The 136,156-nt window shown below is 52.4% G+C and overlaps 10 protein-coding genes and 2 long non-coding RNA genes across 15 annotated transcripts in view; 6 read left to right on the top strand and 6 right to left on the bottom strand.

The window, feature by feature from the left end:
- Nucleotides 1-1,988, top strand: part of PRSS22 (serine protease 22) — a 4,644-nt gene extending 2,656 nt beyond the window's left edge. Inside the window, exons 5-6 of the mRNA XM_014479769.2 lie at nucleotides 739-896; nucleotides 1,486-1,988. Of these exons, the coding sequence (XP_014335255.2) occupies nucleotides 739-896; nucleotides 1,486-1,746 (419 nt within the window). The 3' untranslated portion in view covers nucleotides 1,747-1,988. The remainder of the gene's footprint in view (nucleotides 1-738; nucleotides 897-1,485) is intronic.
- A 27,754-nt stretch (nucleotides 1,989-29,742) lies between these two features.
- LOC106701262 (pancreatic adenocarcinoma up-regulated factor) lies at nucleotides 29,743-35,298 on the bottom strand. Its single transcript, XM_014481000.2, has 4 exons — nucleotides 35,159-35,298; nucleotides 34,988-35,069; nucleotides 34,656-34,761; nucleotides 29,743-33,556 (listed from the first exon to the last, which is right to left on the bottom strand). The coding sequence occupies exons 2-4, from the start codon at nucleotides 35,040-35,042 to the stop codon at nucleotides 33,250-33,252; spliced, it is 468 nt and encodes a 155-aa protein (XP_014336486.1). The 5' UTR covers nucleotides 35,043-35,069; nucleotides 35,159-35,298; the 3' UTR covers nucleotides 29,743-33,249.
- Nucleotides 35,299-48,628: 13,330 nt separating this feature from the next.
- Nucleotides 48,629-50,674, bottom strand: LOC102271657 (pancreatic adenocarcinoma up-regulated factor). The gene is made up of 4 exons (XM_070362814.1): nucleotides 50,649-50,674; nucleotides 50,481-50,562; nucleotides 50,152-50,257; nucleotides 48,629-49,116 (listed from the first exon to the last, which is right to left on the bottom strand). The coding sequence occupies exons 2-4, from the start codon at nucleotides 50,533-50,535 to the stop codon at nucleotides 48,804-48,806; spliced, it is 474 nt and encodes a 157-aa protein (XP_070218915.1). The 5' UTR covers nucleotides 50,536-50,562; nucleotides 50,649-50,674; the 3' UTR covers nucleotides 48,629-48,803.
- Nucleotides 50,675-56,059: 5,385 nt separating this feature from the next.
- On the bottom strand, nucleotides 56,060-56,853 carry LOC138985594 (transmembrane protein 225B-like; the record flags this gene model as incomplete). Its single annotated transcript, XM_070362587.1, has 1 exon — nucleotides 56,060-56,853. A coding segment is annotated over one exon (582 nt), but the record flags the coding sequence as incomplete, so codon positions are not given.
- A 2,837-nt stretch (nucleotides 56,854-59,690) lies between these two features.
- On the bottom strand, nucleotides 59,691-65,449 carry LOC102271376 (testisin). Its single transcript, XM_070362586.1, has 8 exons — nucleotides 65,324-65,449; nucleotides 65,211-65,237; nucleotides 64,810-64,975; nucleotides 63,857-64,140; nucleotides 61,434-61,588; nucleotides 60,966-61,135; nucleotides 60,157-60,278; nucleotides 59,691-59,944 (listed from the first exon to the last, which is right to left on the bottom strand). Exons 2-8 carry the CDS (start codon nucleotides 65,218-65,220, stop codon nucleotides 59,691-59,693), a joined length of 1,161 nt encoding a protein of 386 aa, XP_070218687.1. The 5' UTR covers nucleotides 65,221-65,237; nucleotides 65,324-65,449.
- A 9,652-nt stretch (nucleotides 65,450-75,101) lies between these two features.
- On the top strand, nucleotides 75,102-86,737 carry LOC102271092 (testisin). Its single transcript, XM_070362585.1, has 5 exons — nucleotides 75,102-75,132; nucleotides 75,219-75,623; nucleotides 76,295-76,578; nucleotides 86,079-86,233; nucleotides 86,492-86,737. Exons 2-5 carry the CDS (start codon nucleotides 75,409-75,411, stop codon nucleotides 86,735-86,737), a joined length of 900 nt encoding a protein of 299 aa, XP_070218686.1. The 5' UTR covers nucleotides 75,102-75,132; nucleotides 75,219-75,408.
- Nucleotides 86,738-90,159: 3,422 nt separating this feature from the next.
- On the top strand, nucleotides 90,160-94,420 carry PRSS33 (serine protease 33). Its single transcript, XM_070362583.1, has 7 exons — nucleotides 90,160-90,216; nucleotides 90,912-91,017; nucleotides 91,794-91,820; nucleotides 92,009-92,237; nucleotides 92,558-92,829; nucleotides 93,220-93,389; nucleotides 93,587-94,420. Exons 1-7 carry the CDS (start codon nucleotides 90,160-90,162, stop codon nucleotides 93,755-93,757), a joined length of 1,032 nt encoding a protein of 343 aa, XP_070218684.1. The 3' UTR covers nucleotides 93,758-94,420.
- A 5,747-nt stretch (nucleotides 94,421-100,167) lies between these two features.
- On the top strand, nucleotides 100,168-104,263 carry ELOB (elongin B). The gene is made up of 4 exons (XM_070362284.1): nucleotides 100,168-100,290; nucleotides 100,422-100,556; nucleotides 101,774-101,879; nucleotides 104,102-104,263. Exons 1-4 carry the CDS (start codon nucleotides 100,288-100,290, stop codon nucleotides 104,212-104,214), a joined length of 357 nt encoding a protein of 118 aa, XP_070218385.1. The 5' UTR covers nucleotides 100,168-100,287; the 3' UTR covers nucleotides 104,215-104,263.
- Nucleotides 104,264-104,485: 222 nt separating this feature from the next.
- Nucleotides 104,486-107,738, bottom strand: LOC138985550 (serine/arginine repetitive matrix protein 2-like). Of its 3 annotated transcripts, XM_070362281.1 has the most exons (6): nucleotides 107,599-107,738; nucleotides 107,263-107,357; nucleotides 106,566-106,850; nucleotides 105,388-105,501; nucleotides 105,142-105,252; nucleotides 104,486-105,050 (listed from the first exon to the last, which is right to left on the bottom strand). In XM_070362281.1, the coding sequence occupies exons 2-6, from the start codon at nucleotides 107,337-107,339 to the stop codon at nucleotides 105,041-105,043; spliced, it is 597 nt and encodes a 198-aa protein (XP_070218382.1). In that variant the 5' UTR covers nucleotides 107,340-107,357; nucleotides 107,599-107,738; the 3' UTR covers nucleotides 104,486-105,040. The 3 variants fall into 3 exon arrangements, with proteins under 3 accessions (XP_070218382.1, XP_070218383.1, XP_070218384.1); XM_070362282.1 differs by lacking the exons at nucleotides 107,263-107,357; nucleotides 107,599-107,738 and adding an exon at nucleotides 105,652-106,030 and having other exon boundaries at nucleotides 106,566-106,705; XM_070362283.1 differs by lacking the exons at nucleotides 107,263-107,357; nucleotides 107,599-107,738 and adding an exon at nucleotides 105,652-106,030 and having other exon boundaries at nucleotides 105,142-105,249; nucleotides 106,566-106,705.
- Nucleotides 107,739-110,820: 3,082 nt separating this feature from the next.
- On the bottom strand, nucleotides 110,821-122,731 carry SRRM2 (serine/arginine repetitive matrix 2). Its single transcript, XM_070362278.1, has 12 exons — nucleotides 122,566-122,731; nucleotides 119,167-119,438; nucleotides 118,153-118,260; nucleotides 117,801-117,965; nucleotides 117,558-117,635; nucleotides 117,084-117,146; nucleotides 116,960-116,992; nucleotides 116,688-116,738; nucleotides 116,449-116,541; nucleotides 116,085-116,363; nucleotides 115,592-115,784; nucleotides 110,821-114,278 (listed from the first exon to the last, which is right to left on the bottom strand). Exons 2-10 carry the CDS (start codon nucleotides 119,406-119,408, stop codon nucleotides 116,321-116,323), a joined length of 876 nt encoding a protein of 291 aa, XP_070218379.1. The 5' UTR covers nucleotides 119,409-119,438; nucleotides 122,566-122,731; the 3' UTR covers nucleotides 110,821-114,278; nucleotides 115,592-115,784; nucleotides 116,085-116,320.
- Nucleotides 122,732-122,880: 149 nt separating this feature from the next.
- Nucleotides 122,881-127,598, top strand: LOC138985551 (uncharacterized). Of its 2 annotated transcripts, none has more exons than XR_011462592.1 (4): nucleotides 122,881-123,509; nucleotides 123,773-123,998; nucleotides 124,532-124,704; nucleotides 127,362-127,598. It is a non-coding gene; the product is annotated as an uncharacterized lncRNA (long non-coding RNA). The 2 variants fall into 2 exon arrangements; XR_011462591.1 differs by lacking the exon at nucleotides 127,362-127,598 and adding an exon at nucleotides 126,084-126,369.
- Nucleotides 127,599-131,421: 3,823 nt separating this feature from the next.
- Nucleotides 131,422-132,903, top strand: LOC106701192 (uncharacterized). The gene is made up of 4 exons (XR_011462590.1): nucleotides 131,422-131,500; nucleotides 131,641-131,701; nucleotides 132,386-132,531; nucleotides 132,726-132,903. It is a non-coding gene; the product is annotated as an uncharacterized lncRNA (long non-coding RNA).
- The last annotated feature ends 3,253 nt before the right edge of the window (nucleotides 132,904-136,156 follow it).

Raw genomic sequence — 136,156 nt, 5'->3', positions numbered from 1 at the left:
CAGGAAAAAAAATGCAATCTCCAGAAGGGTAAAATATAATTGACAACCCAAGTCTGGAAGTTTGGAAAACCTCATCTAGAACACAGAGCAGATTAGAAAGTAAGAAGCAGAAAGGCTGTATTGTGTGTGTGTGTGTGTGTGTGTATAGAGAGAGAGGGAGAGAGGAGAGACTAAGAAAGGACAAAATGTAAGAAAATGGGACTTAACCAGATTTCAGAAGAATTAAGAGAAATGACACCATTTTGGGTATCTGGGGAATCCCACTGACACTGAAGTTTCAGCCAGCCTCCCCATGGTCATTCTTAGGGGCTCCTGTGAAAGCTGGATTTATGGATTGGGGAACCTGACCAACCAACCCTAGGGTCTGCAATCCCTCTAGGGGATGGGGAGGTCCTTCAAGTCTGGATAACATTCAACACCAAGCGGCCATTAGTCTGTAGCAGTCCTCAACCTGGATAAAGTAGTGCCTGAGACAGGACAAGCAGGGTCATTGGTTTGAACCTTCTTGTGGGCATCAGAGATCTCATTAAAGGTTCAGAATTTCAAGCTGCACACTCCTTTAGGATTCAGTAGGTCCAGAGTGGAGTCCTGGAATTTGGGTTTTCTGCGGGCATCGTGGCCGAGCCTGACAGAGTTGATCCATTTACCCTTTGAGAAATGCTCCTAAGGGGGATGGCGGGGACTGAGGAGGCCAGCAGGAGAGCCTCCCAAGCCTGACTCTCTCCTCTCTGCTCCCAGTGCCCCTGTCCCACCCTCAGACCCTCCAGAAGCTGAAGGTCCCCATCATCGACTCAGCCACCTGCAGCCGCCTGTACTGGCGGGGAGCCGGGCAGGGCGCCATCACGGAGGACATGCTGTGTGCTGGCTACCTGGAGGGGGAGCGCGACGCCTGTCTGGTGAGCACTTTCCTCCTTCCCGGCCCTGCCCCACTCAGCTCCATCACCCCTCACCTTGCTGGGCCTCCGTCTAGAATCTGCCCTGACCTGGCAGTCCCCCTAGAGAGATGCCTACAGAACCCGGCCCCAGCCTGGCTGAGCCGTTCTTGCCTTTGTTCATACATCAGACATGGTGAGAATGGGGTGTGCCTGACCCCGTTCTCAGGGAGCCGCATCCAAGGAGGGGGTGCTGTGGTCCTGGCACCCCCCAGCGGGCTACAGGGAGGAGGATGGCGGACTGTGGGACCTTGCACACCCGGTCTGAGACACTCTTCTTTCTGAGCCGTGGTTTCCTCATCAGTGAGGCAGATCACAACCCTCGCTCCATGCCTCCAGGGCTGTGAGGGAGAAGGTCTAGCACTAGGTGTTTCTCACCAGGAGTGAGCCTGGGAAGGGGGCCCTCCCTGCCCCGGGGCGCTAGTTAGGGCTTTGCGGGTCCAGGCCCCAGGGTCTGGAGAAATGGCCCGTCTGCCACCTGCTGCGGCGCGGGTGCTGGGCTCTGCCCACCCCTTGGCCCATGCGGACCCCTCACCTTCCTTCCTTTCCGCAGGGCGATTCCGGAGGCCCCCTGATGTGCCAGGTCGAGGGCACCTGGCTGCTGGCGGGCGTCATCAGCTGGGGCGAGGGCTGTGCGCAGCGCAACCGGCCTGGGGTCTACATCAGTCTGGCCGCCCACCGCTCCTGGGTGCAGAGGATCGTGCAGGGAGTGCAGCTCCGCGGGCGCTCGCAGCGGGGCGGGCCCACAGGCCGCCGGGGTCGGGCCCTGGGGGCGCGGCGCCCTCGCGGGGCCGAGAGGCGCCGCGCGGACTAGGGACCCGGGGAGACCTCTTGCCATCTCCTCCGTTGTAAATAAGCCGTCTACCTCTGGGGGGCGCCCGCGACCCGGCGCCGGATCGCCTCCGCGGGAGGTCCCGCCCCTCCCCGGGCTCAGGCCCCACCCCTTAGGCCCGGACCGCCTTTGTGTATATACACGTCAACGCTTTTTACAGTTATTTGTAACCGCACCCACGTATCTTATTTATTCCTCCAACTTCAATAAATTATTTATTCCCCGTTCTGAGTCGTTCAGTCATGTCCAACTCTGCAACCCCAAGGCCTGTAGCCTGCCAGGCTCCTCTGTCCATGAGATTCTCCAGGCAAGAATACTGGAGTGGGTTGCCGTTTCCTTCTCCAGGGCATCTTCCCAACCCAGGGATCCAACCCGGGCCTCTAGCATTGCAGGCAGATTCTTTACCGTCTGAGCCACCAGGGAAACCCATTTATTTATTATTTATTCCCCAGTTCCTGTTTTTGTCCCCTGGGTATGTGGACATTGGTCAGCAGGGATCCGGTTGGGGTTAAAATGGGGGCAGGCAGGTAGCAGTTTAAATGGTGGCCTGGCCAGGGAGCCAGGCGTCCTACCCACCTAGGAGTCAACATCCTGACCTCTGACCTTTGCACTGTCCTTTCATAACCCCCTCCCACCAGGGAGGCCAGCAGGGAGAGGAGACAGGAGGCCCAGCTCTGTCACCTGAAAGCTAGGTGGGGCTGCAGGGCCAGGCAGGCCCACAACCTGCCTGTTGAATTTTGGAAATGGGGCTGGCTGGGAGAACCCCCCAAACACACAAGAGAGTGGGGTGTTCCCCTCCGCCCGGCCCGCAGAACCAGGTGTCTCAGATTTGGGCCGAGGCAGCCGGGCTCCCAGAAGGTGACTCACCGAGTGACTCACTGCAGACTCTCTGAATCCTCCCTCAGAAGGACGGAGGAGAAAAACAATGAGACAGCAGGTCTCTGCTTGGGGGCTGGGGGAGCCTTGAGTCACCTCAGCTGCCCCCACGGGTGGGGCTGGGAGCCCAGCCCTAGGCCACCAGGGGGTCTGCCTGGGACCAGCTAGTGCTCACGCAGGCTCCCCTTTCCCAAGGTCTGCCCTTCCTCCCAGGGCCTGGGAGGCCGAGCCCTTTCTGGGACCCTGTGCCAGCCCCACCCAGGCTTCCCAGCATACAGAGAGAGGGCTGGGTGGTTGGTTTGCTGAGTGTGTGCGAGAGATTTTTTCCAACAGGAAGACACATAGGCCCAGCCGTGAAGGAGACAGAGATGCATGGCTGCCTCAGGGCCCCCAGTGAAAGATTCAGTGCAGTGGACTCGAGAAGGCAGTACGGATGTGGTTGGTAGGTAGGTATCCTTTACTGGCAGCACTGTTTTTAAGACTTTCGTTCGTATTTTTTTTTTTTAATCACCCCTGTGTTAATACTGGGCTTCCCTGGTGACTCAGTGATATAGAATCTGGGTGCAATGTAGAAGACACAGGAGGCTCAGGTTCGATCCCTGGGTTATCAGAAAAATCCCCTAGAGGAAGGCATGGCAACCCACCCCAGTATTCTCGCCTGGAGAATCCCATCAACAGAGGAGCCTGGCAGGCTGCAGTCAGTCCATGGGGTGGAAAAGAGTCAAACACGCCTGAGTCAACTTGGCACCCACTCACGCATCTGGTTAATATCAGATCGAGGTAAATGCTGTGGGGTTGCTCTTATTAACACACACTGGGACTTCCCCGTTGGCCTGGTAGTTAAGAATCCGCCTTCCCATGCAGGAGACTTGAGTTTGATCCTTGGCTGAGGAACTAGGATTCCTCATGCCTCGGGCAACCTAAGCCCGCATGTTGCAACTAGCGAGCCCAAACGCTCTAGAGCTGCGTGCCGCAGCTAGAGAGGCCCTGGTGTTACAGTGGGGCTCCTGCATGCCGCCACTGGGACCTGGGACAGCCCGATAAAGAAAGAAATGTTAAGCGAGTAAACAAACGCTGATCTGGCCTGGGAACCAGCCTGGGAAGCGAGCAGGTGGCTCCGGTGTGGCCCCTTCCCTCTGTGTGTCCCTCTTTGTCGCCACGCTTCCCTCATCCCCTTCCCCCCCCTCTGGGCTCAGTCCTCTGCCACCTCGTCCGTCGCCCTCCCTGCCTCGTTTTCCCCCCTGTCCGCCAGGGTCTCCCTCTGCTCCTCGCTCCCGCACGCCCTGCCCCTGTCTGCTTACCCTTTCTCTGTCTCCATCTCTGTTGTCTGGCCCCCGGCTTCTTGTGCCTCAGCTTCCCCCGTGCCCCATCCCTCACCACCCTCCACCCCTGCCTCCAATGCCGTCGCAACCGAAGCCTCTGAGAAGGCCACACATTTGAGCCCCCTTGGTGGCAGACTCCTTTGGTTGGCTAAGGCAAAACTCATTCCAATGCCCCTCCCTTGCTTCCTCTACCAAAGAGACTGGGAAAGCTAGATACTCCCTTCCAAAGTCTCCTGCAAGGTCGCCATGGAAGCAGACATCTGATGGGTGGTTTCTTGGGAAGACTTTGTTGTTGTTGTTGTTTTTCTGATAGAAGGGACCTATTCAGCTGGCATGATCCTTTCCCACCATCCTCCTTCTAAGATGCAGATGTAATACCTAGCTTTTAGCAGCCATCTTATCACCATGAGGCTACGAATTGATGTGCTAAATTAACAGTGAATAAAGATTCAGAAGCTGTGGGTGTAAGGATGTGGTTGAGAATCTGCCTGTATCCTTCTTGTGTGCTATTAAGCCACTGCTGGTCAGATATTCTTTTACTGCAGCTAAATGCTTTTGAATAGTTTTAGATTTACAGAAAAATTTTGGCTTTTTACAGAAAACTCTTTTCGTTGTTATGGAAACAGATTATAAAGGTTTTGAGCTCACAGCTGCCCACAAGAGCTTTGGACCTTCAGGGGGTGCCCCCATTAGTTTCAGGTTTTCATGTCATGCTTACTCAAGAGCAAATTATCAAGTCTTTTTGAGAATCCATTGCTTTTTGAGCAATGCAGGGGATGTAGGTTCAGGGCAACTAAGCCCCCACACAGCCAAATAAAAAGTAAGTAAATAAATAAATATTAAAAGAGTAAGTCTTTTTTTTTCTTTTTTTCTCTCCCTTTCCTGCTCAAAGCCTCCCAGTCAATGCTGCAGCCCGAGGTGGCAACTGAAGGAATTTCATCATTGCCCCTGTAGATGGTGCCCTTATAAGCTCATCAATCTCCAGGCCAAGAGCAACATCTCCCCAAGCTCCCCAGACTGCCTGGGGAGTGTGGGATTCTACATAAAGGTGGAGAGAATGGTTTTTCCCAGCTTCGAGCCAAACTTTGCTACCAGTGCCCAGGTGGTTGTGCTCATAGCATCACAAAGTTGCTCACGGGAACTAGGACTGGGCTGTGAGTAGGACCTTCAAAGCCTGCAACCTTAGACCTCACGTGACGACACCAGGCAGACTGGCAGTGAGCTAGTGAGTAAGAGCACAATCAGGGCACGGGGGAGGGCAGCGTGTGTCAGACTGTGGGGGCCAAGTTCATCTGCATCACCTCTCAACCTTGACGCAATGGGCGCGTAGGTCTGATTTCCTGTCGGCAGCCACGAAACAATTACGCACAGACAAACCAGGGCAAATACCAGTTTTCAGGGACACAGTTGTCTCAATTCATGCTGAGTAGGGAATAATCACTTTCACAGAACATAGTCTATTTTGCTGGTTCTTCCTCATTTTCTCACCCTCTCCGTGGTGGATACCCCAACTTCAGTGCTGGGGCTTCTCTGCTCCTTCAACTCCTTGTATCCCTGGGTGATAGCATCTGCTTTCTCAGTTCTGCCCACCATCCATAAAGGTGACTCCAGAGTTCTCTCCCCCATGTCCACTCAAATACTCAACATCCCCTGGTACATATCATATCATATAGCCATCTCAGCCTTATTATGACTCCAAACAAATCTCAGTATTCCCTCTCAAACTTGCTCCTCTGATGGAATTTCCCATCTCAACACAAGGCAACCGTCCTTCCTTCCAACCGCTCAGTTTAGGGACCTCAGAATACAGACAACGCCTAGGGTCGGCAATAACACCTAGCAACTGGAGTGAAAAGTGATCTCACCCCCTGGGGAAAAGATGCTCACTGTTTCATATAAGGTTGACTATCCACGCAGCAATCCTACTCCTAAGGCTGATCCAAGATAGAAGAGAACATACTCACACAAAATCTGTCTGCAGATATTTGTAACAGCTTTATTCAGAATCGACAAAAAGTGAAAGCAACCCAAGTGTTTCTTCAGCTGTGATAAGCAAACTGTGGTCCGTCCATTCAGTAGATTCTACTCCTCAGCAAAAAGGAACAAACTATACTCCACACGGGGCTTCTCAGGTGGTGTTAGTGGTAAAGAGCCTACCTGCTAATGCAGGAGCCGTAAGAGACTTGGGTTCCATCCCTGGATCGGGAAAGTCCACTGGAGGAGGGCATGGCAACCCACTCCAGTGTTCTTGCCTGGAGAATCCCATAGACAGAGGAGCCTGGTGGGCTACAGTCCACAGGATCACAGAGTCAGACACGACTGATGCGACTCTGTACGCACGCATGCACACACAACATGGTGAATTTTAAGCACATGCTGCTGAGGAGAGACAGCGGAACTCCAGAGGCTCCGCACCACGATTGCATCTATACGACGCTGTGCTGAAAAAGACAGCGCTGCAGGGCCAGAGAGCAGATGGGTGGCTGCCAGGGGCTGGGGTGGGGGAAGGACTGCCCCCAAAGGCGCATGGGGGGATTTTTAAATAATGACGGAACTGCCTTATATCTTGATGGCAGTGATGGTTACCTGACTGAATGCATTTACCGAATCTCGTAGGACTATAGTTTATACAAAAATGGTGATTTCGAGGGGATTTTTCTGGAGCGCTAAGACTGCGCTCCCAATGTATGGGAACTGGGCGCCATCCCTGGTCAGAGAAATAGATCCCGCGTGCCACAACTAAAGCCTGGGCAGCCAAAATAAATAAATTGTTTTTTTTAAAGAATTGCATTTCTTAAAAAATGATGACGTTTATTCTATGTAAACTGTATCTCCATGAAGTGGAAGTGTTAGTCTCTTAGTCGTGTCTGACTCTTTGTGACCCCATGGACTGTAGCCCACCAGGCTCCTCTGTGCGTGGAGTTCTCCGGGCAAGCATACTGGAGTGTGGGTAACCATTCACTTCACCAGGTTATCTTCCCTATCCAGGGATCGAACCCAGGTCTCCTGCATTGCAGGCAGATTCTTTACTATCTGAGCCACCAGGGCAGCCCATACCTCCATAAAACTGATTTTTCAAAAATCCCAACACAAAAACATGTAGTCTTCCTTTCTCTTCTCTTCTTCTCATTCTCTAAGTTCAAGCCATCAGCAAATCCTGTGGGTTCTGTCCCATCTCCAAAATATGTCCAGACCTGGTCACTCCTTCCCGCGCCGTCCCAAGCCCCTCTCCTCTTTATCCCAGTTTCTGTCATGGCCTCCTGTCTGGTCCCTCCTACTTCTGCTGTTATTCCCTCCAGGCTGTTCTCAACACAGCAACCAGGGTGGTTCTCCTGAAACCAAAGTCGGGGACTTCTCTGATGGTCCAGTGCTTAAGAATCCGCCTGCCAGTACAGGGGAAACCGGTTCAATCCCTGGTCGTGGAAGATTCCGGACATCCTGCGGGGCAACTAAGCCCATGCGCCACAAGTACCGAGCCCGAGTGTTGCAACTACTGAAGCCCACGTGCCCAGAGCCTGTGCTCCACAACTAGAGAAGCCTCCGCATGAGAAGCCTGTGCGCCGCAAGGGAGAGTAGCCCCCGCTCACTGCACTAGAAAAAGCCCGTGAGCAGCAGGGGAAAAAAAAGTCCTTGCTTGACTCCAGCTTTAAAGAAAAACAAGAGACTGAAGTCGGATCCCATCATTCCTCTCTTGCAAACCCTAATCGGAGTGAATGACGTCATCCTTTCGGCCTCCCTTCTCACCTCTGTCCTCCTTGGTCACTGCGGCAGCGTCGCTGGCCTCCCAGCCGGGCGCAGGAACACAACAGGCGCGTTCCTGCCTCAGGGCCTTTGCACCCACAGTTTCCTCTTCCCCCGTAGGACTGCACGGCCACTCCCTCACTTCCTACCAGTACCTGCTCACGTGTCACCCTGTCATCATCCTGTTTACAACAGCAACGTCCCTTCCCTCCCTTCTTGTTCCTTTTCTTGCTTTCTCTTTTCCCGGGACATTTATGACTATTTAGCATAGTATTTGGTCCATTTGTTCTTTATCATCCCCTCCCAAACACACACAACCAGAAGGTAAGCCTCTGTCCCTGCCTTTGGCAAGTTTTCGCATTGCTCTCTGCTTACTTGATTATCTTTCCCAGGAAATACTCTGGGCTTACGAAGGGAGAGACCTTTATCTTATACACCTTGATGTGGTCAGTGTCCAGAAAAGGCTCCTGGCAAAACAGCAGATGTTTGTAAATGTTCTTTCTTTATTTCTATTTTTTTAACTGATTAATACACCATGTTTATTTTTTTAATTTTTACCTAAAAATATTTTTACTTATTTATTTATTTGGCTGCCCCGGGTCCTGGTTGCAAAATGCTGAATGTTTAGCTTCAATGTGCAAATTCTTAGGTGCAGCATACAGGATGTAGTTCCCTGGCCAGGGATCGAACCTGGGTCCCCTGTATTGGGAGCTTAAGATCTTACCCACTGGACCACCAGGGAAGACCCTGTAAAGGTTTCTTGAGTGAATGGTAATGAGTATGATCGGTGTCGTCAGTTTGGTAGACAATGTGGACACATCCCTTTCATTTTTCTAATTCTTCACTCAAGCCCCGTGTTCTCTCTTTAGCAGACGTTTAGTCTCTCCAGGTGGCCCCACTCTGCCCAGAAATTATCTGAGAATCCTATGGGTTGACTTGATCTGTAGGGACCTGCTCTATGAGAACTGGAAAGTCATACTATTCCTTCAGTTCTGTTCCCTTGCTTGGGTCAAGGTCAACTGGGGACCCCATGAACATGACAGTCTGACACACACCGACCCCCTCTCCCTGGTTACACTATAAGCAAGCTCACGCCAGCCCGCCCTGCAGTCAAGCACAGGAAGTCTGCGCTTGCGAGTCTAACAGGTGGTCGTACTCAGAGGCCAGCACCTGGGGGGCCATGTTCAAGGAGCTTCTAGCTCCAACCATGAGCTGACCTCCAGCCCTCAGCTCATGCTGCTGACCCCATCACCGAGGAGGATTGCCTTTGGGGTCCTTGGGGTTAGTTTCTGCTAATGAACCATGTTGGAACTGTCTGAGTTCATCAGAGAAATTTCAATAACACCAAACTCACTATTCAACTTTCCTTGACCTACTCAACACATAACAAATTAAGGCTTTTTTTGTGGTATCACCATGATCCCGGGAATTTCTACTGTCCGTGAGCCACAGTTACCTCTGGGAAGAGGGAGTGAGCTGGCCCTGGGTCTCCCAGACACAGGGATGACGAGCTGCCTGCAGGATGACGTGGCTCCATGTCCACTCCGGGGAGGCTGGACCGGCTCCGCTGACCCTGGCTCCTAGGAGGGGGTGGCCTCAGACAAGCCTGCTGTCCCCGGCCTCCTCTCCGCCATCTCCCTGGAAGGGCAGGACAGGAGCCCGAGAACGTCCAGGGCTGGGCACACGTGTAGGAGACACAGGAGGAGAAACAGAGGAGGAGACACGTCTGATGTGCGAGGCTGGGCCCTGTCCCTACCGGCCCGGCCCTCCAGGGTGCAACCCCTCCAAGGAAGCCAGGAAGACTGCGGGAGACCAAGGGGCCCCCGAGGACCATGGCCGCCACAGGTCAGCTGGGGATGGGCTCGAGGGGCAGGAGGGTGGAGCTCCGTCTCCCACCTGACCTCACCAGCCCTTGCCCCAGGCCCAGGACTTGTGCCAACACCTCCCCAGCAGGGGCCCCCAGGACAGTTCTCTCTGTGGGTCCTGGGTCCCTCTCCCCTGCCCACCCCGACCCTAAGGCCAGGAGTACACTGGGTCAGGGTCCCTGCTCTATACTGTGGATCCCCCGGGGCAACATTTGCTGGTAGGACTGGGAGCCTTGGTCCAGCGTCCAGGATTCTGCCCGTGCTTGGGCCGATGAAGCTGAGGTCAGAGGTTGTGAGGTTAGCAGGGCCCCTTGGTCCCAGGTGGACGCCTGGGGCCTGTACTTGCTCCTTGAGCCCCTGCTTCCAACTCTGGGAGGAGGGAGGAACCGGAGATCCAGTCCCAGCGGGCGTCCTCGGGAAGCGACCATGCCCCTTAGGGCCCGGGAGGCCAGCCTGCGGTGCGCACAGGACGGCCCAGCCCCCAGGCCCAGCCTCCCTCAGGAGGCCATGTTCTGGCCCCTGGGTGATTGGAAGGGCTCCAACAGGTAACAGCGGCTTCCGGCCGCCCTCTTTCGGCATGTTCCCGCCCTGTCCCCACACCCTAGGGTCCAGGAAGCACATATTTGCCCAGAACCCCGGCCTCAGAAGAAGGTCCACAGGCTCAGGGCCTGGGCCCTGGGGCTCAGGCCCCGCATCCCTGTCACCAGGGTGACACGGGGGCCTCTGCTCTGTCCCCTCGGTGGGACTTGGATCTGGGCCGGACTGTGAGCTGGCAGTCAAACTGCGCGGGGCCACCTGGGCTGGTGTCTGCAGCCATGTGCCACCTACGCAGACTGGAAGGGGGAACCCTGGCAGGGTCTCCCTCAGGCACCACTGGGACCCCTGCTTCCATTTCCTCCTTCTGCAAGCGGGGAAGCAGAAGTCCTGTCCCTCTAGGGTTGCCAGGCAGGGAGTTGAGGGGGGACAGGATAGCCTCTGTACCATGGCTGAGGGGCAGGCTGCTGCAGTCTGAGGGAGGCATTGAGAGAATGTCCCAGGCCTAGGGGCTACTTTCCTTTCCCTTCGGGCTGTAACAGATGCCCGCCTTTCAAGAAGTGGGGTCCTGGGGAAGCCTGGCTCTGGACATTCCTGTATTGATCTCTTGGCCTGGAAGGCCTCCCTCCCTTAACCCCACCTGGCCAGCTCTCACTCAGCCCTTAAACTTGGCTCAGATGTTGCCTCCTCCAGGAAGGCTTCCCTGAAGCACACCCACAACTGTGCATGTGCCTGAGTCCTTCCAGGGCGCTAGACTGTCACTATCAATGCAGATGAAACCACCAGTTGCCTCCATCTGCTTCTGCATCCATTCCCCATGGGGAACCCTAGCTGGGTGCATGGCCCATTCTCTATTCCTCCAGAGTCCAGAGAGCCAGTAGCCAGCCAGGGTGCATACCTGTTCTGAATGGGTGAATGAATGATTGAGTGGCTTCCCCAAGCCCCTTACACTCAGAGAATCCTGAAATTGAGCCTGGACAGCTCAGGCCAGCTGTATGGGCTTGCAGCAGAGAGCAAGGGATGGGGCCTCTGGGAGCCCCAAATCCTCAGAGATTATGGGATCGGCTGGGGTCTGCATGGGCAGGCCCTGCGTCCTGTCAGAATCACCCAGCCCTGGGGTGTCGGACCCCCTCCTGCCTCCTCCTGCAGCTCTGGTCAGTAAGCTCCGCCCCGGAGGCCTCGTCCCCACAAGCTCAAAAGGCTTTGTTTGCATCCCAGACCAAGGAGCACCCTGGACCCACTGTAGCTGCAGAAGCTGGATTAATTGGTGGATTCTGATTCAGGGCTGCACTCAGGTCCCTGGTGACTTGTGCCCACCACCTGCCAGATGGCCTTAGCAGGGTAACCCACGGCCCAGCCCTGCGAACCCAGAGGGGTCATTTCTCTTCGGTTGAAGTGCTATTTCCTTCAACTTGAAGGATAACCCCATTCAAAGCCAATGCTGGTAATGCTCTGAACCGTATACTGTGCATAGACTCCAGTGAGCTCCTTCTGGCTGTCATCAGGGGAGGCGATAAGAAGGGGCCACGTGGACATCCAAAACGGATGAAGGGCCGTAGGTTGGTGTGAACGACCAAGGAGGAGAGGAAACGCCTGAAGGAGCCGAGACTCCTGTAATGTGTTCGCCTTTCTGCAGGTGGAATTCCTGAGGGTTCAGACCTTCAGCTCCATATAAGTGACTCCAGGAGGAGCCGTGTCTCACCTGGAAAGTGAGAAGAAGGGGGAGCCTTGAAGGATCTGGAGACCCCCCCAATCCCGGGTCCTCTATCCCCGCCGTCACCAGCAAGGACAGCCTGTCACGGCAGCATAATCCCTGACGGGACTTTGGTGCCTGAGTCAGGCTTCCGGGTCTCAAGCCCTGCCGTGCCACTTTCAGGCTCCGTGATTTGGGGCTTGTTGACCAGCCTCTCCAGGCCTCAGTTTGCTCATCTGCAAAGTGGGACTGATTTGAGGGAGCAGTCATTGAGATCTTCCATCAGGAGAGCTCCCCAAGGTGCCCAGTCACCGTGATCCTCAGGAGGTACAGCTGGTCTCCTGTCTCAGAGCGGGGAACTGACCCCGGGCCCAGCATTTGCAGGCCCCCACTAGACCAGGTGGGGGCCCCAGGAGCAGGTGACCCGTCTCTGTGACCTTCCCCCACCTCAGTGTCCATCCCAGAATGTCCCCTCCTCACTGGCCCTGCCCACACTCTGGCCCTGCCCACACTCTGGCCCCCATGGTGCCTGCTGCTCTGGCCATTCCTTATCCCCGGGTCCCTGGGGCCCCATAAATGCAGAGCAAATATCTACCCTAGTCCTGGAGCAAAGCCCCCATTTAACCATTAGGGGAAGACCCTGGGCTTGCTGCTTCTACACTTCTAGTGTTCAATCAATGGTCCACTCTGACCCTCCTTCCTTTTCTCTTTGACCCTAACCTGGGCAGAACTTCTGCTTTCCCATACTGCTAAGTCACTTCAGTCGTGTCCAACTCTGTGCGACCCCATTGAGGGCAGCCCACCAGGCTCCCCCATCCCTGGGATTCTCCAGGCAAGAACACTGGAGTGGATTGCCATTGCCTTCTCCCTGCTTTCCCATAAGCATTCTCAAACTGAGAGACCATTTCTGGCTGAGCTGAGTTGGGGTTGAAAGGCGACAGTGGGGAGAAGCACCCCTCCCTTTCGGTCATCCCAGGAAGCAGAGGCCGGACTTGCAGGAGGAGAGCGGAGGGGACAGGGCTGGGGTGCAGGGGAGGAAACAGCAGAGGAAGAGGGACAGACCTCAGCTTACTCAGGAGACATCAGCACCCCAGTGAGGGTGCTGGGAGGAGGGGCCAGCCCCCTCCCCAGGTTCCCAAGACTGGGGCAGGGGCTGGGATGCAGTGAGGGGCTCCAAGCCCTGCTCCTCAGTCAGTTCAGTCACTCAGTCGTGTCCGACTCTTTGCGACCCCATGAACCACAGCATGCAAGGCCTCCCTGTCCATCACCAACTCCTAGAGTTTACCCAAACTCATGCCCATTGAGTCAGTGATGCCATCTAACCATCTCATCGTCTGTTGTCCCCTTCTCCTCCTGCCTTCAATCTTTCCCAGCATCAGGGTCTTTCCAATGAGTCTGCTCTTCGCATCAGGTGGCTAAAGGATTGGAGTTTCAGCTTTAACATCAGTCCTTCCAATGAACACCGTGGACTGATCTCCTTTCGGATGGACTGGTTGGATCTCCTTGCAGTCCAAGGGACTCTCAAGAGTCTTCTCCAACACCACAGTTCAAAAGCATCAATTCTTCAGCACTCAGCGTTCTTCATAGTCCAACTCTCACATCCATACATGACCACTGGAAAAACCATAGCCTTGACTAGACAGACCTTTGTTGACAAAGTAACATCTCTGCTTTTTAATATGCTGTCTAGGTTGGTCACAACTTTCCTTCCAAGGAGTAAGCGTCTTTTAATTTCATGGCTGCAGTCACCATTGACAGTGATTTTGGAGCCCAGACAAACAAAGTCAGCCACTGTTTCCCCATCTATTTGCCATGAGGTGATGGGACCAGATACCATGATCTTAGTTTTCTGAATGAGCTTTAAGCCAAGTTTTTCACTCTTCCCTTTCACTTTCATCAAGAGGCTCTTTAGTTCCTCTTCATTTTCTGCCATAAGGGTGGTGTCATCTGCATATCTGAGGTTATTGATATTTCTCCCAGCAATCTTGATTCCAGCTTGTGCTTCCTCCAGCCCAGCGTTTCTCATGATGTACTCTACATAGAAGTTAAATAAGCAGGCTGACAATATACAGCCTTGATGTACTCCTTTTCCTATTTGGAACCAGTCTGTTGTTCCATGTCCAGTTCTAACTGTTGCTTCCTGACCCGCTTGTAGGTTTCTCAAGAGGCTGGTCAAGTGGTCTGGTATTCCTATCTCTTTTAGAATTTTCCACAGTTTATTGTGATCCACACAGTCAAAGGCTTTGGCATAGTCAAGAAAGCAGATACAGATGTTTTTCTGAAACTCTCTTGCTTTTTCGATGATCCAGCGAATGTTGGCAATTTGATCTCTGGTTCCTCTGCTTTTTCTAAAACCAGCTTGAATATCTGGAAGTTCATGGTTCACTGCTCCTACTCACCTTCTAACACAGCCAAAACGACCCGTAAATACTCGAATCCCGGTGACATTATTTTGGAAGTCTCTAGAGGTATGGAAATAGGTACCTCCTCCAGGCCCAAATGTCTCTGTTATATGAAAGAACCAGGTGGGGAAGAGAAAAAAATTAACACCCAGTGACATGTTTCTGCCCAGAGGAGGACTAAGCCCCTCAGATGAGGGAACAGTCCTGAGAGCAAGTCCGTCTGTGACAAGGCCCAGACCCCAGCCCTGGACGGAGGGAGGGGATGGAGGGGGGCCTCCAGGGGGATGGGCAGGGGGGACCCCAAGCCAGACTTACCCCCTGCCCAGTAGGTGGGGCTCCACAGAAGGGCGAGGGTCAGCCATAGCAGCATGGCTTCTGGCTGGAGAGTCAAGGGCTCCTGGGGAGAAGAGGACAGGCCATCCGATCTCAGAGAGGGGCCTCCCCTGACCTCGTGGGCCCAAGCATGGCGGGGGGCGGGCCTTACCGGGCCTGCAGAGTCCTGTTGTCCTGTCCTGGTGCTGGGAGTCTGGTGCCTGGGCACCCTCCTCTGGGTCCTTGGACCGTGTGGCCCCCCAGCAGGAGGAACGGTCAAGGGGCCAGTGGGACAGGAAGGAATGGGGGAGGGTTCTTCCTGGGGGAATCTGCAGAGCCATCCGGGGGAGGGGACGTGCTGTTTACTGCCTTGGCCTCGTGGTCACCACAAACAACACGTGACTCTAGGGGCATTTTACTGTCACCTCTGGGTTTCCCATCTGGACTCTGCACCAGACCCTGACTTCAGCCATGGCAAGGTGTCTTGAGAGCCCTACCCAGTTTGAGCAAACAGGGTTCAACCCCTCGGCTGCTTCAGCATAGCTGCCCCCAGCAGCTTCATGGGGCTCAGGGCTCCTTCCTCGTGCAGAACCCGCTTCAGGGCCTCACTTGGGCCTGGGCAGAGCCTTATGTGCCCTGGGCTTTCCCCTCCAACCCTCAGAGCTGCAGCGGACAGCTCAGTTCTGAGGGCCTGTGGCAGGTGGTAGAGACAGCCTGGGCCTGGCCCTCCATGGCCTGTCACTGGAAGACGCCTGTCACCTTTCCTTTGAGCTGGGTCTGGTGTAGCTGGGGATGAACTGGGCCCCATGGGCTCTGGGATGACTGACAGCAAGGACCCCAGGATAGGAGGGTCACAGTGGTGCTCCAGGTCAGCTCTCCCCAGAGTCCCTGGGGCCAGGCTGAGGGGTCACCTTGTCCTGGAGGGAGTGGGGGGCTTCTCGAGGGCTGGGGATCTGGGGGCCTCATGGTCCAGCAGGTCCAGGCTCCCTGTGACTGGATGGTGCTCAGGCTGTCTGCACAGCCTCCCCGACCATTGGGAAGAGTCACGGGGTCACAGAACTCAACACAGGGGTGACTGTGGGCATGGAGTTGGAGCCTGTCAAGTCTGAACCCCCACTTCCCTCCTCCCTGGCCCCCCTTTGGGAGCTCAGGTCACCCACGTGTCTCAATTGCCCCCCTGTTATATGCGGGAAGCAATAGCCCCTCCTCGCAGGGGTTGTGAGATTTCAGTGACACCTTCTCCACCCAGGGTGAACGCCGGGGTCTTACCCCTGTGGGCAGGGGCGCCGGTTTTCCTTTGAGCAGACTTGGCAATCACTCAAGATAGTGCCCTTTTTTCTCTTTTTTGTCTTTTTAGTTGCTAAGTCGTATCCAGCTCTTTTTGAAACCATGGTCTGTAGCCTGCTAGCCTCCTCTGTGTATGGGGTTTTTCAAGCAAAAATACTGGAGTGTGTTGCTATTTCCTTCTCCTGGGGATCTTCCCAATTTAGAGATCAAACCTGTGTCTCTCTGCATTGCTGGTGGATTCTTTACCAGCTGAGCCACAAGGGAAACCCCAGAATACTGGAGTGGGTAGCCTATCCCTTCCCAGGGGTCTTCCCGACCCAGGTGTCAAACCGGGGTCTCCTGCATTGCAGGCAGATTCTTCACCAACTGAGCTATCAGGGAAGGGGTGGCTTCATATAAAAACCCACCTTTGTGGGGAGAAGGGAGCAGAGGGCATCTTTGTCTAGAAGCTGGCCCCTCCTTCTGGGCCTGCACTGGCCCCCCTGGACAGGCTCCTTAGAGCTCAGGCCCCCCTGACTCCCGTGGCAAAAGTGAGGCCCTCACCTGTGCTCCAGAGCTCCGCACACACCCCCAGAGGCCTCCATCCCTGTGATGCCTCTGGGCTGCGGAAGGGCTGTGTCCTCCTCTGGGCAGAAATAGCCAACATGTCACTGTTTATTTTTCTTCTCTTCCCCACCTGGTTTTTTCATATGAGACATTTGGGCTTGGAGAAGGTACCTATTTTAACACTTCGGCAATGGCAAACCAGTCCAGTACCCTCGCCTGGAAAATCCCATGGACAGAGGAGCCTGGTGGGCTGCAGTCCATGGGGTTGCTGGGAGTCAGACACGGCTGAGAGACTTCACTTTCACTTTTCACTTTTGTGCATTGGAGAAGGAAATGGCAACCCACTCCAGTGTTCTTGCCTGGAGAATCCCAGGGACGGGGGAGCGTGGTGGGTTGCCGTCTCTGGGGTCGTGTAGAGTCGGACACAACTGAAGCGACGTAGCAGCAGCAGCAGCAGAGACTTCCAAAACAAGAGAGGGGAGGCCCCTCTCTGCAGGGGTAGAGAAGCCCTCCCGGAGCCCAGATCCTCCTGGGGAGATGGAGACACAGGAGGCCTAGGAGCCCTACAGGCAAAGCTGCTGGAGGAGGGGCCCAGAGGCGGCACCAGGGGCTTGTGTTCGTGCCCAGCCCAGCGGCAGGCGCTTCTGCTAAAGCTGCCAGTCAGGAGGCTTCCTTCTCTCTGCAGACTGCCAGGGTGTGAGCTCAGAAGGAAGGTCTGTCTGGCTGGGATTCCAGGATGCAGTACCCAGGGTGGGAGTTGGAGGAAATGTTAGCTGCCAGCCTGGACAAGAAGGGGCAGACAGGACTTAACCGAAGGCACGGGGGGTGCGTTTTCCTGGAGCACAGGCACATAGCTATAAGGGATGCACACGGGAGCTCAAAAGATACTGCAGGCTCATCAGCGGATCCACTTCAAACACACACAGCTGCCAGCTCTCTGACAACAGGAGCTTGCACACGCTCCTCCACATGTATACACCATGCACACATAAACAGCAAGCCCCCATCCCCGGGGAGCTCTCTTCCTGCCCTGCAGATGGTGGCTTTCTCTCTGCGTCCTCACTGGGCAGACATAGGCAGCTCTCTGCTGTCTCCTTCACAAGGACTCTGATCCCCTCATGAGTGCTGCTGGTGGAAGCTACTTCTGTTGAAGAGTTTCGTGTGTGTGTGAGCAGTTCTCCTGTGATTTGATTTATTCCTGCAGTAGTGGATGGATGGATGGATGGATGGATGGAAGGAAGACTACCATTGATCCTGAACCCCCGTGGGGTCAGGCCTAATGCCCAGGGGTTTCACAAGTGTGATCTCATTTAATCCTCACAGCACCTCTCAGAGGGGTATTCCTCTCCTATCTTCAGGAGAGTTGGCGTGCTTGACCCAGTGAGCTGTGGGATTTAACCCCCCCACCTCTCTGCCCCACATTCAGATGTCCGTCCAGGGTCCATCTGGTGCCCTCTGGGGAGAGATGCCCCTTCCTGTGTCCCCGCAGCCCACGTGCCCACGAGCTGCAGACTCCCATGGCCCAGGGCTCCCTGCAGGGTTCCTGCTGCTGCTCTGGGAACTCGGGGCCAAGACGCCCGAGGCCTTTGGCAGAGCCAGCCTGGTGCCCGTGAGCTCCTTCTCAGCGGTCCTAGAAAGTTCAGAGACCAGGCATGTGCCACACCTGAGCCCTGGGGTCCAGGCTGAGGGACGGGCGGCTTATCCTGGGCTTGGCTCCTGCCCCTCATCTGGTCCGTGGTCAGACGTCAGCCTCGCGGCCTTTGGAACATTCCAGGGCCTCTAACCCCTTCCTTACCCACATCCCAGCTGAGCCATGCAGGGTCCTCGAGTGTGTGCTGTGAGCTGTTTCTCCTCCACAGCACTGACCAGTGCAGCGCCCGGCTCCTGCCCTGTCCTGTCCCTGGACTGTGGCCCTCGTCCTGGGCCACCAGACACCCGTCAGAGCGCAGGGGCCGGCCAGCCCCGGGGCCTTGAGAGACATTCAGCCCTGCAGCCGGGGCCAAGGGGAGCTGCTGGAGGTGGGGCTCCCTCCACCCCCAGGAGACCCCCCACGGGCCCCAAGAGAACCCTCTTTGTCTGTTTTCCAGGCCGGGGCTGGGGTGGATTCTATAAGCACAAGTGTCAGTCTTCCGAATCCTCTGCAAACACCCCCGGAAGCTGTGGAGAAAGAAGACAAAAGGGCTGGAGTCTGGTTCCTGGCCAAGGTCGGGCTGCGGGGTCTGAGGTTCTGGCTCCTTCCTCCTCACTCACTGTTGACACAGCGGGAGGCGGGGTGGGGGCGGAGGGAGCCTGGGAGCTGAGCGATTTCTGCTCCTTGCTGCCGACAAGAGTGCGGGGTCTGAGGGACACACACATAGACACACACAGACTCACACACACACAGAGACACACACCCACACACAGACACACACAGAGACACGCATAAACACACACAGAGACACACACTTACACAGACACACACAGAGACACATGCACAGACACACACACACACACACACAGACATACAGACACATACACACACACACACAGACGTGCACTACACATGGGGTGTTGGCTTCAGTGGTGACCGGCTGGTCCAGGACTCACCACAGCCAGAGTCCCTGTGACGGTCTCCCGCGCCGGCTGCCTCCTTCAGAGCCCCGTTGAGACGCAGGTTTTCTATCACTGTCGAGTCTCCTGGACTGCAGTCCCCACCAGAGTGTGAGTCTGGACTCCGTCACTCAGGGCTCCCAGGGTGCCAGGAAGAGTAAGGCCAGCAGGGCTGCAGGAGGGTCACAGCGGGGACCCCGGGGGTGCCTGAAGCGACCCTGCCCGGTCCCCCTTCCTGTCTGTGCAGGTGGGCACGTGGGTGTGGACACCAGGCCAGTGTGGCCCAGGCAGCCTGATTCCTAGCTCACAGTCCTGCCAGGATCCAAGTCCCACAGGGGGATGGAGCAGTGGCCCCCACGTCATGCCGGGGACAGGGAGGCGGGGCCGGGCTCCTGGCCCACCAGCCTCACAGCAGGGCTGAGGGGCTGTCCTCACCGGAGCCGCAAGGGCACAGCCACCACCACAACAACCCAGCAGCAGTGCTGACAGCACAACCCCAGCAACACAACGGCAGCCACGCAGTAACAACCATGCCAGCAGCAGAGCGACAACCCCACAGTGACCACAGGAAGAGCAGCATCAACAGAAAACAAGGCGAGTCAGGTCTGCTTCCTGACCTGCGTCCTGGGCTGAGCTCGGGGTCCGGGGCCACAGGTGGAGACTCGCCCTTGACTCTTGCTGACGACACCTCCTGGTTAAAGAAGCCCAGCTGTTTCCTGCCATGCAAATCAACCAATCAATAAAGACCCAGGAGGGAACAGACACAGGTCAGCGGGCGAGGTAAGGAGCCTGTGGCCACCCTCCACCCATCCCACCCCCTGGAAGAAGCAGTCCAGCTCAGGGTGCCCAGCAGGCCACGGTTCTTCCGGGGCCCCTTGGTGCCCCACAATCTTCCCGGCCTCCCTGGAGGGGCCCCTGGAGGGATGGGAAGCTGGAAACCAGGCTGAGACTGCAGCCAGTCCCTCTGAGGGACCAGGGTCAGTGGAGCTGGTGGGGCCTCCCCAGAATGGATGTGGAAGCACCATCATCCTGCAGGCAGCTTGTCACCAGGAGTCCAGGGGGCAGGGAGGTCCCCACTCCTTGCTCAGGGGCGGCCACCCCAGCCCCCAGCCCCATCCAGGGCCTGCAAGGTGTCCCTGTGGACTGGCCACCTCCTGGCTTCCTTCACCCCAGAAAACTGCGGCTCACAGCATGTAGAAACCCCTGAGTTCACAGTGACTCCACAACAATCCTTCATTTGTTATCTGTGGAGTAAGCCAAGGGAATAAAATCACTATTTGGAAAATTGGTAAATAGAAATAAATCAATGATCAAGCACTTTCTGCCTTTCCTATAGTACATAATCCGTAGCTCAAGAATAGTAAATACAAAAGAAAAACTGGCTTTTCTTAAATTAATTAATTTTCATATATTCCTGCTAGGCTGCATCTTCGTCGCTGCACGTGATCTTTCTCCTGCGGGGCGAGCGGGGCTGCTCTCTAGTTGCTGTTCCTGGGTTTCTCCCTGCAGTGGTGTCTCTTGTTGCTGAGCACAGGCTCCAGCACGTGGGCTTCAGTAGTTGTGGCTCCCAGGCTTAGCCGTCCCAAGTCATGTGGGATCTTCCCGGACCAGGGCTGACCGCTGCATTGCTCGACACATTATTAACCACTGGAGCACCAGGGAAGCCCCCAAAATTGACTCTCGATGGATGAATTCCAGCTACTCACCAGAGAATAAATGAGAGAATATCAGTCTGTTGCAATCAAAGGAGTTCATTGATCTTGGCAATGGTCTCCAAAAACTCTGCATCAGCAAGACAGGCAAGCTTCATATGCCCTCTGATAGAAGTCACACCTGCGAGCTCCGGTAGTTGGGAGAGGTGGCAGGGGTATGTGTTTGAGGAGATATCCACCCGTGAGCCTGTGGTGCCTCTTGAGCTCACACGTGTGCACGGGCATCCCTTATAACCATGCTCATGCACTCTGTGAAAATGTGCCTCCCTGTGCCCTTTACCCATCCCCGCCTTGACTAGACTAGCAACCGTCTCTTCCTCTGTCTCCCATTTCGGGTACTGCTTCCTTGTCCCAGTCCAGATAGACCATCCATCTGGGCTCAAACCCTGGCAGCCTGCAGAGAGAAGGAAGGCCCCCAACTGGCAGCTTAACAGAAAAAGTGCCTTCTGCCCTCTCACAAAGGCTGGTTGATATGCCCGCCACCTCCCTGCAGTCAGCACCATGAACAGAGCTGCCTCTGGCCCTGGGTGGGGAAGAGGGGTCCCCCAGAAATCCTGATTCTGTGAGTGATGGGCCACAGGGGTTAGTGTTCTGGGCCACAGAGTCTCTGTCAGAACTCTCCCCGTGCCTCTGCACTGGGAACACAGCCCCAGGTGACATCTCCATGAATGGACAAGAATGCACGTAAATGGGCAACGAATGATGTTGGAAATTTAGAGATTTTTACTTGTCACAATTTTTCTTGGAATTTTTTTCTAACAGTATAAATAGATGAAAAGTATTCCGAGCTCAGGCTTCCCAGGTGGCACTAGTGGTAAAAAATCTGCCTCCAATGCAGGAGATGCCGGTTTGATCCCTCGGTGGGGAAGGGCCCCTGGAGGAGGGCATGGCAACCCACTCTCATATTCTTGCCTGGAGAATCCCATGGATAAGAGGGGCCTGGCAGGCTACAGCCCATGGGGTTGCAAAAGTCGGACATGACTGAAGCCACTTAGCACATGTGCAGTCTGAGCTTACTGGTTGTGCAAAAATAGGTAGACAATGGGAGTTTACCTTCAAGCCATAGTGTGCTGGTCCCTGGCCTAGGGACCTGATGTAAGTAGGCAGGTGGCAGCTGGACAGGGACTTCACCCCGACACAGCCCCCACACTACCACCTAGTGAAGCCGGGGTCCCCTGTTCCTGGTGGCCTGCATTTCCAGAGAGAGAGGCTGTGCACACACCAGGCCGTGCTCTGCGCCCCTTCTCCTTGCCACCACGTGGGAGCTTGGATGCTCTAGCCTCTGCCCAGCCTGTCCTAAGGCAATGTATCAGCACAGCCTGGGGTCCACTCCCTCTCCGGGCCGTGTAGATTCCCCTGTGGCGAGGACTCCTCCGTTCATGGAACTGGTAACTTATGGACAGGTCTGCCATTCCTAACCTTCAGTTCAGTTCAGTCGCTCAGTCGTGTCCGACTCTTTGTGACCCCGTGAATTGCAGCACGCCAGGCCTCCCTGTCCATCACCAACTCCTGGAGTTCACTCAGACTCACATCCATCGAGTCAGTGATGCCATCCAGCCATCTCATCCTCTGTCGTCCCCTTCTCCTCCTGTCCCCAATCCCTCCCAGCATCAGAGTCTTTTCCAATGAGTCAACTCTTCCCATGAGGTGGCCAAAGTACTGGAGTTTCAGCTTTAGCATCATTTCTTTTTTTTTTTTTTTTAATTGTGAACGAATATTTAATATATCAAAACAGAAATGGACTCACAGATACAGAGAACAAAGCAGTGGTTACCAGTGGGGAGAAGGATGGGGAAAGGCAACATGGGGAAAGGAGATTAAGAGGTACAAATTATTAGCTATAAAATAAATAAGTGGTGCTCATTTGTGTGTGTGTATTTAGTTCAGTACAATTGTATAACCTGTATATAGGCATGTATATCACACATATCTATAAAGACATAAAAGAGTCTCATTACCTCAACATTTTTCATGGTCACACCTGCCTGCCTCTCACTTACTTGGGAGTTCAGTTCAGTCCCTCAGTCGTGTTCGACTCTTTGTGACCCCATGAATCACAGCACGCCAGGCCTCCCTGTCCATCACCAACTCCCAGAGTTCACTCAGACTCACGTCCATCGAGTCAGTGATGCCATCCAGCCATCTCATCCTCTGTCGTCCCCTTCTCCTCCTGCCCCCAATCCCTCCCAGCATCAGAGTCTTTTCCAATGAGTCAGCTCTTCGTATGAGGTGGCCAAAGTACTGGAGTTTCAGCTGCATCATTCCTTCCAAAGAAATCCCAGGGCTGATCTCCTTTAGAATGGACTGGTTGGATCTCCTTGCAGTCCAAGCGACTCTCAAGAGTCTTCTCCAACACCACAGTTCAAAAGCATCAATTCTTCGGCGTTCAGCTTTCTTCACAGTCCAACTCTCACATCCATACGTGACCACTGGAAAAACCATAGCCTTGACTAGACGGACCTTTGTTGGCAAAGTAATGTCTCTGTTTTTCAATATGCTATCTAGGTTGGTCATAACTTTTCTTCCAAGGAGTAAGCGTCTTTTAATTTCATGGCTGCAGTCACCATCTGCAGTGATTTTGGAGCCCCAAAAAATAAAGTCTGACACTGTTTCCCTATCTATTTCCCATGAAGTGATGGGACCAAATGCCATGATCTTCGTTTTCTGAATGTTGAGTTTTAAGCCAACTTTTTCACTCTCCTCTTTCACCTTCATCAAGAGGCTTTTTAGTTCTTCTTCACTTTCTAAAGCCTTCCTCGGTGATCAATGCAAAGAAATAGAGGAAAACAACAGAATGGGAAAGATTAGAGATCTCTTCAAGAAAATTAGAGATACCAAGGGAACATTTCATGCAAAGATGGGCTCGATAAAGGACAGAAATGGTATGGACCTAACAGAAGCAGAAGATATTAAGAAGAGGTGGCAAGAATACACAGAAGAACTGTACAAAAAAGATCTTCATGACCCAGATAATCACAATGGTGTGATCACTCACCTAGAGCCAGATATCCTTGAATGTGAAGTCAAGTGGGCCTTAGAAAGCATCACTACGAACAAAGCTAGTGGAGGTGATGGAATTCCAGTTGAGCTATTTCAAATCCTGAAAGATGATGCTGTGAAAGTGCTGCACTCAATATGCCAGCAAATTTGGAAAACTCAGCAGTGGCCACAGGACTGGAAAAGGTCAGTTTTCATTCCAATCCCAAAGAAAGGCAATGCCAAAGAATGCTCAAACTACCGCACAATTGCACTCATCTCACACGCTAGTAAAGTAATGCTCAAAATTCTCCAAGCCAGGCTTCAGCAATACGTGAACCATGAACTTCCTGATGTTCAAGCTGGTTTTAGAAAAGGCAGAGGAACCAGAGACCAAATTGCCAACATCTGCTGGATCGTCGAAAAAGCAAGAGAGTTCCAGAAAAACATCTATTTCTGCATTATTGACTATGCCAAAGCCTTTGACTGTGTGGATCACAATAAACTGTGGAAAATTCTGAAAGAGATGGGAATACCAGACCACCTGATCTGCCTCTTGAGACATTTGTATGCAAGTCAGGAAGCAACAGTTAGAACTGGACATGGAACAACAGACTGGTTCCAAATAGGAAAAGGAGTACGTCAGGACTGTATATTGTCACCCTACTTATTTAACTTATATGCAGAGTACATCATGAGAAACACTGGGCTGGAAGAAGCACAAGCTGGAATCAAGATTGCCGGGAGAAATATCAATAACCTCAGATATGCAGGTGAAGTCTGCTCAAATGAAAACCTGCGCCCCTGCCCACAGGGGTAAGACCCCGGCATTCACCCTGGGTGGAGAAGGGTGTCACTGAAATCTCACAACCCCTGTGAGGAGGGGCTATTGCTTCCCGCATATAACAGGGGGGCAATTGAGACACGTGGGTGACCTGAGCTGCCCAAAGAGGGGCCAGGGAGGAGGAAAGTGTGGGTTCAGACTTGACAGGCTCCAACTCCACGCCCACAGTGACCCATGTGTTGAGTTCTGTGACCCCGTGGCTCTTCCCAATGGTCAGGGAGCCTGTGCAGACAGCCTGAGCACCATCCAGTCACAGGGAGCCTGGACCTGCTGGACCATGAGGCCCCCAGATCCCCAGCCCTCGAGAAGCCCCCCACTCCCTCCAGGACAAGGTGACCCCTCAGCCTGGCCCCAGGGACTCTGGGGAGAGCTGACCTGGAGCACCACTGTGACCCTCCTATCCTGGGGTCCTTGCTGTCAGTCATCCCAGAGCCCACAGGACCCAGTTCATCCCCAGCTACACCAGACCCAGCTCAAAGGAAAGGTGACAGGCGTCTTCCAGTGACAGGCCATGGAGGGCCAGGCCCAGGCTGTCTCTACCACCTGCCACAGGCCCTCAGAACTGAGCTGTCCGCTGCAGCTCTGAGGGTTGGAGGGGAAAGCCCAGGGCACATAAGGCTCTGCCCAGGCCCAAGTGAGGCCCTGAAGCGGGTTCTGCACGAGGAAGGAGTCCTGAGCCCCGTGAAGCTGCTGGGGGCAGCTATGCTGAAGCAGCCGAGGGGTTGAACCCTGTTTGCTCAAACTGGGTAGGGCTCTCAAGACACCTCGCCATGGCTGAAGTCAGGGTCTGGTGCAGAGTCCAGATGGGAAACCCAGAGGTGACAGTAAAATGCCCCTAGAGTCACATGTTGTTTGTGGTGACCACGAGGCCAAGGCAGTAAACAGCACGTCCCCTCCCCCGGATGGCTCTGCGGATTCCCCCAGGAAGAGCCCTCCCCAGCTCCTTCCTGTCCCACTGGCCCCTTGACCGTTCCTCCTGCCAGGCGGGCACACGGCTCAGGAGGGTATAAAGGGCCCAGAGGAGGGTGCCCAGGCACCAGACTCCCAGCACCAGGACAGGACCACAGGACTCTGCAGGCCCGGTAAGGCCCGCCCCCCGCCATGCTTGGGCCCACGAGGTCAGGGGAGGCCCCTCTCTGAGATCGGATGGCCTGTCCTCTTCTCCCCAGGAGCCCTTGACTCTCCAGCCAGAAGCCATGCTGCTATGGCTGACCCTCGCCCTTCTGTGGAGCCCCACCTACTGGGCAGGGGGTAAGTCTGGCTTGGGGTCCCCCCTGCCCATCCCTCTGGAGGCCCCCCCCCTCCCCTCCCTCCGTCCAGGGCTGGGGTCTGGGCCTTGTCACAGATGGACTCTGCTCTCAGGCCTGTCCCCTCGTCTGAGGGGCTGTGTCCTCCTCTGGGCAGAAACAGCCAACACATCACTGTGTGCTTATTTTTTTCTCTTCCCCACCTGGTTCTTTCATCTAATAGAGACATTTGGGCCTGGAGGAGGTACCTATTTCAGTACCTCTAGAGACTTCCAAAATGATATCATTGGGATTCAAGTGTTCATAGGTCCTCTGGGCCTAATCAAGAGGTGAGATGAGCAGGGCTTGGAGCCCCTCACTGCATCCCAGCCCCTGCCCCAGTCTTGGGAACCTGGGGAGGGGGCTGGTCCCTCCTCCCAGCACCCTCACTGGGGTGCTGATGTCTCCTGAGTCAGCTGAGGTCTCTCCCTCTTCCTCTGCTGTTTCCTCCCCTGCACCCCAGCCCTGTCCCCTCCGCTCTCCTCCTGCAAGTCCGGCCTCTGCTTCCTGGGATGACCGAAAGGGAGGGGTGCTTCTCCCCACTGTCTACTTTTAACCCCAACTCAGCTCAACTGGAAATTATCTCTCAGTTTGAGGATGCCTATGGGAAAGCAGGGCAAGTTCTGCCCAGGTTAGTTTCAAACAGAAAAGGAAGGAGGGTCAGAGTGGACCACTGATTGAACACTAGAAGCGTAGAGTCAGCAACTCCAGGGTCTTCCCCTAATGGTTGAGTGCCAGCTTTGCTCAAAGTCTGGGGTAGATATTTGCTCTGCATTTACAGGGTCCCAGGGACCTGGGAAGAGGGAATGGGCCAGTGCAGTGGGCACCATGGGGGCCAGAGTGTCGGCGAGGCCAGGTGAGGAGGTAGGCTGCAGGACAGGCACTGAGCTGGGGGAAAATCACAGATAGGGGTCACCTGCTTCAGGTCCCCCCACCTGGCCTAGTGCAGTGACTGGGGCTGCAAATGCTGGGCCTGGGGTCAGCTCCCCATTCTGAGCTGTGAGACCAGCTGCACCTCCTGAGGGTCATAGTGACTGGGCATCTTGAGGAGCTCTCCTGATTGAAGATCTCAGTGACTGCTCCTCAAAATCACTCCCATTTTGCAGGTGAGCAAACTGAGACTAAAGAGGCTGGCTAACAAGCCCCAAATCACAGAGCCTGAAATCGGCAGAGCAGGGAGACCAAAGACCAGGAAGCCTGTCTCAGGTCTCAGTGTCATGTATCATGGGCTTATGCTGCAGTGACAGGCTGCCCCCTTGCTGGTGATGGGAAGTTGAGGACCTGGGATTTGGGGTGTCACCCAGATACTGGACCTTCAAAGCTCCCCCTTCTTCTCAGTATCCAGGTGAGATACAGCTCCTCCTGGAGTGAGAAATAGAGAGACCCAGGTGGGATAACTCAGGAATTGCTCCTACAGCACGGTGAACACATTATAAGAATCCACTGCTCCTACACGAAATACCTTCAATCTTTGCTCATATGCACTGACCTAGGACGTTCATCCATTTTGAAAGGAAATTAGACAACACTTTTGCTGCCTCCCGTGATGACATAGAGAAGGTGCTCACTGGCGTCTATGGACAGTATACGGTTCAGAGTATTACCCGCATCAGCTTTGACTGGAATTATCCTTCAAAGTGAAGTCGCTCAGTCGTGTCCGACTCTTTGCGACCCCATGGACTCCAGCCTACCAGGTTCCTCCATCCATGGGATTTTCCAGGCAAGAGTACTGGAGTGGGTTGCCATTGCCTTCCTTCAAACTGAAGCAAATAGCACCTCAACCAAAGAGAAATGACTACTCCTGGGTCTCCAGGTCTGGGCCATGGGTTATCCAGCCAAGGCCATCTGACTGATGGTGGGCACAACGCACCAGAGGCCTGAATCAGAATCCACCAATAAATCCAACTTCTGCAGCTACAGTGGGTCCAGGGTGTTCCTTGATCTAGGATGTGAACAAAGCCTTCTGAGCTTGTGGGGACCCGGCCTCCAGGGTGGAGCTGCAGGAGAAGGCAGGAGGGGGTCTGACACCCCAGGGCTAGGTGATTCTGACAGGATGCAGGGCCTGCCTGTGCAGACCTCGGGCTGATCCCATAATCTCTGAGGATTCAGGGCTCCCAGAGGCCCCATCCCTGACTCACTGGTGCAAGGCCATCCAGGTAGCCTGAGCTGTCCAGGCTCAATTTCAAGATTCTCTGAGTGTGCAAACAGATCCAGAGAAGCCATTCAATCATTCATTCACTCATTCAGAACACGTATGGCAAACCCTGGCTGGCTATGGGCTTCCTGGACTCTGGAGGAATAGAGGATGGGCCATGTGTCTAACCAGGGGCTTCCCATGGGGAATGGATGCAGAAGCAGATGGAGCAACTGGTTGTTCCATCAGCATTGATAAGGACAGGTCTAGACCCTGTACTCAGACTTTATTTTCTTGGGCTCCAGAACCACTTCAGATGGTAACTGCAGCCATAAAATTAAAAGACACTTGCTCCTTGGAAGAAAAGCTATGACCAACCTAGACAGCATATTAAAAGCAGAGACATTACTTTGCCAATAAAGGTCCATCTAGTCAAAGCCATGGTTTTTCCAGTAGTCATGTATGGATGTGAGAGTTGGACCATAGAGAAAACTAAGCACCAAAGAATTGATGCTTTTTGAACTGTGGTGTTGGAGAAGACTCTTGAGAGTCCCTTGGACTGCAAGGAGATCAAACCAGTCAATCCTAAAGGAGATCAGTCCTGAATATTCATTGGAAGGACTGATGCTGAAACTGAAGCTCCAATACTTTGGCCACATGATGGGAAGAGCTGACTCATTGGAAAAGACTCTGAAGCTGGGAAAGATTGAAGGCAGGAGGAGAAGGGGATGACAGAGAATGAGATGGATGGATGGCATCACCAACTCGATGGACATGAGTTTGAACAAGTTCTGGGAGTTGGTGATGGACAGGGACAGACTCAGACACGACTGAGCCACTGAACTGAACTCAGGCACAAGGCCAATGGAGGGTGTGCTTCAGGGAAGACTTCCTGGAGGAGGCAACATCTGAGCTAAATATAAAGGCTATGTGAGAGCTGGCCAGGTGGGGTTAAGGGAGGGAGGCCTTCCAGGCCAAGAGATCAACACAGGAATGGCCAGAGCCAGGCATCCCCAGGACCCCACTTCTTGAAAGGTGGGCATCTGTTACAGCCTGAAGGGAAAGGAAAGCAGCCCCCAGGCCTGGCACATTCTCTCAATGCCTCCATCAGACTGCAGCAGCCTGTCCCTCAGCCACAGTGCAGAGGCCGCCCTGTCCCCTCTCAGCTCCCTGCCCGGCAGCCCTAGAGGGACAGGACTTCTGCTTCCCCGCTGGCAGAAGGAGACAGCGCAGGCCCAGAGGACACAGAGGCTCGGCCTGTCACACGGCACGAGTGGCGGAGTCGGGATGCAGGGGGAGGAGGTCTGGCTGCAAAGTCTGTGCTCAGATCCCCAGACCCAGTGAAGCTTGCCCTACTGATCATTATCTCTCTGCAGTTCCCTTGCTGACGTGTTCCTCTTTTCTACTTTTACATTAATTATAGATGCTGGTTGCATGTGGGAGAGGGAGTGTCAGGTCCTGGGCCCCACAGGGACCCCCGGAGAGAATCCTTGCCTTTGCCCAGGAAAGAAATCAAGAGCACGTCAGAGTAACGGGAGAGCAGGTTTATTTGGGGAGATGCACACGTCATAGGCAGAAGGCGGTCCATCTCCGAAGCCGGGAGCGGGGTTGGAGGTTTTTACAGACTCAGTCATTTCACACAGGAACAAGTGGTGGAACATTTTTGCTATTCTGGATAGGGTGGGAATTTCCAGGAATTGGGCCACTGCCTGTATTTTGGTTTTAATGGTCACACTCGGAACTGTTGTGGTGAAGGGGGGTTGACGTTCAATAATAAAACGAAGGCAGAGTGAGCTAAAGTTAAGGACCCAGCTATTGTCAGAGTCCCCTTGGCTTCAGCTGGTCCAGCCTGTCTTCACTGCCTGCTGGCCGCCTCCCTGCTGTCTCAGTTGAGGGCTATATGGTGGTTCTTAGCCTGGAGTCTGTGGGAAGAACTCAGGGATCTGTGACCCAGGATGGGGAGAAAAGCTCCCATGTTTTCACTGTCCTCTCTGGGAAGTTTCCAGTTTCCTCTGGTTTGTCAAGACCTGGGCCCCCCTTTCATAGCGCCTGTGCCCTCGTCCCATCAGTTACAGTCACCCCATGCCCTTGACCGTGGGGTCTCTCCTCTGATTCCCATCTTCTCCAATCCTGGGCCCCATCTTTCTGGGGTTTCCAGCTAAGCATGGATTGTGTGATCTCTTCCACATCTATTCCTATGTTGGATGAGGTTGGCAAATATTCTTATTGTGGGTAAATGCACAAATTATGAAATTTACCATTTAGATCTTTTTAAGGAGAACAACTCCGTGATTAAGTACATTTGCTGGTTTTGCAATATTACTGCTATTCAGCTCCAGAGCTTTTCCATTACCCCTCAGAAATCCCATACCCAGTACCCATTAAGCAGGAAGTGCCACTATTTTATCTCATTTATACAATTGACCTTAAAAATGCTTTTGTGAATATAAGTTTTCCATCTCACGCTCTCACGTCTGTCCAGATTTTGCTCGGTGATCTTGTCTACCGCTTCTAACATGGTCACGTGACCCTCCACAGGGTTTTTATAGTCAGCTATATTCTCTCCCCAATTTTCCTGTTTTGTTTTTTATTCAGCTTTATTGAAGTACCATTTACATGTAATAACATGTCAGTATGTTAACAGTTTGATGAGTTTTAACAAATGTATACACTGATGTTCATGCATCTCCCACCACACTCAAATTGAGGAAACTTTCTGCCCCCCTAAAAGGCACCTCGTACGCCCCTTGGCATTTGGTCCCATCTCAAACTCAGCTTTGGAGAAGGCAATGGCATCCCACTCCAATACTCTTGCCTGGAAAATCCCATGGGTGGAGGAGCCTGGTAGGCTGCAGTCCATGGGGTCGCTAAGAGTCAGATACGACTGAGCGACTTCCCTTTCACTTTTCACTTTCATGCATTGGAGAAGGAAATGGCAGCCCACTCCAGTGTTCTTGCCTGGAGAATCCCAAGGACGGGGGAGCCTGGTGGGCTGCCATCTATGGGGTCGCACAGAGTCCGACACGACTGAAGCGACTTAGTAGCAGCAGCAGCAGCAAACTCAGCTTCCCTAATTACAAGTCTGCTTTTGTCACGATGAATTACTTTTGTGTTTTCTAAAATTCCACATCCACGAAATCACATGGGCTGCTAAAAGGAAAACCTGCGCCCCTGCCCACAGGGGTAAGACCCCGGCGCTCACCCTGGGTGGAGAAGGGTGTCACTGAAATCTCACAACCCCTGCGAGGAGGGGCTATTGCTTCCCACATATAACAGGTGGGCAATTGAGACACGTGGGTGACCTGAGCTCCCCAAGGTGGGGCCAGGGAAGAGGGAAGTGGAGCCTATTGGGTCTGAATCCCCCCTTCCCTGGTGCAATCTGGGCTAGATCGTCTCTTGTCTGTAGAAGATGGATTTTCTCCGAGATCTTCATTTTCTCATTGGATGTACAAAATGTCCCTGCCACCTTGAAGGGGTGGTCCTTTAGTGAACAAACTAATACCTTTCAGGTGTACCTAAGTTGGCAGAGCGCAGGCTTAATAGCTGTGGCACACGGGATTAGTTGCTCTGTGGCATGTGGGATTCTCCCAGACCAGGGTTTGAATCCATGTTTCCTCCACTGGCAGGTGGATTCTTTGCCACTGAGCCATCCGGGAAGTCTGCAAGGACTCCTTTTAAAGTTGAGGATTGAGAGCGCTAGGCAGCAGGGTGGGGTGGGGAGAGAGAGAGCAGAGAGGCTCATATCATGAGAAATGCTGTTCCCACGTGCTACTTGTAGAAAAGGGTTTCTCCTAAAGAGCTTTGTGAGTCTGCTAGCAAGTTTCCTGTCATCTGATTTATTCCTTGAATGAGGGGATGAAGGGTGGGTGGATGGATGAATGGATGGAAAGATGGCATTAATCACGCACCCAAGAGGGGCCAGGCAGAATGCCAGGTGGTTTAACAATTATCTGATTTAATCCTCACAACAGCTTTCCGGTGAATGTTAATCTCCCATCATCACAGATGTGGAAATTCAGGCTGAGAAAGTTGAACGTCATTTGTAACAGACTCTGCTGTTTTTAGTAAGAACCACTAAGCGGCGCTCAACCAGCATGTAAAATGAAAATAAAGGTAGACAAGAGTCATCAAGTGTCTTCCCAGAGATGAGGATTCTCTGGAAACCTTCACTGGGTCTGGGGATCTGAGCCCAGACTTTGCAGCCAGACCTCCTCCCCCTGCATCCCGACTCTGCCACTCGTGCCGTGTGACAGGCCGAGCCTCTGTGTCCTCTGGGCCTGCGCTGTCTCCTTCTGCAAGTGGGGAAGCAGAAGTCCTGTCCCTCTAGGGCTGCTGGACAGGGAGCTGAGGGGGAACAGGGTGGCCTCTGCGCCAAGGCTCAGGGGCAGGCTGCTGCAGTCTGATGGAGGCATTGAGAGAATGTGCCAGGCCTGGGGGCTGCTTTCCTTTCCCTTCGGGCTGTAACAGATGCCCACCTTTCAAGAAGTGGGGTCCTGGGGATGCCTGGCTCTGGCCATTCCTGTGTTGATCTCTTGGCCTGGAAGGCCTCCCTCCCTTAACCCCACCTGGCCAGTTCTCACACAGTCTTTACACTTAGCTCAGATGTTGCCTCCTCCAGGAAGTCCTCCCTGAAGCACACCCACCACTGGACTTGTGCCTGAGCATAGGGCACTAGACCTGTCACTGTCGATGCAGATGAAACCACCAGTTGTCTCCATAAGCTTCTGCATCCATTACCCATGGGGAACCCCTAGCTGGGTGCATGGCCCATTCTCTATTCCTCCAGAGTCCACTGAGATTTTTGCTGGCCAGGGTTTGCCATTTGTGTTCTGAATGAGTGAATGAATGACTGAGGGCTTCCCTAAGCCCTTTACATACTCAGAGAATCCTGGAATTGAGCCTGGGCTGCATAGGCCACCTGCCTGGGCTTGCAGAAGAGAGCAGGGGATGGGGCCTCTGGGACCCCCACAATCCTCCCAGATTATGGGATAGGCCCAAGGTCTGCATGGGCAGGCCCAGCATCCTGTCAGAATCACCCAGCCCTGGGGTGTCAGACCCCCTCCTGCCTCCTCCTGCAGTTCTGCTCACTGAGCTCCGCCCCGGAGGCCTTGTCCCCACAAGCTCAGAAGGCTTTGTTTGCATCCCAGACCAAGGAGCACCCTGGACCCACTGTAGCTGCAGAAGCTGGATTTATTGGTGGATTCTGATTCAGACCTGCACTCAGGTCTCTGGTGACTTGTGCCCACCACCAGCCAGACAGCCTTGGCAGGGTAACCCACAGCCCAGCCCTGGAGACCCAGGACTGCTCATTCAAGCTAAGGCTCAGTTCCAAGCTATTCTGGGGTAGTACTTCCTTGATCTTAGATCTACTGTATTATTGGATAATCCCAGTCAAAGCCGATGCTGGAGATGCCCAGAAGCTTATGCTGTCCGAAGACTCCAGTGAGCACTTTGTCACTCCCATCAGGGAAGGCAGAAAAGCTCTTGCCACTGTTCTCTCCAAATAGGGCCTTACGCTCATAGCTGGTGTAGATGACCAAGTGCCGGAGGAAAAGCTTGTAGGAGCCATCAACTCTTATAATGTATTCACCTGGCTGCAGGAGAAATTCCTGAGGGCTCCCACCTGGGGCTCCATATTTCTCACTCCAGGAGGAGCCAAACCTCACCTGGATACTGGGAGAAAGGGCGAGCTTTGAAGGTCCAGGGTCTGGATAACCCGCAAATCCCCAGTCCTGTAAACACCACCCCTCTATGCCCAGCAAGGACAGCCTATCACTGCACCATAAATCCCTGAGCTCCTGACTTTGGGGCCTGAGTCAGGCTTCCTGGTCTCAACCCCTGCTGTGCCACTTTCAGGCTCTGTGATTTGGGGCTTGTTGACCAGCCTCTCCGGGCCTCAGTTTGCTCATCTGCAAAGTGGGACTGATTTGGGGGAGCAGTCACTGAGATCTTCCATCAGGAGAGCTCCCCAAGGTGCCCAGTCACCGTGACCCTCAGGAGGTACAGCTGGTCTCCTGGCTCAGAGCAGGGAGCTGACCCCGGGCCCAGCATTTGGAGCCCCAGTCACTGCACTAGACCAGGTGGGGGCCCCAGGAGCAGGTGACCCATCTCTGTGACCTTCCCCCACTTCAGTGTCCATCCCAGAGTGTCCCCTTCTCACTGGCCCCGCCCACAATCTGGCCCCGCCCACACTCCGGCCCCACCCACTCTGGCCCCGCCCACCATCTAGCCCCCATGGTGCCTGCTGCTCTGGCCCATTCCTTCTCCCCGGGTCCCTGGGGCCCCCTAAATGCAGAGCAAATATCTACCCCAGGCCTGCAGCAAAGCCCCCATTTAACCATTAGGGGAAGACCCTGGAGTTGCTGCCTCTACGCTTCTAGTGTTCAATCAGTGGTCTACTCTGACCCTCCTTCCTTTTCTCTTTGACCCTAACCTGGGCAGAACTTCTGCTTTCCCATAGGCATTCTCAAACTGAGAGACCATTTCTGGCTGAGCTGAGTTGGGGTTGAAAGGCGACAGTGGGGAGAAGCACCCCTCCCTTTCGGTCATCCCAGGAAGCAGAGGCCGGACTTGCAGGAGGATAGGGGAGGGGACAGGGCTGGGGTGCAGGGGAGGAAACAGCAGAGGAAGAGGGACAGACCTCAGCTGACTCAGGAGACATCAGGACCCCAGTGAGGGTGCTGGGAGGAGGGACCAGCCCCCTCCCCAGGTTCCTGAGACTGGGGCAGGAGCTGGGACGCAGTGAGGGGCTCCCGGGCCCTGCTCAACTCACCTCTTGATTATGCCACCAATACCTATAAACACTCTGATCCCGGTGATCTCATTTTCATTGTCTTTAGTTGTACTGAAATATGAGCCTCCTCCACGCCCATACAAAGCTGTTAATGAGAGGACCAGGTGGGGAAGAGAAAAGAAAATAAACACACAGTGACATGTGGTTTTTTCTGTCCAGCAGAAGACACAGCCCCTCCAGACAAGGGGACAGGTCTGAGAGCTATGTTAGTCTGAGACAAGAGCTGGCCCAGACCCCAGGCCCTGGATGGTGGGAGGGGAGGGTGGTCTCCAGGGGGATGCTCTGGACACGGGAGCCCCAGCCAGACTTACCCCCTGCCCAGCAGGTGGGGCTCCACAGGAGGGTGAGGGTCAGCCACAGCAGCATGGCTTCTGGCTGGAGAGTCAAGGGCTGCTGAAGAGAAGACAGCCCATCCCATCTCAGAGAGGGGCCTCCCCTGACGTCATGGGCCCAACCATGGTGGGGAGGGGGGGTTGTCTTACCTGGCCTGCAGAGTCTTGAGGTCCAGTCCTGGTGCTGGGAGTCTGGTGGTGCCTGGGCACCCTCCACTGGGCCCTTTATACCCTCCTCCTGGGCCCTGTGGGCCCCCCTCCTGGAGGAAGGAGCAAAGGGGCCACGAGGGTGGCCGGAAGGAGCTGAGAGTGGTGGTTCTTCCTGGGGCAAACCCCAGAGCCATCCAGTGGGGAGGCTCCCGGATGTGCTGTGTTTACCGTCTTGGCCCCGCAGCCTATACAAATACAAGGAGACAATGACCAGTATTTTACTCTCACCTCTGGGTCTCTCTTCTGGGCACTGGCACTTGACCTTGACTTCAGAGGTGGGGGAGGTGTCCTGAGAGCCCTTCCCAGTTGACCAAACAGGGTCAGCCTCACAGGGGTGCTTCAGGGTAGCTGCCTACAGCAGCTTCATGGGGCTCAGGGCTTCTACCTCGAGCAGAGCACGGTTCAGGGTCCAGAACCCCCCGTGGTGACAAGGAGAAGGGGTGCAGAGCATGCCCTGGTGTGTGCACGGCCTCACAGGAGAAGAGCTGGCCACCAGGAACCTGGGTCCCTGGCTCCATCAGGATTGCCATGCTGGGGGCCTGTGTCCAGTGGAGGCTCTGTCTAGCTGCCACCTCCCTACTCACACCATGTGGCTAACCCAGGGGTCAGCACACTATGGCCTGAAGGGCAAGTCCCACCCTCCATGGGTTTCTCCCCCACTACTTGTGTGCTTAGAATACTGTTTACATTTTGATATGTTTAGAATAAATTTCAAGAAAATTTGCAACAAGTGGAAAACCCTGAAGTTTCAATGTCATTGTCCATAAACACATGTTATCGTTCATCATCTGGATACAGTCTGGGGCTGTGTCCAGGCTGGAAGTGGCACTGGGGAGCATGTTCCATGTACTTTATGACCTGGAAACATAAAATGTGTGGCCTTCACCCACCACGTCAGGATTCCTGGTGGATCCCTCTTCCCTGCTTGGGAAGAGACCACACTCTGTCCATGGTCCTGGCTGCAGGCGCTGGGGGGCTTCATACAACAACCAGTCTTTGTGCAGAGAAGGGAGCAGAGGGCAACTTTGTCCAGAAGCTGGCCCCTCCTTCTGGGCCTGCACTGGTCCCCCTGGACTGGCTCCTTAGGGCTCAGGTCCCCCTGACTGCTGTGGCAAAGGTGAGGCCCTCACCTGACCTCCAGAGCTCCACATACGCCCCCAGAGTCCTCCAGCCCCATGATGCCTCTGGGTAAGGGCAGGGCCAGCCAGCTGCAGTGGGCAGAGAAGCCCTCCCGGGGCCCTGGATCCTCCTGGGGAGGCGGAGACGCAGGAGGCCTAGGACCCCAGCAGGTACAGCTGCTGGAGGAAGGGGCCCAGAGGAGGCACAAAGGGGCTTGTGTTCCTGCCCCAGCCCAGCGCCAGGCACTTTTTCTGAAAAAGCTGCCAGTTTGGGAGCCTTCCTTCTCTCTGCAGACTGCCAGGGTTTGAGCTCAGAAGGAAGGTCTATCTGGCCGGGACTCCAGGAAGAGTACCTGGGGTGGGTATTCCCAGGAGGGAGGAAGTGTTGGCTGCCGGCCTGGACAAGGAGGGGCTGACAGGACTTGCCCCAGGGCACAGGGGGTGCATTTTCCCAGAGCACACGATTATTCGAGATGCATACACACGTGCATGCATGCTCAGTGGCTTCAGTCATGTCCGACTCTTTGCAATCCTAAGGACGACAGCTCACCAGGCTCCTCTGTCCATGGAATTCTCCAGGCAAGCATGCTGGGGTGGGTTGCCATGCCCTCCTCCAGGGGGTCTCCCCAACCTAAGGATTGAACCCACGTCTCCTGCATTGGCAGGCAGATTCTTTACCACTGGTGCCACCTGGGAAGCCCACATATACACACACATAAGCTCAACCAGTCAATCCTAAAGGAAATCAGTCCTGAATATTCACTGGGAGGATTGATGCTGAAGCTGAAACTCCAATACTCTGGCCACCTGATACAAAAAACTGACTCATTGGAAAAGACCCTGACGTTGGGACGACACAGGATGAGATGGTTGGATGGCATCACCCACTCAGTGAACATGAGTTTGAGTAAACTCCAGGAGATGGTGAAGGACAGGGAGGCCTGGCGTGCTGCCATTCATGGGGTCACAAAGAGTTGGACATGACTGAGCGACTGAACTGAACTGAAGCTCAAAAGGCACCTCAGGCTTGTAGGCAGATACACCTGCCAGCTCTCCTGACAACAGGAGCTTGCACAAGCTCCTCCATGCATGTACAGCATGCACATGTAAGCAGCTAGCCCTCGTCCCAGGGGAGTTCTCCTGCCTTGCAGTCGCCTTCTTGCTGTGCCCTCCCAGGGCTGATGTAGCCAGCTCTCTGCTGTCTCTTTTACAAGGATTCTGATTCCATTGCGAGGGCCCCACACTAAGGCCCTCATCTCACATAAGGACTTCCCAAGGCCCCATCGCCCAACTCCCATCCTGCTGGGGCAGGGCTGTAACATACAGATTTGGAGGGAGCCCAACTTTCAGTTCGTAACCCATCCTGTGGGACTCTAACTTATTTTCCTGCCTCTGTGTTTCCTGCTAATTGATATCTGTATCCAGAGGCTTGAGCAAATACAAATCAATTTTTCTGGACAAGATACTTCAGAGTCCCAGGTGTGTCTTCTATCAGGAGGTATGTGACGCTTGCTCATCTCTTGGTGATGGAGGCAGTTGCTGGACATCATTGCAAAGATCAACTTATTTATTCAATTGCACCATGGTGATATTCTACGATTCCTTCTCCACTGCTGCTGCTGCTAAGTCGCGTCAGTCGTGTCCAACTCTGTGCAACCCCATAGATGGCAGCAGTCGTGTCCAACTCTGTGCAACCCCATAGATGGCAGCCCACCAGGCTCCCCCATCCCTGGGATTCTCCAGGCAAGAACACTGGAGTGGGTTGCCATTTCCTTCTCCAATGCATGAAAGTGAAAAGGGAAAGTGAAGTTGCTCAGTCGACTGTAGCCCACCAGGCTCCTCCATCCATGGGATTTTCCAGGCAAGAGTACTGGAGTAGGGTGCCATTGCCTTTTCCACTAATTAGCTGCAAATTGTCTGTAAAGAGTAAGTTTCCTCTGCTATTTAATTATTCTGAGGTACAGCTCATGTGTGACTGGAGCCCGGGTCTCCCAGACACAGGGGTGACGAGCTGCCTGCAGGATGGTGTGGCTCCACGTCCGCTCCAGGGAGGCTGGACCGGCTCCGCCAACCTTGGCTCCTAGGAGGGGGTGGCCTCAGATGAGCCTGCTCTCCCCAGCCTCCTCTCGGCCATCTCCCTGGAAAGGCAGGACAGGAGCCCGAGAGGACTGGGGTGAGGGGCGGGCCGGGTGTCATCAGTGAGGGGCCCACCAGCTGTCCCCAGGCACCGCCGGACCCCTGAGCAGGGTCTGCAGGAGGGCCCGTGGGGCTGGGCGGCCTCCTGCTGCTTCTGCTGCCGGATCTGCTGACCCCGAGGGGACCCTCCACCCCTGCCCCACCCCTACTCTGCTCTCCTGTGGGGCCTGGGTCTCCCGCTTCTCTCATCCTCCGGGGAACTTCCTGGATGTCCAGGATAGGGCTGCCAGCCAAGGCCCAGCCTGGGGTGCAGCACGCCTGCTGGGGAGGGGGCAGGAGAAAGAATCAAGGAGGAGACCCGGAAGCCCCTCAGTGCGGGTGGGGCCCCTCTGCCCGGAAGGAGAACTGCGACTCGCCCTGTCCTTGCACTCCTGGCCTTTAAGACCAGGAGGGTGACACCCCCCCCCTCCCCGCCCCTCCCCGCCCCGCCATCTGTCTGGTTTCCTAGGGGCCCTCGGGGACTTGCAGCCTCTGGGAAGGCCCAGCCCTGGAGTTCCAGCCAAGGGTCCAGGCCAGGGGCCCGCATGTAGGAGACATGGGAGGAGCAACAGAGGAGGAGACAGATCTGATGTGCGAGGCTGGGCCCCGTCTCCACTGGCCCAGCCCTCCAGGGTGCAGCCCCTCCAGGGAGGCCAGGAAGACTGTGGGAGACCAAGGGGCCCCCGAGGACTGTGGCCACCGCACATCAGCTGGGGACAGCCCTGAGGGGCAGGAGGGCGGGGCCCCCTCACCCCCCAGTTGGGTGCCTTGGGGTTACAGCTTCCTTGGGTGGACGGGGTAGGTGGAGGGTGGCCACAGGCTCCTCACCTCGCCCCCAGCACCTGCGTCTGCCCCACCTCTGTCCTGATTGATTGATTGATTTGCGTGGTTGCGAGCAGCTGTGCTTTATTGACCAGGAGGTTGTCATCAGTGAGTGTGATGGGGGGTCTCCACCCTGGGCCCTGGATGCACAGCCGAGCACAGGCCAGGATACGGGGCCAGGGGCCTGTGTGCGCAGGAAGCTGAGCCGATGCTCCGATTCTCATTGCTACCTATCTTCACCAGCCCCTGACCCCAGCCCAGGACACCTGTTCACGGCTCCCGAGCAGGGCCCCCTGCCCACCCCACCCCTGAGGCCGGGAGGGCTGTGAGTCAGGGTCCCTTGTTTCCATACTGTGGACCTCCCTGGGCCAAGGTGACCAGGTCAGGATTGTGAGCGGGGAATCACACCGCACAGGGCCACACCCGCCTGGTGTCTGCACCCACGACCTATACAGACAGGGTGGGCGAACCCTGGCAGGTCTCCCTCAAGCAGCATCATTGCCTCTTGTGCCTCTGCTGCAGCTGCTGGCCTTTCTCTTACCTGGGGCCCTGTGAACCCCGAGTGATGGCGCCCAGATTCACCCTCCTGGTGAGATTTGCAATTCGGGAGCCTTGGTGGTGAATCAGAAGACGGTGAATCTCAAATGGATTTGGGAGTTCCCTGGTGGTCCAGTGGTTAGGACTCAGCACTTTTACGGCCAAGAGCAGGCTCAAGCTTTGGTTGAGGGACTAAGATCTCACAAGCTGTGCAACACAGCCAAAAACAGAAGCTCAAACAAAAAAAAAAAAAAATGGGGGCTTTGAAGGAGACATCCAGGCACTTGAGGCCCAAGGCTCACAGTGACTCTGGTGCGTCATGAGTCCTGGTGTTGTGGAACCCAGAGTCGCAAAACACACCTCAAAGGACACTCAGACAGTGAAATACAGTTTATTACACCAGCAGGTCCAAGGGGAGTCAGTTCCCAACAAGCACCCTGATGTTTCTGAGAGGCCCAGTTTTATACCCCCCACTGCGTGATGGTTACATGTTAGCAACCTCTTTGTTGTATATGATGGAGTTCTACAACAAGTGGATACTAGGAGAACAAACAGTTAAGTTTAAAGGAGAGGAACAATGATTATGCATCAAGGGGGGATGTCTCCATGGTTAATCTAACAGGGGCAGCCTGACCTCAACAGCAATCTCTGCTGTGTGTAGCAAGAGAAGTCTCCAGGAGACCTGGTTTTCACCAGCAACGGTTTTCTCACTCTTGGGCAGGGCTCAGGCCCAGTCCACATCCTGTCTTTAAGACCAATGACAGGCTTCAAGATGGAGTCCCTCTTGCTTTCCTCACACTGGCCCCAACACTGGGACAGCTGGTCATCACCGTAGCCAAACACCCCATGTGGAGTGCATGTCTGTGTGTGTGTCTGTGTGTGTATTTCTGTGTGTCTCTGTGTGTCTGTGTGTGTATTTGTCTCTGTGTGTGTCTGTGTGTGTGTGTCTCTGTGTGTGTTTCTGTGTGTCTCTGTGTGTCTGTGTGTGTATTTGTCTGTGTGTGTCTGTGTGTGTGTGTCTCTGTGTGTGTGTGTCTTTGTGTGTGTGTCTATATGTGTGTGTGTATGTGTGTGTCTCTGTGTGTGTCTTTGTGTGTGTGTCTATGTATGTGTGTGTGTCTGTGTATGTGTGTGTGTCTGTGTGTGTGTGTAGTGCACATCTGTGTGTGTGTCTGTGTGTGTAGTTTACATCTGTGTGTCTGTCTGTGCGTGTGAGTCTGTGTGTGTCTGCATATCTCTGTGTGTGTCTGTGAGTGTGTCTCTGTGAGTCTGTGTCCGTGTGAGTGTCTCTGTGAGTCTGTGTGTGTCTGTGTGTGTCTGTGTATGTGTGTGTGTTTCTGTGTGTGTGTGCCTCTGTGTGTGTGTCTGTGTCTGTATCTGTGTGTGTGTCTGTGTCTGTGTATCTGTGTGTGTGTCTGTGTGTGTGTGTATCTGTGTGTGTGTATGTCTCTCTGTGTGTATCTGTGAGTCTGTGTCTGTGTGTGTATGTGTGTGTGTGTCTCTGTGTGTGTGTCTGTGTGTGTCTGTATGTGTCTCTGTGTGTGTGTCTCTGTGTGTGTGTGTGTATCTGTGAGTCTGTGCCTGTGTGTGTATGTGTGTGTGTGTCTCTGTGTGTGTGTCCCTCAGACCCCACACTCTTGCCGGCAGCAGACAGCAGAAGTCGCTCAGCTCCCGGGCTCCCTTCACTCCCACCCCGCCTCCTGCTGTGTCAACAGTGAGTGAGGAGGAAGGAGCCAGAAACTCAGACCCCGCAGCCCGACCTTGGCCAGGACCCAGACTCCAGCCCTTTTGTCCTCTTTCTCCACAGCTTCCGGGGGTGTTTGCAGAGGATTCGGAAGACTGACACTTGTGCTTATAGAATCCACCCCAGCCCCGGCCTGGAAAACAGACCAAGAGGGTTCTCTTGGGGCCCATGGGGGGTCTTCTGGGGGGCGGAGGGAGTCCCGCCTCCAGCAGCTCCTCTTGGCCCCTGGCTGCCCACGCCGGCTGCAGGGCTGAATGTCTCTCAAGGCCCCGGGGCTGGCCGGCCCCTGCGCCCTGACGGGCGTCTGGTGGCCCAGGACGAGGGCCACCGTCCAGGGAAAGGACAGGGGAGGGGCTGGGCACTGCACTGGTCAGTGCTGCGGAGGAGAAACAGCTCACAGCGCACACGCGAGGACCCTGCACGGCTCAGCTGGGACGCGGGTAAGGAAGGGGTTAGAGGCCCTGGAATGTTCCGAAGGCCGCGAGGCTGACGTCTGACCACGGACCAGATGAGGGGCAGGAGCCAAGCCCAGGATAAGCCGCCCGTCCCTCAGCCTGGACCCCAGGGCTCAGGTGTGGCACATGCCTGGTCTCTGAACTTTCTAGGACCGCTGAGAAGGAGCTCACGGGCACCAGGCTGGCTCTGCCAAAGGCCTCGGGCGTCTTGGCCCCGAGTTCCCAGAGCAGCAGCAGGAACCCTGCAGGGAGCCCTGGGCCATGGGAATTTGCAGCACGTGGGCATGAGGGCTGCGGGGACACAGGAAGGGGCATCTTTCCCCAGAGGGCACCAGATGGACCCTGGACGGACATCTGAATGCGGGGCAGAGAGGTGGGGAGTTTAAATCCCACAGCTCACTGGGTCAAGCACACCAACTCTCCTGAAGATAGGAGAGGAATACCCCTCTGAGAGGTGCTGTGAGGATTAAATGAGATCACACTTGTGAAACCCCTGGGCATTAGGCCTGACCGCATGTGGGTTCAGGATCAATGCTAGTCTTCCTTCCATCCATCCCTCCCTCCCTCCCTTACTGCAGGAATAAATGCTCACACACACACAAAGCTCTTCCACAGGAGTAGCTTCCACCAGCAGCACTTGGGAACTGGCTCCTTTCTGTTGCAGAATTAATTCCTTGCCCCTGACTTGCTAAAAGGGACATCTGTTTCAGTCCTGAGGAGACTGGACCCCTTTTCTGGTGCCCACCTGTCAGGACCCACGTTAGGCATTATTGACAAAATGGAGGCACGGCCCCAGACCCCTCTCCTCATTCTGCAGGCATGGTCCCGGGATGAAGGAGTTAGGCCTTGTAATTCTGACTTGTCTTTTCCTCTCCTCGGCTGAGTTGACTGAAAAGGAATATTAAGGTGCTTATTGTTTTTGAGAGAAGCATGAGAAGGCATAAAGCCTTCTGCAGCTGTGCTCAAAGAATAATTCATAAAGTTAATCACTGACATTTGTTCAAGGACTTTTACAAAAAAGTGTTCCAGAGTGAGCACACAGGCCGCAGCTTGAGACCATGGGAGGGATTGCTATCTGAAGCCTATTTGTGAGGAAAGTGTTTATGGCAAAGGAGTTTGCTGAATTTAGGGCTTAGGAAATAATTAAAATAGTTAGAAGCTAAAGATTTAAGGGATGCTGTAATGTTAACATATTCTACTATAGCTTATAGAAATTAGGGACTTTAGAGATATTATTAGGTAGAAGCCCTTTCTAAGAAATAGTGAGCTTAGGATACTAGGGGCAAACAGGATTTAGAAAGATAAGAAATAAACTGAGGAATGTGGTATGCAGCCCAGACATTAGCATGAGTTACGGTGTATTCACCAAGGACACATGAGAAAAAGTAGATAAGAGAATCACTGAGGAAGGAACTCCTTTTGAAGGGCAACAATGATTTATGGAGACAACAAATCTGGGTCAGTGGGAACTGAAAATATCAAACCTCTGACCTAATGCTTTTGTAAAAGTATAAAAGCTTGAAATAAACAGGCAGTCCAAGAAAACTGAGAGGCTGCCTCATTTTCTCGCCGACACCGCTCACCCCTTCAGGTTGAATCCCTGGCTGCTGGAGCTGGACTCCAGCACCCACCTTCCCTGGAGCTGACAGCTGGGAGGGGGTCGCCTGCCAGTGTCTCCTGGTTGGGGAAACGAGGGTCAGGATGGAAGGTTGCTGGAAGGAGGTTGCTGGAAGAGAGGACTGATGTTTACAGCAGGCCCTGCCTTAGTCTGGGGAAGGCAGGAGAAGAGGAGGATGTGGAGGAGAGTCAGAAGCCAGGCGGAGGCATGGGGGGGCAGGGTGCCAACTAGGTGGGGGGCCGTTGTGGGGGTTCATTGTGAAGCGCACGAACAGGCACAGTCCAGCCACGTTTGGGAGCCGGTTCTCAGGGATTCCTTCGTGGTTCCCACAGCAAACACCGAGGCATCCTCCAGGCTGAGCCCTGTCCCACAGAGTCACGCGTGGTGGAGATGCCGCCCGGGTCCTCAGCATCTCTGGTGATCCACATGCGAGGCTCAGACGGTGCGCCAGCTGGCGGCCAGCACCCAGGCCCAGGGAGCCTGGAGGCCCCTGGAGCCACTGCCCTCGGGAACAAGAACCAGGCATGCACACCTGAGTGCAGGACCTTTATTCAGTGTGGGCACTCAGCGTCGCTCTGGCCTTGCCTACTGGGGTCCAGCCCCAGTGGAAGCAGGGGTTTCGGCGATCAGGATACGATAGAATTAAAGATATAGAGAGTGGTTAAATAAGGATAGCTCAGTGAGAAAATTCAGTGGAGAAAAGAGGCTGAATAACTTGGTTTACGTGGAAAGCTAATAAAATTCCAAAATAAGGAATTTACGTCACCTACTAGGCCACAGGCGTCTTCCCGTTCTCCCAAAGGAGAGGAGACACTAAGGCCTCCCCGGTCAGATCTTAGAAGCCCAGGCAAAATTAGTAGGCTTGACAAGCCTCCACGCCCCAGATGGAAATTCAGCCAGAAGGTGAGAGAAAGAACGACATGGGGAGACCAAGTTTCGGTGAACAAGGCCCACACTTTATTTTCCAAAGTAGTTTTTATACCTTAAGTTATGCATAGAGGATAATGGGGGAAGGGGTAGAGTCAGCAGTAAGCCAGGCTTTCTTCCTGCAAACTTATCATATGCAAAAGTTTAGGTGATTTACATCATCTTCTGGCCCAGAGGCCTGTTAACATTTTAAGATCCTTTCTTCAGAAAACTTATTTTTCTCTAAAGGTGATTTTTCTAAAGTCAGGCGCCACCCTCTGAAAGCATTAGATAAAGTTGCATTCCTATAGGGCAAAGGTGTGGTGGGCTATAACAAGAAAAATTATTAAGTCAAGGGTCCAAGGTTTCAAACATTAAAGCTACTACTTACATTCCTATGCATCAATTATATTAATCAATACTCTGCCAGGGACACAGTAGGTAAGGGATATGGAAACTTAGCAGCAAACATTGGCCCAACAAGTGAAAAATCCTTCACCAATACGATTTTTAATCAATCTTTTAACTGCTCAAAGGAATCTGTATTTAGACAGTTTAGAACATTTCATGCCTCTCACAGTTGGGAGGCTCTGAACAATCATATGTGGCCGGAAGAACCTATTCAGGCAGGCTGCTGCTGCTGCTGCTAAGTCGCTTCAGTCCTAGGTTGAAACACCCTTGGCACACCCAGGAACTTTATTAACTGGAGTTGTAAGTTAACTGTTTTTCAGAGAGAGGCGGTGGGGGACAGCCCCCTGTAAAGTCAGAGGTGTAGGTGAGAGCACAAAGCAGTAAAGTAGGCAGACTCTGGTTTTGGGGGTAGATGCTCGAGAATTTCCAGGAGGACTCCTAAGGCTCGATCCCGCCTTTGCGTATGCCGAGCCTACTTCCTCATGACCTTTGCCACGGGCGGAGTTCCTCATGCTGGCTCCCGGCACTTGCCAACTGGTACCAGCCCGGGGTCACTTGGTCTCCGGTCCCGACGGGTGGTCAGAGCCCACCTGACTGCGAGGAAGCCCCGCGCGGGGGGCGGATCTGGGACTAGGCCTCGCTAGGTCCTGCTTCCCTGGGCGTGTCGTCGGCTCCCCGGTCACCACGGCAGGCCGACTGCGCGGACGGCTTCTTGGGGCCCAATCCCCACCTGAAGCTGATTCCCGAAAGGCAGAGGAGCGGGTACAGGCAGCCGGCCAACCAACCCGAGTGGCGGCTGGGAGGCGGGCGCGCGCGGTACCCGGCGGCGGCTGGCGCCCCTGCTGGTATCACAGCGCGGGTTCGGGACGCGGCTGCCGGGCAACGCCTCTAAGCGTGTCCACTGCGGGGACTCCAGTCCAGGCTGCTGGGGGCTCCTGTCCGCGGGCTCCAGTGTGCCCCAAACCCCAGCCGGACGCTGGGAGGGATGCAGACTCACCGGCCGCCCCTCCCTACCCTAGCACCCTCCTCCCTACTCCAGGACTGATGTTTGTTCTGAAACACCCAAGATGCACAAAGCCGAGGGGTTCGTGGGGAGGAAGTATTCAGGCAGGCTCTGCCCAAGGTGAGCCGCAAGGGGAGACAGAAACAACGGCCCAGCAGAGGCTGGCTGCAGAGAAAGTGGAGACAGGGCCCCACCCTTCCCTCACTTGGGTGGAGTTGCCTGAGCTCTTGGTAGATTTCCTGTGTAAATTACAAATCTAAACCCCTGTCCTTCCATAGACTTGGAATAAGGTGTCACTCGGATCAGGCCTCCAGACCAGATGTCTGAACCCTGGTGACATCACGTCACTGCTTTTTTCCCACAGTATCTGAAAGAACAGCCTGGGAGAGGTTGATCACCTTGCCCAAGGAGCTTTGGGGAGATAGTGGCCAAGGCCAGAAGGATCTTGGGGACAAGACCTGAGCCCGACCACAATTGCCACATGCCATCACCCTGGATCCACAGAGACCCCGCTGAGCTCCAGGCGCCCTGCTCCTAGGCCTCTTCCCAGCACCCTTTCCCTGTCCCTGGTTTTTGCAAACGTCCCCCAGCTAAGGGATACATGCAGATCTCAGCACAATCCAATCCACCTTCCCAGGGCACCACACCGGAGGACAGCTGTCATCCACTCCACCCTCCCCCCGCCGGGACAAGGGGGAAGCCCGCCTGCGGGGGAGGGGACGCAGAAGAGCTGCCAGCCGGCTAAGCCCTCAGCAAACAGGACCCCAGGAAGCCGTGAAGACAAAGCTGGAGAGTCCCCTCCGCCACACCTAAGGCTGGAGAAGCTCCACTGTGAGTCTTGCTGCCTTTTCTGGATCCTTCCTTCTACCTTCCCTGACCAGAAAGAAGGGAGTGTCCTGAAAAGCAGCTGCAGATACACTTGTCTACGCGTGCCTCACAAGCGTCCTGTGAACCCCTATGACTTTATTACTGCTTCAGGAAGAGACAGATCTGGGAGTTCCCTGGTGGCCTAGTGACTGGGATTTCACTATGAAGGTCTGGGTTCGATCCCTGGTCGGGGGACCAACCTTCAAGCCTTGAGGCCTGGCCAAAATACAAAAAGAAAAAAAAAACCCAGAAAGGCAAATCTGCAAACAGCCAGAATTTAGAAGTCATGCTGAATGTGAAATTCAAGCTATCTGGGAGGACTGTAATTTACATGACAAGGTCACAGGTGATGTGAAAGAGTGGTCTGAAGTACCCTTTATACCAAAGGAAAGATGAAATTTCCATAGAAGACGACGAAAACATTGGAGCTTTCCTCCACATCTGAGTTCACGGATTCCTGCATTTTCCCCACAGACTCCAGGTTAAGACCACAAAGTGACCCTCCGGTGTGGACTGTAGCCTGCCAGGCTCCTCTGTCCATGGGATTCTCCAGGCAAGAATACTGGAGTGGGATACCATGCCCTTCACCAGGGGATCTTCCTGACCCAGGATTCAAACCCGGGTCTCCCACATTGTAGGCAAGATTCTTTACCATCTGAGCTACCAGAGAAGCCCAAGTGATCCTCAACAGGCATTTAAATTTAAAATTAGAGAAGAGGAACATGTCGGCGAGGATCTCCCCCAAGAGAGGAGGATCCCTCTGGAAACCTTCGCTGGTCTGGGGATCTGAGCCCAGACTTTGCAGCCAGACCTCCTCCCCCCGAATCCCGACTCCGCCACTTGTGCCGTGTGACAGGCTGAGCCTCTGTGTCCTCTGGGCCTGTGCTGTCTCCTTCTGCAAGCGGGGAAGCAGAGGTCCTGTCCTTCTAGGGCTGTCGGGCAGAGAGCTGAGGTGGGTACAGGGCGGCCTCTGCACCGTGGCTGAGGGGCAGGCTGCTGCAGTCTGATGGAGGTGTTGAGAGAATGTGCCAGGCCTGGGGGCTGCTTTCCTTTCCCTTCAGGCTGTAACAGATGCCCCCTTTCAAGAAGTGGGGTCCTGGGGATGCCTGGCTCTGGCCATTTCCGTGTTGATCTCTTGGCCTGGAGGCCTCCCTCCCTTAACCCCACCTGGCCAGCTCTCACTCAGCCTTTATACTTAGCTCAGATAGTGCCCCCTCTGAGAAGGCTTCCCTGAAGCACACCCACCACTGGGCTTATGCCTGAGCACAGGGCGCTAGACCTGTTACTATCAATGCAGTTGCAACAGCCAGCTGCCTCCATCAGCTTCTGTATCCACTTCTCATGGGGAACCCCTGGCTGATCCTGGGCTCTTCATTTCTCTGGTGTCCAAGGATCCATCTGTGGCCTAGGCCTTAGCAACTGTATGCTGAGTGAGTGAATGGGTGAATGAATGATTGAGTGGCTTCCCCAAGTCCCTGTACACTCAGAGAATCCTGGAATTGAGCCTGGACAGCTCAGGCTCCCTGGATGGCCTTGCAGCAGAGAGCCAGGGTGGGGCCTCTGGGAGCCCCGAATCCTCAGAGATTATGGGATCCGTGGGGTCTGCATGGGCAGGCCCTGCATCCTGTCAGAATCACCCAGCCCTGGGGTGTTGGACCCCCTCCTGCCTCCTACTGCAGCTCTGCTCAGTGAGCTCCGCCCCAGAGGCCTCGTCCCCACAAACTCAGAAGGCTTTGTTCGCATCCCCGGCCAAGGAGCACCCTGGACCCACTGTAGCTGCAGAAGCTGGATTTATTGGTGGATTCTGATTCAGGGCTGCAGTCAGGTCCCTGCTGCCTTGTGCCCACCACCAACCAGATGGCCTTGGCAGGGTAACCCACAGCTCAGACCTGGAAATTCAGGAATGGTCATTTCTCTTTGGTTGCGGTGCTATTTGTTTAAGAATGAAGGATAACCCCATTCAAAGCCAATGCTGGTAATGCCCAGAAGCTTGTAGTGGCCACAGACTCTGATGAGCACCTTGTCACTTTCATCAGGGACAGCAATAAAGGTGTTGCCATCTTCCTTCCCAAATGGGAACAACCTCCCTCGGTCCGTGTATATGACCAAGTGGCGGAGGAAATTCTTATAGGAGCCGTAGATTCCTGTAATGTGTTCTTCGGGCAGCAGAATGACTTCCTGAGGTGTCCCACCTGGGGCTCCATATTTCTCACTCCAGGAGGAGCCAAACCTCACCTGGATACTGGAAGAAAGGGCGAGCTTTGAAGGTCCAGGGTCTGGGTAACCCACAAATCCCCAGTCCTGTAAACACCACCCCTCTATGTCCAGCGAGGACAGCCTATCACTGCACCATAAATCCCTGAGCTCCTGACTTTGGGGCCTGAGTCAGGCTTCCTGGTCTCAGCACCTGCTCTGCCACTTTCAGGCTCTGTGATTTGGGGCTTGTTGACCAGCCTCTCCAGGGCTCAGTTTGCTCATCTGCAAAGTGGGACTGATTTGGGGGAGCAGTCACTGAGATCTTCCATCAGGAGAGCTCCCCAAGGTGCCCAGTCACCGTGACCCTCAGGAGGTACAGCTGGTCTCCTGGCTCAGAGTAGGGACCTGACCCCGGCCCAGCATTTGGAGCCCCAGTCACTGCACTAGGCCAGGTGGGGGCCCCAGGAGCAGGTGACCTGTCTCTGTGACCTTCCCCCACCTCAGTGTCCATCCCAGAGTGTCCCCTCCTCACTGGCCCCGCCCACACTCTGGCCCCCATGGTGTCTGCTGCTCAGGCCCATTCCTTCTCCCCAGGTCCCTGGGACCCTGAAAATGCAGAGCAAATATCTACCCCAGGCCTGGAGCAAAGCCCCATTTAACCATTAGGGGAAGACCCTGGGCTTGCTGCCTCTACACTTCTAGTGTTCAATCAGTGGTCCTCTTTCCTTTTCTCTTTGACCCTAACCTGGGCAGAACTGCTTTCCCATAGGCATTCTCAAACTGAGACACCATTTCTGGTTGAGCTGAGTTGGGGTTGAAAGGCGACAGTGGGGAGAAGCACCCCTCCCTTTCGGTCATCCCAGGAAGCAGAGGCCGGACTTGCAGGAGGATAGGGGAGGGGACAGGGCTGGGGTGCAGGGGAGGAAACAGCAGAGGAAGAGGGACAGACCTCAGCTGACTCAGGAGACATCAGGACCCCAGTGAGGGTGCTGGGAGGAGGGACCAGCCCCCTCCCCAGGTTCCTGAGACTGGGGCAGGGGCTGGGACGCAGTGAGGGGCTCCCGGGCCCTGCTCAACTCACCTCTTGATTAGGCCCAGAGGACCTATGAACACTCGAATCCCGGTGATATCGTTTTGGAAGTCTCTAGAGGTACTGAAATAGGTACCTCCTCCAGGCCCATACTTCTCTATTAGATGAAAGAACCAGGTGGGGAAGAGAAAAAAATAAGCACACGGTGACGTGTTGGCTGTTTCTACCCAGAGGAGGACACAGCCCCTCAGACGAGGGGACAGGCCTGAGAGCAGAGTCCGTCTGTGACAAGGGCTGGCCCAGACCCCAGCCCTGGACAGAGGGAGGGGTGAAGGGGGCCTCCAGGGGGGTGGGCTGGGGGGACCCCCAGCCAGACTTACGCTGTGCCCAGCAGGTGGGGCTCCACAGGAAGGCGAGGGTCAGCCACAGCAGCATGGCTTCTGGCTGGAGATTCAAGGGCTCCTGGGGAGAATAGCACAGGCCTACGATCTCAGAGAGGGGCCTCCCCTGACCTCATGGGCCCAAGCATGGTGGGGGCGGGGCCTTACCTAGCCTGCGGAGTCTGTCTTTTGGTACCTGGATGTCCGCCACTGGGCCTTTTATACCCTCCTGGGCCATGTGGGCCCCCTCCAGGAGGAAGGAGTCAAGGGGTCAGCAGGGAGCAGGAAGGAGCTGGTGGGGGGGTCTTCTGGGGGAATCCCCAGAGCCATCCAGTGGGGAGGCTCCCGGATATGCTGTGTTTATTGTTTTGGCCCCGCAGCCTACACAAATACACGGAGACAATGACAGGTATTTTACTCTGACCTCTGGGTCTCTCTTCTGGGCCCTTGCACTTGACCTTGACTTCAGAGGTGGGGGAGGTGTCCTAGAGCCCTTCCCAGTTGACCAAACAGGGTCAGCCTCACAGGGGTGCTTCAGGGTAGCTGCCTGCAGAGCTTCATGGGGCCCAGGGCTCCTGCCTCGTGTAGAACCCAGTTCAAGGTCCAGAACCCCCACGTGATGACAAGGAGAAGGGGCACAGATAGTGGCCTGGCATGTGCCAGTTTCACTGGGGAAGAGCTGGCTTCCAGGAACCGGGGACTCCGGCTTTATCGGGATGGTAGTGCGGGGGCCTTGGTGTCAGAGTGGAGGCCCTGTCTAGCTGCCACCTCCCTTACTTACATCATGACCGGGGTCAGGGGTCAGCACACTGTGATCCGCAGGCCAAGTTCCGCCTGCCATCGCATCTTACACAATCCGTGAGCTAAGAATACATTTTACATTTTAAATGATTAGTAAAAATTCAGAAGAATAATGTGAGATTTGAAAAGTTCATGAAATGTCAATGCCATTGCCAATAAACAAGTGTTATCACCCTTTTGGGTTTCCCTACAGGCTCAGCGGTAAAGAACCCGCCTGCAATGCAGAAGATACAGACATGGCTTCGATCCCTGAGTCAAGAAGGTCCGCTGGAGGAGGGCATGGCAACCCACTCCAGAATTCTTGCCTGGAGAATCCCATGGAGAGAGGAGCCTTGTGGGCTACAGTCCACGGGGTCATGAAAAGTCGGACACGACCGGGCAACTCAGCACACATGGAGCAGAGAGCAGCCTTGTCCAGAAGCTGGCCCCTCCTTCTGGGCCTGCACTGGTCCCCCTGGACAGGCTCCTTAGGGCTCAGGCCCCCCTGATTCCTGTGGCAAAGGTGAGGCCTTCACCTGACCTCCAGAGCTCCACATACGCCCCCAGAGTCCTCCAGCCCCATGATGCCTCTGGGGAAGGGCAGGGCCAGCCAGCTGCAGGGGGCAGAGAAGCCCTCCCGGGGCCCCGGATCCTTCTGGGGAGGTGGAGACGCAGGATGCCTAGGACCCCGGCAGGTACAGCTCCTGGAGGAAGGGGCCCAGAGGCGGCACAAAGCAGCTTGTGTTCCTGCCCCAGCCCAGTGCCAGGCACTTCTTCTGCTAATGCTGCCAATTAGGAGGCTTCATTCTCACTGCAGACTGCCAGGGTGTGAGCCCAAAAGCAGGGTTTGTCTGGCCAAGACTCCAGGATGCAGTACCTAGGGTGGGAGTTGGAGGAAGTATTGGCTGCCAGATTGGACAAGGAGGGGATGAGGGCACTTGCCCGAGGGCACACGGGCGGCACATTGTCATGGAGGGCAGGGGCATGGTTATAAGAGACACACATGCACACACGTGCTTTCAAAATGCACGTGTGCAACACAGGATGCACCTTCTAACATTTGCCCAGCTATCCCTACACCCAGCAGTTTGCACTGCCCTGAGCAGCTGTGTGCACCATGCACACCTATGCTGGAAGCCCGGTCCCCAGAGGAGCCCTGCCCCCTCGGTCACCCGGGGCCCAGTGCTGGCTCTGAGCCCACTGCGGAGATTTAACACAGGCCCTTTGTCCCTGGGGATCAGAGTTGTGCACAAGGGGGTTTAGGAGCATTGAGACCATAATCCCCTCTGTGGGCGTACCCCGGATCTCAGTCTTCCAGGAGCCCGGAACAACTGGGTCTCCTTCTCCCAGCAGGGGCAGATGCTGAGCCAACTGGCATGTGGGTCGGGGGCAGGTCAGGACTAACATGCCTTGCCTCCCTCTCCACTATGCTCTGCAGTCCTAGGACAGCCGATTGAGGCCTTGGTCCCCAGCACACTCAGAGCTGGTGGGCACCTCCCTGTGGCCCCTCGGCAGGGAGCCCCTGCCTTGCTTGCTTGGAAGCTGGATCCTGCGTCCCAGGCTCAGGCTCCCGGGGCACGGCAAGGGGTGCTGGCTCCTGCAGGCGGCCTCATCTGATGTCCGAGGCCCCAGGAATCAGATGGAAGATCCTGCTGAGCAGGGTAGTGGGGAGATCAAGAAGGGAAGGGGCATTCTGTCCCAGTCCCAAGAGGAGTCCAAAGCTGGCCTTTGTGCCTGGTGGGGCTTCCCTGGTGGCTCAGATGGTAAAGAATCTGCCTGCAATGCAGGAGACCTGGGTTCCATCCCTGACTTGGGAAGATCCTTGGAGAAGGAAATGGCTATCCACTCCAGGATTCTTGCCTGAAGAATCCCATGGACAGAGGAGCCCAGCAGGCTGCAGCCCATGGGGCTGCAGAGTTGGAAACGACTGAGCGACTTTCCCTCGCTTGCCTTTGGGGGGCTGTTGCCACACCAGGTGGCCCCCTCTGAAAGGACAACTTGGCTGTGTATTTCTGAAGCTCTCGACTCTCCGCCTTTGCTCATTCCCTTAAAAATCTCACTGAATGCTCTAAGCAAAACATTTTTCTCCAGCTTTCTGCAGAGAAACTCAGTACTTTTAATGGAATGCCAGGTAGCCCGGCCACACGTTTTTGTCTAATCTTATATGTAATTAAAGTCCCATTAGTGCAAGTGCTGAAAATAAAATGACCTCCACCCAAGGGTCAGGTTGATGGAGGCAAGATCTCCAAGTTCCATTCCCCAAGGCTGCTCTGACACAGTGCTTTTCACCTCGTGTATCGGTCAGCCTGGGCTGCTGTAACCAATACTGCAGACTGGGGGCAGGGGGAGGGGCTCAAACAACAGAGGTTTATCCCTTACAGTTCTGGAGGCTGGAAGTCCAAGATCAAGGCTCCAACGGACTCGGTTCTTGGTGAGGGCTTGCTTTCTGGTCCAACCCACTGCAGGGAGTTAACCAAACAGACTGAGGTTTTCTGAGAGCCTCTCATGAACCCCAGATTCACTGTATCCTGCCTACAAACCCGTAGACCCATATCAATGCAAGCCCATCTGCCTACCTCTTTTTTTAACTTAATTAACTTTTTAACTTTTGTCTGTTCTAGGTCTTCGTTGTTATGCGTTGGCTTTCTCCAGTTGCGACAAGTGGGGGCTACTCTGTAGTCGTGAGCACGGGCTTCTCGTGGCGGTGGCTTCTCTCGTTGTGGAGCACGGGCTCTAGGCGTGCAGGCTTCAGTAGTTGTAGCAGCGTGGGCTCAGTAGTTGTGACACACAGGCTTAGTTGCTCCCTGGCATGAGGTCTTCCCGGACCAGGCATCGAACCAGTGTCCCCTGTAGTCAAACTGGTGTCTCCTGTAATTCCCATTACAAGGTGGATTCTTAACCACTGGGCCATCAGGGAAGCCCCTGCTTATATCTTTGAGAAGCTTCAGTTCAGTTCAGTTCGGTCGCTCAGTCACGTCTGACTCTTTGCAACCCCATAAATCGCAGCATGCCAGGCCTCCCTGTCCATCACCAACTCCAGGAATCCACCCAAACCCATGTCCATCGAGTTGATGATGCCATCTAACCGTCTCATCCTCTGTCATCCCCTTCTCCTCCTGCCCTCAATCTTTCCCAGCATTAGGGTCTTTTCAAATGAGTCAGCTCTGTGTATCAGGTGGCCAAAGTATTGGAGTTTCAGCTTCAGCATCAGTCCTTCCAAAGAACACCCAGGGCTGATCTCCTTTAGGATGGACTGGTTGGATCTCCTTGCAGTCCAAGGGACTCTCAAGAGTCTTCTCCAACACCACAGTTCAAAAGCATCAATTCTTCGGCACTCAGCTTTCTTTATAGTCCAACTCTCACATCCATACATGACCACTGGAAAAACCATAGCCTTGACTAGACGGACCTTTGTTGGCAAAGTAATGTCTCTGTTTTTTAATATGCTGTCTAGGTTGGTCATAACTCCTTCTGAGGAGTAAGTGTCTTTTAATTTCATGGCTGCAATCACCATCTGCAGTGATTTTGGAGCCCAGAAAAATAAAGTCAGCCACTGTTTCCACTGTTTCCCCTTCTATTTGCCATGAAGTGATGGGACCGGATGCCATGATCTTAGTTTTCTGAATATTGAGCTTTAAGCCAACTTTTTCACTCTCCTCTTTCACTTTCATCAGGAGGCTTTTGAGTTCCTCTTCACTTTCTGCCATAAGGGTGGTGTCATCTGCATATCTGAGGTTATTGATATTTCTCCCGGCAATCTTGATTCCAGCTTGTGCTTCTTCCAGCCCAGTGTTTCTCATGATGTACTCTGCATAGAAGTTAAATAAGCAGGGTGACAATATACAGCCTTGACGTACTCCTTTTCCTATTTGGAACCAGTCTGTTGTTCCATGTCCAGTTCTAACTATTGCTTCCTGACCTGCATACAGGTTTCTCAAGAGGCAGGTCAGGTGGTCTGGTATTTCCATCTCTTTCAGCATTTTCCACAGTTTATTGTGATCCACACAGTCAAAGGCTTTGGCATAGTCAAGAAAGCAGAAGTAGATGTTTTCTGGAACTCTCTTAGAATTGCTGGGGTCCAGCATTCTTAGAGAATTACTCTGTTTGTACATGTCTTGTTGTTTTCTAGAGTTTGGAAGTGTCTAAGAGAAGCAGGTGTCCATGCTGCCCCACCTGCTTATCTTTCCTTCCATCTTTCTGTCCTTGAACTTGTCTTTCCAAACAGATTTCTGGAACAATGTTCAAACAAAACTAGGGTTACTTCCAGATGATGGAATTTAAGGCATTTTTCTATCTCTCTTCTGTTCTTTTTCGTACCACTTCCATTTTTAAAATAGGGTTGTACTAATTTTACAAAGTAAAAATGATTGTTCTTTTTTAAATGGGATACATTTTTAACCTATAAGTTCTCAAAAGATATGAAATTGGAGATTCCCAGGGTCAGGAACAATATGGGGAATGGGTTCTCTTACTTACCTGGGGGAGTGTACTGAGGACCTTCTCATGACTTAAAAACCTTACAAACATGAAGCCCATTTGGCTAAAACATTGCGCCCACAGAAAAGGTATCCTAAGAAATGATGAGAGGGACTTCCCTGGCGGTCCAATGGCTAAGACTCCATGCTCCCAACACAGGAGACCCGGGTTCAATCCCTGGTCGGGTAACTAGATCCCACCTACCACGAATAAATGATCCTGCATGTCGTCACTAAGACCGGTGCAGCCAAATAAATAAATGAATAGGAGTGATTGGGAAGATGTGCCAAATTTATAAATTAAGGTTTTCCTAAAGATATCATTTTACTTTTCTTTTTTTTTTTTAAGAATTAAAAAAAACGTTTAACAAATATCAAACACACGCAGGATAGAATCACTGTGAGGAGGGGGAAGGGAGGGGTTGACTTGACACTCAAAAGCCTCATCAGAAACGGCAGAGACTGGGGGAGACTGAAGAGCCACACACACTGACACATGTGCACTGGACGAAGGGCAGGGCACAGACTGTCTGGGTCTAGATAATGGTTTCTTCCTTCAGCAGCGTCTCCTTCTGCATGGAGCTCAGTTCTCCTCCCAGACTATCCAGGTTTTCCAGGTACGAGATCTCTTGGGTGTCCTCAGTACTCTGGGAAATGGGCAACAAATGGCATCTAGGGCAGGCTATTTCTTGGATGAGGCAGATGGCACCAGCCACCATGAACAGAAGGATGCTGAAGCCCAGGACGTAGTAAGACCACTGTATGGAGAACTGCGGGAGGCTGGGCTTCATCCGCAGACTCTGGATCTCCAGGGCATGCAGCAACAAGGCCAGGAAGGCACAAGCCCCTGTGAGGAAACTGATGAAGGCTGACACAAAATTGTGCTTCCGGGTCCTCGGAAAGAGCTGAGACGCAAAGGACACCATGATGAAAGTGGTGAGGAAAGACAAGACAACGGCGGACAGCAGGGAGACTCGGCCGAGGATGACGTAAATGGATAAGGGTCGAGGCTTCCAGCACTTGATATGGAAGCAGTTCTCAAACAGGCCACTGAAGAACACTTCCTGGGACTCCTCGTTCACCAGCCGCACCCAGAAGGGGAAGATGGAGACCAGCCAAGATATTTTTTTTTTTTTATTTTTTATTTTTTTTTAATTTTAAAATTGTTTATTTTCCAGTTTTTTTTTTTTTTTTATTAAAAAAATTTCAGGTATACACGTGCTCCCCATCCTGAACCCTCCTCCCTCCCCTCTCCCCATACCATCCCCCTGGGCCGTCCCAGCGCACCAGCCCCAAGCATCCAGCATCGTGCACTGAACCTGGACTGGCATCTTGTTTCATACATGACATTTCACGTGTTTCAATGCCATTCTCCCAAATCTTCCCACCCTCTCCCTCTCCCACAGAGTCCATAAGACTGCTCCATACATCAGTGTCTCTTTTGCTGTCTCCTATACAGGGTTATCATTACCATCTTTCTAAACTGATACATTTGAATCAGTTCTAATGAGGTGGATGAAACTGGAGCCTATTATACAGAGTGAAGTAAGCCAGAAGGAAAAAACATAAATACAGTATACTAACGCATATATATGGAATTTAGAAAGATATCATTTTAAATGACAGCAACTTTTCAACTATCCAACACTAGGAGACTGATTACAAGTTTGGTTCTGGTGATTTTTTTTTAAGTTTCTTCTTTGAGCTCCTTTGACTGACTTTTATTTTCTAACAAGAAGGCATTATTTTGATAATCATCATAAAGCTACTTTTACTTTGCTAAGAAGTCTGGTTCTGCAGAGCGATTTTCCCCATTAGCTGAACATTTGTCCAAGGTGGGGGCGTCATGAGCAGCCCCAGATAGGACACGTGCCAATTCTTCAAGCTTCCCACTTTAAAAGGAAAAACAAGCCTCTTTATTAGTCAGATGACCTGGTGGCTCTGCCATCGGATTCTGTAGGGGAGAGATCTCCTGGACGTGGACAGCAAGGGAGACCCCCATGAAGAGGGACTCTACGCAGGAAACCTGAGCAGCTGGTGAATGACAAAGAGGGTGAGGGCGATGGGAAGGCAGGGCCCAGAGCCGTCACAACGTAGACACGAGTGCAGGGAAATGAGCGTTGTTTCAGGCGCCTCAGTTCGCTGTGTTTTCATCTACCAGCTGTATTTAGCAAAAGGAGAAAATGTCAGTGTTGAGCCATTTCCTCGCTTCTAGACAAACACCGGGCCGGCTTGAGAAGCCGGATCTCAGCTCACTACCGCCCCCTCGTGTCAGACGGGGTACCTGGGAGGGACAGGTGCAGAAAGGAAATGAAATTGTACTGGAGAAAAATCCACCTGAGAAGGGGGAGGCTGTCCGCTCGGGTGGGTCCTACGAGAGAGAAAGAGAGAGAGAGAGACTCCAAGGGAACTGTGAAGATTCAGCCTGGCTCTAGAGACAGTGGAACAGCATCCACACATCCCTTAAGAAATCCCTCACAAGTGACAGTTCTATTGTCAAGAAATTTGGGAAACGCAACCCACTATATTTTCTCTTTCAGATTCCTGATGCATTTTAGCAAGTAAAAGTCATTGAAAAGTTCTGCAACAAAAAAATTTTTTTATTATTACAACTTTTATTCTGAAAAACTAATTTTTTTCTTTATATTTTTTAATTTATTTTTTATTGAAGGATAATTGCTTTACAGAATTTTGTTGTTTTCTGTCAAACCTCAATATGAATCAGCCATAGGTATATCCCCTCCCTTCTGAACCTCCCTTCCATCTCCCGCCCCATCCCCCCACTCTAGGTTGATACAGAGCCCCTGTTTGAGTTTCCTGAGCCATGCAGCAAATTCCCATTGGCTGTCTATTTTACATACGGTAATGTAAATTTCCACGTTACTCACAACATACATCTCACCCTCTCCTCCCCTCTCCCCATGTCCATTAGTCTATTCTCCATGTCTGTTTCTCCACTGCTGCCCTGTAAATAAATTCTTCAGCACCATTTTTCTAGATTCTGTATATATGCATTAGAATATGATATTTGTCTTTTTCTTTCTGAGTCACTTCACTCTGTATAATAGGTTCTAGGTCAACAAAAAAAATTTTTTAAAGATTTCACTTTCCCCAAAGTCTGTGATCATAAGCTCCTTTTACAAATGAAGTCTATTCACAGCCTTGGGAAATAACATTCCATGGAATACACGTTGGGAACCACTGCTAAAATAGAGGCATGGCTGAGGAGGGCTGGGCTGTTCCAGAATCGATCTAGAGAAAGAGAAGTAAGGTGGTCATTCTGGTGCTCACACTGGGGCCTCGGGAGCTGGGCGTTCTCTTCCTTTCAAAATTCTGCTGGCTGGGTCACAGGGTGGCGATGCGGATGTTGGTGATGGTGGTAGTCGGGGTGACGGTGGTGATGAGAGCCCAGGCACAGTGCTTATTCTGGGTTTGTTGTCCAGTCAATCATTTGTATCTGACTCTTCTGCGACCCCGTGGACTGTAGCCTGTAAGGCTCCTCTGTTCATGGGATTTCCCAGGCAAGAATACTGGAGTGAGTTGTCATTTCCTCCTCCAAGGGATCTTCCCAACCCAAGGATCGAACCAGCATCTCCTGCATTGCAGGCGAATTCTTTACCACTGAGCCACCAGGGAAACGTGCTTCTTCTATACCGGATATTGTTCTAAGCCGTTTATAAATTAACTCACTTTATTCTAACCACCTGAAGGAAAGGTACAATTTTTTAGATATAAAAAATGAAGCTGAACTCATTCATAGCTGGTGGGAACATACTATTGGTACATCCAGTTTAGAAGACAGTTGGGTGTGTCTCCCAGGCCGCTGTACAGTTTGTGACATGTTCAAATCAAAATAACACCTTTGGGGCCACCCACAGGGCCTCCCGATGACCTGAGGGGGCTATTTCTTCAGATAAGAGGCCTCTTGAGAGGCCACCGGTCTCAGGTGAAATTCTCAGAGGTCGATACTGAGGCGGGTGAGGATGGCGTGGTGGCTGGCTGCAGCCTGCTTCTCCTTCTGAAGGAAGGGCACCGTCACCCAGCCCAGGGGACCCCACCTGAAGCTGGGCTGGGGGCTGGGGGCTGGGCGCTGGGCACCACCTCTGGCTCTGCCCCCAGCCCCTCTCAGGGTTGACGTGGGAACTTCCTCTCGTGGCCGGGAGGGGGTGCTGCCCGCGAACTGCAGAGCAGCCTGGGCGGAGACCTCCTCTCCCAGGACAGGGGTGTGAGGCCCTCAGAGGCCATCCTGAAAAATGAGGGGAGATGTGAATATTTCTTGGGTTTGTTCACTTATTTGTTGATTAGGTGCCCCTCCCTCCCAGCCATGAGAAGCTCTGTCTGGGTCACTTGTGGGTCACCAGCTCTGAAAGCAGAGATCACACACCCACACCCACGCCCTCCCCTTTCCCAGGTCCCCTCACCACATGTGGCTGCAGGGCAGGCCTGCGCATCTTCCTGGTATCGGCTCAGAAGCTCCTGGGCTCCACCCTTGCTGGCTCTACAGACTCCTGGCCAGGCCAGGCCCAGGTCCCCGTATGGGTCCCTGGAAGGGATGGGTGAGGGACACAGTATCTTGAGGGCCAGGCCTGGGAAAACAGGGCTGGTGACATATCTGGGCCCTACTGCCCGCCTCCCAGGACCTTCCTCCTCCGTCCTGCCCTCTCCACCATCAGGGGACTGACTCTGGCCCCAGAGGGAGCTGCCTGGTCTTGTCTCCCCAGGACAACACTGGGTCTGCCATAAGCCTCGCCAGCCAAATCTCACGGCTCTCCCAGTAGTCAGGTATGGGTGCGAGGGCTGGACCGTAAAGAAGGCCGAGCGCCGAAGAACTGATGCTTTCAAATCCTGGTGCTGGAGAAGACTCTTGAGAGTCCTTTAATAAATGATCTTTCTGATCGAACTAACCTTGAAAGGGTTTTGTTGTTTGCAACCAAAACCCGCATAGCACAGATAAGTGGACGATGATTTAGGAGTTAAAGAGTGGTCTTGGAGTGGACGGGACGCAAGTGTCCGTGAGGGTGTCCAGGAAGCCACCCGGGGCCACCGAAAGTGCAGCAAGGTGTCAACTTGAACATATACACTTTTATTAGCAAAGGGGACAGAAGGGGACTGGGCCTGACTCAGCAGATGGCCCCAACTCTCGGGGGCCACTGGCTGGGCTCAGGCCAGCTGTAGGAATGGGAGAGCCCAGAGCAGAGGAAGGAGCAGCAGCATCAGGCAGGAGTCCAGCCTGCAAGTGTTGTTTTGGGCCAGAACCTCTCGGATCCACTTGTAGTGCACACTGATATTGGTGTAGACACCCGGCCGGTTGGGCCTACCGCAGCCCACTCCCCAGCTCACGACTCCAACTTGATACCACAGCCCTTTCTTTTCACAGACCAAGGGCCCACCTGAGTCACCCTGGGGACCAGCACGGGTGAGTCCAGCCTGGGGTGGCGCGGGAGGGGTGAGCAGAGAGGCCGGGAGAGTAGGAGGGGCTGTGGCCAGGCAGACAGGGTGCAAATCCCACCCCTCCCCTCCACCAAAGTGAGCAAGCCTCAGCTTCTGCATCTGCAAAGTGGAACAGTCGTCCCTCCCCCGCCCCCCAGGGTGGGCACGAGGCCCGAATGGAGGGCAGGGACGCAGGGTGCTTTCTGGCCAGGGAGGGGAGGCAGGCGGCTGGGGTGATGCGTGAGCTGGGGACGGGAGGGACACTCACGAAGCAGGAATCCTTGCCGCCTTGAGGCTCGCCAGCGCAAATCATGTCTCCCCAGATGTCAATTCGGAAATCGGGCATTGAGAACAGGTGATTACACATGGTGGTGTTTATGATCCCGACCTGCACTTCCTGGAGGGTGTAGGGAGATGGCAGACCTGCCACGGAGTTGAGGGAACAGAGAAAGATGGCGTCCTGAGCCTCTCCTCTGCCATCAGAATGGCACAGGCTACAAAGGCATGCGCGGGGGGACCCTGGGGCACCCACAGTACCTGGGACATTGCCCTTGACTCCTCTGCTCTAGCCCAGCACCCAGCACGTGGTGGGTGATGAACACACCACGGAAGGGCCTAGAGGAGGGACTGGCTGTTACAGCTTCCCTCACTGCAGCCTGCAGAAAATAGGCCCTGCTCCAGCCCCCAGGGAGAGACCTTAGCACTCCGGGGTGGGGCTGGTGCAGCTGGGATGGTTTAGGATCTGCACAGTCCAGCGTCCAGTGCCTGCAGGAGTGGGGCAGCCTGGCGTGCTCTCTCTCCCCCTGCAACAAGCCTGCCTAGCCCGAGCCCAGAGCTCTACCAGGTGCTCCTGCAGCATCCCTGGGATGCAGTGTAATCAACCTTGGTCTTGGGTAAGGAAAGATTCAGGAGGAAGGTCACCCTCCTTCAACCCCGGCAAAGCACCAGGAGCTGCCAGAGCCTAACATGAACCCATGCATGCTAAGTTATTTTAATCGTGTCCAACTCTTTGCAACCCCATGGACCATGACCCACCAGGCTCCTCTGTTCATGGGATTCTCTAGGCAAGAATAGTGGATTGGGTTGCCATGCCCTCCTCCAGGGGGTCTTCCCGACCCAGGGATCGAACCTGGGTCTCTTATGTCTCCTGCATGGGTCAGCGGATCCTTTACCATTAGCACCCCCTGGGAAGCCCTGATATGAAGCCAGGCCTGTCCAAAGTCTAGAACTGAATCACCTCCTTGTCCTGCAGAGGATGGTGATCCCATTAACACTGAAAGCTGTTGAAGCAATCGTTTCTTGACTTCCAGGCGCTCTGCTAAGCCCTCATGTAGGAATGCTTTTAAGCCTCAGAACTACCCTCTCTGGTGGGAACTATTATTACCCCATTTTACAGATGTGGAAGGTGAGGCAGAGTGAGATGAAGTGCTTTGCCCAAGGTTTCCCCACTAGTACAGAGTACATCAGCTCTGGGGGTGGGGTCAAGAAGTCACCTTCTACCTGTCGGAGTGAGGGTTCAGCTGGCGCTGGATGTGATTGCCTGTCAGCTGGGGGAGGGGCAGTGTCAGCCTGGCTGGGCCCCTCAGCTCATGGCCATCCAGCCCTTTGGGCCCAAGAAGTCTACACTGGGGCACTTTCTCCAGCCCCCTGGGGTGCAAGGAAAGGACAGGGCAGGTCTCCAGTCGACTCCCCTCTCCTCACTGGCAATGCCAGGTGTGTGGCTGGCTACTCTCTCTGGGCCAAGGAGCCCTGGGTTCTCTATGGATCCCCAGGGCCTGGGAAACTCTCCATGCCTCTCCGGGTTTCCTCATCTGTAAAGCAGGCATAAAGATGCTCCCAGCTCTTTGGCAGGTAGACTTCAGAAGGAAGAGAGTCCTTGGAGCCCTGGTACACACAGTGCACCAGGGGAGCTCGGTCTATCACGGCTGCTGTGGTCGAGGGCAAGGCAGGGCCGTGCTAGGCCCGGGGGCAGTGTGACCGGGGTCTAATTCGTGAGCCCCTCTGGGGCACCTGGGCCCAGCAGATTCGAGGGACTCGTGGTAAGACAGAAATGGGTGGCAGCTAATGGCAACCCACTCCAGGGCTCTTGCCTGGAGAATCCCATGGACGGAGGAGTCTGGTGGGCTACAGTCCATGGGGTCACAAAGAGTCGGACGCAACTGAGCGATTTCACTTTCACATTTCACTAATGCCAGCACATGGAGCCCCGCAGAGATTGAGTGGGAGCAGGGCTGGAGCAAGGCTTAAAGTTTCAAGGAGAGAATGAATGAGCTGGCACTCCAGGATGGGAGGGCTCCCACCTCCCACCGCCCCTGTCGGTGCAGAAGGGGTGGGGGAGCTGGAGTGGGAGGCTGGATGGAGGGGGTAGGGGGGAGCACCCTGCTGGGGTAGAAAGAAGGGTTTCCTGAAACACAGACACCCACTTCCCCCACAGCACCCAACAGACACCCAGCAGGCTGAGGGTGCTAGCCTGGGCCTTCCTCTCTGGTTTCTGGCTCACAATCTCCGGAAGAGAAGGGGAGCTTAGGGTACATACAGAAAGCCCTGCTCTACGGGCGAGGGGCAAGGGTGGAGAGCCAGCATCCAGAGAACACTGAGCAGGCTGCCAGCATGAGGCTGGTGCAGCTAGAACCAGCAGGCGATGGCACTGCCACCCTCGCCTGGCCCATACCCGTCTGTCCCCAGACTCACTCAGCTCCTCTTCAATGTCTCCCCAGCCGGTCACCCAGCAGTCACTCCTGTTCTCAAACTCAGAGATGGAGGCCATGACGCAGATGGGCTGGATGTACTTAGTATAGGTGACTGAGGAGGACAGCTTCAACAGGGCGATGTCATACACCGGAGCGCCCAGATAGTGGGGGCTCAGGAAAATCTGGTCCACATTGTAACGGTTGTAGTAGGCTTGCAAGTTCCAAATGGATGGTGCGGCAGACAGCTCCCCAAACTGGACTGACCAGTGAAAGGGATTTCGGTTGCTATCAAGGGAGGAGAGAGCCCTCAGGGGTCTTCAGAGGGAGAGTGGGCCATCCCAGCATGCCTGGGCCACTCCCTGAGACTGCCGGGCCACTGCCCGGCTCATCCCGGACACAGGTCCTCCTTCCACAAAGAGGCCAGGGCAGAAACGGGGAGAGCCCTGAGCCCCAAACAAAGTCCCACACCTGGGGACGTGGGACAGGAGGGTGCCTCCCCTGCCAGCTCACCTGGCCAGTCACTCAACCCCCTGTCGCCTCCAGGGCCCTCCTCTTAAGGGGACCAGCAGGTTCACGGGGGTCACACAGGCTGGGCTCCACACAGCTTCGGGAACCACTGACCCCACCAGCCGGGCTCGTGTCCAGCACTTACCTCAGCTCATTCCTCCCCCAGGGGTACACCTCCGCTGGGAGGTGGGGTGAGGAAGGTGGAGGCTGGAGGTGCCATGTGGGGACAAACGAAGCAAGAAAGAGAACAAGACACACAAACGTTCCGGAAAAAACCTCATAGGGTTTCCTCAGGGAGCGCCCTGGGGGCCTCGTGCGGTGTGGAACGGGCTGCAGCCCAGCCTGGGGCTCAGGAGCACACGAAGGCCGCGGCCACGTGGCACATGGGCGCGCGTCCTGGCACAGACCGGGACGCGGGGTCAGCGGGCCCCCTGCCCCCAGACTCACTTTTCAAAGCAGTGCGCGGCCGAGAGCGCCCAGCGGCGGTTGAGCAGGCTCGCTCCGCAGAAGTGGTAGCCCCACAGACGCAGGCTGCCCTGCCACGGCCAGTGTCCGATTGTTGCATCCTTTCCACCCACTATGCGTGTCGGGATGACCCGTTGACCACAAGGCCCTGGGATGGACAGACGGACACCAGGCTGAGCTGCTGCAGGCAGGCTCATCCTGTCCACCCTCACCCACTGGGAAGGGAAGGGGCTCCCGGGGAACTGCGCGTCCTGGAGGTGGGGGGAACGGCGCGTCCTGGGGTCGTGACACTCAGGAAGCGTCGAACGCTGGGGACCCGCCCCACGTGGCCCGCGGGCGCCCGCCCCATCCTGCCCGCCCCGGCCCCGGGGCCCATCAGTTACATGCGAGCATCGACGAGTTCTGAAAACCTGGAGCGGGGAGAGGGAAAGCTGAGGCGCCCTTCGCGCTCGGGCCCACGAGCCCTCCGCGGGGAAGCGCCTCCCGCACGCCTTACCTGGAAGCAGCAGGTCCTTGTCCCTAAGGGCTGCGGACAGGAGACGAGGTGAGTTCCCCACTGCCTCCTCGCGCCCCAGCCGCCCCCCTCACCCCGGTTCGCGCCCGCAGCCCTCGCCGCCCGAGCTCACCCTGCTCGGCGATTTCGATCCGCACCAACAGCTGCGCCAGCAGCAGCGCCGCCCCTGCGGGCGCATGGCCTCGCCCCCGGCCGCCCGGCGCCCTCTCCGCTCCCGCCCGCTCCAGGGCCCCGCTGAGCGCCCCCTGGGGGAGAGGGAGCCGCGGGAACCCTGGCCACCCTCGCCAGGCCGACGACCTCCCTGGTTCAAGGTTTGTTTGGGTACCTGGGACGTCACAGTGCCCGGCTTTGAGCATATTACTGGGACTGGTCCCCAACGACGTACCTTGCTATGGCCCGGGAACCGGTGCGAGCAGCCAACCCCTCTCGTCCGCCATGCTGGGGCCTGGCCGCCCCCTGCTGCCCTCTGTACTAGCCGCTCCTTCCTCTAGAAAGGACCAAGGACCTGGCCCACCGTCAGGACTCTCATGAAAGCACAGTCCCAAGTCCTCACTGAGTGCTGATTAGGGCCGCGCACTGTATTATCTGCTGTTAAAAGTGATGACCTTCACTGGACCCACAGAATAAACTGGCCTGATTTGACCATCTAGGGAGCTCTTAACCTCCCTGTCTGCCTGTTGCCGGGCAAGGAGCCTCATCTCTCTACAGAGCCTACAGGTTGCTTCCCCTCCTTGTGGACACTGTTGCAGGCCCCAAAGTCACTTTGTGGGCACAAAGTCAAAGTCAATAATTTTTTAGGAGGATTCACAGAACTCAGAAAAGCTGTTCCTCTCCTGATTGTGCTACCTTACAGTGAATGGATACAGATAACATCAGCACATGCCAAAGGTGCAGAGGAGAGTCTGGGAGAGACCGGATACAGGCTTCCAGCTGTCCTCTTCCAGAGGACAGAGGTCGGGTGGGCACTGGTTAATTTTCCCACTCATGAAGTGCTGTCAACCAGGGGCACTCACCTAAGCTTTGGTGTCTTGGAGTTTCTATTGGGATTTCATCGCAAAGGTATGGAGTGCCCACGTGGCTGACCTTAGTTCTGACTGCAGCCCCTCCAGAGGTCCAGCTGATCCAGTCTGACCCAAGGCCCCACCATAAATTACATCATTAGCAACTATCTAGAGGCCCAAGGACCCCAGATCTACAGACAGTCTTTTCAGGCAGGACTCTCCAAGGGGTGGATGTTATTTCCTAAGAGCTGTTAAAAGGCCAGTCCTTTCTTTGGACTATGCAGGATTTAACCATCCTAGACCTGTTCAGTTAACCTTTTACTGCACAGCAACCAAGAATGAAGAAATGTTCACAGAAAATTTGTACATGCAGTGGAATGATCTATTCAAATAAGCTGAACTGACTCCAGAGGAAACTGAGATATCACATGGAACAGCAGAGAGCTTGAAAAATTCTAACTGGTTTCCTCAGAAAGCCTGAACAAGTGTTTATCAGCATTAAATAAGAATTATACTACAGAGGACCAAGCAATCAGAGAACAAGAAAGAGTATCTGGAAATTTAAAATATTTCTGAAGTAAAGCAGTTTAGCCAAACACCTGAATAAGAAAATGGACATAGCTAAAAAATGAATTAGCAAACTTGAAGACAGAGTAGTGAAACATGGAGAACTTAGAGCCAAAGTAGTAAAACATTAGAACTTACAGCCAAAGTTTAAAAGGGGCAAATTACATGAGAGAGAAATGTAGAGATGTGGAAGGACAGTCAAGACTGGTTCTTGTTGGGACTTCCCAGTCGTTAAGAATCTGCACTGCAGTGCAGGGGACGAGGGTTTGATCCCTGGTTGGAGAACTAAGATCCCACAGGTCGCCCCAACTACTGAAGTCTGAGAGCTCTGAAGCTCGCTCTGGAGTCTGAGAGACACAATTAGAGTCCGTGCACAGCAAAGGAAGATACCCCGCATGACACTAACACCCGCCACACCCAAATAAATAATAATAAAGAAAGAGTGGTTCTTGTCTATCCATTTCTCCACAATAAAAAGCACTTTAAGTGAAATAAAATAGGGGGTTGAGAAAAGGTGAAGATCAGGCCTTCCTCTAGAATCCCATTAGTAAACCATTAGAAAGGCAGGTCGGGGGCTTCTCTGGTGATCCAGTGAGTAAAAATCCTCCTGCCAACGCAAGTGACATGAGTTCAATCCGGGAAGATCCCATGTGCTGCAGGGCAACTAAGACCATGTACCTCAACTACTGAGGGCTGTGCGCCTGGAGCCCATGCTCTGCAACAAGAGGAGTCACTGCAAGAAGTCCGTGCAACTCAACAAAGAGTAGCCTCCACTGGCTGCAGCTAGAGAAAGCCCACCAGTAGCAACAAGGAGTACCGCAGCCAAAGGGAGAAAACAAGCACGTCTGTACATGGTATAGGTTCCATATCTATTTTTACCTCCCCAGTATCATTCTGAATGGGTGACCAGACACTCATGAACACAAAAAGAGTAACTGAGAGCTTCCCTGGTGGCTCAGGGGTGAGGAATCCGCATGCCAGTGCAGGAGACATAGGTTCGATCCTTGATCTGGGAGGATCCCACATGCTGCAGAGCGACTAAGCCTGTGCACCACAACTGCTGAGCCTGTGCTTCAGAACCCGGGAGCCACAACTACTGAAGTCTGAGTACCCCAGAGCCCCTGTTCCGCAACAAGAGAAGCCACTGCAAAGAGAAGCCCAAGCACCTCAACTGGAGAGTAGACCCTACCCGGTGCAACTAGAGAAAAGCCCGCATAGCCAGGAAGACCCAGCACAACCAAAAATAAAGACATAAAAATGACAACAACAACAAAATAAAAGAGTTGTTGAACGGCTGTGAGTTTTAAGGGACGTCTGATGATCAGGAGTGCCAGGATGTCTTTATTTTTATTTTTTATTAAAATTTTTTCAATTGGGGAGGGAGGTGGGAGGGGGGTTCAGCATTGGGAACATGTGTACAACCATGGCAGATTCATGTTGATGTATGGCAAAAGCAATACAATATTGTAAAGTAACTAGCCTCTAATTAAAATAAATTTAAATTAAAAAATTTTTTTCAATTGAAATATAATTGATTTACAATGTTGTGTTAGTTTCAGGTGTGCAGCAAAGTGACTCAGTTTTTTGTTTCCTTTTTCGGCCGTGCCATGTGGCATGTGGGATCTTAGTTCCCTGACCAGAGATCAAACCTGTGCCTCCTGGCAGTGGAAGCTCAGAGTCTTAATCACTGGACCACCAGGGAAGTCCCAGTTTTATACACATATAGACACACATGAACACATTCTTTTTCAGATTTGCTTCCATTATAGGCTATTACAAGATATTAAGTATAGTTCCCCGTGCTATACCGTATGTCTTTGTTGGTTTTCTATTTTATATATAGCAGTATGTATATTTTAATCCCAAACTCCGAATTTATCCCTCCCCCCTTTCGTAACCATAAGTTTATTTTCTATGTCTGAGCCTATTTCTGTTTCATAAATGAGTTCATTTGTATCCTTCTCTTTTTAGATTCCACATATAAGTGATATCATGTGACGTTTGTCTTTCTCTGACTTACTTCACTTAGTATGATAATGTCTGGATCCATCCATGTTGCTACAAATGGTATTATCTCCTTCTTTTTTTCTGTTCCTTCACAAAACTTTTTATTTTGTATTGGGATATAGCTGATTACAAGGATGTCTTTACATCAGATTTACTGTTAAGTGCACTGGCTCTTACATAATTCTGATTATCTGCTACTGCTGCTGCTAGGTCACTTCAGTCGTGTCCGACTCTGTGCGACCCCATAGACGGCAGCCCGCCAGGCTCCCCCGTCCCTAGGATTCTCCAGGCAAGAACACTGGGGTGGGCTGCCATTTCCTTCTCCAATACATGAAAGTGAAAAGTGAAGTTGCTCAGTCGTGTCCGACCCTCAGCGACTCATGGACTGCAGCCTACCAGGCTCCTCCGTCCATGGGATTTTCCAGGCAAGAGTACTGGAGTGGGTTGCCATTGCCTTCTCCGTCTGATAATCTAGACATTCTCAAAATAATTTCTGGGACCAAAGAAACAAAAAATCACAAACAGGCAGGATGTGTCTTTCTTTATCCCCATAAGGTGTCAGTAAATCATGAAACTTCTGTTTGTTTGTTTTTTCCAATAACAAAAATCTGTAATACTGTTAGTGGAGGTACTTTACTATTTTACAAGGATTCCAGCAAGTTTATTCCAATAAGGGCCAAGCATAAGTAGGCTGGGCTTTCCAGGTGGCACTAGTGGTTAAGAACCTGCCTGCCAATGCAGGAGACATAGGAGACTTGGGAAGATTCCCTGGAGAAGGGCACGGCAGTCCACAGCAGTATTTGGCTGGCAAACCCCATGGACAGAGGAGCCTGGGGGGCTACACTCCAAAGGGTCAAAAAGAGTCAGACATGACTTAGCACGCACAGATAAGTAGGTTAAGAAATTTAACTTCTTGTAATTTCTTTCTAGGACTTCCCTGGTGGTTCAGATGGTAAAGCGTCTGCTTACAATGCAGGAGACCTGGGTTTGATCCCTGGGTTGGGAAGATCCCCTGGAGAAAGAAATGGCAACCCACTCCAGTATTCTTGCCTAGAAAATCCCATGGACGGAGGAACCTGGTAGGCTACAGTCCATGGGGTCGCAAAGAGTTGGACAGGACTGAACAACTTCACTTTCACTTTCTTTCTTTCAATTTCTTTCTAAACATCTTCTTTTTATTTTGTTTTGACTAAGGATATATATTGGTGGGAAAGTCGCAAGCAAGATAAAAGTGGCTATGAGCTATCATGTACCAGATACTTGCAGATGAAATAGAACCCAAGGCTCAAAGTCTCAAGAATGAGCTATGAGCCACAGGGGTATTTTACATTGGTAAGAGTTATAAGCCCCTGGAAAGATATAAGAGGCATGAGCCTTTATACACCAATAACAGAGCATTGTATACCCCAATAACAATTTTTATTTTGAAATAATCAAAATAAAACAAAAGATGTTATACATAAAGATAAGACAAAAATGTTCTAAATACTCAAGAAACTAATAAATCCACATTTTTTTTCCCTCTCAGAAATCAAGAGATCAGGTAAATGAAAAAGCAATAATACAGTGCTGAGCATGATTTTGGCCTAAATCAAGCATTTGGGTGGAGAAGGAAATGGTAACGCACTCTAGTATTCTTGCCTGGAGAATCCCACAGACTGAGGGGCCTGGTAGGGTACAGTCCACGGGGTCGCAGAGTCAGGCATGACTGAGACTGAGCACACACGCGAGCATCTGGGGCTTCCCAGAGACCCAAGGAGCCCCTTGGAGGGGGAGCTGCCTGCAGGCTAGGCTGGTGTGAGGGGCAATCCAAGATAGGTACTTTTTTGTTGTTTGTTTTTAATCTTTTGGCTGCACTGCACAGTATGTGGGATCTTAGTTCCCTGATCAGGGAATCAGGGTTCCTGCATTGGAAGGTGGATTCTTAACCACTGGACCAGTGGTTAAGCCCCTGGGCTTGCTCCGTATCTCTTTTCCTTTTTCTCCAACCCCTATCTTTCCAGGGAAGCCTCAGAACTGGCTGGAGAAATGTAAGCCAGCCACTGGCATAGGGAGCACAGGGCAGGACCTCAGGCAGGGGCAGGGGTGCTGGCCACTGTGCAGGGAGAGGAGGCAGGAGTGGGGGTCCTTTAGGACCTCCATCAGTCTTTCAATTTCTTGAACGTTCACCAGCTGTGTCACACACAGTCCCTGGAGGCAGTGGACAGCCACACATGCAAATGACGGAACAAGATCATTTTGATATTGCTAAGTTCTCGGAAGGAAATGGACTTCCCTGATGGCTCAGATGGTAAAGCCTCTGCCCGCAATGCAGGAGACCCGGGTTCGATCCCTGGGTTGGAAAGATTCCTTGGAGAAGGAAATGGCAACGCACTCCAGCACTCTTGCTTGCATAATCCCATGGATAGAGGAGCCTTGTAGGCTATAGTCCATGGGGTCGCAAAGAGTCAGACACAACTGAGCGACTTCACTTTTGCCAGAGTCCAGCTGCAGCAGCCAGGTAATCAACCTGAAGGGATGGGCGGTGTTGGCGAGTAACGATGCAGCCTCTCAGTTTTCTTGGACTGCATATTTATTTCAAACTTAAGATTCTCTTTTCCAGGTTCAATGCAGGATACAGGATGCTTGGAGTTGGTGCACTGGGATGACCCAGAGGGATGGTAAGGGGAGGGAGGTGGGAGGGGAGTTCAGGATTGGGGACACGTGTACACCCGTGGCAGATTCATGTTGATGTATGGCAAAACCAATACAATATTGTAAAGTAATTAGCCTCCAATTACAATAAATAAATTTAAATTAAAAAAAAATGGAATGCCCACCAAGAACAGAAGAGAAAGATGCTTTAAAGTCCCATATGACCTTACCCATTAGAGGTCCCTGGGGCTGACTGATTAATTACACTAAGAGAGAGATTGCTTCTTTCTCTTCACCTAACCCCACATTCTTCAACTAGGTGAAGAGAGGCACAAACATGTACAAGCCAAAGAAACATTTGGAAATAAGTTGCAAGTTGATAGATAAAAAAAGAATAATTACTTGCATTGAGAATATTTGCCTTTCTGGCATATTAAACACCCATTAGAGCAACTCAGAGAATGCAAACCACTCTAGAAAGGCTTTCTGATATTAGAGGGCAAAGGGGAGCTTGCTTTGTAATGCATTTTAATTTCAAAGAAAATTTCCATCAACAACCTGAATATCTAAAAGGAATTTGGGGTCATGCATTTGGGGAACAAGATTATTAATACAAATCTTGTTGTGTTAGCACTGACAGAACACAGACCCAGGGCTTTGTAAATCTAGCAGGAAAGGAGTCCATTCTGGGGCCTCTGTTGGGTGGTAGAGAAAGGAGCACAACTGGCTTTGAGAAACACAGAAAAGGTCCACTGTTCCCTAATCCTCTTCCACTTCCTTCAGATGGTTTCAATTTGCAAAGTGGCCCTCAGACTCTTGTGATTTTGCAACAGAGTTCAAGGAGCAAGTTCTCCTTCCTCTACCCTCATCCCCTCTTCTGATTCCAACATAACACATAAAACCTGCATTTTGACAACTCCTCATTTAATATATTAAAAAACTTGTTTTACTCCTGGTTCTACCATTATGAATTGCATCCTTGTAGTCATGGACAAAAGCACCCTTCTTAGCCTCAAGTATCTTGTAATTAAAATAAAATTTCCCATGGGGGAAAAAAAAAGATTCTCTTTAATATTTTTACAAAAGCATTAGGTCAGAGGTTTTATATTTTCAGTTCCCCCTGACCCAGATTTGTTGTCTCCATACATCATTGTTGCCCCTCAAAAGGAGTTCCTGCCTCAGCGATTCTCTTATCTACTCCTTCTCATGTGTCCTTGTCAATACACAGTAACTCATGCTAATGTCTAGGCTGCATACCACATTCCTCAGTTTATTTCTTATCTTTCTAAATCCTGTTTGCCCCTAGTATCCTGAGCTCACTTTCTCTAAAAAGGCTTCTAACCACTAATATCTCCAAAATTCCTAATCTCTATAAGCTATAGTAAAATATACTAACATTACAACATCCTTAAATCTTTAGCTTCTAACTATTTTAATTATTCCTAAGCCCTAAATTCAGCAAACTCCTTTGCCATAAACATTTCCCTCACAAATAGTGTTTCAGATAGCAATCCCTCCCATAGCCTCAAGCTGCGGCCTACGTGCTCAATCCTGGAACACTCTTCTGTAAAGGTCCTTGAACGAATGTCAATGATTAACTTTATGAATTATTCTCTGAGCACAGCTGCAGAAGGCTTTGTGTCTTCTCATGCTCCTCTCAAGAACAATAAGCATCTTAATATTCTTTTCAATCAATTCAGCCGAGGAGAAAAAAAAGAACAAGTCAGATTCACAAGGCCTAACTCCTTCATCCAGGGTCTGTGCCTGCGGGACAAGGAGAGGGAGTTGGGGCCATGTCTCCATTTTGTCAGTAATGCCTAACACAGCTCCCGACACACTCTCACTTTCAGGAAGGAAATACAACAGGTCAGTGAGAAGGACAGTCATTGGGGGCATATGGGCTTGACTTGAAGGCTCAGAAGAAGCTTGCCCTGTGACCATCTGGGAGAGAAGTCCACAGGGAGAGGCCGGCCTGAGGCTGGAGCAAGCTTGGTATTCACCAGGAAAGGACACTTGGGGCAGGGGACAGGCAGGTAGGTGGTCAGAAGGAGGAGAGTGCTCCGGGACCATTGTCAAGGACCAGGGCAGGACCTGTGTAAGCGGTCCCTTGGGTGTGTGTGGGGGGGGGGGCAGTGTTGGCACTGCGCCTCATCTCTTGCAAGGGGCTGCACTCAGCCCTGACCTGGGGAGCTCACGGGGACTGGCCAGTCACAAGCACTGTGTAACAAAGACCACAGAGGGGACCTTCTTAGGGGAAACCCTACCCCTTGTTGCACACAGTGTGCCCCTGAGCCCACCAGCCAGAGCCCACGCCCACTGCCCCTTCTGCAGCGTGTGAAGTCCAGGAGGGGTGCTGACAGCCCAGCTTCAACCTCTAGAGAAGCTTCCATGCTCCCCAAGCATCAGGCATGTCCCCCGTGTCTCCCCAATGCGCCCTGAGGTCAAGAACACCCTGCTCTGCCTGCTCCGGCCCCCAGCGGCTTCTTCCCTTAGAGTCACCACCTGGGCCCTGCTGAGGGTGCCAGGACCCAGTATCCCTGAGGGTGCCCACCTCCTTGGGATATTCCTGCAAGTCCAGACTCCAGACTGCCTCCCCTGCCTGGTGGGAACCCCCCCCCGCCGCCCGCCCCCAGAAGCCAATTCCTGGGGACTCATCACTTTGTGCACATGGAGGGGCACTAAGCAGGCACGGGTTCCTCCCAGGTTCCTGTCTGTAGCGTCACAGGGACACAGGAATAAATAACCAGAGATGTTTCCCTCTTCCCCCTTTTTTTTTTTTTTGGTGCCATTTCCTTCCCGGCAGGACCCAGGTAAGAACGTTTGTAAAAGGCAATTTCAACTTGAAAATCACCCAGAGGAGGGTGACAAAAAGGGCTGGAACCTGCCACTAGGGGGCAGCTTGGGCCACACGCAGGGACCAGCCCGAGGCCCGCAGAGGGAAGGACGAGACCCAAGACCACCAGTCCCCCAGGAGAGGCTAGTGAGGGGTCTTCTCCTCCCGGCTCAGCCCAACAGTGCCCGGCCCCAATCGGTACTCAGTGAGGACTTGGGACTGTGCTTTCATGAGAGTCCTGACGGTGGCCAGGTCCTTGGTCCTTTCTAGAGGAAGGAGCGGCTAGCCCCCAGCGTGGCGGACTAGAGAGGGGTCGGCTGCTCGCACCGGTTCCCGGGCCATAGCAAGGTACGTCGTTGGGGACCAGTCCCAGTAACAAGCTCAAAGCCGGGCACTGTGACGTCCCAGGTACCCAAACAAACCTTGGACCAGCAAGGTCGTCGGCCCGGCTGGGGCACCCAGGGTTTCCGCGGCTCCCTCTCCCCCAGGGGGCGCTCAGCGGGGCCCTGGAGCGGGCGGGAGCGGAGAGGGCGCCGGGCGGCCGGGGGCGAGGCCATGCGCCCGCAGAGGGCGGCGCTGCTGCTGGCGCAGCTGTTGGTGCGGATCGAAATCGCCAAGCAGGGTGAGCTCGGGCGAGGGCTGCGGGAGCGAGCCGGGGTGAAGGGGGCGGCTGGGGCGCGAGGAGGCAGTGGGGAACTCACCTCGTCTCCTGCCCGCAGCCCTTCGGGACAAGGACCTGCTGCTTCCAGGTAAGGCGTGCGGGAGGCGCTTCCCCGCGGAGGGCTCGTGGGCCCGAGCGCGAAGGGCGCCTCAGCTTTCCCTCTCCCCGCTCCAGGTTTTCAGAACTCGTCGATGCTCGCATGTAACTGATGGGCCCCGGGGGCCGGGGGCGGGCAGGATGGGGCGGGCGCCCGCGGGCCACGTGGGGCGGGTCCCCAGCGTTCGACGCTTCCTGAGTGTCACGACCCCAGGACGCGCGGTTCCCCGGGAGCCCCTTCCCTTCCTAGTGGGTGAGGGTGGGCAGGATGAGCCTGCCTCCCGCAGCTCAGCCTAGTGTCCGTCTGTCCATCCCAGGGCCTTGTGGCATCCAGGGCATCCAGGTGCGCGTGGTGGGTGGAAATGAGGCCAAGCTTGGGCGCTGGCCGTGGCAGGGCAGCCTGCGTTGGAATAAAGTCCACAGCTGCGGAGCGAGCCTGCTCAACCGCCGCTGGGCGCTCTCGGCCGCGCACTGCTTTGAAAAGTGAGTCTGGGCGCAGGGGGTCCGCTGACCCCGCGTCCCGAGTCTGTGCCGGGACGCGTGCCCATGTGCTACGTGGCCGCGGCCCTCGAGTGCTCCTGAGCCCCAGGCTGGGCTGCAGCCCGTTCCACACCGGCACGAGGCCCCCAGGGCGCTCCCTGAGGAAACCCTATGAGGTTTTTTCCGGAACATTTGTGTGTTTTGTTCTCTTTCTTGCTTCGTTTGTCCCCACATGGCACCTCCAGCCTCCACCTTCCTCACCCCACCTCCCAGCGGAGGTGTGCCCCCAGGGGAGAAATGAGCTGAGGTAAGTGCTGGACAGTAGCCCGGCTGGTGGGGTCAGTGGTCCCGAAGCTGTGTGGAGCCCAGCCTGTGTGACCCCCATGAACCTGCTGGTCCCCTTAAGAGGAGGGCCCTGGAGGCGACAGGGGGTTGAGTGACTGGCCAGGTGAGCTGGCAGGGGAGGCACCCTCCTGTCCCACGTCCCCAGGTGTGGGACTTTGTTTGGGGCTCAGGGCTCTCCCCGTTTCTACTCTGGCCTCTTTGTGGAAGGAGGACCTGTGTCCGGGATGAGCCGGGCAGTGGCCCTGCGGTCTCAGGGAGCGGCCCCAGGCGTGCTGGGGTGGCCCACCCTCCCTCTGAAGACCCCTGAGGGCTTTCTCCTCCCTTGCCAGGAACAGTTACCCCTCCGAATGGTCAGTCCAGTTTGGGGAACTATCTGCCACACCATCCATTTGGAGCCTGCGGGCCTTCCTGCGTCGATATGGAGTCCAGGATATTATCACATTCTCCCAATTCAGGAAGAATTTTCAGCATGACATCGCCCTGGTGAAGCTCTCCTCCCCGGTTACCTTCAATAAGCACGTCCAGCCCGTCTGCGTCACGTCCTCCTCCTTGGAGTTCAAGAACCGGAATGACTGCTGGGTGACTGGCTGGGGGAACATCGGCGAGAGACAGAGTGAGGCTGGGGACAGACGGGCGGGGGAGGGGAGCACTGTCCACCAGGCCCTGTGCCGGGCCGCACAGCAGCTGCAGGGGCCCCGCCTCGGTCTGTGCCCACACTGCCCTCTCTGTGCCCCCTCAGCAGTCGGCCTTCACCCCCTCCCCGCCCCCACCACGGAGCAGCGCTTTCTGCACCCACACTCAGCTCCCCCTCCCTTCCGGAGGCTTCGAGCCTGGAGCCAGGGACCAAGGCCCACCTGCCCAGACCTGCAGCCCCAGACTGCAGGGGTGCGCGAGGTTTTGGGGTGCACTTATCAGAAAAGCACCGGGCTTTTTTTTTTTTTGGAGATACAGTTCACAAAGCATAAAAATCATCCTTTTAAACTGTACAATTCAGGGACTTCCCTGGTGGTGGTGGTTAAGACTCTACCCTTCCACCGCAGGGGGGCATGGGTTCAATCCCTGGCTGGGGAACTGAAATCCCACATACTATGTGATATGACAAAAAAAAAAAAAAGCATAAAATTCAGAGTGTTTTTTTTTTTTTTGGCTACTCAGAATGGTGCAGGTACCACCACTATCTAATTATGGAACATTTTCATCATCTCAAAATGAAATCCCAGACTTATTAGCCATTACTCCTTATTCCTCGTTGTCCTTGGCCATAGTCCCTGGCAACCACTAATCTGCTTTCTGTCTTTATGGATTTACCTACTCTGGTCACTTCACATGAACACGATCTACAACATATGGTCTTTGGTGCCTAGCTTCTCTCACTCAGCATAACATTTTCAATGTTCACTTTTGTTTTGGCATGTCAGTACTTCACTCCTTCTTTCTGAGCTATTTCTCATATTAACCATTTTTAAATATATAATTTGAGACTTCCCTGGTGGTCCAGGGGTTAAGATTTCGACTTGCAATGCAGGGGGTGTGGGTTCCATCCCCGGTCAGGGGACTAACATCCCACATGTTGTTGTTCAGTTCCTAAGTCGAGTCCGACTTTGTGACCCCCACAGACTGCAGCATGCAGGATCCCACGTGCCTTGCGGCCAAAACAAAACAAAACATAAAACAGAAGTGATGTTGTAACAAATTCAATAAAGATTTTTTAAATGGTCCACATCAAAAATAAAGTCTATAATTCAATGGCATTTCAAACATGCACAGTGCATAACCGTTGACTATCAAGTTCAAAAACATTTTCATCAAGCCCAAAGGAAATCCCATAACCATTAAGTAATCACTCCCCATTACAGCCCTCCGTCCAGCCCTTAGCAACCACTACCAGCTTTTTGCCTCTATGGATTTATGTGTTCTGGGTATTTCAAGTAAATAGAATCATCCACTATGTCACCTTTCATGTTTGACTTCCTTCACTTAGTATAAAGTTTTCAAGATTCATCCATGTTATAGTATATATCAAAACTTCATTCTTTTTTTTTACAGGGAATAATATTCCATTGTATGGATGGACCACAATTTGTTTATTCATTCATTTCACTGATGACTGTGTCATTCAATCTTTTGGGTATTTGTGTCAATAGTGAAGTGAAGTCGCTCAGTCGTGTCCCACTCTTAGCGACCCCATGGACTGCAGCCGACCAGGCTCCTCCATCCATGGGATTTTCCAGGCAAGAGTACTGGAGTGGGTTGCCATTGCCTTCTCCGTCAATATTGTGTCAATATTAGTATACAAATTTGTGCTTGAATACCTCTTTTTGGTTATTTTGTGAATGCATTTAGCAGTGCAATCCTGGATCACATGATAATTCTATTTTAACTTCTTGAGGAGCTGACAGTGTTCCATAGCAGCTGCTCCATTTTATAGTCCCATCAACAATGAGGGTTATAATTTCTTTCCATTCTCCTCCACACTTATTATTTTACAGGTTGCTGTTGTTTGCGGGGAGGGCATCCTAGTGCGTGTGAAGTGGTGTCTCACTGTGCTTTTGTGTTTCTCTAATGACCAGTGATGTTGAGCATCTTTTCATGTGCTAGTTGGCCATTTGTATATCTTCCTTGGAGTAGTGCCTATTTAAGTACATTACCTTGGTGTGTGGTTTTTTTTTTTTTTTTTTTGGCCACACTACATGATTTGTGGGATCTTAGGGATTGAACCTGGATCCTCAACAGTGAAAAGCATGGAGTTGTAACCACTGAACCACCAGGGGATTCCCAATTCATTAAAAAATATATATTTAATTTATTTATTTTTGGCTGATCCTGGTCTTAGTTACTGCACAAGGGATCATCGATCTTCGTTTGCAGCATGAGGGATTTTTTTTTTTTTTAGTTGCTGCATGTGGGAGCTAGTTCCCTGAAAAGGGATAGAGCCTGGGCCTCCTGCATTGGGAGCAGGGAGTCTTAGCCACTGGATCACCAGGGAAGACCCCCAACCCATTTTTAAATTGAGTTGCCTTTGCAGTTGAGTTGTAATAGTTCCTTATATATTCTGGATACTAGACTCTTTTTAGAGATGTGATCTGCAAATATTTGTTCCTATTTTGTGGGTTTCTTTTTTTTATTTTTTCCCCTTTTTTTCTTTTTCTTTTTTTTTTTTTTAACGTTCCTGGGTCTCACTCCATAGATTTAATTGGTCTGGGATGTGGCATGGACACTGGGGTATTTTAAAGCTTCCCAGGTAATTGTAATATGTAGCTAGGGGTGAGACCAGCTGGCTTGGTGGGGTTCATGATGAGCAGAGGGCCAAGTGATGCCAGGAAGGAGGGTTACGATAATCTCCAGGAAACGGATAAAGAGCTAAAGATTTGAAAGTTGAAATGAAGACCTGGCCCAAGTTCTGTCGAACAGGTAGGCTTTAGTGTCTGAAAGTTGTGTTTTGAATCCTCTTACATAACTCTTCAAATTCCTCGAAATAGGGATCATAACCTCCTTCCTCCCAGGTTTCTCCACGTTGTCAGTCCCTGGTGTTGATGCGGAAATAGCACTTCAGATGCAGGGCTGAGCCAAGACTCACAGACCACATCTCTTTTCACTTTCATGATAGTGTCTATTTTTTAAAATATATTTAATTATTTAGTTTTGGCTGCCCTGGGTCTTTGTTGCTGCTCATGGGCTTTCTTTCGTTGCAGTGTGCAGGCTTCTCGTTGCAGAGGCTTCTCTTACTGTGGAGCATGGGTTCCACGGCATGCAGTTTCAGTAGTTTTGTGGCATGTGACCTCAGTAATTGCAGCTCACAGGCTCAGTAGACGTGGCATGTGGGATCTTCGAGGACCAGGGATTGAACTTGTGTCCCCTGCATTGGCAGGTGGATTCTTAACCACTGAACCACCAGGGAAGTTCATGATAGTGTCTGCTGATGCACAACATTATTAATTTTGATGAAGTTCAGGTTGCTTTTTTCTTTTGCTGCTTTAACTTTTGATGTCATGTCTAAGAAATCATTTTCAAGTTCAAGGTCATGAAAGTGTACTCTCATGTTTTCTTGAAGAGTTTTAAGTTTGGTTATAGTGCAAGGAGATCCAACCAGTCCATTCTGAAGGAGATCAGCCCTGGAATTTCTTTGGAAGGAATGATGCTAAAGCTGAAACTCCAGTACTTTGGCCACCTCATGCGAAGAGTTGACTCATTGGAAAAGACTCTGATGCTGGGAGGGATTGGGGGCAAGAGGAGAAGGGGACAACAGAGAATGAGATGGCTGGATGGCATCACTGATTCGATGGACATGAGTCTCAGTGAACTCCAGGAGTTGGTAATGGACAGGGAGGCCTGGCATGCTGCGATTCATGGGGTCGCGAAGAGTCAGACATGACTGACCGACTGATCTGATCTGATAATGTTAGCTGTTATATTGATATGTATGTCTTTGATTCATTTTGAGTTGATCTTTGTTTATAGTGTGAGATAAGGGGTCTGGCTTCATTTTTTGCATTTGGATATCTAGTTGTCTCAGCACCATTTGGTGAAGAGACTGTTCTTTACTCTACTGAATTGTCTTGGCACCCTTGCCAAAAATCAGTTGGCCAAAGAAGAAAGGGTTTGTTTTTTTTTCTACACTCAAAATTATATTCCATTGGTCTGTGTTTCTATCTGTTTGTCAGCACCCCATTGTTTGATGCCTGTACCTTCCAATTATATTTTGAAATTGAAAAGTGTGTGTTCTCCAACTTGTACTTTTTCAAATATTGGTTTGTTATTTGAGTTCAAAACATCTCTTGATATTTTACATAAATTTTAAAATCAACTTGTCAATTTCCACTCAAAAGACCTTTGGAGTTTGGATAGAGGTTGCATTGAATCTGTAAATTGCTTTAGGAGAGTATTGTCATTGAAATAATATTAAGTCTCCAGTCCATTCACATGAGATATACTTCCATTTATTTAAATCTTCTTTAATATCTTTCAGCAATCTTGTGTAGTGCTTCTTGTGGACAGATCTTTCATCTCCTCAATTAAATCTATTTCTAACTATTTTATTCTTATTGATGTTATTATATAAATAAATTTTGTTTTCTGATATTGTTTTGGAATTGTTCATTGGCAGTGTATAGAAATATAATTGATTTTTATGTCGATTTCAGATCTGCAGATTTGCCAAGTTTATTAATTCTAGTCCTTTCTTGTGTATTCTTTATGATTTTCTGTATATAAGATCATGTCATCTGTGAATAAAGAGTTTCACTTCTTCCTTTCCAACTTGAATATGTTTTTATTTCTTTTTCTTGCCTAATTTCTCTGACTAGAACTTCCAATAAAATGTTAAGTGGAAGTGGCAAAAAAAAAAACTGGCATCCTTGTCTTAGGGAGAAAGCTTTCAGTCTTTCACAATTCTGTATATTAGCTGTGGATGCTTCACATATGATCATTATCAGGTTAAGAAAGTTCTCTCTATGCTTAGTTTATTGATTGTCTTTATAATGAAAGAGTGTTGGATTTTCCTGCATCAATCAGGATAACCATGTGGGTTTTTTCCTTTGTTCTATTACTATAGTATGCAGTATATTGATTGATTTTTATATATTGCCCCCCCCGCCTTGCACTCTTCAGATAAATCTCACTTGGTCATGGTGTTAGAATTCCTTTAATATGAAAGACAGGGAAGCCTGGCCTGCTGTGGTCCAGGGGGTTGCAAAAGTTGGACATGACTGAGCAACCAAACAACAGCATGCCACTGGACTCAGTTTGCTAGTCTTTTGTTGAGGATTGTTGCATATATGTTGATCTGTAGTTTCTTTTGTGAGATAGCTTATCTGGGCTTTGTTGTCACAGAACGAGTTAGGAAGTGTTGTTTAAAAAGGTTTGATGTTAATTTCTTTCTATATTTTTTAAAAAATATTTATTTACTTGCTTGGCTCGTGCGGTCTTAGTTGCAGCATGTGGGATCTTAGTTCGAACCCTCATCCTTTGCATTACAAGGCAGATTCTTAACCACTGGACCACCTGGGAAAAGCCCTCCTCCTGTGTTTGACAGATGTCACCATTTAAGTCATCTGGCCCAGGACTTTTCCTCATTGGGAGATTTCTGACTACTGACTAAATCTCTTGACCTAGATTTTCTATTTCTTCTTGAATTTGTTTTGGTATTTTGTGTGTTTCTAGGCATTTGCTCATCTTCGAGGTTATCTAATTTGTTGGCATACAATTGTTCATAGTACTCACTTACAGTCCTTAAATTTTCTTTAAGGTCAGTGATAGTGTCCCCACTTTCATTGTCAGTTTTGTTGATCTTTCAAAGAACCTGTGCTCCACTCAATATGTCAGCAAATTTGGAAAACTCAGCAGTGGCCACAGGACTGGAAAAGGTCAGTTTTCATTCCAATCCCAAAGAAAGGTAATGCCAAAGAATGCTCAAATTACCGCACAATTGCATTCATCTCACACGCTAGTAAAGTAATGCTCAAAATTCTCCAAGCCAGGCTTCCTCAATATGTGAACTGTGAACTTCCTGATGTTCAAGCTGGTTTTAGAAAAAGCAGAGGAACCAGAGATCAAATTGCCAACATCCGCTGGATCATGGAAAAAGCAAGAGAGTTCCAGAAAAACATCTATTTCTGCTTTATTGACTATGCCAAAGACTTTGACTGTGTGGATCACAATAAACTGTGGAAAATTCTGAAAGAGATGGAAATACCAGACCACCTGACCTGCCTCTTGAGAAACCTGTATACAGGTTAGGAAGCAACAGTTAGAACTGGACATAGAACAAGAGACTGGTTCCAAATAGGAATAGGAGTACGTCAAGGCTGTATATTGTCACCCTGCTTATTTAACTTCTATGCAGAGTACATCATGAGAAACGCTGGACTGGAGGAAGCACAAGCTGGAATCAAGATTGCCGGGAGAAATATCAATAACCTCAGATATGCAGATGACACCACCCTTATGGCAGAAAGTGAAGAACTAAAGAGCCTCTTGATAAAAGTGAAAGAAGAGAGTGAAAAAGTTGGCTTAAAGCTCAACATTCAGAAAACTAAGATCATGGCATCCAGTCCCATCACTTCATGACAAATAGATGGGGAAACAGTGGAAACAGTGGCTGACTTTATTTTTCTGGGCTCCAAAATCTCTGCAGATGGTGATTGCAGCCATGAAATTAAAAGACACTTGCTCCTTAGAAGGAAAGTTATGACCAACCTAGACAGCATTTTAAAAAGCAGAGACATTACTTTGTCAACAAAGGTTCATCTAGTCAAGGCTATGGTTTTTCCAGTAGTCATGTATGGATATGAGAGTTGGATTATAAAGAAAGCTGAGTGCAGAAGAATTGATGCTTTTGAACTGTGGTGTTGGAGAAGATTCTTGAGACTCCCATGGACTGCAAGGAGATCCAGCCAGCCCATCCTAAAGGAGATCAGTCCTGGGTGTTCATTGGAGGGACTGATGTTGAAGCTGAAACTCCAATACTTTGGCCACCTGATGCACAGAGCTGACTCATTTGAAAAGACCCTGATGCTGGGACAGATTGAGGGCAGGAGGAGACGGGGATGACAGAGGATGAGATGGCTGGATGGCATCACCGACTCAATAGACATGAGTTTGAGTGAACTCCGGGAGTTGGTGATGAACAGGGAGGCCTGGCGTGCTGAGGTTCACGGGGTTGCAAAGAATCAGACACGACTGAGCGACTGAACTGAACTAAATGAGTTTTTGATGTGTTGTGTTTTTATTTCCATTCATCTCACAGTGCTTTCTAATTTTCCTCATGATTTCTTCTTTGGTTAGGAGTATGTTGTTGAATTTCCATATGGTGAATTTTTCAGTTTTCCTTCTGTTTCTGAAGGAACAGAATTCTAGCCTCAATCAGCTGTTTTCTATGCGGTCAGTCTTTTCTACTTTATTCTAACTCATTTTGTGGTCTGACATCTATCTTGGAGAATGTTTTGTATCCACTTAAAAAGAATGTGTGTTCTGCTCTTCTTTGGGGAGATTGTTCTGGTCTACTGACTATTCAAGACCTCTTTTTTCTTAGTGGTCTTCTCTTTGATTGTTCTTTCCATTAATAAAAGTGGGACATTGAAGTCTCTGCTGTTATTCTAGAATTGTCTGTTTCTCCCAGCAGTTACATCAATTTTGTATCATGTAGTTTGGGGCTGGTATTAGATATGTAGATATTTATAATTATTTTATCTTGAAGACTTGACACATTTATCAATAGTTAATGTCCTTCTTTGACTCTTATGACATGTTTTGACTTAAAATCTATTTTGTCTAATATTAGTACAGCAACCTCAGCTCTTTTTGGTTACTATTTGCATGGAATCTCTTTTTCCAACCTTTCACCTTCAACCTATATTTGCATTTGGATCTAAAATTATTATCTTGTAGACAGGATATGGCATCCCACTCCAGTATTCTTGCCTGGAAAATCCCATGGACAGAGAAGCCCAGCAGCCTACAGTCCATAGGGTCACAAAGAGTCAGACACGACGGAATAACTTCTCACCTCAGAGACAGGATATAGTTGGATCCTTGTTTTTAATCCATCCTGGCAATCTCTGCCTTTTAATTGGTGTTTAATCCACTTACATTAAAGTTAATATGATAGGAAGAATTTACTGTGTCCTTTATTCTGTTGGTTTTCTATATTTTGTCAGACGTAGAAGATATAGATATTTTGTATCTATATCTTATATCATCCCTATGCCTTATATCTTATTTCTTCTTTTCTTGTTTAATTGATTTTTATTAGTATACTGTATTGATTTTCTTCTCATTTCCTGCTCTGTGTATTTTTTATTTTCTCAGCAGTTGCTCTGGAGATAAGTTAATAACTTAAACTTATAACAGTCTATTTTGAATTAATATCAACTTAGGTTCAATAGCATACAAAAATCCTGTTCCTATACAATGCTATTCTCCTTTAAGTTGTTATTGTCACAGTTCCATCTTTATATATTGTGTAGTCATTAACAGGTTTATAATTATTCTTATGCATTTGTTTTTTAAATTGTATAGGAAAAAAGTTATGAACCAAAATTATAATAATACTGGCTTTTATATTTACTTGTGTACTTACCTTCACCATTGTTCTCTATTTCTTCCTATGGGTTTAAGTTTCTGTCTACTGTCCTTTCATTTCAGCCTGAAAGGGTCCCTTTTCCATTTCTTGAAGGGCAGGCCTACTATGATGAACAGTCTCAGCATTTGTTTATCTGGGAATGTCTTAATCTCGCCTTCATATTTTTGAAAGGTAGTTTTGCCTGATGTTGAATGCTTGGTTGACTGTTTTCTTCTCTTAGCACTTTACATATGTCGTCTCACTGCCTCTTGGGCTCCAGGGTGTCTGGAAGGAATTTAGCTGTCAGTCTTGCCAAAGATCCCTTATACTTGATGTGTGTCTTCTCTCTCAACGTTTTTTTAAATAAGATTCTCCCTTTGCCTTTTGATATTTTGATGAAAACGTATCTCGATGTGGATCTCCTTGTGTTTATCCTACTTGGAGTTTGTTCGTCTTCTTGAATGTATAGATTCATGTGTGTGTGCGCGTTCATTCATGTCTGACTCTTTGCGATTCCATGGACTGTAGCCCACCAGGCTCCTTTGTCCGTGGAATTTTCCAGGCTAGAGTACTGGAGTGGGTTGCCATTTCCTACTCCAAGGGATCGTCCCAGCCCAAGGATTGAACCCACATCTCTTACACTGGCAGACGGATTCTTTATCACTGAGTCACATCTTTCATCAAATTTGGGAACTCTTCAGCCTGAATCATGCAGCTGTAGTATACTGATTACAAACAAGCTCAGCAGCATCAGCCCCTCCCCACTGCGTAGCTTCAGCCAAGATCTCTCCCCACTGGTCCAGGCAGGGCCTGTCATCTGCATGCCACGGAGAGGGAAACTGAATCTGGGGGAGGAGCTGTAACAGCCCCCCCATCCATTGGGTCCTTCTGTGGTCCACCAAGTGCTGGGTGCTGGGCTGGAGCAGAGGAGCCATGTCCCGGGGACTGTGGGTGTCCCGGGAAGTCCACTTCCCTGCTTCTTACCCCATTTCCCCAGATGGCAGAGGAGAGGCTAAGGTTGTTTCTTTCTCTCTCCTGCCCTCAACCCCTGGCAGAGCTGCTGCCTCCCTACAATCTCCGGGAAGTGCAGGTCTCCATCATAAACAAATCCAGGTGTTCCTACCTGTTCCAGCAGCCTTTATACCGCAGAAACATCAATCATGGCATGATTTGTGCTGGCTCTGAGGATGGCGATGCTGACAGCTGCAAAGTGAGTACCCCTGCCCCACTCCTCCAAATTTTGGTTCTGAGGGCAACCCTCTTGACTCCCTATCAATCCATCCTCAGAATGTATTCATCAGATCACTGTAGACCTCATTATCCAGCCTGTAAAACAAGCTTCCTGTCTCACATTCATTGTACCTCCTTGGATCCTTATGTGAAATCCAGAGGACAGACTCTGCTCTCAGTCTCTCCTGGGGCCCCTCCTGCCCCGCCCTCGGCCTTGCTCACCCACACTGCTTTCCAGGGCGACTCAGGTGGACCCTTGGTCTGCGAAAAGAATGGGCGGTGGATTCAGATTGGAATCGTGAGCTGGGGAGTGGGCTGTGGTAGGCGCAACCGGCCTGGTGTCTACACCAATGTCAGTCATTACTTCAGCTGGATCCAGTTGCTGACGGCCCACAGCACACCCAGGCCAGACCCCTCTTGGTTGCTGCTCCCCCTCGCTCTGCTCTGGACTCTCTTACTCCTGCAGATGGCCTGTGCACACTAGAGTCCATGAGGATGCTGTAGTTACCGCAGCTCTGGGCGCACTCACCAAGGGCTGGGGGCACCCTGGTGGCAGGGTGGCCTGCTGGATCAGGCCTCGTCCCCTTCTGTCCCCTTTGCTAATAAAGTGTGTATATTCAAGTTGACACCCTGCAGCACATTCTGTGGCTCCGGATGGCTTCCTGGACACCCTCATGGTCACCCGCGTCCTGTCCACCCCAAGACCACTCCTTAACTCCCAAATCATCATCCACCCAGGTCTGAGTTGCAAACAACAGAACCCTCTCAGGTGGTTCAGTCTGAGAGGACGTTAGGAGCAGCAGGATGGCTGGGGGCTCAGAGAGCTGGAGTGGGGGTGCTGTGGCGGAAATGCCCCCAGACTCCCCAGTGCTCATACCGTGCCCCCCACCACACAGATGCAGACACTCTGGTCTCACCACGGTCCCCAAAGGCTGACCTGGGACCAGGACAAGGGTGTGGGTAGTTCATTTGGGAGGCAATGCCAAGAAGCCCCAGTGAAGAGCAGAGATGAGGCAGAAGGGGTGAGAGCCAATGACATTTGACCCTTGTGGCAGCTGACGCACAGTCTGGCTGGGGCCCCCCTGAGAGTTCACAGAGACACACCTCAGCATCGCCTGGGGGACAAAGACCCGGTGTGGCCACTTTTATCCTGATTCCCTGTGGTTGACGGTTGTCCTGGGGGCATGGAGGCTCCAAGTTCCATCACGTGGCCTGGGTGGAGGGGGCGGCATCAAGCATGTCTGCCCCACCCCCACTGGGCTCCCAGAACGCAGCCTCAGTGTGGCCAACGGACAGGTCAGCAGGGTTGTCTGGGGCCCCTGGGAACTGCTCAGGCAGATGTGTGTTTTCATGGGACCCACGGGTGCTGTGAGCACAGAAGGTGCTAGAAGCTCTGGTCCAGCTGGGGCTGGTCACTGTGCAGAGGCAGGTGGAGGAGTCTGGGAGGGGTGTCCTCATCACCCCTGCCTGCCCAAAAGCCACATTGGCTGTGACACCACTTTCATGCCCCTTAGCAGCCCCCAAAGCTGGAGCTTCCCCTTCCCCAACTACTGAGCCCACAGGCAGCAGTGAAGACCTGACTCAGCCAAATAAATAAACATTTTTTAATAAAATAAATAATTTTTAAAAACGATGAGGGGCTTCCTTGGTGGCTTGGTGGTACAGAACCTGGCTGCCAATGCAGCAGACATGGGTACGATCCCTGTTTTGGAAAGATGCCACATGCTGCAGAGCCACTAAGCCTACACACCACAACTACTGAGCCCGTGCTCCGTAACGAGAGAAGGCCAAGCAGCGCGACCAGAGAGTAGCCAGCCCCCGCTCGCCACGACTAGGGAAAGCCCACGCAGCAACGAAGACCCAGCACAGTCAAAAATAAATACATTTTTTTAAAAAAAATGATGAAACTGAGACCCAGAGAGGTGACAGAATTCTTCAAGTCACCTAGCTCACAATGGCCCATGTCGACCTCAGGCTGTGTGGCGTGCGTGACTCAGAGGGGCCAGCAGGTGCCTGGTGCCTGGTGTCTTCCACGTCTCCCAGGTGGGACTCACCTGCTTTGAGATTTCCACCCTCCGCCATCTGCCCTTCAGAGCAGTCAAAACCTGAGGGCGTCCCTGCTCATCTCCCCCAAAGGCCCTCCGGGCTGACCCCACACAGAACGCTCACTGGTGTCCCGTGTTACCGGAGGACCGCATGATTTAATGCCTGTGAAGCGCTTGGCCCCAGACCAGCCGCCCTGCGACACTGCCCCGCAGGCCTGCCTGGCAGGGTGTTACGGCCCCTCCTCCAGCAGTGGGCCGAGTAACCTCTGGTGGCCTAGTGCCTGAGTGACAGTCTTGTCCACAGAAATACCGTCAAGCCCGGCCAGGCACACATTCCCCACAGCGTCCTGTTCAGGGCCACTTACCCCAGCCCGGTGCCACAGCGCACCCCTCCCTGTGGCCCGGCTCACCCCACATCGTTGTCCCTCCTTGCATGACTCTGGTTGGTGATGTCGGCATGGGGTGGGCTCAGGCTGCAGCCCTCCCAGAGGGCCTGGGTTGTGCTGGGACATCAGTGGGAAAACACCTGGGTCCCAGGAAGGCCACCCCTACCCCACACATTCCACAAACCAGCTCTGGAGGCTGGAGCATGGGCTTGAGCCTGGTCCTGGAACGTGGACTGTGGAAGTCAGGCCCGAGGCTGCTCTCCCTCGCTTTGTGTGGAAAGACGGGCTGGTTCGCCACTAGGTCCCCTCATTCGTCTCCTTCACCCTCACCGCCCCCCATGCCTACTGGCCCTGTCCACTTACTCCCGAACACTCAGTGCCCACTCTGTGCTGGCACTGCTCTTGCCAGTGGGGACTGGATATTTGTGCACGTGCTCAGTCACTCAGTCGTGTCTGACTCTTCGAGATCCCGTGGACTGTAACCCACCAGGCTCCTCTGTCCCTGGGATTCTCCAGGCAAAAATACTGGGGTGGGTTACCATTTCCTCCTCCAGGGGATCTTCCTGACCCAGGGATGGAACCTGTGTCTCCTGCGTCTCCTTCGTTGACAGGCAGGTTCTTTACCACCGAGCCACCTAGGAAGAACATCTGTGAACTTTCCAAAATTTATATGTTGAATCTTTAACCCCAGTGACTCTGGAAGTAATTAAATGAAGTCATAGGGTGGACTTATTAGTGTCCTTATAGAAAGAGATACCAGGGACTTTCCTGATGGTCCAGTGGCTGGGACTCTGAGCTCCCAAAGCAGGGGGCCCAGGTTCGACCCCTGGTCAGGGAACTAGATCCCACATGCCACAACCAAGACCCGGCACAGCCAATAAATAAATAAATAATTTTTTTTTTTAGAAAGAGAGACCAGGGGACTTCCCTGGCAGTACAGTGGTTAGGACTCCATGCATCCACTGCTGGGGGCCTGGGTTCAATCCTTGGTCAGGGGACTAAGATCCTGCATGCCACACAGCACAACCAGAAAAGAAAAAAAGACAGCAGCGCCTCCCCCCACTACCCCTCATGCCCAGGAGACACAAAGAGAAGGCTATGTGATCATTCAGTGACATGGCAGGGCAGCCCCCTACAAGCCAAGAGAAGAGGCTCCCATCTGGCCAGTTCCTTGTTCTTGGACGTCCAGCCTCCAGAATGGAACTTAAGCCCCCAGTCTGTGGGCTCAGACAGTAAAGAATCTACCTGCCATGCAGGAGACCCAGGTTCAATCCCTGGATTGGGAAGATCCCCTGGAGAAGGCAGTGGCAAACCACTCCAGTATTCTTGCCTAGAGCATTCCATGGACAGACTATGGGGTCGCAAAGAGTTGGACATGACTGAGCGACTGACACTGTGGTGTTCTGTCCTGGCAGCCTGAGCTAAGACAGGGACAGAGACCCAGTCCCTGCCTCACGGAGGGGAGACAAACAGGTATGAATCAGATCTCCCTGTCACACATCACCTCCTTCTGGGACACGGCCAAGGAGGGGGTGTGCTGGACAGGAAGGCCCCCAGGATGGGGAACCAAGTGGATGGCTGCTGGAGTGGGGCACTGACTTGGTAAAAGGAGATTCCGGAGCCTTTCCAGGAGGTGGGAGCAGTCCAGGCCCCCACCCCCACCCCATCCCATGCATCCCACCCCGCTACTCCATCCTTGCCTGGCTGGACTCAGGCTCCCAGCCCCAGTTCCGTGCACCTTGGCCCAAGCCAGGCTTCCTTCGAGAAACCCAGGTGTCCCTTTCTTTCCACGGCAAAAGCACTGTTCAAAGCATCTTTGTTCAAGGCTGGACTGAGGAAGCCGCAGCCCCGCCCTGACCTCCTTAATTACCTCCTGGCCCCCACCCTGCTCCTGGCTTTTTAAGCCCCCAGATCCTCCCCCAGCCCAGTTAGCAGGGAGGACACCAGCTGCAAGGGTGAGAAAAGAATCCAGGGTCTGTGGAGAACAGGGTTGGGGGGCATCTATCAGGGAAATACAAGATGGGGGAGGGGCTGGGCTCCAGGGCTTGAATGGAGACCTAAGGTGCCCAAATCATGCGGCACTTGAGGGGGCAGGGGTGGTCCCTGGGGCCTGGGCATAGGGCATAGAGCGTGGGCCACAGGGCTAGTTCTGGGACCAACCAGGGTCTGAAGGAAGACAAAAGGAGCTCAGGGTGGGGGGGGCTAGATCCTCCTCTTCTCTCGGCAGGCTCCAGCCAGGCTAGTCCTGGGCAGCACCACCCTTACCGGGCCCAGCCCTGAAGACAGAATGAAGTGGGCTTCCTCCCTCCAGGTCCTGCTCCTACTGCTGCTGGGTGAGTGGGGGCGGGGCTGGGGGTGCTGACCACAGGAGCTTTGGCTTCCATCTGCCCAGCCTTCCTGCTTCCTCTAGAGCACTCTAAGGCATCCTACTCTTTTTTCTATTTTTGGCTGCACTGGGTCTTCCTTGCTCCTTCCAGGCTTTCTCTAGCTGCCGCACGTGGGCTTCTCACTGCTGTGGCTTCTCTCCTTGCATGTAGGATCTTCCCCGACCAGGGATTGAACCTGTCTCCCAATCCGCACTGGGAGGCGGATTCTTAACCACTGGATCACCAGGGAAGTTCAGGCATCCCATTCTTGGCTCCAGAGCTTCCCCAGTGACTCAGCGGTAGAGTCTGCCTCAATGCAGGAGCCACAGGAGACGCGGGTTCAATCCCTGGGTGAGGCAGATCCCCTGGAGAAGGAATTCTTGCCTGGAGAATCCCATGAACAGAGACCAGCAGGCTACAGTCCCTGGGGTTGAATAGAGTCGGACACGACTGAAGTGACCTAGCACACCCGCACTACTGGCTCCAAGGGTTCAAGCTGTCTCTGTCACTGACCTTGGGCTCTCCGAATCTGGTTGTGCTCGTCTGTGTAATGGGTCTAAGTCCCGACCTCACAGGGCTCTGGGGAGGGTTTAATCCTGGTAGTCGATTGCACAAAAATCTGGCATCAAGTCAGTGCGACATATACATTCCACCCTCCTTCCTAATCTGTGACCGCCCTCCCCGTCACCCCGTTACCTGACACCAGACCCGTAATCCAGTCCCTTCCCTGCTTCCACCTCCAGGAGCAGCCGGGACCCTGGGATATGTAGGTAAGGAAGCCGCGGAAACCCCCTGTGCCTACCCCTCCCTAACCCCGCCCCCACCCGCCTCCCCGGCCCCACCCCTTCCTAACCCCGCCCCCACCCGACTCCCCCGGCCCCCACCCGTCCATAAACCCGCCCCACCCTACTCCCCGGCCCTACCCAACCCGCCTCCCCGGCCCCACCCGCCTCCCTAACCCCGCCCCCATCCGCCTCCCCGGCCCCCACTGCTCTGCCCACCCCCAGTCCCCTTGTCCTCCCAGCTTGTGGGCAGCCTCGGGTGTCCAGTCGTATCGTGGGCGGCCGGGACGCCAGGGCCGGAGAGTGGCCGTGGCAGGCGAGCATCCAGCACCGCGGGGCGCACGTGTGCGGGGGCTCGCTCATCGCCCCGCAGTGGGTGCTGACGGCGGCACACTGCTTCCCCAGGTCAGCAGGCAGCCGGACCCCACCGGGGACGGTCCCCTCCCCCTAGGGCTCCGCGTCGAGGTTTGCCAGGCCGGGGCGGGTGGAGCAAGACCCAGGGAAGGTCTTGGATCCGGGGCTGTAAGTGGCCACGTTTGTACAGACCCCCGGGCGATTGGGCAGGGCCCAGCCCTTGCTCCAGCGTCCCACACCCACTGGGACCCCGCGCCCAGACTTCGCGCAGGTCTCACCCCGGGCTCTGAGAGAGAGGGCGACGGGGACGAGCGCTCCTGGGCTGGAGGGGAAGCTGCCTTAATATTAGACCTAGCGCCCCCGTCACGCAGGAAGGCGCTGCCCGCTGAGTACCGCGTGCGTCTCGGGGCGCTGCACCTGGGTCCCAGCTCGCCCCCTGCTCTCCTGGCGCCCGTGCGGAGGGTGCTGCTGCCCCCGGACTACTCGGAGGACCGGGCCCACGGGGACCTGGCGCTGCTGCTGCTGCGCCGCCCAACGCCCCTGAGCACCCGAGTTCAGCCCGTCTGCCTGCCGGAGCCTGGAGCCCGCCCACCGCCCGGCACACCCTGCTGGGTCACTGGCTGGGGCAGCCTCCGCCCAGGAGGTGAGGCAGAGGGCAGGGCACGGGGGCACTGGGGGAGGGCCAGGGGCTCTCTCCCCAGCTCGCTCTGACCTCCAGGGACCCAGACATCCTCTCTGTAAGGCCAGGGAGCCCTGGGCTGTCAGGTGAGGCTTTTCCCACCCTCTGCGGGCTCTTCCTGGGTGTCCGATTCTTGCAACCCCATGGACTGTAGCCCACCAGACCGCCTCGGTCCATGGGATTCTCCAAGCAAAAATACTGGAATGGGTTGCCATGCCCTCCTCCAGGGGATCTTCCCAACCCAGGGATCAAACTCACATCTCTTAAGTCTCCTACATTGGCAGGTGGGTTCTTTACCACTAGTGCCACCTGAGAAGTCTCTGCCGCCTCTTAGACCTCCCCCTTCTCCTCCAGTGCCACTCCCAGAGTGGCGACCCTTGCAGGGAGTGAGGGTGCCACTGCTGGACGCTCACACCTGTGACCACCTCTACCACCTGGGCACCGACGTGCCCCGGGCAGAACACATAGTGCTGCCGGGGAGCCTGTGCGCTGGCTATGTCGGGGGCCAGAAGGACGCCTGCCAGGTGCGAGATGCTGCCCGGAATGTCTGGAGCCCACGCCCCTGTGGCCAGCACCCTACCTCCTTAGGACCTGGGACCCAGGATGTACCACCTCCAGGCTCAGTGTGCTGAACCCCGACCCAGAGGCACCCCTGAGGGATGGCAGCCTGGGACCCAGAGTCCCTGGGGGGCTGGGACCTAAGCTCTCCTTTCTCCTGCAGGGTGACTCTGGAGGACCCCTGGTCTGCATGAAGTCTGGGCGCTGGATCCTGGTGGGTGTGGTGAGCTGGGGCAAGGGCTGTGCTCTGCCCAACCGTCCAGGGGTCTATACCAATGTGGCCACTTACAGCCCCTGGATTCAGGCTCACCTCAACATCCCATGCAGTGACTGACCTGAAGCCAGACTCTGGGGTCCCTCGGCTGCCCGGTCTGTCTGGGGACCGACACATCCCTCACCCTTCTGGACTGAAGGCTCAGAGGCCTGATAAAGCCAAGGAGCCACCCATCCATCAATTTGTCTGTCTGTCCCCAGCATCCTCCGTGGAGCTCACCAAATGCGAGTTGCCAACCCTCCTCCAGGAGCCTCCCGTGTGTCTAGGGGTCTCACATTCCCTCTGTTCCCCTCCTGCTCATATTTACCCTCCTGAACTCCAGCCAGGGCACCCAAAGACAGGCAAGTGATTCAGTGCTGGGTCTGGTCTGCGTGCCCCTCTTTTCCGGAAGGAGTCAGAGAGATACAAATGGGACCAGAACCCAACACCAAGGAGATGATTGTCCATTGCTAGCTTTGAAGATGGAGGGGCCACGTGGTGAGGAGCTGAGGGCGGCCCCTGGCCGACAGCCAGTAGGGAAAGGGCACCTCGGTGCGACAGCTGCAAGGGACTAAATCTGGCCAATAACCTGAACAAGCTTGGAAGCCAACAACTCCTCCCGCAGCCTGCAGACCAGAGCCCTGACAGTCTATGCCCTTGGTTTCAGCCTGGTGAGACCCTAAACAGGAACCCGGTTGAGCCCACCCACAGAGTTGTGATGTAATAAATTAGTGTTTAAGCTGCTGTGTTTGTAGTCATCTGCCGTAGCAGTAGAAAACTCGTATTTTGCCCCACTGTAGTGAAGGTGCCCCAGGAGGCAGGTGGCGGCCACCAGACCTGCCCTTCCCATGCATTCAGGAGTCTGGGGCACTTGGCATCATCCCCTCTACCAAGAGGGGCCCCCAGGTAGGCGTGGCCGTAGCTTCTGCTGTCCTTAGCTTTTTCTGCCACTCCCCCATTCCGTGCCCTGTGTGGGTCTGGGGCTTCCCAGCCCAGGACCTCCCTTCCCCGCCTGCACCTGGAGACCGGCCTATGCCCTTTCAGCTCCCTGACCACCCTCACGTTCTGGCACCTGGTATCCTCGCCCCTCTCTGCCATCTCACCCCCAGGCCAAGGGTCATCCGTCTGTATAGACAGAGCTCAGTTTCTACAGCAACAGAAGGAACAAGAACCTGAACGAAACCTAGAAACTCCAACCTTCGGAAGTGACAGGAGCAAGGGGGGCAGGGGGGCAAGGAAGGCTATCCCTGAAGGGGCAGCCTGGCTGGATGGGGCCAAGTGCGGCTGCCCCACGCAGGCCTGAGCCGTGGCTCCCTCCCTTTTCTTTCTTTTTTTTTCTGCCACTCCATGTGTCTTATGGGATCTTAGTTCCCCAACCAGGGATTGAACCCATGCCCTCTGCGGTGAAAGTACTGAGTCCCTACCAGTGGACCGCCAGGGAACTCCCCCTCCTTTTTTTTCGTTTTCTCCCAGGGGAAAAAGTGACTGCAGCATGTGGTCGCTGCTGGGCCAGACCTGGCTGGGAGAGAGGGTGGGTCTGTGAACAGCGAGGGAGCTCCAGGCTGCCGCCTCCCCTCTAGGCTGCCCATTGGGGGCAGAGGCTGGCTGTAGCAGGCCAGGTGAAAGGCTGTGAGCACAACGCAGTGGGGTCCTAGTAGCCCTGGCTGGGCAATGCTGGCTGTCCTCCCATCCTGCCCTCAGCCTGGGGCCCGCCAAGAGAATATCCTCAAGACGCCTCCCAAGGCATTGAAACCAGAACAAGCCAGGGACTGAGAGCCAGGATGCCTCAGTCTTGGGCCTGCCATGATCAAAGTAATGGGTCCCCATTCAGAGCTCAGTGTTTCTTATATATATATGTAATTTATTTCTGTGTAATTTATATATTTTATTTATTTATTTAAATTTTGGCTGTGGTGGGCGTTCATTGCTGTATAGTCTTTCTCTGGTTGGGGTACTTGAGCTTCCCCTTACGGTGGCTTCTCTTGTTGCAGAGACGGGCTCTAGGGCACGGTTGTGGCTCTCGGGATCTAGAGAGGACAAGGGCTCAGGAGTTGTAGTGCAGGCTACACTGCTTCTCTGTGCCCCACAGGCTCAGTGGCACAGCACCCTGTGCCGCTGCATCCCGCCCATCAGCAAGGTCAGTGAGGCCGAGGGGGTGTGTGACAGGTGGACCGGGCCCAGCATCCGTCTCACGCTGCACCCCGTCCCCACAGGCCTCAGAAAGCCAGCCTGACCTACCAGGAGGGGCTTTCAGAGTAGTCCTGAGAACCACCCTTGCCGGGGACAGGATGCTGGGCTCCTGTCCATGCAGGTATTTTTTAGCCGTTCACCTGCTCCGGTTGGTAGCGCTGCGGCCAGATGGCCCAGCCTCTCCGAGAAGTACTGATGCACCTGTTTCCCCATCTGTGATCTGACCTGGTAACATCTGCCCCGTTATGGCTGTTGGGAGAGTCAAAATGACTCAGTTCTGCCCAGCAAGCACGCAGGTTGTGCCAGGCATTGGTGGGCTCTCAACTGATCTCTGAACACTCGGAAGGTGTTCCCATTTCATGAATGGAGAAACAGGCCCCGAGAGACTAGGTTATGTGCCCCACGACCCACAGCAGGCAAGAGGTGAAGGCAGATTTGAATCTGGGCCGTCAACTCAAATTCCACAGTGAGTTATGTCACTTCCCTTATAGAAAATAGTTGTAAAATGCTGCCAATGAAAGACACACTAGTAGCTAGCAGTGATTGACAATTACTATTTATTTATTTTTAATATGTGTTTTGTTTATTTGGCTGTGCTGGGTCTTAGCTGGGTCTTTGGCTGATGTGGGATCTAGTTCCCTAACCAGGGAATCAAACCCAGTGCGTGCGTGCTGAGTCACTTCAGTCGTGTCCAACTCTTTGTGACCCCATGGACTGTAGTCTGCCAGGCTCCTCTGTCCTTGGGATTTTCCAGGCAAGAATACTGGAGTGGGTTGCCATGCCCTCCTCCAGGGAATCTTCCCGACCCAGGTATAAATCTCTTATATCCCCTGCATTGGCAGGTGGTTCTTTACCACTGAGCCACCTGGGAAGCCCCCAGCTCCCTGCATTGGGAGCACACAATCTTAGACACTGGACCATCAGGGAAATCCCTGACAATTGCTATTTATTAATAACATTTTAAGAAATTTAAATACAGCAAAGGAGAAGGTCCACCAGCCGAGATCCTACATGCTTAGTTTAGAAGCCCGGGAGAGTTTCCATGGTGAGCTTTGAGTGGTTGAAGCAACAGGGCAGAAAGGACCGGGGAGGACTTCCTGTGCAGGGAAGCAAGAGCAGCTGGCCAGCTGCCTCACCTGCCATCTGTAGGAGGGTCTGCACCCAGCTAAAGAGCTGGGGGCTGGGGGTTGAGCCTCTACACCTCCTTCAAGCCTCTCCTGACCCCATTCTCCCTGCAGGAGGCGTCACTGTACTCATTGACACGAGGACGGAAGTTACCTCCTGCAACCAACCACCCAGCATAGGGTACACAGAGATCCCATGTGAGGGGAAGGGCTGCCTTGAGGCCTAGAGAGGGAGGAGACCCAGGAAGGAAAGGGGCTTCAGAGGACTCCTGAGGAGCCAGAAGTCAGAAGTCAAAAATTATAACTATGGCTATAGCTTAGGGAACATCTATATTTATTGAGTGCTAACTCTTGGTGATATTACCCAAAAGCTGGGTTTGCTTCTTGGTGGGTATCGAGCAAAAAGATACTTACAACCAAGAAGTAAGGATTTATATTATTTGCGGCAAGTGAGGAGAACACTTTGGGTATCTCTTCCAAAGCAGTGTCTCCCTGGACAGCAGCATTGGGGGAGTTTTAAGCTAAGGGTACATGCACATTCACAAAGGGGGTTGCATTGAGGCCAGGCTTAGATCACAAAATTAGATCACATTTTGGCCCAGGCCAAAAATGGCTTCTCTTCTGTCAATAAAACCACACCAGTTTCTCTTTCTCCAGGGACACCCCCCACCCCATCTGCTTACAGTAATGCTCCACAAACTACAAACAGCTATTCTGCCACTTCAGAGAGGTGGACACTGGGCTTGGTGAGGTTAACTGCCCAAGGCTGCACACTCAGTGCCAGAGCAAGGATTTGAATCTCAGCGGGTCTGAGCCTAGAGCCTGCTTGGCTAGCCAGCAACCTGATTCAGGGCCAAAGCAGCAGCATCTTCATGTTCCACCCACTCTAAAGAATTATCCATTTGTGGCCTCAGTAACTGCTGAGCTGTTCAGCATCCAGGATCATCACTGGCTCATTTCTCATTGGGTGGCACAGCATGCCTCTCTGGCACATGCCAGCAGCGACCCAGATGAGATTCTCTTTCTCCCTGAGAGAGGTTGCGAGAAAAGCCTCCTTGCCTTGCTCTAGCGTAACTGCCATTTGGGACACAGGAAAGTGTCCAAGGAGGAAGCCCTAGGCTGTTAGTAGGGATGAGGGGTGGCCAGACAGGGAAACCAAGTCCACATGCCCTTCCGGATCCAGAGTAGACCTGGGCAGAAGAGTAGGTAGGTGCCCAGGGCACCCTCTGCCTGGGAAGACTGAACACCAACTTTGGCCATGCATGGTGCTTCTAACAAGTTAGGCTGTTCAATGGCCTAATTAGTTATCGAATGGAAGTCCTACTGCTTGCCACTCACAAAATCAATTACATACTCACAAATGTTGGTGGCAAAAGAAAAGTACTTTTAATCAGAATGCTGGCAATCTGGGGAGATGGTGGACTCAAACTCCCCCAAAAACTTTTAAAGGGAAGAAATCTCAGTTAGTCCTTGAGATCTGGAGTCAGAATTGTCATGAAACTGTTTACCTCAGATTGGAACTTGAACCCATGTGCTGGGGCTCCAAATGAGCGAAAACGTTGCTTGGGACTTGAACTCACAAGATTGGGACTTGAACCCAGCCAAAACCAACAGTCTTCCAACTGAGATCACAGACCTGGTTTCAAGACCTAATGAACCTCGTATCAGAAAGAATTCAGTGAGACACAAAGTGGTAGCTAAGAAATGTATTTATTCAGAAAGAAACAACACTCCATAGCGAGCAGGGCATCGCAGAGGGTGAGTGTTGTGGTCTTGATATACGGTGTAGTTACCTTTTATGGGTTGGGTAATTTCATATGCTAATGTGTTAGTGTTAGTTGCGTCTGACTCTGCGACCCCATGGACCGTAGCCTGCCAGGCTAGTCTGTCCATGGGATTCTCCAGCAAGAATACTGGAGTGGGTTGACATTTCCTACTCCAGGGACAGGCTAATGAGTGGGAGGATTATTCCAACTATTTTGGGGAGGGGGTGGAGATTTCCAGGAGTTGAGCCACTGCCCACTTTTTGGTCTTTGAGGGTCAACCTTTGAGGTCTTTGTGGGTCAAAGTGTCATGGTGGCTCACATTAGCTTGCGCCTGTGTTACAATTAGTTTATACTGAGAAGCAAGGTCTAGTCAACTTGACTTGTCTGCCATCTTGGACCCATTTGGTTCTAATCAGTTTATGTTACGCCCTCTGGTTATGTCATTCTTTCAAAGCTTGTGCCCTGCCTGCTTCCCTCCTGTTTCACCCACGTAGTTAACTTCTTGTGCTCTTCCTCTAGAGGCTATCTTGTTCATAGTTTGTTCAGATTACTGAATTAGAGACTAGAGAAGCAATCCAGTCACCTGCTGAAGTCTTCATTTCTCCTTTTTTGATCTGCAGAAATAACTAATATGGCAAGATATTGTGCGATTAAAATTTCGTAAGGTGTGCTTAGCCCAGGGATGGGTAAAGCATGGTTTCAAGGAAGGGATGTGTGTGCTGGTTCAAAACTTGTTTACAATTTAGCTTTGCTAAAGTGACAAGAAAAGGAGCTTCCTGCTGAGGGCAGTTTCCTGCAAAGAGCTGCTTTCACACTGCCTCACACCAACAACAGCATCCAAAGGTCCTTATAGGACCCGCTAAACTGGTTTAAATAATCCTAAAGCCCCGCAAAACTGGTTTAAATAATCCTCACAACCTAGGCTAGGGCGGGGAAACAGTACAGTTTTCTGATACGGTGGCCGAAAGATCCAGAATTTAACACCTCCTCAAAATGGCTTACCAGGGAGTCCCATAATCATGAGTCAGACTACCAGGTCTGACTGTGATGAATACAGGTCTATGGCGGCCCAGGTCTCTCTGTGTTGTGACTGTCTTGGCGCCGCGATGACCAAGACATATCATTCATACACTCTCCTTGGCGCGTGAGGCACCCTACACTTGGGAAGTTCAGCCCTGTATTCCCTGCAAGAAGGATGGACCTGCGCCCAGGCATCCGCCTCACTGCATCAACACGGGGACCTCGCCTTTGCCACAACCAAGATGGCTCCACCGCCCAGAGTCCCTCCCGCGCTCGGTCCCCGCCCGACTCCGACCTCCTCCATCACTCCGCCAACCGGCCCCGCCCGCGCCACGGCGCCAAGATGGCGGCCAGACACTCGGTCGGAGCGCCCCCTTGGCGGATTACTTAAAATGGCGGCACGGGGCGGGGCCGTCGGGCGCGGGGTACGCTGGGGCCGGCGCGCGGGCTGCCGGGAACGGGGCGGAGCGCGGCCGCGTCGGCGCGTCGAGGGGGAGAGGCAGCCGCCGCGATGGTGAGCGGGCGCGGGGGGAGGGGCGCCGGGCCGGGGCCCGGGTCGGGGCCGGGGCCGGGCCGGGGCCGCGGGGCCGCGCGGGGGAGGGGTGGGGGCCCGGCTCCGCGCTCACGCCGGCCTGCCGCCCCCAGGACGTGTTCCTCATGATCCGGCGCCACAAGACCACCATTTTCACGGACGCCAAGGAGTCGAGCACCGTGTTCGAGCTGAAGCGCATCGTCGAGGGTATCCTCAAGCGGCCGCCGGATGAGCAGCGGCTGTACAAGGTGCGGTCCCGTAGGTTCCGGGCGCTTGGGGGCTGCAGGCGCCCGTGGGCGCACGGCGGCAGCGTCGTTGATGTAAACATCGGCGACCGGCCGCCGCGGGCCGGAACTCCCCAGCGTGGGGCCGTTGCTCGAACTCGGGGAGGTGAAGCCCCGATAGCGCTCGCTGCACTGGGGTTCTCGATCAGGAGGGCGTGAGCGGCTCGCGCCAAACCCTGTGCTGAGCGCCGAGGGCCGGCGTCTCATCTCATTCCTACAGCGGTCCCCCTGCGACGTTCTGGCTCTTGACTTCCTAGCTCGGCCGTGAAGAAAACTGAGGCTCGGAGGTGGCCTCTTGACCAACCCAAGGTCGTTAGCAGTCAGGATTCCAGCCGCGATGCTCTTATATCACTCGCCCCTCGGCCCAGACACTCCTTAATGTAAAGAAACGTAAAGAAACGGAGGGTGTTGAGATGAGTCAGGTCCCACCACTTCTTCCCTCAACAACTGTTTATTACTCCTCAGCTTACTGGTGATGTTCTAAAAGCCCCGCGCCCTACCCCCTTTCCCCTTACAAACCAATCGCAGTTATTCAGCAAGGATGGCTTGGGGTTTGGCGTTTCGGGGCAGTCCAGAGTGTCGGTCCCTCTTTCAGGTCTGGCAGCAAGAGGTCGCTCACCTAAGTGCATTGATCTGCTGCTGCCTGGAAACTGATCTTTTGCTCCACTCCCTTAGTCTGTAAAGGCTTTTTTCCCTTATCTACTAGGATTTCTGTGATAAAGACCCTTCCTGCTGCTTGAGTTCGTTGCACTGTGTAGCCTTTGCTCATTGAAGCCTCTTGGCTGCCCTATGAGTTGGGAATTCCAATAACTTCTATTTTACAGATAAGAAAACTTCACATCAAAAAGAGGAACCTGTTAGTCCAAGATGGTAGAGCTGGGGTGCAACCAGCTCTACCTGTGGCCAGATTGGTTCACTGGCACTTGGAATTGCATTCACCTTAGAGTTAGTGGGTGGGGTGGGGAGCGGGGGAGATTCCAGAGCCCTATCCTGGGAGATTCTGATATGGAAAGTCTTGGGTGTAGCCCTGGAAACTTACATACTCTGGGGTGGTTCTGGGCCCTACTTGGGGCTGTCTCTCTTCCCTCTTCTGACTTTGAATGTAGGTATTGACCAGAGAAGTCTTTGTGACTTGCCTCTTCTGGGGCCTCTCCTGAGACCCTGCCTTCCTCTCTCCTCAGGACGACCAGCTTCTGGATGACGGCAAGACGTTGGGCGAGTGTGGCTTCACCAGCCAGACAGCACGGCCTCAGGCCCCCGCCACTGTGGGGCTAGCCTTCAGGGCAGGTGAGAGGGGCAGTGACAGTGTGGAAATGGCCAGTGAAAGGGGTGTTCAGGGAGCCTGCAGCTGTTCCTCCAAGCCTCTTAAACCCTGTCCCCCCTCATCAGATACAAGCAATAGATAGTGTGCTTGCTTCTCCACTACAAGCAGTGTGAAGCATGTGAGATGCTTGTAGAAACTGAAGCCCATTTCTTGGAAGATTCAAAGATCCTTAGTCACAGTACTGGCTTACATTTACAGAGGACTAAGGGCCTGGCCCTGCAGTCTGCATTTTATTTCCATTGTCCGATCCAGTCCTCTGGCCAGCCCTGAGGGGTAAGCACTGCCATTCCCATTTGGGAGCTTTGGATGCCCAGGCTTGCTGGCAGTCACGTGGGGACCCCCCAGTCCAGATGCAGGCTGCTGGGACCTTGTTTGAGCTGGGTGCCATGCCACCTGCTGTCTCCATGGTGCATCTCTGTACTGGGCAGACTTTTATCAGGATCATTTTAAGGATGAGTGAGCTGAGCCTGCAGAGGTTAGATTGGATCCTGCCCTTTCTTGCCCTCAGAGCCAGTACGTTCCTCAACCACGTGCCACCCTGACCAAAGCTTAGATACCTGAGTGGTGGGGGTTGTTTATGTTGCTCCAGTGTATCTCTTTTCTCAAGATTTAAATTTTATCCTTTGTTTCAGAAAATTTAAACAGAAGTTATAGGGTCTTTTCACAGCTGTAGACCCAGGAGCTGGTGAATCTGGATGAAGTTACAAGTTTATTTTTGTAGCTTGTAAGAAATCTTAGCGAGGGCTCAGGAGGGAGCATATAGCCTCAGTTAACTTTAGCCTCACAAATATCCTGTTCTGAGGACAAAGCAAGTGAAGCTGTAGCAGCTGTGTCCTTGGACAGCTACATCATGCCTGGTGCCTTCCAGACTGGGGTGGTCTCCAAAAAGGAGTATGATGCCGGGACCAGCCTCACAGCGAGGGGGTGAGCCCCCGTGCACCCAGGCCCCACAAGTGCTCAGGAAAAGGCAGTTCTAGGGGCCTTTATGTGGGTTCCCTTGAGTCTCAGTAATGGGCAGGCAGATGCAGTGCTCTCTAAAGGTGTTCTCTGAGGCAGGTAGTACGTGTGTTCTTCCTAAGCTAGGCCAGGCTGCAAGCATCTGCATGCATCCAAGAGAAGGTATCTGTTCCTCTGACTTGAACAAAGGCACTCTATGGACCGGCAGCACCTCAGCCATCTTGCAGGTGGACACGCTCACAGTGCAGTAAGGTGGTTGGTTTTCCCCATGACCCCCAGTTGTGGCATACGTTGTGACTGCGCCTTGGGTGGCAGCACCTCAGGTATGGAATAGCCGTTTTGATGAGGGCTGTGGTGTGGACTGAAGACAGGCTGATTCTACTCACAAAAGTGCATTTCTTGGGTTGGGGGTGGGGTGGGGCAGGTTGTCTCCCTGTGTAGAGAGACACGTCTCCGTACCCCACCAAAGTGGCTGCTTAGATAGGGAGGTGTGGCAAGTGTCAGGTGTTATATGGCAACTTTCAGACCGTTTCCAAAGAATGGGGAGAGGTGATAAGACTCAGATTTGTGTCTTGGAAGATGAATTGGTTATTAAGCTGGGCCAGGTGTCTTTAGCACTGTTGACATTGGGGCTGGATGATTCTGGGGGAGGTTGTCTTCCGCATTGCAGGATGTTTAGCATCTCCAGCTCCTAGTAGGTCATCTCTCCACTAGAGGCCAGTTTCAGCCGATTAGCCAGGGAGCCTAATTGGTTGAGAGGTTTTTCATGCAGAAGAAAAAATGCAGTTCATTTGCTCTGTGCTGAGGTCACAGCAAGAACAAGACAGGGAAAGCTTCCTGGGACCCGCTGTTCCTAGTAGAGCAGTGGTCACGAGAAACAGGGCATTCCCAATCGGTGGTTGTGTGTCCTGGGCGTTGGGAACACAGAGGGACTATATAGGGTGCCTGGGGAAGGTTTCTCTGAAGAGGGAAGAGGTGGTATCTGAATGCCCTTGGGTGCCTGGAGGCAGCAGCCATTCTAAGTGGCAGAGGGCAAAGCAAGAAAAAGTTTGATGTGGGAACATGTGGAGCAATATAATGTCATGATGCGAAGTGTGAAGGGAATGGGGGAGATTGTAGGCGGGTGCAGATCAGCCCGGAGGCTTACTCAGGGAGACAGAGTAAGGAAGAGGGTCCCCGCAGCGGAGGCCACCTCAACTCCAGCGAGGACCCCTTTTCTCTCCCTCAGATGAGGCATTCGAGGCCCTGCGCATCGAGCCTTTCTCTAGCCCACCTGAGCTGCCGGACGTGATGAAGCCACAGGACTCAGGAAGCAGCGCCAACGAACAGGCTGTGCAGTGAGAGGCCTCCCCCAACTGTTCCCTCAATAAAAGATTTCGGTGTCCACCTGGTTGCTGCTTCTTTCTGCACACCCTCTCCTGACTCAGGCATGCCCCTCCCTGGTGTGTGGCCCACCCTCAGCCTCTAGCCCAGCCTTCTCAGCCTGGGGACAAAAAGGTATCCCGCTTTGTTTCTTCAGGGCAGCCCCACTTTGGGGGCAGGGGACACAGCCAGAAAGCAAAGGCAGCTCCTCTCCTAGCCCTCCCACCCCCAATAAAGTTTGTAGACCCAATTCCTGCATTTCTCATTTTTATTTGACAGAAAAAGTTGCTCTTGCTGTACAGATTTTAAAAAACCAAAATGCCTTTAAGAAACGTGAAGAAAAGTTGGGGGGAGGGGCCACAACCTCACTGGGAGGCCAGGAGGAGCCAACTGATTTCAACTCCCCTTCCTTCTGGGTGTAACTCACACAGGTCCACAAGTTCCAAACCATCATCCCCCCCCAGGAACTCGGGGTTCAAGGGGGGCAGTGCCTCCGAAGTCCTTTCTGAGTCAAAACCTGGGAGTCCCAAACCATATCCTCCCCTCCCACAAATCCCATTCTCATTCCCAACCCACCCCAAACCCCCCAAAACATGTGAACCAGGAAAAACTCACAGAGATTAACATTTCACAGAACAAAGAAAAAAAGGAGGGAGGGAAATAAGGGAGCCCTCCCCAACGGGATGCTGCCAGGGTTGGGGGGGAAGGCAGACAAGGACCCCTTCCCCCAGCTCTGTTGGGAAAAAAGAAGGGCATGCCCCGCAGCTCCAGAACTTGGGGCAGGATGGAATTCCCCTGAAAGGATTCACGGAGACCTGAAACAGAGGAGAATCATCAATGCAAAGGCCCAAGCAGCCCCGCGGCGATCAGCAGTGTGCCCAGCCCTGGAGTGTGACAAGGACTCACCTTGAGGAGCGGTGCCGCACAGGGCGGGGGCTGGGCGTCTCCTTTCTGCGCTTGTGACCTGGGGAGCGGCTGTCCCCACGCTGGCTTCTCCGGGAACCCCGCTCACTGCTGCTGCAATGGAGAAGCGTCATGAGACCACACACAGCACATCACCAACACCTGGTACCCTGGAGCCTTAAAGCTTCACTCTGCAGAAATCAGCTGCTAGACTGGGCTATTGGCAGGAGAGCACAGTGGCAACTGTACCTCTGCTGGTCCCGCGGCGAGGGCTGGGGTGAGGGGCGGCGGCGCTCAGCGGGCGAATAGCTGAGGGACCGGGAATCCCGGAGGGAGTCTATTGGCTTCCGGGGGCTGCGGGACCTGGGGATCAGAGCAGGTCGCCATAGTGCCACACTCTTCTAAACCCAGCAGCCAACACTCAGGACCACCCCCATCCCACCCCAGGTCCTGACCGCCAAACCTCATACCACACAGGGCCAACCTCAGACCCACCTTCATCCGCTCACTCACCCATCCGCCCGCACACCATCCACCGAGTCCCCCAACAGGCGGGGCACAGGGTGCAGCGGGGGACGCAAAGATAAAGACAGTCCCTGCCCTTGGAGGGGCTCAGTCTGATGGTGAAGGGAGGCCAAGGGAGGCTCGCTGGGCCCCATGTGTGGGAAGCAGCCCCACAGTTGTACACAGGATGTACACGGGGTCTGGGGACCCAGGGGAGGGAAGACAAGGGCAGGGCAGGGAAGGGGCAGGGCAGTCTTCTCGAAGGTGCTGTTTGAGCGGAGTCTTGCAGAACGAGTTCACCAGGCAGACAAGGGAATTCCAGGCAGGAGGAACAGCATGTCCAAAGGCATGGGGTTCTCCTTAGACTGCAAGGCGCTGTTGAGTGTGGCTGGAGCACAGGGCATGTGTGGGGGCGGGCAGGAGAGGAGAACACAGGGCAGGCAAGGCCAGTTGGTGAAGAGCCTCACACGCCATTCCCGCAGAGGTGGGGCTTTATCCTGCAGGCCACAGGGCGTCCCGGAAGGATTTGTGGAGTGAAGGGAGTAACCAGATGTGCGGTTTTAGAAAGATCCCTCTGGCTACATGTGGAAGAGAATGGCGTGGAGGCAGGGAGACAGGGAAGAGGCTGTGGACAGAGTCGGGAGAAGATGACGGTGGCCAGACCAGAGCCCTGGTAACAGTAACAGGCTGACTTAAAAGCTAGAATCCCTGGGACCTGGGACCAGGCTGTATGTCACGGGCAGGGAGAGGAAGGAACCTAGGACTCCCCAGTTCTGGCTCACGCACCCGCTTGGATGGCGCAGCCCTCCGCCAGCACAGGGCACAAGAGGAGCAGGCAGGGAGAGGAGAGCCCAACTCCTCCTGTACGAGCAGACACACCCAGGGTCACACCCCACCCTTGTGTCCAGCAAGGCAGCACTCACCTCCGCTCGCCAGGGGGTGGCTTCTTGGGGCTTGCAGGTTTGGGCAAGGCCTGAGGGCCAGGCTTAGCAGGGGAGGGAGAGGAAGAAGTAGAGGAGGAAGAAGAGGATGAGGAAGAGGAGGAGGAGGAGGAAGAAGAGGAGGAGGAAGAGGAGGAGGATGATGAAGAGGAGGAGGAGGAGCTGGAACTGGAGCTGCTAGAACGCCTCTTCCGCTTGGCTGGGGCTGGCTCCTGAGGACGGCCCTCTCGAACAGCCTCCTTGGGGGCTGGGGCAGGGCTGGGGACCCTGTGGGAGAAGAGGGTGTCACGTGGAGACGAGCTGCCCCAGCCCCAACCCTACCTTCCTTGGCCTGGAGGAACGGCAGTGGGGGAGGGGTGCTGAGGAAGGCCCTGGGAGCTCTCTGAACTGAGAGCTGAGCCGGGAGCCTGTGAGCGCATTCTCTGGAGAGCGTGGCCCCAGCCGACCCAACAACTGCTAACACAAGCAACAGGCTGGGGCCCGCAGCAAAAGGGATCAAGGTTAAACCTCAAGAATATCCCTGAAGGAGGAATAAGGCCCCTGGGCTCAGGTGTGGAAGCCGAGCTGGGTGGTCTCCGTCCTCGGAGAGGAGAGCCGCAGCTTGGGGAGGCCACTGTGTGTGCGGGTTGGCTGGGGGAGGGGCCGTCCTGCCTGGAGGCAGGGAGAGGGATAGGATGACCTCTGAAGATCCTTCCAGCCCAGGGAGTTCCTCTTGAGGTCTAACTGCCATCCCTCCTGCTGTAAAATTAAGTCCATTTCCTCTAGTTCTGTCCTCTGTAGAGACGGAAAACTTATCATTATCCTCTAGAGAATTAACCTTCGGAGACTTTTACCTGTCCCATCCCTCCCCCCTTTAACCCCCACCCCAGCATTCTCTTCTACCCCCATCTTAAGGGTCAGGGTCCCATACCTCCTCTCAAAGAGCAAAGAACCTCTGGATAGGGCTTCTCCCTCCCCACTCCCACCAACCATCCCCGAAGCCTTCCCCGTACAAGAGTTCTACAAGTCCCCTCACCTCTTCAGTGCTACCTCAGGTTGCGCAGGAAGGCTAGAGCCCTCCGAGTCACTAGAGCTGGAGCCAGAGGAGGAGGACGAGGACGACGACGACGAGGAGGAGGAGGAAGAGGAGCTGGAGGACGAGGAGGACGAGGAACTCCGCCGCTCCTTGGCTGGCTGCAGGGCAGCCAGTGTGGAAGGCTGCTGGGCCCCCGCACAGGCGGGTGGTTCCCCACCCTCTGGGTGGGACACCCCGGGGACAGGGCCAGAGAGCATGCCATTGTGGTCACCAGCAGAGGACGTGGTCTTTGCCACCGTCCCAGAGGAAAGGGACTGCGACCCTGCTACAGGGGTGGTCTGGGCAAGCAAAGATCGAGATTGGTCAGAAAAAGCAGATGGCACAGGGGACCTAGGCCGATCTTGAGCTGGAGGAAGAGCAGACTGTGAAGGAGCCTGGACCATTCTAGAAGCAGGAGATGGAGCCCTCTCAGAGGTCACTCTAGACTGGCTTGGGGCAGATGGCGGGGTTCTGGAGCCTGGGCCCCCTGGTGGGGTTCTGGACCTGGCTCGGTCAAGGAGTGGTGGTGAGGTTCTCCCACTAACACGCTCATAGGCAGAGAGGGGCACCCTGGGGCTGGTGAGGTTTGCACCAGACAAGGCTGGAGCCATTCTAGCACTAGTGAGGTTTGCAGGGGCCAAGGCTGGAGGGGTTCTTGAGCTGGCGATATTCACAGGTGCTGTGGCATGTGCAGACCTAGGACCCACCAGGTTTGCAGGGGCTGGAGCCTGGGGTGCTCTGGAGCTGGACGGATAGTTTGCAGCAGTTGGAGCTGTGCCAGAACCCGTGAGACTCAGAGCTGCCAAAGCAGCAGGGGTTCTGGCTCCTGCTAGATTCACAGCTGGGGCTGTGGGAGTACGAGGGTCAGCGAGGTTCACAGCCGAAGGTGCCACCGCTGTTCTGGGGCTGGCCAAGTTCATGGCTGCTGCTGCAGCTGGTGTTCTGGAGTCAGCCAAGTTGACTGCTGAGGGGAGGGCAGGTGTCCTGGCGCTGGCCAGGTTCATGGCTGCTGCAGAGGCTGCAGGGATCCTGCTGGCAAGACTGGCTGCAGGGGCCGTTCGGAGACTCATGAGAGGCACTGGAGCTGGAACCTGGGACATTCTCGCAGCAAGGCCAGCGGCAGACATGGACGGAGGCGGCCGAGCAGTGCCAAGGCTGATGGCCGTCAGGGCAAGTGCAATTCTTGACTGAGCATGGTTTTCAGGTACAGATGCTCTCGGATGATCAGGAATTCGGGGACCTGGACCATCCATCATGGAACCGCCAGCTTGCTGCAGGACAGACATGGGTGTTCTGGAGCTGCCGAGGGGCTCAAGCACTCCGGGTGACCTACAGCGGTCAAGAGGAGTTGGTGACATGCTAGGACGGCTGAAGCAGCCCATTCTGGAGCTATTGAGAGCTACAGGAGGTGTCCGAGAACCAGAATGGTTTCTTGTTGCTGGAGGAGTAGCAGAACGTGATCGATCGGAACTGCTTCCAGAGGCAGAACGCCTGCGGATGGCCGGAGGAGATCTTGTTAAGGACCGTTTGCCCCGAGTTGTTCGTGGAGTACGGGATCGGGAACGGCGGCGAATAGCAAGTGGCGAGCGACTCCGAGAGCGCTTTCGTGGCAGCAATGGGGTTCGAGACCTGGAGCGGCGCCGAATAGCTGGAGGAGTTCGGGACCTCGATCGGCGGCGTGTCACTGGAGAGGTTCGCGAGCGAGACCTCCTTCGAGTTACTGGAGAAGTGCGAGATCGTGATCTCCTTCGGGTGACTGGGGATGTTCTGGATCTCGATCTTCTGCGAGCGATAGGGGAGGTTCGGCTTCGAGATCGCCTTCTGGTTACTGGTGGAGTCCTAGATCTGGACCTTCTTCGAGTCACTGGTGGCGTTCTAGAACGGGAACGCCGGCGGGTCGGTGTTCTCGACCTTGAACGTCGGCGGGTTACTGGTGGTGTTCTGGACCTAGATCGCCTTCGACTCACGGGCGAAGCTCTTGATCGGGATCTTCGTCTAGTCACTGATGTCCGGGACCTGGATCGTCTCCGACTGACTGGTGAGGTTCGAGACCTGGACCTCCTTCGGCTAACCAGGGGTGTTCTGGACCTGGATCGCCGGTGGGTAGCTGGAGAAGCCCGAGACCTGGAGCGTTTCCACGGTGCTGGTGATGTGCGTGAGCGGGAACGCTTCCGACTGGTTGGGGGTGTCCGAGAGCGACCTCTGCGACGTCGAGAGGAGGTTCTGGAACTCTCCTGCCGAGCAGGAGATCTTGAATGGTAACCAGAGCCTCCCCTCCGACGGCGAGTAACCCGAGACCTCGACCGGCTCCTCTGTCTTCTCCGAGAGGTTGACTGAGAAGATCCAGACCTATCCCGACGTCGAGTGGCCCTGGTTTTCTCCCTCCTCGAGCGGGAACGGGACCTCTGGAGCCCACGAGGCTTTGGTGAAGGAGAACGGCCTCTCCTTGAAGTTGTCTTAGTGCGTGGAGAGGATGCTGAACGCCGCCGGCGTGAGGATCTCGACTTTTCAGCCGGCTCTGGGGAAGACACTGAGGGACTTCTTCGGCGTCTTGGGGGAGTTCTAGAGCGGGTCTCTGGTGAGGATGACGCAGAACGGCTCCTACGGGAGAGCCGGGCCTTCCTAGTCAGCTCAGGAGATGACCGGGAGCTGCGACGCCGCGGCGGAGTACGAGACTTAGTCTTGGGCTCTGGTGATGACCGAGAGCTTCTTCTAGCAGTTCTGGATTTGGGAGGGTGTTCTGGAGAGGACTCGGAACTGCTGCTTCCTTCAGGAGAAGGGCCTCTGCCTTTGCTTGATGAACCTGATCTGCTTCGTCTTGGAAGGACTCGAGGGGCAGGAGCCTTGGGTTCAGGAGAGGAATCAGAACCACTCTGTGCCCTGGGTGCTGCTCTTGGCTTCTCTTTAACCTCAGGGGATGAGCCAGACCTGCTACGCCGAGGAGAAGGCCGGGATTTGCTGTCCACCTCCGGAGAGGATCCAGAGTGACTCCTCTGCCTGAGTGGCATTCGTATCTTAGCTTTAGAATCTGGAGAAGAGTCTGACTCACTTCTCTCCTGAGGGGATGCACTGGGTTTCCCATCGAGTTCCTGAGAAGATCCAGACCGACGTCTCTGCCCAAGAGGTGTCCTAGCCACAGTCTTCTGTTCAACTGATGACTCTGACCCACTTCTCTCTCTCTGAGGGGTAAGACACTTATTGTTGAGCTCCGGGGAAGATGGAGAACGACTCCTTGGCCTAGGAGTCTGAGGCAAAGCTTTTGGTTCTGGAGAGGAATCACATTCACTTCTCCCCCTGGATGGTGTTCTAGGTATATCTTTCATTCCGGGAGACGACCCAGATAGGCTGTGCCTGGAAGGAGTCCCAGATCCATCTCTAAGTCCTGGGGAAGACCCAGACCTGCTTCTCCTTGAGGGAGTTCTGGGTAAGCCATCTTTCAGTTCAGGAGAAGATGCAGAACTACTTCTTTCCCTTGAAGGTGTTCTGGGTATAGCATCAAGTACTGGTGAAGACACACTCTGGTTTGAAGACATTCCTGCTTTTTCTACCACATCTGGGGATAACTCAGAGCTGCTGTGTCTGGAGGACCTTGTTGATTGTTCTTTCACATCTAGAGATGGATCTGTCTCTAGCTGATTAGGAAAAGGTCCATTCAAATCTTTACCCTCAGGAGAAAATCCAGTATTCATTTCTGCAACAGGGCCTCCTGAGTTTCTAAATTCTAAAGGTGATCCAAAGCTATTCTCCCTGGGAGGAGAGTTTGACAGTTCTTTATGTTCTGGAGAAAAGGGTGGCCCGCTCCAAGCTGAGGCCATTGCAGGGACTTCTTCCGAAGAAGCCTGCAACTGGCTTTGGTCAAGAGTCAAAGGTACAGCAGGCCTTTCTATTTCTGGAGATGATTCAACATTACTTCCAGCAGTTTCTTTACGTTCTGGAGACAAATGCGGCAGAACTTGGTTTGATGATTCTTCAGATTTCTCTACTACCTCCATTAATTCTTCATCTTGGCTTGGCTTAGCTAATGCAGAACTTTGGTCTTTTGTATCTGGAGATAACCTAACACCACCACCTCTTTCCCTTGATGGAGTTCTAGGGGTATCTCTGAGTATTGGTGAGGACTCAGGCCTATTCTGCACTGGAGGAGGACTCAATTTGTCTCTTAGTCTTGGAGGTGATGCACTAACATCCTCCTGCAGGAGTAAGCCAGTTTTTTCTTTTGATTCAGAAGGCTCTAATCTGCTCTGCCCCAGAAAAGATTTAGAGTCTATGGCAGGATATGAGAAAGAGTCAGACTGGGACCTGCTCTGTTCTGGAGATATTTCGGATTTCAGTCTAGGACTTGCTGACAATTCACCTCTTGTTGGAGATCTGGGTGCCAGCTCAGCGACTGGAGATGAGGACCTAGAGCAGCTGCCCTTAGGAGGTGTTTGAGATTTGCTCTGCAGATATGGAGACTCAGAATGACTTGGTCTCATTTCTGGGCTTGAAGTACCAGATCTGGAGTCTGGTGAAGTTGGAGATTGTCCTTTCTGTTGCAGAAATGAGGGTGGTGTGCTAGACTTGACTCCTGGACAGAGGGAGAAGGATTCAGAGCAACTCTGTGCTAGTGAATCTTTAGACTTCTCTTGGGAACATGGGGACTTTGATCCAAGATTATGCCCTGGTGGAGTTTGGGGCTTTGCTTTGGGGCACGGCGAAGTAGACCCTGAGTGACTTTGTCTTGGTGGTGTTCCAGGTTTCACTTTGGTATCTGGAGAGGAAGATCTAGAATGGCTGTGTCTTTGCAACAACCTAGATTCTGTCTTAGAGCATGGAGACACTGATCTGCTTTGCCTTGGAGGTGTTTTAGATGTCATCCTACTAGGACTTGGAGAAGAGAAGCCAGAATGGCTTTGGACTGGTGATGTTACTGCCTTCACTTTGGGTTGTGGAGATGACGACCCAGATCGGCTCCGTCTTGGAGGTGTGCCAGATTTCACCCTAGAAGGAGAAGACCCAGAGCAGCTATGTCTCGAAGGGGTCCTAGACTTCACCTCAGGGTCAGGTGATGATTCCGAACGGCTCCCTCTCTGTGGCGTTGCAGACTCTTCATTTATCTGGGGACTTGTTACGGACCCTTGCCTTGGTGGCGTTCCAGACTTCATTTTAGGTTGAGGAGATGAACTGGAATGACTTTGCCTTGATGGTGTTTTAGATTTCTGATTACCAGGCGGAGAAGAACCAGAGCGACTTCGTCTCAGTGGCGTTCTGGATTTAGCTTTGCGTTGGGATGATCCAGAGCGACTGCGCCTTGGTGGTGTCTGAGACTTTTGTTTAGGGCACGGAGAGGACTCTGAAAGGCTTCGCCTCACAGACAAACGGGATTTTGCTTTGGACCTTGGTGAAGAGAGAGACCTGCTCCGCCTAGAAGAAAGCCGCGATTTCTTCATTTCTGGACTTGAGTTGGACCTGCTCCTTCTCTGTGATGTGCGGGATTTGTTCTTCCGCTCTGATGATGAGCCAGACCTGCCCCTTCTTTGTGGTGTTCTAGAGTGAGATCGTCCCCGTCTAACTAGGCTTCTACTACGGGATCTTCCCCGTCTTGCTGGTGTCCTAGACTGTGATCTCCCTCTCCTGTTTGGGGTTCTAGAGCGTGACCGGCCACTTCGTCTAGCTGGCGTTCTAGAGCGTGACCGGCCACTTCGTCTTGCTGGTGTTCTAGAGCGTGAGCGCCCACGCCTGGCTGGGGTTCTGGAACGTGACCTGCCACTTCTCCTGGCTGGTGATCTACTACGAGACCTCCGTCGTACAGGTGATCGGGTTCTAGATCTGCGCCTAGTAGGTGTTCTAGACCGAGACCTGCCTCTCCGGGCGGGTGTTCTAGATCGTGACCTCCGCCTGGCGGGTGTTCTAGATCGTGACCTCCGCCTGGCAGGTGTTCTAGACCGAGACCTGCCTCTCCGGGCAGGTGTTCTGGAACGAGATCTGCCCCTAGTTGCAGGGGATCTAGAGTGTGACCTGCCTCGTCTTGCTGATCTAGACCTGCCTCTTCTCTGTGCATTTCTGCTCCTGGACCAGCCTGGCCGCTGAGGAGACCTAGAGCGGCCACGTCGCTGGGGGCTTCTAGATCGTCCCCACCTCTGTGCAGAACGTGATCTACGCCACTGAGGTGACCGGGACCGAGAATGCCCTCTCTTGGTAGGGGTTCGAGACCGAGACCGCCCCCTCTTATTGGTGGTAGGACTACGGGACCTCCCCACCCTACGGGAAGGAGTATGAGAATGTGACTTAGCCCGTTTTGCTCGGCCATGAGAGCGACTCTTGGATGCAGGAGAAGAACTCTCTCGGCGGGACCCAGGAGCTGGTGCCGGTTTAGGGCTTTCAGGGGAAGAGCTGGCATGCCGAGAAACTTTGGTAGGTTGAGGGGATGGTGGGCAGCTCTCTGAAGAAGATTGGGGAGGTTTCTCAGGAGACTTAGGTGGTGAATGACCCTGGGCTGGAGAAGCCTCAGAAGGGGGGTTCACTGGCTCCTGACTTAAGGGGGTTGTTGCAAGGGGTTGTGGGGAGCCGCCATGTTGCTCAGCAAGGAGCAGAGTGGGAGCCGGTGGTTCTGGCCCTGTGTTGCTCCTTTCCGGAGAGGGACTAGGTCGAACTGCAGATTTCTAAGAGTGGAAAAGAGAGTAGGGGTAGGGATAATGTAAGCACCAAAACTTCCTATCATCTGTAAAGTCCCAACACCCCTTCCAATGAAACACCTTTTCCTCACCACAGGCAGTCACATTCATTCAATAATCACACAGTACAAAATACAGTTAAAAACATATGAAAACAGAGTCTATAATAATCTCAAAAGTCATATAATCTAGAAAAAACAATGCAATCTAATGTACTATTAGTTCACAACAACCACTATAACATGCTGACTGCAGAAGAATATTTTTAAATATAAAGATAAAGCAACTTCCCAAAGTAACTGACTTTACCCTTTAAAAATAACTACATTAAAGGGAAAAAACTGTTTGAGAACATGGCACGTGAATAACAAAAACTAGGATAAAGTATAGGAAAACACAGAAAAAGAGACCAAGTTATAAAAACCTTAAAACATAATCCAAGAGAAATAGGAAGTAAATTATGCTTCTGAGGTGATCGAACTTGCAGTTTGGAAAAGCAACTCTGGAGAATGTGAAAAATAACAGGAGAGCTACAACTTTATCAAAGAGCAATTAAAAATATATTGTGATGATAGAAATAAGAAAACATGATTAGGGTCTGAATTAGAATAGCAAGTATAAACAGAGAAGGCAATAGCAACCCACTCCAGTACTCCTGCCTGGAAAATCCCATGGACAGAGGAGCCTGGTAGGCTGCAGTCCATGGGGTCGCTAAGAGTCGGACACGACTGAGTGACTTCACTTTCACTTTCCACTTTCATGCATTGGAGAAGGAAATGGCAACCCACTCCAGTGTTCTTGCCTGGAGAATCCCAGGGACAGCGGAGCCTGGTGGGCTGCCGCCTATGGGGTCGCACAGAGTCGGACACGACTGAAGAGACTTTGCAGCAGCAGCAAGTATAAAAGAAAAGGTATGGAGAAAATATTTCCAAAAGTAGTTTTCAGACTGCAAGCAGCAACTCAGCGGACTGAGAAATTTTAGTAAGCCACAACCAGCATTTAATGAAATAAATACTAGAGACACTGAATAGTAAATGGCTAATAGGTGTAAAGAAAATTTTTTGTTCCGAGTTTTATCTTACATTTACAAACAAAATAGTAAGGGAAAATCTATTATTAATACCTAGTGAAGTTTGAAAGTCACAATTCTAAATGATTTGCAGATGCAAAAGAGAACTTTATGAATACCAAGAGACAAATCAGAAAACAAAACTTGATCTTACTTTTTCCTTAACTCTGAACAGCTATCCTGAATCCACAGCCTTGCAACCCCAAGAACATCCATTAATTCAGGAACATACCTCCTTCTTGTCTTTGTCTTCACAGGGACTGCTAGGCTGCTTTGTAGAAGGCTCCGGACTACTAGGCTGCCCTATGTTGGTAGTACCTGGTTCCCTGGGAGGTACATCTCCCTCCCCTCGACGCCCCAAAGCAGGCGAAGGACTTCGTCCAGTCAAGGCAGTTGTATGGGTTTTAGCTGCAGCACTTCGAGACCTGCGAGAGGTAATTGAGGACGGGAAGAGAGAAAGAAAATCAGTTCAGGAGAGAACAGAAAACCCCCTCCCCAGCTCCCATCTACCTTTCCTGACTATAACCCTCCTCCAAAAAACCTTCTCTCACTCACAAGATTCAAATTACTCATATTGAAATTCAGGTCCAGTTCATTTTGCTCCTTCTCTTCTCAACATCAATCCCCAAAAAATATTCTCCCTCTACCCCTTCATATTTACCTCCCCCAAACCTCCCAGAACCCTCCACCCAGTCCATTCCCTACCCGCTTCATTCACCACTCACCTCTGAGCCCACCTCCTTCAGGAAGCCTTCCCCGATTAAGGAAGCCAGGGTAAGGATTCCTTCCTCCCCCAGACACCACGAACAAACCACCACCCCCCCTATTCTGGCAGTCCATATATATCAGAACAAAACAAAAAATAACAAAATAAATAAAATAAACAAAAACAAAAAAACAAAAAAAAAGAGAAGGGGAAATGTATATGTCTGTCCATCCTGTTGCTTTAGCCTGTCAGCTCCTAGAGGGCAGGGACCGTGTCTTCCGAATGGTCTGTGCAGCGCCTAGCACACCGTGGGCGCTCAATAAATATTAAATTGATTAACCCACAAGTCCCTCTCCCTCCCTTCCTCCTGGACCACCCCTTACCGACTGCGGGAAGTATCTGAAGAAGAAGCAGAGTCAGCAGAAGTTGAACGGTGGGCCCGTCGGCTCTTGGGGGCTGGAGTTGTACTTCGAGATCTGCAGAAAGACCAATATCACAGCTCAGGGTACTGTCAAAGGTCTACAAGGTTCCCCTTATCCATCCCTCAACCTTCTACTGGACTGCCCTATCCCCAAGTGGCACTCATCTACCCATTAAGCTAATTTCCCTCTAATTTACTCACCGCTTCCGCTTCTTGTCCTTAGATTTACGTTTGCTCTTTGGAGTAGGAGACCTGGGAAATAAGGCAAAATTATTTAAAATAAAAATCATTTTTAAAGAAAAAAACAAGCAAAAGTAGAAAGGGAAGAACTGTCATTCAGGAGAATCACCAGCAGGGAATCAAGGAACTGAGCTTTAAGGAGAAAAAAAAAAAAGAGCAAACAAAGCCATCAGGTAGCAATGGCTCACCACTTCATGTGCCACTGTCCTCCCTATGCCACAAAGAGCTCTTACCTATGCTTCCTTTTCTTGGATTCAGATTCTGACCTGTGGATAAAAAATAAATAAAACATAAACCATTATCTATGCCTGAACTCACCAAGCTTCTCCCATCACTCCATGTACGCCCACCTCATACCTGTGCTTCTTCTTCTTAGAACTCTTCTTCCTCTCTCGTCGAGGAGAGCTGCTCTCTGACCTGCTAAACATGGGTTCAGAAACAGGGTCATTCGGCTTGCCTCCTTCCCTGGCCCACCCTACTTACGATCCATCCTCAGAAGGCTGCACAGAACAACTCCAACAGCACCTATGTGCCAGATCTACACCCAGAACTTTACTCTCTAAGCAGCATAAGTACCTATAACAACAAACCTCAAAACAGAACAGTACCAAAATTCTGATCAATTTTGTACAGCTGCACAATCAACCCTTCCCCACTGAAGCAGCACACATATTTTTGCTCTCAGCTGAGACCTGAATGTTAATTCCTCTTCCCTGACTTTCCTGACAACTCCCTCCTGCTTCCTAGAAATAAAAATCCTCTATTTCCAAAGAGAAAAAGCCTGACAGGTGCGGTCCTCTGGCTACTAAAATAACTTTCCAACTAACTTACCGTCCTCGATCTTTCTTCTTTTTCTTCTTCTTTTGCTTTGGCGTTGGTGAGCGAGAACTGCTAGACTCCCGGACAAGGCTGAGTGAAGATGAAAAGAAGCAAAGATGGGTGCTAAGATGAATTTTCTGAGACATTTCAACTTCAGAACAAAATCTTAAGAATATGAGAAGAAATAATCCACACACAAAAAATGGAGCAAAGCACTTAGAATCAGGAAGAGAAACTGACACTAATCTCGTGTACCTGTAAGGTTTGGGAGGCTCAGGAGCTGGTTGTTTAGCTTCTCGAGCACGACGCTGGGGATCAAAAGAGCTGCCATCCACATAGGAATCACTGATGCCAAAGGCAGCTCGGAGTCGCTCATTCTTCTTCTCATTCAATTCTGCCAACTGGTGAGTCTCAGTTACCCTAGAGAAGAAAAGGTCAAAGGTCTAAAGGAGATAGACAACAAAATGCAGAGTCATATTCACACAATTGCAGGCATGGACCAAACAGCCATGAGAAAAGGCAGAGAGCAGGGAGAAAGTCCACAGTAAGGAGAGAGAACAGCAAAAGCAGAAGAGAGTCCAGAGAAAATGGAGAGGGAAACACTCACGCTGGCCTCTGCCCTGGGTTCTCCTCCTTCCCCCCAGGGTTCACATCCTTCTCCAGCAACATGAGTCGAAAGGTCGCCACTTTTTCCTGAATTTGCTGTTCCTCGTACCTGAAGAACAAAAGCCTTCAAGGTTAGAGCCTGACCAGACACTCTCCCCAGACCCGGGTTTACAATTCCCTCGTTCCCAGCAGGACCCCTTCCCTTTCCATGCACACATAAATGTTTCACTCACTGTCACCCAAAGGGCCCTCCTTTCAAATTCTGCTCTTTTCCTGTAATCTTTCTTCCCTGCACTGACTACACCCTCTAGAACAGTGGATTTTAAACATGCTACACTCCGGGGCCAAAAGAGGAAAGTTAAGCAGGCAGAGTTCCAAGTGTTCCTCCCCAACTTCAATCAACATGAACAGGTCTTTCATTTCATGGGATTCCAAAGTAACATGCATTGTCAAAAAAAAAAAAAACAAAAAACAGGGGGGACGCCACTGCTGAAGTTTGAAAACCACTGCTCTAAAAGGTTTTCTGCCTGAACGTGCTCCTTTTCCACAAATCTCACTTCCCTACCCAACTCATGATCCCCTTTATCCAGGTGTTATTCCAATTTCCTGTTTTCTTTCCTTTGCTACTCTCAAAGGCCTCAACCCTTACATCCATTCACCTTCCTTTTCTCTACCAATGACAACACATATCAGCTTACCAAGCTCTTGTGTCTTGCCTGGTCTGCTTCCCCACCTCTCCCTTAAAGCATGTATTTCTCAATGGCCCCCCTCATTCCCCCTGTGCCTTCATCTAAATAATTCAGACTCCCTCAGGCTCCCTTTTATGTTCCAGACACAGGTTTCACTTTGAACTGCCCCTCAACTCCTTTCAATTCGCTATCTTCTTTACCACCTCCCCTCCTACAACTCACTTCTCTCCAGGCCTCTTTCAACTTGCCCAACGCTCCCTACAGCCCACCTAACTCCCCGGCTCTGCACTCGCTGGGTGCGTGGCTCTCCCCCAGACCTCCCTCACCCCTGCTCCTCCATCATCTCCTCCAGCTCGAGGCATCGCAGCTCCACGCGCCGCTTGCGCTCGTGGTCCAGGATGTCAGGATTAGGCCGCTTCACCAGGGCAGCCTCCAGGCGCCGCAGTTCCTCCTCTCCCTTGTAGTCAGGCCGCTCACCCCGGCGGCCCCGCACCAGGGACAGGTTGCGCTGGACGTAGCCGTTGGTGCCGCTGCCCCGGGGCGTCGGCAGCCCGATCCCGTTGTACATGGCCCCGTGCCCGGGGGGGCACCACCGCTCCTGAGGGGGAGCGGGGAGACACGGGTCAGGCCCCTGGCCCCAAACTAGCCACTCACCACCACCCAAATCCCTGCTCTTCTTCAAACCTACTTCAACAGGTCTCTCCACACTAAACCTCCTTTGGCTGCATAATCCTCCTGGTCTCCTAAACAAACCCTTCCTTCATCCTTCCCTCACTTTCTTTCTACCAAATCAAGACCAACTCTTACAGTCTTTACCCTCAGTGTGCAAAAGCCACTTGTTTGTACCTAGCTTTTCCTTACCCACCCCAAAGATCCAATTTCTCCCAAATTTCTCCACACTATCCCTTTATTCTCCTTTGAACCCAATATGCACAAGTGATATCTTTACCAACTATTCTGATTCCTAACCCCTGGCAACTGACTGAGGCCTCCAAACAGGGCACAACAAACACCAACAAAAAATAAAAACAGAGAGAGAAAGAGATCTGTGGCACACAAAGGCCTGCAGTCAAGTCTAGAGTCTTCCAAGAACTAACCTAAGCATTTCAGGCTAGCTACCCTGAACGTAGTCAGAAATTATGAATACAAATTGACTCAAGAACCCCTAGATATCCAAAAGGAGGCCTAACCTAAAAGGCCAGCACGCACTGCAGAAACACATGAAGCCTAGATACGTAATCCTCATATACTTCATCTCTCAGGTAAGGGGCATGTCCAATCAACTATCCTGACTGATATGTTATTTCCTCAATTTCCTTCCCAATAGGATTTCTCACATGGTTTGTGGCTCACCCAAGTCTCCCTAGCTCCTGTTAAAAGATTGCGTTTTCAACTCAACACTCTATGTGTATCAAAGGGGCCTCTAGTCCCACTGTTCCCCATACCTTCTCTACATCCTCTCCCCACACTTAAGTCACAAAAACCCCACTCTTTCTCCCTCTCCTTCATTAAAGTCAAACTGTTGACTTTAACAGTCCCCTCATTACCTTACTTCCTAGTTTTTCTCATCCAGCCCCACATGACTCTGAAGAAACCCTCAAATGCTAGTTCTTTCCTGATTAGGTTTTTTGCCTACAGACTCTATGCCTTTCTCCTGCTCTATGTACTCTCTTTCTTCTCCAACTCCTCCTGTCCAAGATAGTGTCACAAGGGAAATGCGTGAGTGAAAAGGACCCCAGGAAAAGAACCCAAGGAACAAAGTGGAGATATTAGTGAAGGCAGAAGGAAAAGAACACAGAACTGGATAAAAAGGAAAGTTTCATTTAAAATACTCTGGAAGAAACATTATACAAACTCCTGGAAAAATGTACTAACCTCCCCCTTTATAGGTAGATGTTGAATAAAAAGAAGACAGCTCATCTCTAGAACAGTTTGGTACCCCTTACCCCTCAACTCTAAGGCTGGGTCCCTACCCAATCCCAGTTGCAGACTCTAGAGATCTGAAAACAAAACAAAAAAATAACCATATTGGGGTAAAGGATGATGCTAAATCTAGGAAAGGCAAGCGAAATTGTGTGAAATGAAAAATTTCTTTATACTACAAGAAATCTTCCAACCTTCGCCTTTACTTTCTCAAAATTTCTCTTTACTCTTAAGCTAGATTTTCTCTGGCTCTCTATAACCTACCTAGTTTCTGCTTCCCTTGCAGAAAGCTTCTGACCTGCAATTAATTCTTCGGTTTAACCATTCACCCACACTTCCATACCACCTCACACAATAATCCTCCCACTCCCTGGAAAAGGATAACCAGCAGCTGCTAAGCAAAGGGTATTCAATCACAACAGACTACTTTTAGAGAATGACCCAGCAAAGAAAACAAACAAAAAACAGGAATACCATGGCATCCAAGACAATGCTCCAAAAGGACAGATGGACAAGAAGGGTGTATCAATAATATATATACACAAATCACCAAAACCTAAATGGAGATACTTAAAACTGGGATCCACGGACTATGGGCATGCAAAAGTCACCCAAGCTAAAGGCAGATAGTAAAAGCAAGCTGCAAAAGAAAATAAAAAGCAGTTTTTTCTGTTGGAGAATTATCACATGTTAAACTAACAAGACAAAAGGAGTCTTAAAATTCAGTATTATGACAGTCAATGAAAGAAACGCACCAAAAAGGGAGCGGACGGTGCAGGAAAATGAAACTAAGTAATACGTAAGCACATCAAGTTCAGCACGGGGCACCACAGTAGCTGACTAGGGACTATGGAACCCAAAAAGCTGAAGTACTGGCTCAGTAAAAGAGGCCTAGATTCAACACACTCAAAAGCAAAGACAACACAACTTTTAAAATTTTTGACCCAAAAGCTATCTTACATAAGCGTTTGCGTGAAAACCAAGGTCTGGAAGAGTTTTGAGTCAAATTATAACAAAACCCTGCGCTTTCTCAAGAAAGGGCTGGCAGCCGCCTCCCCAGCTTCAACACAACTTTGGAGGAGATCATGAAAAGGTGCAAAAAAAGAAAAGAGCACGTGGTCTGCCTTAACATACCTAGACTGAATACTTAATTAAAAACAACAAAAAAAACGTTTTGAACGCTTCGCTTCTTAATACTTCACGGCAGACAGTAACGAATCCAAAATGCCGAAATCTAGGAGACATCTAGTTCAAGACCTTCTTTGCACAGGCTGAGCCGCCAAGACCTATTTTCGGCCTTGAGGGATGGGGGAGGGGGCTGCGCGGCGCCCGGTAGTCTGGGAGGCTAAGGGCCAGACCCCAAGCCCCGGGTAGGGACGGACGGGCCGGACGCCGGCGAGGAGCGGGGCAAAGGAGCCGACAGCCGGCCCCCGCCGCCGCAGCCCCCTCCCCGCAAACAAAATGTCGGCAAGGACAGCTGCAACAGGGCCTCGTCGCCGCACGCGTCCGGGAGACGAGAAGCCCGAGTCGCGCGCTACCCACTCCTCGCCGAGAACGCGCGCGAGCCCTAGTGCACTCGGCGGCGCGCGCCGTTGCCATGGGGGAGGGGGAATAAAAGCCCGCGCGCGACAAGAACCGCGGGAGAGGGGGAGGGGAGGCAGGCGAGCAGGGACGTCCGCGCGAGCTAGGGGCGGCGAGCGCGCGTGCGCGCGGCGGCCTGGGCCGTTCTCCGCGCGCTTTGGCCTGGCGCCGGGGCCGCCGCCCCTCCCCCACCCGGCTCGCTCGCTCCCTAACCCTCTCACCCGCCGCCGCCTCCGCCCGCCGCCTCCGAGGGGGAGAGGTGCTGCCGCAGATCGAGCTCCTGAGTCCTTCGGGGCCTGGAGCCGCGGCCCAGCCTCGCCTGTCCGCCCGACTCAGCCGACACCGCCGCCTCCTCGCTTCCTCTGGGGCCGCAGCGGGCTCCGACTGCGCCACTCGCACCCCGCCTGGGCCGCGTTGCACGTCAGCACGACCAACTAAACGCGTCAGCACGCAACCGCGCGCGTCGCAAGGCCCGCCGGGAACGGTAGTACGCTCCGCGGCTTTGTGCGCAGGCGCGGAATCAGCACGGGATGTGTAGTTCCTTGAGTCCCGAAGGAGATTCAACTCTGTTGTCGATGAACTACGAGTCCCGTCAGCCAGTTGCGGGGAGGGTCTGGGGAGGGGCCCGGAGCAAGCAACGCATTCCAGGGGGTTTCCGACGGGGAGCAGGAGGACACAGGGCCTAGGGACGCTAGCCCTCGATCGCTCCCGCCTTCGGCCCAGAGCATCCTGGGAGTTGTAGTTCTAGCGTGGCGTGGAACCCGTAGGTAGCTTCGCTCTCCCCCGCCCCCACCACGAGGCCGCCATTTTGTCTCCCCATGTTAGGAGGCAATGGGCCCGAGGCCAATAACACCGCTGCCTCCAAGTGACCGCACGCCTCCCTGCGTGAGCCCGGGGGCCATGCTGCACCTATCATTCCGGACCCAGGAGTACCCGCCCCCCAGACCCCGGGCGGCGGACACCCCGGTAATCCCAGAGCCCAGCTACAGGCCCAGGGCTTGAGCCAAGAGCTGAGCCAGCAGACCGTGGTGTTCGCAGCTTCCATCCGCTGAACCGGGCTGGCTGCCCCTGAGGAATGAGTTTTTTTTATGACTACGAGTAAGGGGGCCAGACAGAGGTGCAATTTTCTCCTGCAGAACATGAGGCGTGTTACATACGTGGCAGGGTAAAAACGTTACAACCTCCCCCCGCCCCCCGCCCCAAGTTTGTCAGCCCTCTGCAGAATGTCTTAGGTTAATGTTTTTAAGTCCGTTTTGCTTGAGCCTGAGGACCAGCCAGTCTCCCTCAAAGCAGAGTTGGGAGAAGCTGAGTTTTACAGGCAGGCCAGTCGTCTGGGTTATCTCTGTTTGGGGTGGGGGTGGGGGCAGCCTATACCAGCAGCCAGTTAATGAACTGTGGTCCCTTTGACTTTGTATCTGATGTTACTAGGTTTTCTTTGTAATCGTGGAAAGATAAACTCACCTCATATGCTGGAGTGGGGCAACCTACCGCTTGGTGTAGGAGCTGTAGCTTTGGCTTAAAGGTGCCGGGGCTGATATAATCTTACCTTCTTGAACTCTTGGCAAGTGCTTACCGGAGTTGGACGCATCTTTGGAGTGATTTATGGCAAAGTGGAAAAGCCTGTCCTTTCTGGGCTTAAGCTGATATTTCTCAGGTGAGGGTGAAGGTGATAGTTTCTTCAGTAAGACCCTTTCCTGTAACCAAATTCCCAATGATACTCTTCCCAGGAGATAGGAGGGTAGGAGGTGGGGCACAATCTTTCAAAAAATGATATATCCTTAGGACCCGAGGTAAACACTGATTAGAATTAAATGGGTTCAAGATGGCAGACAAGTCAACTTTGACTAGAATGTGATCCTCAGTATACACTCATTTTAACATACCAGTGAGCTAGATGACCCACGGAGAGGACCCATGACAGTTCAAAGCCAACCATCATAGACCAAAAACTGGGCAGTGGTCCAATTCCTGGAAATCTCTGCCCCTTGCCCAAATTAGTTGGAAGAATCCTCCCACTCATTAGCCTATGAAATTACCCAGTCCATAAAAGCTAACTATACCACCTTGTGAGGCTGGGCTCACCCTCTGAGATGGCCCACACTCTGTGGATTGAGTTTCTCTCTAAATAAATTAACTTCTTATATATCACTATCTCTCTCTGAGTTGTTTTTTGTTTTTTTTTTTCAGTTTATTGATTTAATTGGAGGACAATCACTTCACAACAATGTGGTAGCCCCTGCCACAGGACAGGGATCAGCCAAGGGGCACGTTCACACCCCCGCTCTGCCATCCTGATCTCACTGAGTTCTTTTTGCCAGGAGACACCAAGAATCTGTTGCTTCATTAGGTCCTGAAACCAGGTGTGTAATCTTAGTTGGAAAGCTGTGGGTTTGAGTCCCAAGCAGAGATTCGGCAGTTCAAATCCTGGCACATGGGTTCAAGTCCCAATCTGAGGTGAATAGTTTCACCTGTATTTACTGAATATTTTGTGCTAATCTCTGTATGTGAATCACTGCATTTAATGCTTGAGAGAACGTCCTATTCCTATGAGAAAAGAATGGATTATGAGAACTACGAGTTCATTTACATATCCACAGTCTGTGTGCTCAGTTGTTCAGTTGTGTCCAACTCTTTGCAACCCCATGGACCGTAGTCCACCAGGCTCCTCTGTCCATGGAATTTCCCAGGCAAGAATACTGGAGCAGATTGCCATTTCCTACTCCAGGGGGATCTCCCCAACCCAGGGATCGAACCCACATCTCCTGCATTAGCAGGTGGATTCTTTACCACCGTGCAACCTGGAAAGCCTACATATCCACAGTACGGTTTTCAAAATAAAGTAACATTGAAATAATCTACAAACTTTATATAGACGTTATCAATTGTTCTGATAATATCCTGAATAGCAAAAGAAAATTCAAAATCATAAATGTAGTGTTCTTAGACATCTTAATCTGGAAGGGTTGCTGATTCTTTGTAATTCATGGCATTACCATCTTTGTAGAGTACAAGCCATTTATTTTGTAGAAGGTCCCTCAATGTGGGTATGTCTGGTGTTTCATCATAGTTTTAAAATGCAGGTTACACATTTTTGGCAGGAAGACCAGGGAAGTGATACATGTTCTCAGTGTACAGTAGGAAGAGACACGTTCTGCCCAGTGGTTGCATTACTGCCAACACTGACTTTGAGCTGATTCAGATCATTTGGTTAAGAAGGAGTCAACCAATTTTCTCATGAAATTTCTAGTTTGTGAAAGTGAAAAAGTGTAAAAGGGTTTGTTGTTCAGTGATGTCCAACTCTTTTCAACCCTGTGGACTATAGCCCACCATCTCCTCTGTCCATGAAATTCTCTAGGCAAGAATACTGGAATAGATAGCCATTCCCTTCTCCAGGGGATCTTCCCAACCCAGGGGTCAAACCCAGGTCTCCTGCATTGCAGGCAGATTCTTTACCATCTGAGCCACCAGGGAAGCCCTACTAATTTTTTTTTAGGAAGCCCTAAATTAATTGTTTCCAGTGTTTTGTGATCACAAACCATGCTGCAATGAGTAACCAGGTGCATACATATTTTCATATTTGTTGGGGTGTATATCTTCAAGGTGGGCTTCCCAGGTGGGTCAGTGGTAAAGAATCTGCCTGTAATGCAGGAGACCGGGGTTCGATTCCGATCGGGAAGATCCCCTGGAGGAGGAAATGGCAATCCCTCCAGTGTTCTTTTTTTTTTTTTTTACCCTCCAGTATTCTTGCCTGGAAAATCCGATGGACAGAGGAGCCTATTGGGCTACAAGGCTATAGGGTCGCAACAACAGTATCTTCAAGGGAAATTCCTAGAAGTTGGATTGCTAGGGCAAAAGGTAAAGAGAAACAGTTTTGTTAGTAAGGACTGATCCCTCTCTGTAAGGGTTGTACCAGTTTGCATTCCCACTGGCAGAATATAGAGAGGGCCCGTTTCCCACTGCTTCACCAATGGACTACCTCACAGTGCTTTTCCATTCTGGCTAACCTCATAGGTCAGGAGTGTTAATACAGTGTAGTTGTTTTGTGTGTGGTAAAGTGCACATGAATATAAATTTTATCATTTAAACTAATTTCTGAATGTACAATTCCGTGGCATTAAATACATTCATGGTGTTGTGTGACCATCACCACTATCCATTTCCAGAACTTTTTCATTCCCCAACTCTGTACTCGTTAAACAATAACTACTTCCTACCCTCTCAGTTCAGTTCAGTCGCTCAGTCGTGTCCGATTCTTTGCGACCCCATGAATCACAGCACGCCAGGCCTCCCTGTCCATCACCAACTCCCAGAGTTCACCCAAACTCATGTCCATCGAGTCGGTGATGCCATTCAGCCATCTCATCCTCTGTCGTCCCCTTCTCCTCCTGCCCCCAATCCCTCCCAGCATCAGGGTCTTTTCCAATGAGTCAACTCTTCGCATGAGGTGGCCAAAGTATTGGAGTTTCAGCTTCAGCATCAGTCTTTCCAATGAACACCCAGGACTGGTCTCCATTAGGATGGACTGGTTGGATCTCCTTGCAGTCCAAGGGACTCTTAAGAGACTTCTCCAACACCACAGTTCAAAAGCATCAATTCTTTGGCGCTCAACTTTCTTCACAGTCCAACTCTCACATCCATACATGACCACTGGAGAAACCATAGCCTTGACTACATGGACTTTTGTTGGTAAAGTAATGTCTCTGCTTTTCAATATACTATCTAGGTTGGTCATAACTTTCCTTCCAAGGAGTAAGTGTCTTTTAATTTCATGGCTGCAATCACCATCTGCAGTGATTTTGGAGCCCCCAAAAATAAAGTCTGACACAGTTTCCACTGTTTCCCCATCTATTTCCCATGAAGTGATAGGACCAGATTCCATGATCTTTGTTTTCTGAATGTTGAGCTTTAAGCCAACTTTTTCACTCTCTTTCACTTTCCTACCCCCTAGCCCTTGGTAAACTCTATTCTATTTTCTAAGAATTTGCCTATTCTTACTGAAACTGTCCATCCTGGCCAGGCACCACAGTTACCATTCGCGTGAGTTATTCTACAACAGGAGATCCTAATAAGGAAAATGAAACTAACAAGCCACCGCCAAACAAAAGAACTATCGAAAGGTCAAAAGGACACACCAGTCCATGTGTCCTCCCAGAATCCTTCTTCCTGGAATCCACCTTGGCTGAGCGACGCGCTGGTCACCAAGCAGCACCCTGAGTCAGAAGGATTGGCCAGAAACTAACCCCATCACCATAAACCCCGAGACTGCTAACCTTGAGACCCCTGAGTTCTCTTACCCTGGGGCTCTCTGCCCAGGCACTCCTCCTCAGTAAAGTCTCTTGCTTTGTCAGCATGTGTGTCTCCTCAGACAATTCATTTCTGAGTGTTAGGCAACAGCCCATTGTCGGGCCCTAGAAGGGGACCCCTTCCTGCATCAGTTCTAGGTTCCTCATTGCTCGATCGGGCCCCTCAAGAGGGCTGTTCTCTTGCTCCCTGTGCATGCCCTGTGCATGCCTTGCTCCCTGTGCATGCCCTGTGCATGCCTTGCTCCCTGTGCAGGCCAGCGCCTGCTTCACTTGCATTTTAAGCACAAGAAGGACCTTCTGACGTACTTGCCCCCAGGACCCAGCTAGTGATTGTTCTTATTAAAGGGGCACTAAGGAGTGTGCCTGGGAGCCAAAGCTGCCACTTTATCCTGCCCACTGTCAACCCCACGTGGTGAGGTGGTTGCTCCAGGACCTTGCTCAGACATGTAAGTGAAAGTTGCTCACTTTTGTGCAATTCTTAGCAACCCCATGGACTGTATAGCCTGCCAGGCTCCTCATCCATGGAATTTTCTAGGAAAGAATACTGAAGTGGGTAGCCATTTCCTTCTGAAGGGAAGGAAATTTCCTTCCCAACCCAGGGATCAAACCCAGGTCTCCTGCATTAAGATTCTTTACTGTCTGAGCCACCAGGGAAGGCCTGCCCAGATGTGTTAAGATCCCCTGTTCATTAAACCACTGATGTCTCTGTTGCCGATCCAGGCTGTTTCTGCATCCTTAAAGCTGGGAAAGTATATTAGGCCTGCTGTGTGCACCCCAGCGCTCACAGGGTGGAGTCTATCTGTCCTTTCACACCCATCTTATTGTACTTAGCATAATGTTTCTAAGATTTATGTTGTAGCACATGTCAGCAGTTCACTCTTTTTTAATGACAATAATACCCTATTGAATGTATATATACCACATTTTGTTTACCCACGCATTCACTGACGGGCTTTTGAGTTGTTTCTACATTACAGCTATTGTGAATAGTGCTGCTGTGAACGTTAGTATGCAGGTTACTGTGGGGACAAATGTTTTCATTTCTGGACTTTACAGACAGTCTCCTCTCCAGGCGCCCAGCCTCTGGGCTTCCCCTCCAATCTTCATGAAACCTCCTAAAATATTTTTTTAATTTAAAAATTGTATTTATTTATTTATTTTTGGCCGTGCTAGGTCTTCGTTGCTGCTCAGGTTTTCTTCTGGTTGCAGCGAGTGGGGGCTACTCACTAGTTGCGGTGCTCTGGCTTCTCATTGCAGCGGCTTCTCTTGTTGCGGCTCCTGGGCTCTAGAGCACAGGCTCAGCAGTTTTGCCACTTGGGCTCAGTTGCTCCACCGCTTGTGGGATCTTCCCAGATCAGGGATCAAACCCGCGTCTCCTGCAATGGTAGGCGGATTCTTTACCCCTGAGCCACCAGGAAAGTCCCCAGAAAGATATCTTAATTTTTCTTTGAAATGTAATTTGTATCCTACAGTGTAGCGTGTTGACTAGTGGCCCCCCCAAACTTCGTGTTCATCTGGAACCTCAGAATGTGACTTTGTTTAGAGCCAGGGGCTTGGCAGAGGTAACTAGTGAAGGATCTCCAGACGAAATCACCATGAGTTGAGGGAGGAGACGGATGCACAGGAGAGAAGGCCTTAGGAAGATGGAGGCAGAGATAAGAGGGATGCAAACACAAACTGAGGGGTGCCAACAGCCACCAGATGCGGGAGAGCTGGGAGACTCCTCCCCCAGGGCCTCTGGAAGGGTGGGAGACTCTTACTTCTGGCCTCCAGACTGCGGGAGACAAATTCCTGTTTTGAGCCACGCCGTTTGTGGCAATTTGTTATGGCAGCCCTGGGAAGCTCACGCATACAGGTAAGCCACAGACCAGGATGCACTGTGCTCCCCACCCTTTTCTTCTCCAGGTGGATGCTCTCTGCAACTTGGGGGTTTCTAGAACTTTTTTTAGAGCACTACCTTTATTTCTTAGCAGTTGAGGCTTCATGAAAATTCAAATGAAGTATGACAATTTTTTAATCTTAAAAAAAATACTGAGGGGAAAAAAACCCCTAAACACTGAAAATAAAAGACCAACCAATCAAAATCCCATCACTTAAAAATTACAAATGTATTTCATAAAAATATAAACATAATTTCATTAAAATACAAACATTTTATATAAATATTTTATATTTTATAAAAGACCAATCAAAATCCTATCACTTAAAAATTATAAGCATATTTCATAAAAATGTAAACATTTTATAAAACATGTTATAAAATATAAATGTATTTTGTGAAAATATAAATATTTTATAAAAGTGCAAACGTTCTTTATAAAAGTGTAAATGTATTTTACAAAAATATAAAGTGGCACTCCCTCAGCTGGTACCCTAAACCGTGGAGCCCTCGGAGCATTGGTGGGAGCCACTCCCTGGAGAGGCCACAGAGCATGATGCCAGCTGAAGATCAGAAGGAGACATCCATGCATGCATAGTATTGGCACAAATTCATAATACGAAAAAAATGGGATAAACCTAAATGCCCATCTATAGGATAGTACTTAAAATAACGGTGAAAAAACCTTGCATTAAAAGAGCAACTCTGTTCTCCTGGTTGTCAAGGCACATGCATCAGGCAGGCTGTATTCTCTGCCAACATAGGGAAGTAGATGATACAGGGGTGGTGGGTGGTGGATGGTAAGATGAGGGGTATTTTGTATGTGTCAGAGACTCCGGGCCTCCTCCTGCAGGACCTGTCCCCAGGAAGCCTCAGGCTTCCTCCTGCTAGCTAGCCCTCCCCAGGACACAGCCCTCCCCAAGTCACTGCCCTCCCAAGACCAACTGTCACCTCCTCCAGGAAGTCTCCCAGGACTGAAGGCTCCCGGCTGGGACCTCCCAGAGTAAACGTCTGCTGCCAAACCTATTGGCTACAGGGATTCTGATCAGTAGGAGCTGGAGGCTACTGAGTGGGCAGGGACTGGACTGAGCGGCTGGACTTGCAGCTGTGTTTACGCACGAGCTCAGCCTCCTCTCCAAAGGGCTCCAAGTTATGGGGTCTTTGGCTCCATTTTCTGCAGCCTGTGGCCTACAGCCTCTCCATGCCTCCTTTACCATCTACGTGGGAAGCCCGCCCAAGTGCTGGGCGCTCCCTCTCCCCCTCATCTGCACCCATGGAGCCCTGAGTTGTCTCACAGCTGGTACCTTTAAAAGCTTTTGTTGCAGAGCAGACGAAAGAGAGCAATGGAACAAACCATTGCTTCCCAGTGGCGGTAGTGGTAAAGAAACCGCCTGCCAATACAGGAGATGTAAGAGATTTGATCAGGTTTGATCTCTGGGTTGAGAAAAGCCTCTGCAGCGGGGCACGGCAATCCACTCCAGTATTCTTGCCTGCAGAATCCCATGGACAGAGGAGCCTGGCGGGCTACCGCCCGTAGGGGTCGCAAAGAATCAGCCACGACTGAGCAACTACGCATGCGTGATCTCAGAAACTTGGTTTCCTGGAAACTGCTGCTTTTCTAAGAGGCCGCGGTGGTGCGGTGCGGTGCACGGGAGGGAGGAGAAAGCAAATAGCAGTACCAAGTCCATTGCTGATCTGGCCTAGTTAGAGTTGAGAGTCGGAGAGGAGAGAGCTCGGGTTCCTTCAAAGGTGAGGGGGTGCCAGACTGGGGACCAGAGTGGGATTGCTGCTCCACCAACATGTTGGGGTACCTTTGAACAGGCTCAGGGTGGGGGCAGTCGGGCAGGAAGTGGGGGGGAGTGGGGGAGGGGACCTAGGTGCTCCTTTCTCCACACCCAGCAGTCCCTGGGGTGGCCCAGCCTACACCCCACTGTCACCTTCCAGCGGACCCCCAACCCCCAAGGTCAGCTCCAGGCAAGTGGCACTTTTCTCTTGTCTGGGCGACCCCTCCAGAAGGGTTGGGGAGGGGCTTCAGTCTCTGCGGGGGGACCTGGGGGACCTTGGGGGAGTCGGAGTGTGTGGGAAGGAAGATGACTACAGGTGTCCCCCTACAGGGGTGAACTCTGATACCTTGAGAAGATGACAGATGTGAAAAGCGGGATAATCTTCTTCGTGGTGAGAGACAAATCCACCCCTCAAAACCAGCTGGACCTGACCAGGCCCAGCCAACAGCTACCAGCACAAGAGCAGGACCCTGGTTGTTTCCAGAACAGATTAAGTCTCCAGGGACCTGGGGGTGAGGGTGGAGGGACTGCTCCCCTTGGACTGAGACCCCAGCACATCCCCAGCAACAGACCAGGAGGTTCAGGGGACCTGAGGGAGCCCTTGGCCTCCACCCCCTGCTGGGAGCCTGGGTCTGGCTGGAGCCATGCTTGAGGAGCCAGAGTGTCCCCTCGCCCCAGACCCTAAAGCCCATACCTGGCTCACCCAGAAGGGCTCCCCACAGGCAGTCCTGTCCGAGGTGCCCCCAAACCCCGTGGGCACTTGTTTCCTCCCACCAGTCCAGGAGGCAGAGAGTGCTGTTTCCATGAGGGTCAAGTCGCTGCCCTGAAATTACCGGATTGTTACTGCAGAGGGAGGGGCAAGGCCGGCATCTGCCTTAGAGTTTATTCTTTCTGCTCAGCTGGGGGTGGGGGGGCAGGATGGGACCATCTTGTTGAGTGTCTCTGTCTTTTCTCTGGTTCCTGCACCTTCTCCCGTCAGTCTGGGACCCCGAGCCCTACCATCCCCTCACTGTCTCCATCCTGTGAGGTCACCCTGGTGTCACTCAGGTCACCTGACCTCATTCCTCCCTTATAGGCAAAGGGTTCTCTGTCTGCGGGTTTAATGGCCATAGGGTCTGCGGTGTGGCCTGCTGCGCTAGTAGTGGTTGCTGGGATGGCCTTGTACGCCTGGAAGAAGAGCACTGAAAGACCATGCCCTAAGAGGTCCTAGGTGGACATCAGGTAGGGATCGGGGAGTGTGTGAGTAAGAGGGAGGCCTGGGTGTGGTTTGGGGGAGGCACAGGTGCGGTGGGGAGAAGGTGGTGGGACTCCCTCCATTGGCCTGGAGGCCTAGTGGCCCCACCCAACTGGCCACCTTTGTCCTCCTCCCGTGGTCAGTTCTGGGCCCTGCCTGACCCCACCCGCTTCTCTTGCAGGTAAAAATGAACAAGAACCCTAAAATGTATTGAAAGGAATCCTCTCCCAGTCCCCTGCAGACTGGAGAGTCCACCTTCCTGGGGTCAGGAATTCTTTGAAGCAACATTTTATCTTTGGGGTTTGAACAAAATCAACTTGTGGGCAAAAAAATAAATTCATTGAATGTGCCTGACTCTATTACAGAACTGGTGTCTGAATCACAGGATTCAGGGTCCTTGGAGGCCCAGCTCTAACCTGAGCAGCCCTGAACCATCCCCACCCCAACCAGGCTCCTGACCCTTCTCCAGGGCTGCCTGGCCCGGGCCACCTCTCAGCCCATGGGGAGCCTTTTGGGGCCTCTGTGCTCTGAAGCCCTGACAAGGGAAAAGCACCCACTTTTCCTCTCCTGCACTCACAGTCACACACCAACACTTCTCACACCAGATATGTGGGATTTATCACACCTGCCAGTTTTCCGATTTACTGTGGACAGCAACTGAGATGTTTATGACAACTATGCTTTGATTTATTTTACTGACGTAGAGTTGATTTGCAATGCTGTGTTAATTCCTGCTGTTGTACAGCAAAGTGATTCAGTTATACGCATATATATATATATACTCTTTTTCATATTCTTTCCTGTTATGATTTATTACAGGATATTAAATATAGTTCCCTGTGCTATACAACAGGACCTTGTTGTTTATCCAATTTATACATAATAATTTGCATCTGCTAATCCCAAACTCCCACATTTATTATTTTTTCTTTTCTTTTTCTTTTTATCTGCATGCTGGATCCTAGTTCCCGGAACAGAGATCAATCAAACCTGTGCCCCCTGCAATGGAATCATGAACTCCTAAACACCACAGGGAATTCTCTGTTTTTTTAAAAAAAATTTTTTAACTGAGATTTAATTCACATGTCGTAATATTCACCATTTTTTATTTAAACAAAAAAATTTTTGGCCACACAGCTTGCAGGATCTCAGTTCCGCCACAAGGGATGGAATTCCCCTCCCACCACCACATCCCTGCAGGGCTGTGAAAGCCCTGAATCCTAACCACTAGACCAACAGGGAATTCCCAGTATTCACCATTTTAGAGTGTACAGCTTTGTGGCTTTTATTAATAGTATATTTACAACCATCACCATTATCTAATCACAGAACGCCATCATAACCACCAAAGAAACCCAGTCCCCTTTCAGTGGTCACTCCTCATTTCCCCCCAAATCTCTCAGCCCCAGCCATTGCTAGTCTACTTTCTGTGTCTATGGATTTGCCTTTTCTCTGCGTTTCACATAAATGGAACACGCAGTATTTGTCATTTACTGTCTGGCTTCTTTCACCCAGCAGTGAGGTCTCCCAGGTTCCTCCACGGTGTACATGAATCTGTATTTGGTCCCTTATTATGGTGGCTCAGACAGTAAAGAATCTGCGAGACATGCGGGAGACCCGGGTTCCACCCCTGGGTCGCGAAGATCCCCTGGAGAGGGAAATGGCAACCCACTCCAGTATTGTTGCCTGGAGAATTCCATAGACAGAGGAGCCCAGCAGGCTACAAGTCCATAGGGTCACAAAGAGTCGGACACCACTGAAGCGACTTAGCACAGACACAACACATGGCCGAGTAACGCTGCATTGAGGGATAGCCAGCATTTATTTATCCACATATCAGTGGATGGACATCTGAGTCACGTCATATTTGTTTAACTGTTATAAATAATTCAAAAAGCCTGAGGCTAAATCCGGATCACCTCAGGATAGGCCAAGGAGTGAAACTGGCCATGAAACAACTATGTCAGAGGATAAACAGGAAGTCTTCTAGTTATTCAGTAATGGGGTGGGGGGAACAGGAGACCAGAGAAACCAAATAGCCCTTCTGTGTACATGACCTCTGTGCTCGTCCCAGGAGAGGTCCCATGGGGGTCCCATGCTGTCCCATGGAGAGCAGACCCAGGTTTCCCACCCGTGGACACTGCAGCTGATGCTCCTGGTGGCAAGGAAGGGGCGCGTGGGGGTGCTGTCTGAGCCAGCCGACCTCGGAGGCCCATCCAGGTCCTTTGAGGCCCGGGCACCGGCTCTAACTTGTCTTCTGCAGGGGTTGGGGGAGGGTGGTGATTCATCCAGGAAGGATCTCTGACAACCTGACAGATGGCTGGCTATCTGAAGAATACAGGCGATAACCTTCACTCCAAAGTCCTCCGACATAAAGCTCAATGCTAACTGCAGGCCCCTCTTCCGTCTCCTTCCTCTCTTTCTTTTTTTCTTTCCTCCCTCCCTTCTTTCTTTCTTCCTTTCACAACACTTATTTTTTACAAAAGCAATGTCCTTGAAGTACAGTTGACACAGAATAAAATTTTCCTTTTGGAAATATACATTAGTCACTATTAGACATGTATTTGTTGAATAAATAAGTCCCAGGGGACTTCCCTGGTGGTCCAGTGGTTAAGATTCCCAGCTTCCACTGCAGGGAGCATGGACTTGATCTGTGGTCAGGGAATTAAGATCCCACATGCCAAATAAAACTATTTGATAGGGGCAATGAGAAATTCAATTTTCAACCGATTAAAATTATAGACAGGTCCGTAAGCATTATCAGGGTTTTGAAACAATTTGGCAATATATTTTAAAAATAAATAAATTCCAAAACAGAGAATCGAGCGGAAAGGGAGAAATAATCAAACCATTAGAAACAAGTCAAAGCAAATGCTATGAATTGAATTGTGTCCCCACTCCCCACACAAAGAAGTTCAAGTCCTAATCCCCAGTGCTTGTGAACATGACCTTGTTTAGAAATAAGGAGTTTGCCATTAAGTCCTTAAGATGATCGTGTTAAGATGAAGTTGCTAGGGTGGACCCAATTCAAATGACTGATGTCCTTATGAAGAGGGGAGATATGGACACAGAAAGGCACACGGGAGGACGCTCTGTGACGGTGACAACAGAGATCGGGCTGACGCGTCTAGAAGCCAAGGAGGGAGGCCTGGAACAGACTCTCCCTCCCAGCCCTGAGATGGTCGATGGCACCACCCGCGTTTGAGCATACTCCGGGAGACAGTGAAGGACGGGGATCCTGGCGTGCTGCAGTCCACAGGGTCGCAAAGAGTCGGACACGACCGAACAACTGAACAACAACTCAGCCCTCAGAAGGAACCCACCCCGTCCACACCTTGACCTCAAATTTCTGGCTTCCAGAGCTATCAGATGAGAAGTTTCTGTTGTTTCAGCCACTCCATTTGTGATCCTTTGTTCCGTACCACTGACACACTAATACTAATATGGGAAGAATTTGCTTAGGATTATTTTATTTATTTTTTAAAAATTTTATTTATTGATCTATTTTTGGTTGTGCTGGGTCTTCGTTGTTGCATCCAGGCTTTGTCTAGTTGGGATGCGAGGGGTCCACTTTTCATTGCGGCGCAAGGGCTTCTCATTGTGGTAGCTTCT

Source organism: Bos mutus, chromosome 25 (assembly GCF_027580195.1).
Source record: "Bos mutus isolate GX-2022 chromosome 25, NWIPB_WYAK_1.1, whole genome shotgun sequence".
In the NCBI taxonomy this organism is placed as follows: domain Eukaryota; kingdom Metazoa; phylum Chordata; class Mammalia; order Artiodactyla; family Bovidae; genus Bos; species Bos mutus.
The sequence above is the reverse complement of the archived record's forward strand: the minus strand, read 5'-3'. Positions and strand labels throughout refer to the sequence as shown.

Bases quoted from the DNA above. Each gene is read 5' to 3' on its own strand.
- LOC106701262 (XM_014481000.2), bottom strand. From the start codon at position 35,042: ATGCTGCTGTGGCTGACCCTCACCCTCCTGTGGAGCCCCACCTGCTGG. The intron at 34,762-34,987 runs GTAAGTCTGGCT...TCTCATTAACAG, and splicing joins CCCCACCTGCTGGGCAGGGG to CTTTGTATGGGCGTGGAGGA. The intron at 33,557-34,655 runs GTGAGTTGAGCA...CCTTTCTCCCAG, and splicing joins ATTGGTGGCATAATCAAGAG to TATCCAGGTGAGGTTTGGCT.
- LOC102271657 (XM_070362814.1), bottom strand. From the start codon at position 50,535: ATGCTGCTGTGGCTGACCCTCGCCTTCCTGTGGAGCCCCACCTGCTGG. The intron at 50,258-50,480 runs GTAAGTCTGGCT...TTCATCTAATAG, and splicing joins CCCCACCTGCTGGGCACAGC to AGAAGTATGGGCCTGGAGGA. The intron at 49,117-50,151 runs GTGAGTTGAGCA...CCTTTCTTCCAG, and splicing joins CCTCTGGGCCTAATCAAGAG to TATCCAGGTGAGGTTTGGCT.
- LOC102271376 (XM_070362586.1), bottom strand. The intron at 61,136-61,433 runs GTGAGTGTCCCT...GCTGGTCCCCAG, and splicing joins GCGGCAAGGATTCCTGCTTC to GGTGACTCAGGTGGGCCCTT. The intron at 60,279-60,965 runs GCTGGACTCCTG...CATCCCTTCCAG, and splicing joins GCCCAAAACAACACTTGCAG to GGACCCATACGGGGACCTGG.
- LOC102271092 (XM_070362585.1), top strand. From the start codon at position 75,409: ATGAGCCTGCCTCCCGCAGCTCAGCCTAGTGTCCGTCTGTCCATCCCA. The intron at 76,579-86,078 runs GTGAGGCTGGGG...AACCCCTGGCAG, and splicing joins GAACATCGGCGAGAGACAGA to AGCTGCTGCCTCCCTACAAT. The intron at 86,234-86,491 runs GTGAGTACCCCT...ACTGCTTTCCAG, and splicing joins GCGATGCTGACAGCTGCAAA to GGCGACTCAGGTGGACCCTT.
- PRSS33 (XM_070362583.1), top strand. From the start codon at position 90,160: ATGAATCAGATCTCCCTGTCACACATCACCTCCTTCTGGGACACGGCC. The intron at 92,238-92,557 runs GTCAGCAGGCAG...CCCGTCACGCAG, and splicing joins GCGGCACACTGCTTCCCCAG to GAAGGCGCTGCCCGCTGAGT. The intron at 92,830-93,219 runs GTGAGGCAGAGG...CTTCTCCTCCAG, and splicing joins GGGCAGCCTCCGCCCAGGAG to TGCCACTCCCAGAGTGGCGA.
- ELOB (XM_070362284.1), top strand. The intron at 100,557-101,773 runs GTGCGGTCCCGT...CTCTCTCCTCAG, and splicing joins ATGAGCAGCGGCTGTACAAG to GACGACCAGCTTCTGGATGA. The intron at 101,880-104,101 runs GTGAGAGGGGCA...TCTCTCCCTCAG, and splicing joins GGGGCTAGCCTTCAGGGCAG to ATGAGGCATTCGAGGCCCTG.
- LOC138985550 (XM_070362281.1), bottom strand. From the start codon at position 107,339: ATGGACTTAATTTTACAGCAGGAGGGATGGCAGTTAGACCTCAAGAGG. The intron at 106,851-107,262 runs GTCATCCTATCC...CTTCTCCCACAG, and splicing joins GGCTGGAAGGATCTTCAGAG to GGTCCCCAGCCCTGCCCCAG. The intron at 105,253-105,387 runs GTACAGTTGCCA...TCTCCATTGCAG, and splicing joins TCGCCGCGGGACCAGCAGAG to CAGCAGTGAGCGGGGTTCCC.
- SRRM2 (XM_070362278.1), bottom strand. From the start codon at position 119,408: ATGTACAACGGGATCGGGCTGCCGACGCCCCGGGGCAGCGGCACCAAC. The intron at 117,147-117,557 runs GTAAGTTAGTTG...ACCCATGTTTAG, and splicing joins AAGAAGAAAGATCGAGGACG to CAGGTCAGAGAGCAGCTCTC. The intron at 116,542-116,687 runs GTGAGTAAATTA...GTCTTTCTGCAG, and splicing joins AAGGACAAGAAGCGGAAGCG to ATCTCGAAGTACAACTCCAG.